The 139,085-nt window shown below is 44.4% G+C and overlaps 16 protein-coding genes and 3 non-coding genes across 22 annotated transcripts; 8 read left to right on the forward strand and 11 right to left on the reverse strand.

Annotated features, from left to right (window-relative positions):
* The first annotated feature begins 11,964 nt into the window (after window positions 1-11,964).
* Window positions 11,965-12,537, forward strand: LOC128722376 (keratin, type I cytoskeletal 9-like). The gene has a single exon (XM_053816100.1). It carries the CDS (start codon window positions 11,965-11,967, stop codon window positions 12,535-12,537), a length of 573 nt encoding a protein of 190 aa, XP_053672075.1.
* Window positions 12,538-16,415: 3,878 nt separating this feature from the next.
* LOC128722392 (uncharacterized) lies at window positions 16,416-20,822 on the reverse strand. Its single transcript, XM_053816102.1, has 6 exons — window positions 20,592-20,822; window positions 20,340-20,494; window positions 19,479-20,265; window positions 17,533-17,841; window positions 17,288-17,439; window positions 16,416-17,203 (listed from the first exon to the last, which is right to left on the reverse strand). The coding sequence occupies exons 1-6, from the start codon at window positions 20,820-20,822 to the stop codon at window positions 16,429-16,431; spliced, it is 2,409 nt and encodes an 802-aa protein (XP_053672077.1). The 3' UTR covers window positions 16,416-16,428.
* Window positions 20,823-22,841: 2,019 nt separating this feature from the next.
* On the reverse strand, window positions 22,842-25,363 carry LOC128731486 (facilitated trehalose transporter Tret1-like). The gene is made up of 5 exons (XM_053824609.1): window positions 25,127-25,363; window positions 24,603-25,044; window positions 24,359-24,528; window positions 23,724-24,287; window positions 22,842-23,646 (listed from the first exon to the last, which is right to left on the reverse strand). The coding sequence occupies exons 1-5, from the start codon at window positions 25,361-25,363 to the stop codon at window positions 23,383-23,385; spliced, it is 1,677 nt and encodes a 558-aa protein (XP_053680584.1). The 3' UTR covers window positions 22,842-23,382.
* Window positions 25,364-28,241: 2,878 nt separating this feature from the next.
* Window positions 28,242-32,989, reverse strand: LOC128730335 (leucine-rich repeat-containing protein 58). 3 transcript variants are annotated; one of them, XM_053823376.1, is made up of 6 exons: window positions 32,917-32,989; window positions 31,330-31,995; window positions 30,114-30,330; window positions 29,118-29,307; window positions 28,939-29,032; window positions 28,242-28,853 (listed from the first exon to the last, which is right to left on the reverse strand). In XM_053823376.1, exons 2-6 carry the CDS (start codon window positions 31,818-31,820, stop codon window positions 28,775-28,777), a joined length of 1,071 nt encoding a protein of 356 aa, XP_053679351.1. In that variant the 5' UTR covers window positions 31,821-31,995; window positions 32,917-32,989; the 3' UTR covers window positions 28,242-28,774. The 3 variants fall into 3 exon arrangements, with proteins under 3 accessions (XP_053679351.1, XP_053679353.1, XP_053679352.1); XM_053823378.1 differs by having other exon boundaries at window positions 31,330-31,992; window positions 32,917-32,985; XM_053823377.1 differs by lacking the exon at window positions 32,917-32,989 and adding an exon at window positions 32,157-32,174.
* Window positions 32,990-35,846: 2,857 nt separating this feature from the next.
* On the forward strand, window positions 35,847-37,944 carry LOC128722408 (uncharacterized). Its single transcript, XM_053816103.1, has 3 exons — window positions 35,847-36,725; window positions 36,794-36,881; window positions 36,953-37,944. Exons 1-3 carry the CDS (start codon window positions 35,847-35,849, stop codon window positions 37,942-37,944), a joined length of 1,959 nt encoding a protein of 652 aa, XP_053672078.1.
* A 189-nt stretch (window positions 37,945-38,133) lies between these two features.
* Window positions 38,134-53,799, reverse strand: LOC128721648 (hrp65 protein-like). 2 transcript variants are annotated; one of them, XR_008410780.1, is made up of 18 exons: window positions 53,211-53,799; window positions 52,044-52,902; window positions 51,779-51,969; window positions 51,559-51,693; window positions 41,830-41,886; window positions 41,719-41,771; window positions 41,567-41,660; window positions 41,310-41,389; window positions 41,015-41,109; window positions 40,678-40,795; window positions 40,323-40,440; window positions 39,914-40,041; window positions 39,662-39,741; window positions 39,364-39,462; window positions 39,122-39,244; window positions 38,818-38,888; window positions 38,493-38,597; window positions 38,134-38,269 (listed from the first exon to the last, which is right to left on the reverse strand). XR_008410780.1 is itself a non-coding variant. In XM_053815421.1 (5 exons), exons 1-5 carry the CDS (start codon window positions 53,646-53,648, stop codon window positions 46,470-46,472), a joined length of 1,851 nt encoding a protein of 616 aa, XP_053671396.1. In that variant the 5' UTR covers window positions 53,649-53,799; the 3' UTR covers window positions 45,178-46,469. The 2 variants fall into 2 exon arrangements, 1 of the variants encoding a protein (XP_053671396.1); XM_053815421.1 differs by lacking the exons at window positions 38,134-38,269; window positions 38,493-38,597; window positions 38,818-38,888; ... (9 more) ...; window positions 41,719-41,771; window positions 41,830-41,886 and adding an exon at window positions 45,178-46,697.
* Window positions 39,809-39,880, reverse strand: LOC128722245 (small nucleolar RNA U18). The gene has a single exon (XR_008410801.1). It is a non-coding gene; the product is annotated as a small nucleolar RNA U18 (small nucleolar RNA).
* On the reverse strand, window positions 41,457-41,528 carry LOC128722244 (small nucleolar RNA U18). The gene has a single exon (XR_008410800.1). It is a non-coding gene; the product is annotated as a small nucleolar RNA U18 (small nucleolar RNA).
* Window positions 53,800-54,567: 768 nt separating the features above from the next.
* On the forward strand, window positions 54,568-57,209 carry LOC128721867 (transmembrane protein 216-like). The gene is made up of 2 exons (XM_053815667.1): window positions 54,568-55,085; window positions 55,326-57,209. The coding sequence occupies exons 1-2, from the start codon at window positions 54,866-54,868 to the stop codon at window positions 55,517-55,519; spliced, it is 414 nt and encodes a 137-aa protein (XP_053671642.1). The 5' UTR covers window positions 54,568-54,865; the 3' UTR covers window positions 55,520-57,209.
* Window positions 57,176-57,500, reverse strand: LOC128721868 (cyclin-dependent kinases regulatory subunit 1-like). The gene is made up of 2 exons (XM_053815668.1): window positions 57,327-57,500; window positions 57,176-57,251 (listed from the first exon to the last, which is right to left on the reverse strand). The coding sequence occupies exons 1-2, from the start codon at window positions 57,498-57,500 to the stop codon at window positions 57,189-57,191; spliced, it is 237 nt and encodes a 78-aa protein (XP_053671643.1). The 3' UTR covers window positions 57,176-57,188.
* An 11,434-nt stretch (window positions 57,501-68,934) lies between these two features.
* On the forward strand, window positions 68,935-76,126 carry LOC128720190 (protein tipE). Its single transcript, XM_053813843.1, has 2 exons — window positions 68,935-69,710; window positions 76,057-76,126. The coding sequence occupies exons 1-2, from the start codon at window positions 68,935-68,937 to the stop codon at window positions 76,124-76,126; spliced, it is 846 nt and encodes a 281-aa protein (XP_053669818.1).
* Window positions 76,127-97,890: 21,764 nt separating this feature from the next.
* LOC128720855 (growth hormone-regulated TBC protein 1-A) lies at window positions 97,891-99,797 on the reverse strand. Its single transcript, XM_053814554.1, has 5 exons — window positions 99,778-99,797; window positions 98,818-99,113; window positions 98,593-98,739; window positions 98,338-98,520; window positions 97,891-98,264 (listed from the first exon to the last, which is right to left on the reverse strand). Exons 1-5 carry the CDS (start codon window positions 99,795-99,797, stop codon window positions 97,909-97,911), a joined length of 1,002 nt encoding a protein of 333 aa, XP_053670529.1. The 3' UTR covers window positions 97,891-97,908.
* Trnav-cac (transfer RNA valine (anticodon CAC)) lies at window positions 99,225-99,297 on the reverse strand. The gene has a single exon. It is a non-coding gene; the product is annotated as a tRNA-Val (tRNA).
* Window positions 99,798-100,483: 686 nt separating the features above from the next.
* On the forward strand, window positions 100,484-101,278 carry LOC128731981 (probable Golgi SNAP receptor complex member 2). Its single transcript, XM_053825141.1, has 2 exons — window positions 100,484-100,692; window positions 100,777-101,278. The coding sequence occupies exons 1-2, from the start codon at window positions 100,559-100,561 to the stop codon at window positions 101,276-101,278; spliced, it is 636 nt and encodes a 211-aa protein (XP_053681116.1). The 5' UTR covers window positions 100,484-100,558.
* Window positions 101,279-105,936: 4,658 nt separating this feature from the next.
* LOC128722424 (uncharacterized) lies at window positions 105,937-116,986 on the forward strand. The gene is made up of 8 exons (XM_053816104.1): window positions 105,937-106,193; window positions 107,528-107,889; window positions 113,754-114,267; window positions 114,364-115,281; window positions 115,390-115,525; window positions 115,625-115,814; window positions 115,883-116,119; window positions 116,191-116,986. Exons 1-8 carry the CDS (start codon window positions 105,937-105,939, stop codon window positions 116,238-116,240), a joined length of 2,664 nt encoding a protein of 887 aa, XP_053672079.1. The 3' UTR covers window positions 116,241-116,986.
* A 936-nt stretch (window positions 116,987-117,922) lies between these two features.
* Window positions 117,923-123,695, forward strand: LOC128720109 (uncharacterized). The gene is made up of 4 exons (XM_053813755.1): window positions 117,923-118,048; window positions 118,237-119,465; window positions 119,565-119,691; window positions 119,763-123,695. Exons 1-4 carry the CDS (start codon window positions 117,923-117,925, stop codon window positions 123,693-123,695), a joined length of 5,415 nt encoding a protein of 1,804 aa, XP_053669730.1.
* A 637-nt stretch (window positions 123,696-124,332) lies between these two features.
* LOC128720857 (uncharacterized) lies at window positions 124,333-126,087 on the reverse strand. Its single transcript, XM_053814556.1, has 4 exons — window positions 125,911-126,087; window positions 124,738-125,817; window positions 124,457-124,659; window positions 124,333-124,396 (listed from the first exon to the last, which is right to left on the reverse strand). The coding sequence occupies exons 1-4, from the start codon at window positions 126,085-126,087 to the stop codon at window positions 124,333-124,335; spliced, it is 1,524 nt and encodes a 507-aa protein (XP_053670531.1).
* Window positions 126,088-126,536: 449 nt separating this feature from the next.
* LOC128730890 (pseudouridine-5'-phosphate glycosidase) lies at window positions 126,537-132,399 on the forward strand. Its single transcript, XM_053823976.1, has 7 exons — window positions 126,537-126,634; window positions 129,508-129,610; window positions 129,715-129,871; window positions 130,727-131,089; window positions 131,312-131,648; window positions 131,713-131,846; window positions 132,051-132,399. The coding sequence occupies exons 2-7, from the start codon at window positions 129,531-129,533 to the stop codon at window positions 132,384-132,386; spliced, it is 1,407 nt and encodes a 468-aa protein (XP_053679951.1). The 5' UTR covers window positions 126,537-126,634; window positions 129,508-129,530; the 3' UTR covers window positions 132,387-132,399.
* On the reverse strand, window positions 126,640-128,838 carry LOC128730889 (EF-hand domain-containing protein 1-like). Its single transcript, XM_053823975.1, has 3 exons — window positions 128,090-128,838; window positions 127,825-128,009; window positions 126,640-127,745 (listed from the first exon to the last, which is right to left on the reverse strand). The coding sequence occupies exons 1-3, from the start codon at window positions 128,836-128,838 to the stop codon at window positions 126,640-126,642; spliced, it is 2,040 nt and encodes a 679-aa protein (XP_053679950.1).
* Window positions 132,400-139,085: the final 6,686 nt, after the last annotated feature.

Genomic DNA, 139,085 nt, shown 5'->3' on the forward strand with positions numbered 1-139,085 from the left:
ATGCATTGTTCAGTTTTTTTTGCTATGATTGCAGAATGAGGCTATACTTGATGGAACTTATAATGATCGAAATACATCAAGGATGGTCGGGAAAAAAAGCTATAATATTGTTGCCGCCATCAAACAGGTTGAACCGTGAAAATAAGGCTCTGCCGCGTTTTTGCTTCTCCTGTACACCCTATCAAATAATGTTTGTTGAAAACCTTGAAGCCAGCGAAAGGAAGATGCACGGCTCTAAACGATAAACATTCTCCATTGCACGCCCATTTCGACGCCGATACAAGCGGCTTAATGAGCAGCTTTCCTTCGTCTGAAAATGCCTTGCCTGCCACGCGACCCGATTACGCCTGACTTGCTAATTGCTTCCACGCGAAACTTTTCCTACAGCTCCATCCGGTTTTGCGCCGTAGCTGCCTGACGCGGCACCGACGAAAGTCCACTGCAATAAATAACAAAACTGAAAAGTTTTAATAAATTCGCAACTTTTCACCACCGCGTGTATCGCACGGCCCGCCAACGTTAGAGGCGCCAAGGAAAAATCCAAGGATCCCGCAACTGATCATCGTGGTCCTGAAAAGAAAAACAAACAGGCACGATGCACATCGAACAAGAGTGCATCGTGGGATGGTGTCGATTCCGTGTAGCTTAAAATTCGATCGATGTTTGCCGGTTCCGTGTCGGCCATAAACAAACAGATTGAGACCTTTCCTAATAATGCAAAAAAAAACTACTACCATGCGAAGTATTGTGGGAGGGAAAGAAATGCCACAAGATGTGATGGGAGACACTGGATGGAATATTACACTGAAACTTTTGCTTTATCCTCGCGTGGGCAGCCCATTTTAAGGACGCTTCTGGTTATACCCGTACAATTTACACCGTTTTATGATGCGCAGGACGCGAAGATCTTGTACCGTTGATCGGTAGTGCTTCAAATAAGACTCATCAAAATAAAAAAAAGGGGCTGGTTGGAATTTTATTTGTGCAGACGAATTTCTTGGCTTCAACGAAGTACAAAAGATGATCCCAAAAACCTCCAATTATAAACTCAACGATCAAACATTCAAGTAGATGAACGGCATTTAACGGCATAGTCAAAATAAATGGCAAGTATCTTAAAGTTTCTGTCAAAGGATAAAGTTTTAATTTTGTGATTTAATGCCAGGAACGAACGTGACTTGTACAACCCTTGGCAACGTGGCCAAAATGCTATATTGTCCTGCACACACAAAACAAAAAAGAGACAGATTTTCATACCCAAAAGTAAATAACATTTGATGGAACTTGATGGACTTCTGCGATCCCACGGCAGACCAAGTGATCCGTCAACACTCCTGATGGTACATCTTTAGCGGTACCGATTTGCAACGCTTTCCCAAATAATGCTCAGCAATCAGCGCTCTGCTTGTCTATGGTACGATTCGTCGAAAAACTAAAAGTAATCAATCTCCGTTTTCTTTTCCGCATTAACAATGGCCCAAGGGTGGTGGGCGAGCAAATTAAATCCTACCTGCACCACTCAAACGAAGACGCTTAATGGGATGAAATTATGAGAGGAAAATAATCCATTTCACAATGCAAGCTCGTCCCGCTTTCCGAGCTTCGTTGGTGCACAAAAATTGCATTCCCCATTGTTCAATCAAACGCGCTCCAAAAACACCAACCCACCCACCCAGCCAGAAGGGCGTTCCATCAGGAGACTAGCGCAACGGGGAAAAGCGAATCCCTCTGAGCCGTTTGCTCTAGCCGTACAAAGCAACTAGCCCCGCACACAGACACAGCCACACACAAAAAAAATGCAACCGGAACGAACGAATGAAGCCGTTACTCAATCGCCACCCGGTTCGTCGGAGCGCGCATTGTTCCCGAAACGATGTTTAATTATTTCCTGCTGTCAGTAAATGAACTAAATTACGCCTGTTGGCCATTTCCGCACCACTGGCCGGGGCCAGGAATGCTGGCCACCCGCGAGATTTGCACACCGCGCAACTGCAGCGGCAAAGTGCAGCTGCAGTCCGGTACCGTTGCGCGCGGTTTGACGGATGCACAAAAACCGGATGTCGCCGGCCGAGTCGAGGCGAGTTTGAAAATAAAATAACGAACCCCGCTCCGGGCGTGGCACTCCTACACGGGGTGGCTTTTTAAAGCTCGTAAGGCTGGCTCGCAGCCTTTACGTCCATTGGGCGCTATCGCGACACTAGTGTCGCAAGTTTTCCATCATCCCATCCGTGGGGATCGCATTTTCCGTTTCGGTGTCGCTGTTTCGCGCGAAACTTTTTGCGAGTGCCCGATGAAGTTTATTAATTATAGTTTTGTTTCTTTCCTTCAGCACTATCTTTTGCAGAATCCTTTCCTATTTTTTTTTTCGTTCTCACTCGCAAACTTAACACCAACATTGAGTAGCAGGGATATTACAAAAGCCAGTTTCATCTGGACACCATTGGATTGATGGAGTTGCGAGTGCAACTGATGGTGAATGCTTCCTCCAAGCAAGCAGCAGACATGCTGTAGTGATACAGTTTTAATAAAGCTTGACTAAGCGTTAAGCTGCTACACTCATCTGGCGGAAAAAGGGTATAGTTTTAATTTGTTTCGTTAAAAAAACGCTCATAAGGAACCTGTTGATGAATAACCGAGAGCCACTTCATTACTGCGCTGGTACAATAAATTTTCGTAATCTCTCAAACTTGTATTGTATGGTGACGTATTTTTTTTTTTTCATTTTGAACGCATTTTACTACGATGTAAAAAAATACACCACATTTCAGAGACTGACTGATAAAACATTCCTCAAGTAACCACATTCTTATCGAAGAATTCATTCAACCAATTGGAAAAAAAAGTTCCACCAATGCACCGTCAAGATAGAGCAAATTTTATTACCGATAATCTGCAGTGGCATAAATGCAGAGAGCTGTTATTTTTTTTATTTCCATTGTGTGTTCGTATACTGAAAAACCCTTCCTTTGTTAGCATAGCATTTGCAACTAAAAGCTTGCAGATCGAATCAGGATTCCTTTTATTGATTATCATCCGCTAATGGAAAGAAAACAAACCAGGATGAACCTTACGGTCTACCTGCAACATGGCTTATCATTTTTGATATTTTTTTTCGAATTTCCTGTATTTCCAAAGGTTTCATTGCCGGAAGCAGAATGCATTTGACGACTCCAAATGAAACTTCACTTCGTTTTCTTTCGATTTGCGGGATTATTTTTTTATTTTTTCCTCCTATACACAACGCCAGTTTTTAAAAGTGTTTCCAAGGAAAGCCCTAGCTATTGGTTATGAGAAATAAGATATCAACAGATAATTGCACATAATTTTGTAGTGTTTCAATAGGTTGTTCATATCTTCTCACTAATCTTAAACTTTATAAGCCTCAGATATATTTTTACCAATTTTGTCCTTTGATGTCATAATCAAATAGTCAAATAGTTTGTGCATTTTGCGTTGGCTGTGCTTAGTTATTTTATGTTTTTTTTTAATTATTTTATGTTTCAACACTTTCAAATTTACCGACAGATAATTTCCTTTATTTATGTTCTTGTTTACAGATCATAAGCATTTTCAAATATTTAACGATATTGCTTACAGTTTTTTTTTTGAAAATTGGTATGTATGCATGCTGGTGGTAGTGGATATTGTTCCGTATTTAAAGGAATGTTTTGTGCCCAGCAGTATCTATTGCGACCGCTTTAGTACAAATTCATTTCCCAACAAACTTACTTCCATCCGGATTTAACCTGGTGCAGCAATAAAGGTTGATCCCTGCATCCTCGTTGATGTCGCCACTTTTTGTGGTTGATGCAAAACTTTGAATTTTTAAAACTAAAAAAAGCAAACCCGTTTAAAATTACTCGCAATGAAAATGAATCTTTGTTTGGGAGCTTCTCATAACGACCGTGCGGTTTCATTTAAATACATCGTGATAGATTAGTTTTTCCACCATCACCTTTTTAGATCTATGCTCAAAGAAACTTCTTCTAAAATCAAACGCTCTCGTAAAATCTATGCTCTCCATCGTATCCACACATTCGGGATGCTCAAGCTCCCAAAACCAAGCGTAACTGGAAGTGTAAGCAATTGGCGCATAAATTTTCCGGCGCACAAACATTTGGCGCCGTAGTGCGTGTGATAAACTCCATTTGTTAGCATTCCCCGAGGATCACTCCGTGGCAAGTGATTTGCAATCTACCTGCTCTACTAGCGCGGCTTGCGCCATATGCGAGTGCCGCCTCATTTCAAATTCATGGAATCATTTCCCGCACAGTAGCGAACTTGTGCAAACCAGTATGATTCAGGATGCTCGGTCTATTGCGCATCCCGGCAGCTGCCTGGGAGAAAGGTGTGGCATAGTTCTTTCGTTGCCTCGACGCGCTTTACGGCAGCTTCTCGCAGCCAAAATACTCGAATGCGCACCGGAAACCGCAAACATACCGTTGGTGGAAAACTGCCCCGGACGGTACTGTTATGCGATAATTAGCATGTGTCTGTGCCTTTGTGATTTTCCGCCTCGACCATTTCGGCAAACCTGGTTTGGCCAATTTTGCAGCTGCCTCGTGTTCCGCTACTTTACCGACCGCAAACGAACAACGTTATTTAGACAGTAAACAGCGGAACGCCGGCAATCCCGTTCCGGGCTAGTGATGGTTTCCATTAGATACTTTCTGTCTTACTTATACGCCATAGCGCCCAGCAACCGGCAACAAGTTTGGCAGCGTTTGTCCGAAGAAACGCCGGAGTATAAAACAAACACGCATCCGAGAGCACGCAGGGAATTGAAAGCATGAAAACCGATAGCTATTAAACATACAATAGGTGTATCAAACAGCGATCTTTAGGGTGAGCTTTTTGTTTCACATGAGAAAAGAGAGAAGAAAATCGTCAGGACCCTCAAAAAGTTCTTCCAAGAGCCATGGCTAAGAAGATTATACTATTTTTTTCCCCCATTTCAACTTCTTTCATTTATCGCTGGAATTAGCTTTGTATCAACTTTAGACCAATTTGAGCGTAATAAAAACTCAAAACTAAATTGAGTATAGTAAAAGCTCTAGATCAATTTATGACAATTTTCATAGAAATACCCATATATTTAGACAATTTGAAAACTTAGCGTTTTATTGCCAGCACATGACACGAACATGGTTGAAACCTCAATTAACTAATACAACATTTGTGAATAAATTTCTTAACTAAGATTATTGGTATTATGCGAGAATGAATTTGTGTATCTTATATACGAAATCATTCCTTTCGCCTGAGCGTAGCTACGAGGAGATCAAAAATTCAAACCAATCTGTTTAAACCGTGTTTTATCACATTTCTCCACATTTCCAAGCAACACAAGATGCGTTGAATCTGGCTGGTTTAAAAATTGGTGTACTAAAGACTAACGATACTACGCTTTGTTTATTTTTCCATGTTATTGGGCTTTTCCTGCATTTTTTAAGTGCCGTCAAAACGGATCAATCATTCTCTTGCGTAGAAGACACTCACACCCACCCCAGCCACCCACAACAACGCAACACGGACAGACTCGACGTGTCAGGTCGCGAAAAATGAACTTCTACAGTCTATCAGCAGCCAATCTAACGCCAAACGACAAGTACCGGCAGTGTTTAAAATTGACAACCCCGCCCAGGATCATGGCCGTCTACGATGACGCGGATCCGCTCGTCCTGAAAAAAAAGCACATTCTAGACTAATCAGCGCCTCGAGCTTCGGGTAGTCAGCCATGGCCTACTGGCATGGGTTTCGAGGGCGTAAAGACCGACGCCTGGCACAGAGATTGTATCGAACGCCATTACGTTGATAGCGCATTGATTGATGGACCCTAGCATAGATCGATGTTTGCTCGGATGAGGCCCCTCAAGGGGCTGAGTTCCTGTCGCTGGCGGCTGCGTTCCGGGTAGTGTCATGTTCTGTCAGTTTAATCGTTGAAATAACCAAATCGTTCATTTTCAACTGAGATCCGGCGGCAGCTTATCTTACGGTGAAATTTAACAGATCGCTTGCCGGAAGCATCCAGGGTAACAAGCGAGCTGGATTCGTTTAAATTGCAATCGATATCTGCTGCACGATGGAGCCTTCTGTTCCTCAAGAAATAAAATCAACATTCAGAACCGTATAAGGAGCAAAAGTAATCTCCTGCTGTGAATATTACGTGACGTATGATTTTCTAAAGCCAATCAAATATATTATAATTCAAAGTAGTAACCTTACAAAAACTTTAAAGTAAAAACTACTCTTGGTTGACCTAAACTTTACGATATGTTTTCAATCTTCAACATAACTAATCTGCATTTATCATAAAGTAAATTGAAAGCATTTTTTATCTAAATGTGTGTGTTTTTTTTTTCAATGTTATAGGAGTGAAAGCTTTTATAATCTAAAATACGAGCTACACAATTCATATATTGAAAGCCAAAAGAAATAATAAGTTTTTACACACGTAACTGACGAACAAGAAACAAACAGAATGTTTCATCTTACTCCGGTGTTCTTAGAGGCACACCGGGTGCGGATGAAACGCTAACAAACGTTTGAAAAACTTTAGATTAAATCTAATAACGCTCGCTCCCGTGGCTGCAAATAACGCCAGTACAAAAAATGCAGGCAAAATAAAGTGCATGCCATTTGCATCTTCTCGGCACCAGTCTCAATCTGCCAGCATTGTGCCGTTGGGAACATGTTTCTTAATCAGGAATGAAAAACTCCCAACCAAGTACATCTACCGTGGAATGTTGATTAGGGAAATAATTTCATGGACAAACTAGAAGCGGTTACCTGAAAATAAAAGTACGCTAAAATAACTGCACACTATTTGCTTTTCTTCTTTCAACGTAATATAACAGCCAACGCCATTGCGCATTAGTTTGAAAAGAAACTGTGATCTTTAAGCAAGTTTAAAAGCAATTCATGTACTAATTCAGCCCAAATATAGAAATATTGACTTTTTGCTTGCCGTCTCATAAACATCTTCACCTTATCGTGCCCTATATTTTCAAAACACCCCACGGTGAAGCCTACAAGAGCGGCTCTTGTTCACCTGTAGTTAAGCGATTCCCCAGGAAATCGTGCTTCGTGAAAATGGGTACCGTTGTCATAATCAGAGGACGAGTACGCATCAGTGGGGCCACTCTAAAAAGGCTTCGTTCTCATGTGCCTCGACCGGCAATCTCCTGTGTAATTGGACCCTTATCAGAAACCAATTTATGAGCGGCCACACTTTCCGCCGGTGCCGGTGGTCCACTAAAAGATTTTCCTTTTTGCCCACCAGGAAGGCTTTTTAGCTAACGTTTCCTAAACTAGCGATTCCAGCCACTTCAAGCATTTTTTTTCACCCGGCAAATCGATTTAACCCTTTCAAGTTGAGGTGTTTTTTTGCTATCTTAAACCTACCTGGGGAACAGAGCATACGCACGAGTGTGAGATAAATTGGTTATTTTAAAGTAGGGGCTCACCGAAAAAAAAAATTTACTCTAATTCCATGTGTAGAAGGTTTCGAGATCTCGCAAAATGTTTAAAATTTAACACTATGCAAACAAAAAAGATAGACTCCATAGCGTGAAACGTCGTCTAATGGGGAAAAAAAAATACAGGAGAGTTCATTAGAGTAAATTGCATTTAAAATGGCATTCAAACCTCTTTTCAAAGATGAATTTACACTCTTAAGAAAACGAAACTGCATTTGATTTCAGAGCATAAATTGTGGATGACATTACTCAAAACATAACATTTATAGCTCATCAGCAAAATAATTGTTAATTGTGTAAAATATAGCACAGCGTGTATAGCAAGGCAACGAATAAGGAGCAAATTATGCGAAATATTTATGCATCAATGAAAGTTGCGTGAAAGCGAAAAATTACGTATTTTATCTATTGCAAAGCGAGACTGCCAACACTACATGTTCTTGTTTTACGCACCATACTAAAAGCCCCCAGCCATGCTCTGTAATTACTCAGATGATAGTAGCCTTAAACCTATTAGATTTGAAAAAGGTCTGAGACGCGTCTCGTTTCCGCAGAGTACGGAAGCAAGCAGCATAAACGTGATGTTCCTGACTAATGCATGGTTGAAAGAAAAACCGCCCGAATGATATTAAACTACTTTGATTGCCATCCCGCTAGACGACATGTTTCACGATAAAGCAGGGATCGGTTTAAAACTTTAACTCCACCCTGTCCATTCGTTCCCAAAAGCCGTACGCAAATGAAATATTTCACTCAAAGAGGAATGCCCAACCCCTACAGCCAGTTCCAGTCAGCTTCAGTCGAGTCCAGCATTACCCAGCAGTTCTGGCCTTGAGAAAACGCTGAAGCCCAATAAACTCACCATTAAGCCACAATTGCCATCCGGAGCAGGGTGAGATGACCTTCTTCCAAATGTTCGCCACACCAGCCCGGGTGCCGAATCTGTTTCAATTAACTTCAAAACCATATGATTTATGCACAACGAGCCCGATGCTCGATGGAGCCCACACTTGTGGACTTGTGGCCCCGTTCGACTGCACTCGACACCTCGGTCGATGGTTCGAGCACTAAAACCCTCCTTCCAATGCTTCACTAAACGGCTCAAGCAGTGCTTGAATTAACCGAACCTTCCCCAGCTCGAGTTGGGTCGAGAGCACGCACAATGTCACGTCGAAAAGGAGAAGCTCAGAAGAAGAAGAAGAGAAAAAAACTATATGCACGGGAAGGAGAAAAAAAAGGGTGGGGAACAAAAAAAAACAGAGGAAAACAACCCGAACTAAGGGATATGGAAATTCAGGGGGGTCTTCCCACCGCTTTCCGGACGGGTTTACCATTGTTTGGTTATTTATACGACGCTGAACAAGATTTATGAACGCCATGCGCCATTTTGAAGGTAAATAGCCGCCTAGACAGCTTCCGGCCCTTCCGTCCAGCGGGCCAGGCTTAAAACTATCCCTTTGATTTACGACACGTCCCCGGGACGGTTTCGCAACCTCCCCCCCCTCCCCCCTTCCTTCCTTCCCCCCCGGGCGTAGGTCAAACACGCTGTCGAAGTGTTACCGCCCGGCGACATCATCAAAGCGGGCTGCCGTACACTATTATTGATGTCCCCGGGGATGCCGAGCGGAACGGAGTTCGGAGGGAAATTGAAAGACAAGGAAGACCGCCAGGAAGAACACTTACCGGAAATTATCGAAGAATGGGTGGGAGGGGCTAGACTTGCCGCCGGGGCCGGGCGGGCACATTAAGGGGCGCCTGTCCCGGATCTGCTTTCGCTGCCGGAAATAGGTGGTGAGAAACCCAACCCGGTGCTGGTATTAACGTTGTGAGCTTTAAATTTGAATTTACGACGAGTGCTTTCGCAGTTCATTTCCATCCGCCTCGAGGATGGCCGCCGTTCCTGTGAAAGTCCCGGTTCGCCTGCGTTCAGCACACTTTGCATTGTTTCGCCGGCGACAGGCCTTCATCTTGCCTTCCCGGAAAGAGCTGTGGGCTGTGGGTGAGCAAGTGCCGCAGGGTGTACTGCCTGAACTGCCGGTGACTGTGGACGACGACGAGATGCACCAAATCTCCTTCGTCCTTCGGTGAGCGATGCACTTCCGGCGAGCGTTGGATTGGGGGTTTTTTGCTGGGGATGGCTTTCCAGCGAGCGCTGGGGCTTAAGACGGTGTCCAAGCGAATCTCCCCGATACGGCAGTAGGTCGATTTTCCCGCAGCTTAAGCCCTCCAGCCCGGGTGCCTTTTTTGTCCTGGGAAGAAGCCGGATGCGAGAAGAAGCGTAATTTATTCCAACAAGGCGCCGGAAAAGCAAGTCCCCATTTTAGCCTCCATCGAGCGATCGAGCTCAGGGTAAACAACCGTAAACAATCCCACACTTGTCCCATCTCGATGTTGTCCATCGTTTAACGGGGAGGGGGAAATGCAATTTTTAAGGTGCCCGTGTTCCCCCGGTTATGCTCGGAAGCTTGGACCGCTGATATCTCAATCGGTCGAACCGGAGCTTTCGCTCGATATCAACTTCTCCGGCTTCTGTGGGGCTAGTTTCGATTCTTCTATTTTGCTCTCACTCTCTCGTTTTCTCTCGCTCTTTTTTTTTTTGATTTCTCGGTCCACTGAACCGAATGTGCCGATGAGTGATCCTTTTTGCCAACCGGAAGCGGTCGCACAGGGCAGCGGCCAGGGCGGAACCGGAAACATCCACCCGTGTCGGAAGTGGTTGAGCAATTGTTTCTGCATCCTTTGTGTGCCCAACGTGCGGCTTTAGCTGGGGCAGCCACCCCGTCAACACCAGCAGCCAGCAGCCGTACAAGGAACCGATCGATTGGATCGAACCACGTTGGTCCGTTTGTCGGTCGGACGAATGAAGAAGACCGCCAGGAGTGGGAGCGTGTCGGAAAAGCGAAAGGGTTCGGTGGGAGCGTAGGTGGGAAGCTAACGCCTCACACCCGAACGAATGAAAAAGTTATCACAAAATCCTACTCATCCGCCCGGCCCGGTGGATGGCGCCCGAGGATGGATGGATGATCGTGAGCCTAAACTAATCGAAAACTGTGATTAATTCTGTCGGAGTGTTTAGATTGAAAATAATGAGACATCGAACCGATCGAACCGCGACCGATAGCGAGGGTGGGAGGGACCAGAAACGAGTAATTAGATTTTTTTTTGTTCCACTTCCGGGCTTGTGGGGAGTTCGCATGGGAAAACGTGTGTGTGTCCTAACGGGAGGAGGTAAATTCATTTGCGTGATGAGGCGAGCTTTCGCCACGATGATGTGTGGGGAATGTTTTGCGTCGTTTGTGGCTAGACGCGCCCCGAAAGTTGACTATTTTTTTTTTTTTTCATTTGTATTTGTGTTTTTACTAGTTGCGTAAGTACGGTGTTCGCATTTAAAATCAAATACTTACGCAATGTGATAAATTTAATACAACAAGCTTGAAAAAAATGTTCAACAGGGCTTTGAGCTATTGAACTAACTTATGATGTATTAAATTATATCTTTTCAAGGGATGATTCTGTAAAGATATCTCGTTCATATTATTTGTTTTGTGGAAACGGTTGCAAGTCAATTATATCGCTTTAGTCGATCAATATCAATCAAAGTATGCCATTGAATAGAGCGCTTTTTGAAATAAGTATCATTAACCGTTGAACGTGCAAAAATCACCTGAAAAACAAGCAATACCAATTCTGTATGCGATGAAACAATATTGATACCTATTGGATCTTTTAAAAAAAACTATCTACAGCTCAAACTGAAGTTATATTTGCACAAGTGGAGCGAAATCATTCTATGGCCACCCACACGCGCATTTTATGATGATATTTTCAACTCCGTTGGCGTTAAAAGCAAACGCGTTTCTTCCAATGTCACAAAATCCCAAACCTTGAGCACAATATGAGACGTACCTTAGTTTGTGCTCTGAAGAAAAACAATCTCACCCCAACTGATCACCGATTCATTAGCGCCAGCCATGAATATTTACTAGTGCGTCGAAGCAGTTATTTGTCAATATGTCGCGCGCTCCAAACGCGATCCAAACACGTTTTACGGGGAATCTCAACGGCAGTTCGCGCTCGTACCGATAGAACGAAACGGTTCCATCACCTGCACGAAACCGGTTCCCTGTTCCGGCCCACACACATCCACCACGACGCCCTGGTCTGCGATGAGTCATCGCGCGCATCTCTCAAAAAACCGGAAGAAAATCCTTCCGCAAGCTGGCCACATCCACCTCGATCGGACGGACCACCGACCACCGATCGGTCAACGAACTGTCCGCACGAGACAAAACCCACCACCCAAGGTCAACCGGTGGTGTTGAGATCGCGACCGAAACGATCCGTCCATTTTGAGCGCTTTGGGGTGAGGTTTCGGGTCATACAAAAGTGCCGTTTCGCGAAACCAGCGAATCCAACACCCCTTCGATGGCACCTGTCAAGGTTAGCGGCAAGTTCCGCGAATTCAAAACGCCCGGCACGTATAAATATGGCCAGCCGGGCGCGGAACCGCCGTAGAGTGACCGGTACCGTGTTGTGGAAACGATTCGCCGAAGAAGCGCCAAAAATGCTGCGCACGTTCGTGATATTCTTCGCCATTGGGGTGACCCTGGCCGTGCCTATCCAGAACACACCCGGCGCGAGCAGTTCGGTGGAACCAACGCGACTAGCAGCAGTTTCGGTTGATCGTAAAGCTGGTCAGGAAGCGACCGCCTCGGAAGGACCGGTAGCGAACGACTCGGAAGCAGATCGCAACAAGCGCCACCTGGGTGGATTCGGTGGTATAGGCATCGGAGTGGGCCTGATCGGTGGTGGTGGGTTCGGTGGTGGCATCGATCCCTTCTACGGTGGGTACGGTGGCCCGTACGGTGGATATGGTGGCCATTATGGTGGCCACTATGGTGGATATGGTGGCCACTATGGCGATTACTTCGGTGGTCCGTTCGGTGGCGGCTTCGGTGGAGGACCGTACGGAGGTGGCTTTGGAGGACCTTACGGTGGATACGCAAATGGTTACCAGTACGGATACGGATCCGGCTACAGCAGTGGATTTTTCGGCTAGCCCTGTCTCACTCTCTCGCATCCCTCCGATTTTTCCCAACAACCCTGCCCAACGCCTACTACGGCAGCATTAATTTATCAAACCAAATAAATTATTTCGCATTAAAGCTTTATTTAATGTCACCTTAAAAAACCGGTTACTCTTTATATGGCGCTCAACCTCGCCCCCTCAATAGCCGCGGATAATGTTTTTCAATTTTCGGTGGAGCAGAAAAACGCACTCCACTGCATTTTACACAGCGCTCACACACCGAGCGACGAACGGATGCCAGAACCAGTTCCTAATCGTCAGGCATCGTCGCACTGTCCGCATCCCATTTCCGCCACGGAAAACCACGGAAAGCCGGCAAACACCACCCGTTAATTACGCTACGCAAAGATTTATGGGCCACCCACGTGCCCACGCTCAGCGCAACTTCCGGTAATGGCGTACCGCACCGGAAGCACCGTGCTGGGCCGTGATCGGATAAAGATCTCGAGAGCACCCAGAGGACCCAGCCGAGTTCGAGAGAAAGAAAGAAAGAACGAACGAACGAACGAGAGAGAGAGCGAGCTTCAGGCAACTTGTTTAATTAGTTCCCTCGCGCGGATTGGTTTAGTTATTAATTTTAAAAACGTACTTTCGCGAACGGTTTTTCCGGCTGGCCGTAATCAATCGGCACAGTTCAAACCGCGATCAACGCACCACCGAAACGACGACATTCCACTTTCCAGTATGGCCAGCGGTGAAATGGCCACATCCTCGAAATGGTCGCCATCCAGTCGATCCAAACAATCGCTTTCCGGCCGGGGGGCTGGGTCGTCAATGCGTTTAAAATGAGAGTTTTATTTGGGCGTACTTAATTTTTACCACCACCACCGCCACCAATCGACGGTGGCGCCACGCGAACGCACTTCCGGTTCCGGTCGCGCGCTAGTGCTAGCTTTTTACGAATGCTCTTAAATTTTATGCCATCCGTGGGTGGTTGCGTGGCCGTGATTTTTGATCGGAAAGTGACGCCCGCCCGGAAAAGCGCACCACCGGAAGAAGCTTTCCTTTTGGAAAGAAAAAACACATTTGGCGCGTGGGAGGGGAAGACTTGCACCCGGGGGTCGAACCGTTAACTTTCGCAAAACAATTTCCTGCTGCCTAATTGAAAGTTAAGCACATTTCCCACCCCCCAGCGGGAAGCGGGAAAGATGCGGGAAAGATCGTCCCGACGGAAAAGCAACAACGAGATGGTCGAAGATTGCAAATAAATTTGCACAAACCGCGCCGCCTCGGGCCGAGTTTGGGGCCGGTTCGGTCGCCAGGAAGTGGAAGGTAAGAAATTAAATAAATTTGTAATAAATAACTCCCGCCCCGTCCGTGGGGAAAAAAGGAGTTCGAGATTCGTCTAAACAGACACGATTGATAGCGTGGGTTGAGTTGCCTGCGGTTATCCGTCGGCTAGCCGGACCGCTTCTGCCATTTGGAGGAACCCGTTTGTGGGGCCCATGTTTCCCTGGAAAAACTCGGGAACGCAAACGCTTGAAAGAACGCGCTGGTTTGCCAACAATTTCGGAAGCAATTTGGTCGATCGACAGCCCTGCATCAGGTGGGAAAACGACGGTTTGCGTCCTGGCATTTGCCGTCTCTCGTTTTACGGTGATTATTCGATCTTTTCCCAACACTTCTTGCAAACCGGTGTGCTGGCAAAGGCAAATAGGTTCGTCCTTTTCGTTTTTTTTTTTTTTTTGCAAAACCCTCCAGCCTTCAGTTTTCCACACACATGAGGTTCCCCATCCCAGGTCGGATCATAAATCAAAGCTTCGCTTGGGTCGATTTTTCTGCCCCTCCCCCCCCCCCCCTCCCTCAGCTAAATGCTGGAAGGGACGAATTGGACCGGGACAATGCAACGTAAATAAAGAGTTATATGGCAATACCGGGGCATACCGGGACAATATCGAGGCCCCGGAAGTATCGTTTAGCCGCGTTCGGTGATGGCGTGCCACGCCGTGATAAGTTTCGCCCCCTAACGGGGAGGGTTGCAAAAATTTATTGGAAAACTTTTTCAATATTGCCGACACGTTGTGAGGAACGTCATCCATCAGCCCGTGCGCCGACTGACGGATGAAGTCGAGCATGCTGTCACGTGTAGAGATGTCTTTTTAGGGGCGATAGTTGTCCTTAGACGGTGAAATGCATCCCGTAGCGTCACACGGTTCGATTTCCACGAAAGCCCAACCCCCTAAATCTTTAGTTCGCTTTTATCGGTTATTGATTAAGCACCCTTCAGGGTGGTAGATAAAGCAATCATTTAGCGATAATCCGCCTCAAGTCCTGTCACGCCGCGTGATCCCGGTAGGAGCGGGGATTGGAACCGTTCCACCGGGAATGGGAAACTTTCCACTGTCCTCCACACCGCTGGGAGATTCGGCTCGAGGAAGGACCCCTTTTTGATTGCCCTTTGATGAACGATTAATTCGAGGGCAATTAATTTATAACGCTTGAATAACGCACCGTGCCAAGCGGGGGTGGAGTGGAAATGGGCAGGCCGCGGTATTTCACCATCGCACAAATTGAACCGCGACGCATCAGCATCTAATTAGGGGTGACATTAACCGCTAATAGAAACGCCAGCTTTTCCCGCCTGAATAATTTAGAACGAGCCTGCGTCAAATGCTGGCAGGAATTTTTGGGCGAGAAGAAGAAAAGCTCTCATCATCACGCATGGCTTGCTACGTTGGACTCGCTATTCTTGTGTATTTCTCGCACGCTGTTTACATGGCGCTCTTGAAAGGCTCGAGCATTATTTACGCAGCGGTGTACCCTTTGAATGGGGCACACAAAAAGAAAAAGTCGTCTTTCCGATTAAATTAATACGGTACGGTCATTAGCAGCACCGTAATTGCTCAAGTGGTGTTCAGTCCGTTGTACGTTTCAATGGTCAAACAACCGCCGGTCAAATGATCTCCATTTTGTTTACATGACACAGGTAGAGTGTAATAAGATCAAAACTAGAAACAGTAGAAGCTTAACGGGCTGTAGATGGGCTGTAACACTTTATCTTCATTTGCGCGATATGATAAAAAAAACTATGAACGTGCCCAATTCAATTCCGCATGGATGTCAGACTCATCTGTTGGATGCAACAATGATTTCATCACTAGCATCGCATTTCAAAACTGCATTTCAATTCGCTAGCTACGCTTAACCGTGGAATTAGATTCGCTACATCCGCCACCACGAATGTGCAACCAATTTTTAGGGAAAATTATAGATGCAAAAGTGCTGCAACGAATAATGCGCTGCGTTGAGCTATTCCCCCGCCATTCCGCGGAAAACTGGACCGTTTTGCTCAACACCAAACGGCACCAGGTTGAAACGATTGCAAATTGGTGGAAGTGGAAATTTTACCGTATTTTAGCTGCGCTACATCCTTTTTAACCAGCGTGTCCATAATAACGGACACTCCGAGCAAACTAACCGAAATCCAAACTTCCAGCGGGATAATTATTACTATACAAAACTCCCCACCAGCGCGCTTTTTGCGAATGACTTCCGCGTTGAAATAATTTCCAGCTCGACTTTCGGCTCTTTTTTTTTTTGCTGCCTTTTGTCCGTTAACACGCCATTTTTCACCGTCGAACACGCTGCGGTAGAACAGTTTAAAACACAATCAGTCATTCAAACCGGCCACACAACCGCCGGCCGGCCAGTCGTGGAAGCACGCGGAAAGTTTTCAGTCAGTTCGCGAGCCAACCACCGGTGGCGCTTCGCAGCGTTAATCGCACCGGGAAAACCCACCAAGGATATTGGATGAATTATTTATTAGCACTTTTCTGCCATTTTTTTCTTCCACCCTGCATTCCATTAACAAAAAAAAAATAAAGCGCGAAACAAACTCCCTTCTCGACAGCCGGCATCGAACTAGAGCGCCCAAACTTTCACGTAGTCCACCAGCAGCGAGGCGGACTTTCCACCGTCCTTGGCGAGGTTCCACGTCGGCAGCCACTGGTCGCGTCCGTTCCAGAAGTCCGTGGCCGCCTGCGGGGAGTTGTTCTTCCACGGTTTCCCACCCGGGTTGGTGGCCGTATCCGGGAAGTACGCCACGCCACCGACCGCCAGGTTGATGACAAAATGGAACTCCTGATCGAACGGAGCCATGTGCGTCCCATAGCGCCACGGATTCTCGAGGTTGTGCTTCGCGAAGTCACCCCGCTTCCAGAAGTCCCCGCCGATGGTGGCCAACGCCTCACCGTTGATGCTCACCGTGATGTTGTCCGGTGTCCACACGAACCCGAACGTGCTAAACTGCTTGTTGTACTCCTGCCCGGGCAGGGCGTTCTTCGTCAGAGTTGCCGTCGGGTAGCCGTTGTACGACGGACTCGGCCCAAAGTGCAACGTCTGCCCGACCTGGGCCGTTCCGATCTGCACGCCATCCTGCACCAGCGCTTCATTGCCGCGCGATTCCATCAGATCCATCTCGCCCGAAACTGGCCAGCTTCCGTAGACGTTGCGCTTCGGCAGCAACCAAATCGCAGGCCACAACCAATCGCCTGTGGGTATTTTAGCGCGAACTTTCGCCCGACCGTACTTGAAGTTAAATGAACCGATCGTCCGGATGCGAGCACTCTTCACCGGGTTCACGATATGCTGCTGATTACCGACCCGGACGCACCCGTAGAACGCATCATTCGTACAGCTGCAATAGAGAATCGCAGTCAGTGATCGCAGCAAGTACCAAACGTTAGATAAGCTGTCACGGTGCGGAAGGTTATCAACTCACTGGTCCGGATAGTTGCCCTGCAAACTTAGCGTGCCGGACGTCAGGTAAGCTTCACCAAACTGGTCCGAAGTTAGCGTCGGTCGGATGTTCAGCTCGCCGTTCTCCACGAACGAGTTCGATCGATTGTTGGTGTACCACTGGAACTCCCAGTTCTGTAAAAAAGAGGTTTGAAAAACAACATTATCACCATTCGATTTCGTGCACCACTTCCGGAACAAAGTCCCGAAAAAAAAACGACGACTTACACCACCACCGGCCAGTGTGTTTTCGTGTTCCCACTTCTCGAAGTCGAAAAAGTCAAAGTTGTCCTCGAATATGAGCTCCCCACTGCAGAAGGTGCGTCCACGATCGATCAAAGCACCACTCGCCGTGGTGACGGATCGGACACACTCAGACGTACCAGCTTCGGTCGTAGTAGTCTCAGTCGTATAAGCCTCCAAAACCCAGCTACTGGTTGCTAGTAGCAACGACGCGATCACCAACCGCACAGTGACGTACCGCGACATGACTTCTAATCTACACACACACACACACGCGTACACTCTATCAAACGATCAACGAACGACAAGAATCTCCCGACCCAATGTATTCCGGATGCAGCAGAGTGCCGGACACGGACCAGACGCTTGAACGACTGCAGCGATACTGAGTTCAACGCCGGTCGTAGAATGAAGCTTTATAACGACCCGCTTGGGGATGTGTGCTAGTGAGCCGCCTCGTCAAACTGGTTGCTGGACGTGAGCTTGAGCTGTGTGGAGCACGTGCCACGGTTCGGTGGGATTGACCCGACCATCTGGGGTTTCCACGAAAGTGCTCACGTACGGAACCTAGCTGAACGATGATTGCGATTGATGCGGTGGGATTTTTTAGCAAAACGAACAAGGACTCGCAGGTGTTGGGATATAAAACTAAAACGCTATTCTATTGGGCACTTTTTGTGGATGATGATCATCCTGATTGAACCTCATCAAGGGATGTTGATAAGGTGGGTGCTCCATCGCTAAAAAAATTCAAATAAGCATACCGTTGAATGTCTCTAATAACCCCAACGCAGTGTGCATTTGGCACACGCCAACTTTTACGTCAACCTAGCGCCAACGCCAGGCCGATCATGCACACCTGAGGGAGTCACTGATCGCTATCATCCACCCGCCGATGCACGCCTCCACCGAGATGCGCCGCTTTTTCCTGCTCTCATGCATGGAATGGTGGAAGCGCCGGTGTGCATTGTTCTAGCCATTTTCTCTCTTTCTTTCCTTTTTCTCTTGTTTCACTCCTCGCTCGGAACGATTCTACCGGACCGAGCCCAAAATGGTTTAATCCAACCGATGCGCGCGCCATAGCGACAGCACCAAGTTCAATTAAGCGTTGCCGTTTGCACACCCTGGACGGACCGGCCGTCGGCTAAATGGAATCATTTGAGTTTTGGGAATCCCCGTGCGGGAAACTACGCGACCGATTATACTGCACCAAATCGTTGTTGCTTTATGCCAAACCCAGCTATGCTGCTTGGCGCATTGGCGATTGCGTCTTGGAACCGGCATTTGGCGAAACAGGTTCTGGCCGGTTCTGGCGACCGTGGGTCACAGATACGCCGGCCCTGTCAAATGATCCCGAGAGTGTTGCGTTGTTTTTTTTTCTTTTCCTTTTGTAGGTTTTTTTGCACCATAAAAATCCAGCCGGTTCCTTATCCCGATGCGGAGGATGTGCTTGTTGCAGGCACACACACGCACACGATGACACCCAGGTCGTGACTGTTTGGAGTAATAATTGCGTTTCTTTGCCATTTTTTTGTTGTTGTTGTCTAATAAAGTAAACAATTCTCACGAAGTATCTCACATAACTTACAGGCGATTGAATTCGGTCGTGACATTCGAGCAAGGAAGAAACCGGTGTGAAAAATTAAATGCAAATATCGAGAGAAGCAAGAGCGAAGATGGTATCGCAATGCAACAATGTGTTGTCGTGATTGAATTATATAAGGATAATTTTTAATATCAACTTGTTAAATTTGATTCCTATCAAACAGCGCGTTTGTGTTTACTAGCTGTGTTCGAAGAGTTCTACATGCTAAATGATCCTTTTCACAGCATCCGAGCGAACCTAGCATGCTATGAGCCTAAAGTGATTGGCTTCTAAAGGCAACTAAAGCACCCTTCGCCTAGGACCACCGGACGTTCCCTTAAAGGGCCCACACGCGCACGTAATCCACCTGCAGGGATGCGTCCTTCGACTCACCATCGTCCAGCTTCCACGTCGGTAGCCAATCGTTCTTGCCATTCCAGAAATCGGTCATCGCATGCGGCCACCCATTCTGCCACGGTTTGCGCGTCGGGTTGATATCGTCATCGGAGAAGTAATCCGATCCACCGACGGCGATCGAGATCTTGAAGTAAAACTCCTGATCAAACGGTGCCATGATGCTCCCATACCGCCACGGGTTGTCCAGCCCGGGTGTGCTGATGTTGAAGTTACCCTTCTGCCAGAACCCGGTGCCGACCTTCACCGTGCCCGTCTCGATGTCGTTGATGCTGAACGTGACGTGATCGGGCGTCCACTCCATCTGATACCGGTGGAACCCGGTATGGTAGCCCTTACCCGATTCCGAGTTGCGCGTAAAGGACGTCCCAAGCGCCCCGTACCCGGACCCGTGAGCCACATCCGGACCGAACTTTAACGTCGACGAGACCTGCTCGATACCGACGTTGATACCGTTCTTGATCAGCTCCCGGTTGCCCTTGGATTCGAGCAGATCGATCTCACCGGATGCCGGCCACCGCCCGTACGCGTTCACCTTCGGCAGGAACCAAATCGCGGGCCACAGCCAATCTCCGGCTGGTAGTTTTGCGCTTACCTCCACCTTACCGTACTTGAACGCGAACGAATCCACCGTCCGGATGCTGGCACTTTTCACCGGGTTCAACACCTGCCCGTGGGTTCCCGTTCGTACGCAACCATCCGGCGCGTGTTTGGTACACCTGCGGGGTACCGAACACGAAACATTGGCAACATTAATCTGGCACTACTCACTGTTCAAACAAGCATTACTCACTGTTCCGCTGGGGACGAACCGTGAATGTTTAGGACACCTGAGCGAAGGAACGCTTCACCGTACTCGTCCACTGTCAGTGTTGGGCGGATGAAGAGATTTCCCTCACGGACGAACGAATTCGAGCGGTTGTTCGTGAACCACTGGAACTCCGAGTCCTGAAAGAGAGAGAGAGAGAGAGAGAGAGAGAGAGAGAGAGAGGAACAAAAAACCCAAACAGCTCACTGCAAAGCTCCTTCGACGAGTCGTCCTTACCGTGTTCCCGGCAAGCGTGTTCTCGTGCTGCCACGTGTCCAGATCGAACCCATCGAACGTGTCCTCGAAGATGAGATCACCCGGACAAAAGGGTCCGGCCGGTGCCTTACCACCGCTGGCGGTTGTAAGCGACTTTTCCTGGCACTTGGAGCTGGAGCTCGTTTTTCCACCGAGTACGATCCCGATCACAGCCAGCACGCCCAAAACCACACCACACATCGGTAGTCGCATTGTCGCCTTTCTGATTTCCAATCGCGCGTTGTTCCGACAAGCCGACCGGACTGCCACCTACTCTGAGGTTCGAAACAAGCGCGAAAAACTTATATACGCGTGATGCTCGTCGGGTGTGTGGGTGTGTGTGTCGAGAACTGGCCGCATCTGCTAGATTTACAGCATAATTATGCTGGCCGGGCATTGATTTACCGCCCCCGGGCGATGGAAGGCCACCGGGTACCGTGGGTGACGGAAGCGCGACTAGCTCGACGTGTGAAAGTTGGAGCATTCGCGACAATGCACGCGTGCTCTCCAACCACGCTCCACGAGATCACTATCGGGCGTTGTCATGTCGTGGATACCGATGGCCGATGCATCACCGGGCGGGCGAGATCGCGCATGATAGCCATCATCGGAAAATGCTCCCACCGACACGAGGTGCTTGCGTCGGGTCAGGAGCGGGATGGAAATGCACTTAGCGGCCGATTAGACCTCGGGGTGGGTGGAAAACAATCGCACCCGATTTATGGGCTGCTGGTGGGTGTTGATTCGTTCCGGCAGATCGCACGGTGAATGGATTTCCAACCACACACGGGAGTGTCATCTATGGTTTATGAGCTAAACAAAAAAAATCGTGATATTTACAAGCGACTCTTACATAAGTGGACCTGCAGGCTGGGTGTCGATAGGCCACACTATGCGAAGCGGGGAAACAAACGGACAGATGGTTAGAATTCCCCACCTACACCAAGGGGTAGTTTCAGCCGGCATTTACATTTCTTTTTTCACGTGCCACTGATAACAAGCCAGCGATGATGAGTGTTTAGATTGGGACGGTTTTAGTTTGCTTTTTGTTTTGCTCTGCTGGTGGGAAATGGGGTTGTGGTCTGCTTATCAACGCTCCTGGTACCGTTTGTACAGTGTACAATCAAGTCTTACAAACGTGAAGGTAACTGCTCAAAACTATCACATTACATTTAAATAGCTTCCGTTTCATTCGCTCGAAGCTGCCGTCATAAAATGCAATTTACGCGTTACGCAACGGTAATTATTGGAGCATAAAATTAAACCAACCGGATTCGGGTTCTTGTTGCCAGCCAAACCCCCGAACGCAAAGCATCCGTAACTCCGGCCTTTTCCCTCCCGGTGGAAAGTTTAGATTGTGCTCGAAAAAATCCCACCGGCACACGGTCGGTTGAACTCGCCGCATGTCCGATTCACTGCCGGTCGCCGGAGAAAGGATTTTCCACCCGGGGAAAAATTACCTTTGCGCGCCATCAATCAATGCTTGCTTTAGTGGACGTGATTCAGCGATGAGGCGCACCGAGCAGATACGCCATTTTCCCGGCATGCGATGGGAAAATAAACTTTCCCCATGAGAAAAAGGGAGAGCGAGAGTGCGCGCTCTTGGTGGCTGGCAAATGAAATCAACGTGAATTATTTCGTTTCCAGCCCGGAAGCTATCGTGCAGTGATTTGCTTTGGAGCGTTCAATCCGCTTCAGCGTGCTATGAAATATGCAATCGTTGCGCTGGTGACAAGTTCTTTCCAGGGTGCAATACGGACGGAAAAATGGCCGATCGCAGTGGAGAATTGCGTGCTGTTGGGAATTTAATTCCTTTGACGAAACATTCACCCACCCAAAAGTCTCACATTTATCGATCTATTGAGCTAAGCGTAGGGGCATAGCTTAAAGATGATGTAGATTATTTTCTGCTGAACCACAAAATGTTTTGTTTTTTTGTTTTCAATATCCTCTTCAAGAAGTATGCAGTTTTGGGGATTCCTGCCTCATAGGAATCAACGCACCTGCCACCCAGTATAAAAACTCACTCAACAATAACAAACAATCCATTCACCACCTGCACGCCTCTACAATAAATCAATAAAACAATCACGATATGCAACAATTTTGCAGAAATCCCACAAACCTAACTTACCCAAAAAAATTCAAAGTGAACAGTTCGCAGATAAGATATCAAAAGAAACGTGTAATCATGCTAAAGCAAATAACTTCAACCGGTGCTGCGTTGCTGGTAAAATAGTCCTCTTTATTTTTCTCGTTTCGTTCGTTGTACATACGGTTGATAGAAAAAAAATCTCTATAATATAAAATATTGCTCCCACAGAAGAGCGTACTCTTCCATACAATCTACAGCCTCCAACAAGTTGCTCGTCTTTTCATTAGCTATTTAAGCGCAGCTGTGTTACTCGCTCAACCTTTACGTCTCGTGTAAAATGAGTTTGGTTTTGTTAGTGGTAATCTTCTGTTTCTCTAACGTTTCTGTTTTTTTTTGGCTCAAGATGCTCCAGTTCATCGTACTGTTCGTTACGCCTAGCTAAAGCTACTACATGGAAGACTTATTTAAAGTTTAGGCTTTCTCGCCTCCCGCCCATCTCTAGTAACTTCTCGCACATCTCGTAGGGTGTGTGGCAGGAACTCCACTCTGCCAGCTTCTATATTAATCACATTCCGTTCGCGAATGCCGTCCAAACGCACCGCAAAGTAGGTACCTTAACTAAATCGAAATCTCACACAATCACTCAAACACACACACACACACGAAGGAGTGTATTTTTTAGCTAACACTTCCTTTAACCTGCACTCTCGCCTGTCGATGGCGGTTGTCTGCAAACTGCTGCTCGATGTCGGCGAAGCTCTTGCCGAACGTTTCCGGCACATACCGGTAGATGTACGCCACGCCGGCAAAGCTGGTGACCGCGTACAGATAGAAGATCCCCCGTATCGTCACCAGTTCGAGCAGATAGGGGAAAATCTTGACCACACCGAACATCAGCACATACGCGACGGACACGGTCAATCCGCCGAGCTTTCCTTTGACCTACGGAGGGAGGAAAATCGATCGTAAAAACGGTGCGGAAAAGGATGCGGGCTTGGAACCACGCAAACGCTACTTACATCCGTCGGCAGCAGCTCACCAATCATCGTCCAGGGCAACACCAGATACCCGAGAGCGCTGGAGCACACGTAACCAAGGACACACACCAGCAGGACGTAGCTACCGATCACCGCATTCACACCGAGGCGATCGTGCACCACATCAAGATAAAGCCCGCCAAAGATCATGCACCCGCCCATGGCCAGTCCGGAAATGCACAGCAACGGGCGACGTCCGTATTTCCGTGAGCAGCCAGACGTTATGATCGACATCACGAAACGTATCAACCCCAGCACGACCAGCGCAGTGTACTGGTTGAAGCTGGCACCCGGTTGCTCACCTAACGTCGCCCGGTTTATCTCCTGGAACACGTTCAAGGCGTAGAAGATGAGCACGTACGCACCGGACAGCTGCTGGAACACGAACACCAGCAGCAGGATGAGCATGGGCCGGTATACGCGCGGTTGCAGGAGCACTTTCAGCGTAAACGAGCCCACCGTTCGGTGTCCTTTTGCGTTCGATCCGGGATCGTGTCGTGCCGGGTGAGCATTCGCGACAATCTGCACGTACTGCTCGTCTGCCAGCTGGTGGGAGAAAAAGGGCGCGATGAAGCGAAATGAGGATGAAATCGTATCGTCCTGCCGGCTTCACTTACCTTCCGATCGCGGTACAGCCAGTTGAGAACGTTGCGCGCTTTCGCAGGGTCCTTTTTGGTGAATGTCACCAGCCAGTGCGGTGACTCGGGGATGAGCAGAATCAGAAGGAACGTGACAGCGGAAAACGCTGCGTAGATGTACGCAATCGCTCGCCAGTCGAAAAACACCGCTGTGGGAAGAGCAACAGTGAGAGCGTTTAGTATGCACGGACCGGAACGTGTTTCCGAGGTCCTTCTCGCTTACCTAGCACGCACGTGAGCAGTATTCCGAAGGACACGAACACACTGTTTGCGCACAGTAGCATCGGGCGCAAGGATACGTGCGAGATTTCGCTAACGTACACGAGGGCCACTGTCGTGAGGCCACCGGACGTGCCAAGGATGATGCGAGCCACGTAGATCATGCTGACATTCGAGGCACCAGCGATCAGGAACCAACCGATCGCGAACGGCACACAGGTGGCCAGTGACACTAGCTTGCGTCCGAACTGATCCATCAGCTGGCCAACGACGAGTGATCCGAGCGGTAGGGCGATCGTCACCACCGACGCAATCCAGGAGGCTTCAGCGCGCCCAATCAGTATCGGGCTGTCCGGTTCGGACAGCTGGGGCAGCAGGATGGCCGAGTACGTCATGTTGATGCCCGCCTGGATGACGAGCAGATTGACGAGGCACGTCGCGAGCACCTGCGTGGGGGTGAAGGAAAACATCCCCGAAAATCAGCCGTTGCTTTTGCACAGTGGATCAGTACAGCGATCGTGCACGAACCTGTTGGTAGCCATCTTTCCAGCCGATCGTTTCCACCGGTTTGGGGTTGTTTGGTGCGTTTGTCAACGTTAGCGGGTCGCCATCGGTTGGAACCTTTTCCGGAAGGTCACCGGAAAGTGGTTGCGCTTCAAGCTCGTGGACCGTTTTGCGTTCCTCTTCGGGCTCGTCCTGGGGCATTTCCGGTGTACCGATCGGACTCCCGATATCACTGTCCGTGCCGTTTTCAGTCGGGGCCATGGTGAGGTGTCACGCGTTAGCACCGGGGATGCCACCGGCGAGTACTGTTGGGCCAGGATGCCTCGGAACGTTGATGTGCCTTTGTGGGTGCGCCCGATACGCCACACAAATGGGTATGATAAATGGGCGCTGGGGTTGCTTTGCGGCCTGCACAGCGCCTCGTCGTGAGATAAGGCTCGTGCTGTCGTTTGAATGTTTGCTCACGTTGAGCACTAGAAAGACAAGTGCCGTGTTAGAGGGCGGTAATAGCTACCCACAACCAAGGCGGAACTGATAAGACGAGATAAACGCATTCACGCTGCCTTTTGCGCGAGCTTAGCACAACGCTGGGTTTGACTATGCATAATTCAGGCACTTCATGGTGTCATTTGCGGCTCAAACGAACCGTTGGCAGGGACTGGACAGTCGTACCCATGATAAACTGATTGATAATCAATTCACAAGGTAAGCACCGCGCGCATGGGTTGTTGTCAAACGAGCACCATTTAGCAGGGTTATTTTTCTACCATTGGGACGACCAGCATCGAAGTCAAATAAAATACGCACCAAGGTTCTTGTATGCGGTAGCTGGAACACGATGGGGCAATCTAAGTTCTTGTGAATGACTGCTTCTTGTTGCCTCATGCTTTATAAACCATAACACTACGATCTTTTACGGATGGCTCCTCCCAGGCAGATGAATAAACGCGCTATTGTCATAATTCTGGCAATTAATTAACTGCATAGGAATTCAATCGTCAGAAACGCACCCAACTCAGGCATGCACGTTGCTAACGCAGCGTTGTGCTGCGGCATACGCTCCGGCGGAACAAGGATGAAAGTGAAACGTAAACAAACCACCCTTACTGTCTGTTATGAAAAATTCACCCCCTGTCAGCAACTGCGAGGGGTTGCTATGGCTGTGTAGTGGTGTATGTGCAGTAGGCAGCTACCATGTGTGCGCAAGAGACAGAATCCATGCACACTCGCTCTAGCAACAAAGGCCCGCCGTTCAAAGGCCTTGCAATGGCATGCAGCCAGCAACCAAGGACACCAAGAAGGCCATGAGCGCTCTCAACGCTAGAAACCGAACGAGAAGCCGATAATTTTGCGTTTGTGTTTTGTGACGCACCACAAACCAAGCCACTGCCACACAAAGGTCATTAAACCCACGAATTAGACTAACCGACCGCGGCCTGTTGAACGTAGATGCAGCAAACACTGGCCACACATGCCGATAAACACAGGAAAGAACGACTGCAATTGCCCGCACACATACACATCCGTACACGCCCAAACTGACATTGTTTTTGCACGATGGGCTAAATGCATAGCGCTCGCACTCCAAATGCATCGGCATAGTTACCTTCCGAAACCACTGAAAACCGCTGAGACTTCCCAAACGGATAAACACTGGTACAGCACATGGTTCAACGTGCATCCATCATGCGTCTCCATCGACTAGCGGACACCTTCGCGCTACCTTCGACGATGCCCCAGATACATGAACTAGCACTTGCAAGAACTACAACGACAAACTATCCGTTGTAAGCGGCGGCTCGTTGTGTTGGCTGTAACCGGCGTGGGGTCGTTTTTCCGGTTCATCAGCGAAAAATGCTACCGAAAAACGTAAACAAGGCGCACACTACGCAGCACGCTCCGGACGATGACAGCACGCGCGCACCACAAGCACCCACCTATCGCGACATGCCGTTGTATTGTGCGGGCGCAGGGCGCCTGCCCGTCAGAGCGGCAACCGTTCGTAGTAGATCTACTTCTATGAGTGTGTCTCGGTTTAAAAGCCAATAGAAAACGTACACCAGAGCGAGCACGATAGTCGCCCTTGACGAGATAGCGCGATGCTCTACTGCTGGGCACAGTCCCTTCACCCTAAGCGTCTGCTGTGGGCACTAAATGGTGATAACTACTTTTGAATTTTCGTATAACATTCAAGAGCTGTGGGTGTACAAAACACAGCTAAAAAACTACTATGCGTAGCCACAAAATCTAGTTTTTCCTCATCATAGCATTTGCGTTCAAAATAAATATTCAACTGGTGCATTGTTGGGCACCCTGTGCTGCAATTTGAAACATTTCAACGATTTTGTGCATCTTTGGTGAAACGTTTCATTCAAAGATTTTGATCGAATTTTCCTCATTTTCCAGACGATTACTGTTTCAATCAAATATCTTACACATTACTAAACATTTCCTGAAATGATTACTGCTTTACATCACGGATCTTCACGAACATAATCAATAGTGCAATATAAGAAACTTATTTTTAGTTCAATATTTCCGTTTACAGCAAGGCCGAACGGTCGAAGAATATAAATAGTCCAATGATTATCATCAGTTTTGAGTGCGTCAATTTTTACAACAATTTAGCTACAATGTGCAGTCATCAAAGCACAATTAGCAAATCATTTTGAACGTTTTCCATTTACGCCAAAATGTAACGTTTTTTAACGTTGATAAACTCCAAAAATACTTTCTAGTACAATCAAGCGCTCTTTGCGTATACCTTCTTCATCTCATTTGCACGCAAAATCAATGCACAGCTTATCTTATCTCGGTGGCCCGATTGCAGACAAATGATCAGCCATCGAGTAGATGATCGTAGGCAAAATCACGTAACCAAGCGTCGTATCACGTACAACTTACAGCTGACGGCAAGCTGACATGTGTTCTATTATTTCGTATGATGATTTACTATTCCAGCATCAACCAGTTTACAATCGGATCCCGTATCCATCGCACTCATTCATCGGAAACAAAGAGATTTTCTGTGGGTAGATATAACATTTCAACCCCTATCGAGACCAATACAATTGATAATACTGATAACACGTTTGTGATATAGCTGATAGAGACTTTTGTCACAGCTGGTTTTTGTTGATTTTATATTTCTTGCTGAGTGCATAGATATCTTGTTGTATATAATATTGCTTCCCTTTTAGCTGCTCTTGGAGCACATCACATTTATATTCCAAGAGGCGTCACCGTCCGTCTGCTCCATAATAAAAGGGTGTTTCTGCAGCTGCTGCTATAAAAATGGAACTTTTACGCAGATTTTAACAAAAAACAGACGTAGATTTTTTTTCTCTATTCCTCTCTAACCACGCAACAACAATTGAACTCTCTTGATCAACGACTCCCGCACAACTTAACATATCGAAAAGGGATACGTATTGCTAAGCAACACATAATCACTTGAGGATACTTTCTTATCAGTAATAGACCAGTAACAACTAGAGCAGCATTTTTGAACCGTGCAAAATTCGACAGATCAACTAATCAATGACGACTCTTCACGAGATACGGGTGGATTATAGGGCTGAATGACGAATGCCTGTTGTCTGGTAGTTGTCCTATGCACGCTATTTGTTTGAATCTCGTAGTCCTTTGTAACGCCTTCAATGCGCCCTACGGTTATCCCAACAAAACCTTACGCATCATACTACTGCTTGGTTCACTGCCTGGATCCGATGAACTCGTATCTGCAACGCACCTGCAAACATATCGATTAAAAAATAAAACAAAATCCAATGTTATGTTCGCCGCTAGCAGCTCTGCCTATTATTCTTTCCACTTACTTTGAGGAGCACAAATACTGCAACAAAGGAATACGGTACTTGCCGCAAAAATCTACGAACTTAATGTGTTCCACTCGGTTGTCGAAAAATACTCCTAAAATGATCGAATAAACAAAATTACACACAATCATGCAAATGTTTGACCCTCAATTACGTTGCAATCATGCGTTGCCACTTACCCTTGCAGTTAGGATTAACGCAGCAATTTGCCGTCTGCAAATATTCGGACAGAGCGCGAGGTAGATCATCTGGACCGTAGCGAATGGCACAAGTTTTCACGGTACGCCCGGCAAGCTCCAAAAGACTGGGAGGATTCAGTGTCATATCCTTGACGAACCGCACAACCAACGGATTGTCGCGCAAGCTCAACTGGAACAATCAAATGGAAATAAAATGAATAACTAATTGAGATGAACAAAGAATATAGTTTTTCAGACAAAAAAAAAAAGCAACAAGCGATCTCCCAGTGCATGCTATTTACGCTCGTCAACTTTCGTCACGTGGCCCAAGCGTGTTCACTAACGTTGTCGTGTATGTCTTCAGCTTGTTTTGATGCGCTAAACGTGCATGTCATGGCAAAGTGCGGGCCATGCCGGCTAATCGACCTGCACTGATCGGTGTTATCAGCAGCGCAAGTGCTTTGTCAACCGGTGGCGATCACAAATAACACTTCTTGCATCTGTTCAAGATCAAAAAGGCCAAATTGTGCAAGCAATGACGTAGCACCCTTATTTTGCCTCAATTGGACTATTGATTACAAGCCTCTTGATTCGAAGTCAACAGCACAGAAGTGAGTTAGTGCTAATTGCTACAACATAGATTTCTGTGAGATGTGCGCATAACATGGAAAAGAGCAAATGTAATCGCTAGTAAAATCCGTAGTTTTCAAAAATACACCTTGGGTATCAAAAACCGGAAATACAAAGCCTTCCTAAGCAGTGTAATTATTGCACCCTTTTACTCGCAGTGTCGCAACCGACAGCTACAAAGTTTATAATCACTATAAATACAATGCCATTCCACTATCACAACAAATTATGAGCGGCTTTACCGGTTGAACCGGTCAATTTCTCGAGTACCGCTCGGGAGCGTTGAAATGAGGTCAAATCGTCGCACGTTTCACACGTACGCTTGCTTCCTCCCGTATTACCCTTGTTTATCGCAGTGTCCCCTACCTCAGTTAGATTCCGCAACGTAATAATTTCCCGTGGGAGATGTCTTAGCCGGTTTTTGTGCAGCAGAAGTGATTTCAGGTTGACAAGCCGCGCAATAGACGCGGGCAGCATCTCAAGCAGATTATCACAGAGGACGAGCGCATGCAAATGGTTCAACAGCCCGACTGTTTCCGGTATCTCAGTAATAAAGTTTCCTCCGAGCGAGAGCAGCTGTAAGCTGTAATGAAGAGCAAACCGAATTAGCTGTGTGATTATACGCAGATATAGCCAGTAAAATTATTCAATTCCTGTTTATCTTAGTAAACAAAATAGAAAAAATAGCTATAGCTTTATTTACTCTAGTTTGGACAGACAATAAAACTGTTTTAATGAACAGAGGAATGATACATTTGATCTATTTTCAGGATTTGGGCAGTAGGATTCATAACTGAGATTAACATCCAAAATACTCAGTATACTTTAAAGAATATTGTATATTACATGACAAAACATGTGTGCTATTGCATTCAACTGTGGATAATTCTATCTTAAAAATAAAAAAAAGCTATAATTGTACTGTAAACGTGAGTACTTTTCAAGCGGTTACTAGACAATTTAAACTTCTTTTATGCAAGCTTTCAAACGTTATTACTTGCACAAAAACACATGTTTAACTCTTTTCGCGCTTATCAACGCATAAGCACAACGAAGAAGAAGCTTGATAAACAAGCTTTTATGTTAAATGTTATAAGCGAAAGTATGTGCATTAAAGCGTTCGTACAGCAGCCAAGATAACGGCCAAACCAGTATCTCGTGGTTTTTAGGCAATTGCTATCTCCTGGTTTGCTTCCAGCTTGCTTGATGGAAGATAAAGGTAATGTCGTCAGGTCGCACTTCTAAAATTCTATACAACACGTTATCTCGGAGGACTACGCCTCCCGAAGAGACCATTTAGCTGTTAGCGTCTTCTTCTAGAAACGAACAGAAAGAAGAGCAACAGCCACGGAGAGCAGGGCGATTAGCCCCAACTGGGCTGGTCATCTAATCGCGAAATGAATTCAATACTTGTTTTGCAGCGATATGCGCAAAAAGTTTTCAAAGCTGGCAAGCGATGGAGAGCCGTATACATCCAGAATGGAAAACATTTGGCTTGCGCGTAAAATCACGCAACCCCAGGGAAGACTTTTACATTTAAAATAAACAAACATTGATGATTCATTGCGAATGCTCCACTTACTTCTGCAGCTTCCATATGTCCTTCGATACGTTGACGATCTGATTGCCCCCAAGGTACAGATACTTAAGCGACCGCAGCTCGATCACCTGCTCGGGAAAGTGCGCGAACCGGTTGCCACTTAAGTTGAGCTCTTTCAGACCGCTGCCAGCAGTGCTGAGCAGCGATTTCGGTAGCGACTTGTCCGTCAGCAGATTATTCTTCACGATCAGGGTCGTCAGCTGGCAGTTTGTGATCACCTCCGGCAATTCCTCGAGCCGATTGTTGCTCAGATCCAGCACCCGCAGGTTGGTGAAGTCGGCTAGCGAAAGCGGCACCCTTATCAGCTTGTTGTGGTTGAGCAGCACCGTTTCGATATCTTCCGCCAGCTTTTTCGACTTTGAGACGCGCAGCAGGTCGTCGTCCAGGTGCCGTTTGTTCGAATGGCCCAGATCAACCGTTTTCTGCTCGCGCGAATCACTGTCGCAGCTGTCCGAGGTGTATACGACGTCCATCTTTTGCGCGCTTTCAGATAGTGGCGGTGTCTATACGTTTATCAGCACCCGGTCCCTGCTAGTAGCCTGCAACCGCGCTGAATGTATGCTCTGCCACAGCCTGGACGTCTCCGTTCCGTCGAGCGTGGCGCATCGGAAGTAACACCAGCAGGAGCGGATGATGCCGTTTGAGCTGCTGCAAAACACAGATTCAAACGCGTAACTTGTATAAATAAGCTGAATGAGGAAGGTAGCACGGCAAATGAGCACCAATTGCCCGCCATTAATAGACACAAACAAGGGGACTAGAATGTAAAACCTAGGATGAAAATAGAACAACCGATAAATAAAAACCACCTCGTTCGGTCCCCGATCTACGCCCGCTTGCCTACCAGGCCGGGCAAAAGAAGAAAACAATATGCAAACTTGGCGAAGGTAGGACGTAGTTCCGGAACAGTTTCGGTGATGGAAGGGAAAAACCGTTTGGCTGCTTACGAAAAACGCTAGCACGATGCCAAACACTTGCGCTCTACTACTCAGCGTCTCACCGGTCAACACAATACGAACGAACGCACACACTACGGTTCGCTGTTTGAGCGATAACTGCCAGGTCCACCAACACGTCGGTCGTCCGATTATTGCGACCGTCCCGGGGCAACGCAATGGCTTGAGACAGACCGTTCGAACTGCTTGGTTTATATACTGCGTTCCGGAACCTAAAGACCAGCTTTTGGGGAAGGCTGACACACAATAGCAGGATTTGGGAAGGGGACAGAGGGTGGGCCCATGATAAACTCGAGCCTTCGTCGCGGTCAGCACGGCCGACCCGCGCTGGTTGCCTCAAGTGGTTGACTGCCACTTCTGCCCGGGCAGGAAGTCGGGACCAATTCGGTGCGCTAGGATCGATGTGTATCTGGACGATCACTTTCACGTCAATGCGTGAGTGTGTGATCGTTGTTCGCGACTTCACCATCCAAAGGGTGCCCTTATCATCAAACTCAGATTGCCGATGGCACCTCTTCTTATTCTCACACTCCCGCCGGATTTTTAAGCGCTCCGGATCGACCGCGCGAAGTAACACTACGACGAAAAGAAAAGAGAAGAGCAGACACCTTACCTAGCAAATTTTGACCGGAGGACGGCACACGGCAGCCCACCGAAACAGTGACCGTCTAGCAGGTCCGACAACGTCCAACTGATAGAAGTGGCATGCTAATTCGTTCTATTAAACATACGCGCACATACGCAGCATGGCAAGTCCCGCAGACCCCCGTTGGTCCAGGGCGTTGGTAGCCGAGGCGTACGTTATCGCGCATTTCTCGCCAGGAATAGCCTGACCAGAGGAGGGGAAAACATGTCTGATAACCACTGGGCGTTACTATCGAAGGCGCAACGAACACCAGCACCCCAATGACGCTTGGCTTAGCGCACCAGCAATACAGCACAGCTCCAAACAAGCCCGCAAGGGTGTAGCATAAACGACGGCCTCGAACATCTTCCAACATTCCGAAACATGCACAGTTAACCGGTTCGCATCAATTGACTTAATCGGAATAAATTACCAATCATCAGAAAACGTCGATCAGGCATACAATGACAAAAAATGGATGCTCCAGACGGAGAACGTTCGAAAGCGAAAGTGTGCTACATCATGAATGGCGATGGAGGGCTCCATGGAGAAGGTGGTTAAGGAAATGGACCAAAATACAATTGAACGCAACAATCTACGGTACTACTGTATCTGTACTGTATATCTACTGTAAAACCAAAAGTGGTGAACAAAAAGTGAGCAACGCGTGATGGGAGGTAAATTTTGAAAGTATAAAAATGAAACACACAAAATAAAAGTAAGGAAGGATCTGCGAAAGGAAGCGATTTCAAAACTACCATCCCATCTCTCACCTCCAACCTGGTCCAGCGTGGGTTCACTCACACGAAGCGTCCCAATTCGTGCGGTATGATAATTTTAAAATACTGTCTTGTTTCGCGAAATGGCCGATACTAAGCGGTAGTGCTCGCCAGCGAGCAAAATTTGATTTAGGATAAAAAAGAGAGCTCCTACTAGTCTACACGTCTCTACAGATGAAAAAAAGGAAACATTTCACAGCGCATAGTACGCGGATACGCCGTCCTCCTCGCTGCACAGCTGTTTCAACGATTTGCCTTTCAAACGAACGTACTCCTGGTACCACTTGTTGATTTTCGACGCTCGCAGCTCCTCAAAATAGCTGATGGCGTCGTGAACAAAGATATCGTTCTCCACGCGTTCCGTCCCACTTGCCAGCGCTGCTCGGGATAGCTCGTCCGCGATTTGATTTCCGCTCACCTCAACGTGGCCTGGGATCCACTGGATGGTGACGCGAAACGTGCGTGCTAGCGCAAGGATTTCGTGCGCGACCGAGTTGCGGAAACGCGTGTTGCGGTTCTTCTTCAGAAACGCGCAAGCCGCCTGGCTATCGGTGAGCAGTACGGCGCGGTGTATGCTGCGCTCGGCAATGTGCTGCATGGCAACCTTGATCGCCAGCGTCTCCGCCGTCATGATGCTGGTGTCGAGCTTCAGCTGTACTGCAATCCGTGTATCGTTCGTTTCATCGTAGACGCCGATGCCGCACCGCCCATCCGGTGACTTCGATGCATCGGTGTAGATGTGCACATGGCCGCAGTATTCGCTCTCCAGCACGTACTCGGTCAGCTGGCGCAACGTTTCAGGTCGCAGGTTACTTTTACCGAGGGTTAGCTGATCCAGCATCGGGTTGACGCGCACGTCAGTGAGCAGCTCGGCCGTTCGAATGTGCTTCGCGATTGCCTCAAAGATGTAGCGGTGTTCGAGAAAAATGCGCTGGACAAATGACAACGGCCGGCCAACGGTGGATTCCAGCTTCCGCAGCTCGCTGTATGCACGATTGTTGCTACGACAATGCTGAGCGATCTCCCGAGCGGCAATCAACTCCCGGGCCAGCTCCATCTGTTCGCGCTTGGCAAGCTGCTGTCTATGGTTCCGGTATTCGTGAAGCAGAGCGTTGCGGCACACGTTCCAACCGTCGCTGCCACCGTCGTGCATCGAACGAGCTGCTGCACAATTTAAAGAAGCTGGATGCAGGCTTTGCGTAATGCAGCTGCATTCCTGGAGCTGGTGCAAAAGTTGTTTATAAAGCTTCGCCCACAACTCGTAGCGAGAGTACATTTTGTTCCACGATGGTGAACGAAATAGCACACCGAAATTCAGACGAGATCTTTTCGAATTTTACCCCTAACAAATAGAACACGAGCTCAGTCGAACTGGGGCCTACTACGCAGCAGTAAAGCGATGTCTGGTATTTCCGCCAATAGGTACGAAATGAAATCGAACTTCACTTGCTGCACGATGCAGCCAGCACTGCAAACACAGCGACAATATTACCTCATGCAATAATTCTGATTCTTCAAACACACTGCACACACGTCCGAGCCAGAGCAATTGTGGGGGTTTATTTCAATTGAACAGCCATCAACAGCTATCCATATCCGATTTTCACTATCCCGCCGCTTCCGTTGCGAGAATCTTTGTACCGCTGCTGCTTGGTTCGTTCTTCGCTTTTTCTGTCACGCGATCAAAACAAACATCAGCTGTCAACATATGTTTTCAACCATAGCAGAAACATTTTAATACATATTGTTGTATAAAAGTACGGTCAGGCTTAAAAGAAAATATGCACATATGAGGTAATACTTTTTTAACTTTGGTATTTAAATTAGCTGTTTGTTTTTGCTGAGATTTAACCTGCAACTGTTAATTTGAAGCTTTTTTTTTTCTTGAGATTTAACCTGTTCATCCAACTGTTAACTTGAAGCTGTTGTCAAAAGAAATGACACAATAGCAACCTGTGCGTTTCTGTCAGATGTTCATCATTCTCTGTTTTAGCGCAAGTTACATGTTATACCGCGAATCATACGGCCATGAATAGCACAGTGAATGAAAGCGTGGACGATGGAATCGGAAGTGATTTTCTACAAGAAATTGAGGAAAGAATCGACCGCTTGATCGACAAAGATGATTTAAAGCCCAAAATGTCTGTCATTACTCAATTGCGAAAAGAACAGCAGCAACGAAACGCGCTACAGGTGAAAAAGTTCAACGACGCATGGAACATCCAGCAAACGGCAGAGCCAGAGACGCTTGTAAGTGTCGCGGCAGAGGAACCAACGGACAGACCCTCTTTTGTTACCGGTGCACCCAAGCAGATCCAACATGTTGAGCATGCTTTCGTACGAGATGAGCGTCCTGGTCCGAGTAAGACTTTAGGGACGTATTCTCAGTATTCCGGCTCTCTACCGGCTGCAAATAACATCGAATGTCGAACGGGCACACAAAAAGGCACACAAGCTGGAGAGATGGATAGCGAAATGTACTCGAGGGCGGTGGCAACAAGCTTAACTACAACGCGCAATGTCTCCGAAAAACGGGAACGTTCTCGTGAACGTTCGCGTACCCGGCATTCTAGACGTTATTCGCGTAGTCGTTCAAGAAGCCCGCCTCGACGACGTAGACGGCGGAGCCCTGCCAGAAGTCGCCGCCGAAGCAGATCCTATTCTCGTTCGCGATCATCTTCTCGAAATTCAGAGCGATCGCACTCTCAAAGCTCACGTGATTCTCGTGACGGATCCCGGCAAAGATCCCGTACCCGTCGTAGCCGCAGGACGGATGAAACGACAATGATAAAGACCATGGTGGCCACGATAATGCAAGTAATGAACCCAACATTGGCCTTAGTTAATAACGCATCGATTTCTTCCACGACCAAAGAGGCCCATATTCAACATTTAACTAGCAACCGTACATTGCCAAAGACATTAACGCCTAATCGAACTCCTCCCGAAATTATTTCAATGGATTCGTCAGTCCAACTCGCAGAAGATGTATGCTCCAAGTATGACGTTTCCACAGAAGTAAGAAAATGTTTCATTAAATATTGTTCTTCTAGTAATCCTAGAGCTCTTATCATGATATCTTGTAGCTATTTTTGGAAGGCAAATTGAACTTCAGCGATTTTCTTGCATTGAAGCCATCATCAGCGCAGCAATCGACTTCGATCATCCCAAATGGTACTTGTTTCCACGCCATGAGCTAAGATTTAAACTGTTTTTATATTCATAGTGTTATTTTTCGCCCACAGTGTCGAAGCGCATAAACGAAGCTATCCTAGTCCTGCAAGAGCAAGATGCGAAGAAACCATCAGCACGGTTCTTGTATGTGCCGCCTACATACTACGATGAAAAGAAGAACGAAGAAATCCATCGTTCACCGTTAATCTGGAATTCGGAGAATGTGTTATACAGCTTCACGTCCCACTCGAAGGAAGTCCAACGATGCCAACCATTTCGAAATGTTAACAGTAAATTGAAGGACATGATTTACAAGCTCGGTCTGGATGAGGGAGTCCTATCGCAACAACTTGAACAAATCGTCTATCGAACCGCCGCAAATGATGGTGCAAATACTTCACGTGGTTCATTTTCTCGCATCCAAGCCATTACCACGCTGCCTCCGAAGCCTGGGAGTAAAAAAGTACGACACATGATTGAAAGGGCCGTACAAACGGAGGGATACGCCTGCATGGGATGCATTGCGAAAGCAAAGAAAACGTTTGTTTCTAGAATCACGCAAACAAGACCGAGTCCCGCTCGTACGGATGCGAACGTTCAAACAGATGGTCTGCCACCAACTGCCCCGTTCATCTCGCTGGAACATTTTACTCCTCTCCAGGCCGAGACGATTCAAGTAATCGTGCATTTCATCAGAGCCCGCCAGTTGTCTGGATCGTTGGAAAGTATCGAACATGCATTGCGGTGGGACCCGACGGCGACGACCATTATGAGTCCGGTCATACAACAAAACGCCCAAAAACTCTTGGCGCAAGTGAGAACCCAGCAACATCAAGCCTATGGTTCAACCCCTATGGCACGGTTGCCTGTATTGGACCCGCAACCACCTCAGCAGTATGCGATACAACGGGATCCTCGTATGAACTCAATGAGTAGTGCTATACGTAGTTCAAGTGCCAATTCAGCGCAAGTAATAGTACCCGCTTGCTTCACTAACCCGCAACCAGTATCAAAACACGCTAAGAAAAAGTTGAAAGAAAAGCAAAAACAGCACCATTGGTAAATTTAGCACATCATACGCTGAAGGTTAGGCCGACTACCTGCTTTTCGACTTTCTGAGAGAGAGAGAGAGAGAGAGAGAGAGAGAGAGGGGGGGGGGATTGTGGACACTGTATCGTGTTTCTTTCGAATTCAATTTTTCATTATTGACTCAAGTTTTTCATTATTGACTCAAGTTTTTCATTATTTACTCAAGATTTTCAACTATATTTTCTTCACTATTATGTTTACATATTTTCTTTATTATTATTAGAATTATTTCGCTTCATTTCAATATTATAACCTTGCAGATTTTGTTGTGGTTACCAAAACGAAAATGAATTCATGTTCTGAAAATAAATTTAAAATAAAAACTAAGTTATTTTGTAAAATTCAATCAAAAAATGACAATCATCAGGCATGTAAGCAAGTTACAGTTATGCCGCGTATCAGAATTCAATCGTCTCAGTCACCGATATTTCAGACGGGAAAAGAAGACAATAAAAACAAAATTTCATCATACACGGCATTGCGCTGACTAATTCTTATTTTGATTTACTCAACACAACGTACCTGATACAGGGTGATGACCATACTTGTAGTCCGTCCCTTGAATGTTTGCAGTATGAAGAATTTCAAAGGTGTTGCTCTACATAGACAATATTTCAAATTCATGGTCTGTAAAATGAAAATAGCTTTGATAAAGTTTACTGAATATGTTAAAAAAGTTGTAATATACAAACTAGATTACTATGCGTATCAGAATTTAATATAAAATCGAATCATAGTACATTCAGTTGGGAAAAGAAGACTAGTATTTGATTTATTTCATCATCGAATTACCGTTGATAACGTAAAATTGACATTCATTCATTTAGATCTATTGAAAATTACATACCTTTTCCAATTGGTCAATTGAGCATAATTCCTTAGTTTAACTCCACAAGTCTCGATCCAAATGTTATATTCCTGCAAAAGAGCAAAATTTATAGTTATTCGAGCATCAACGATTGATTTTATTAAATTAACAACCGCAAAATATTGTCACATGCATCAGATCAAATGACCGTAGTCAATTGCAGCCTTTTAAATTCATCATTTATATCAAACGGTAATTTGTATCATCACAATCATGTGCCAATATAAATAGAAGACAATTCATTCAACAACCAATTAACACTAATTATTCATCTTTATCCTACCTGTAGCCTAGCTAAGGTACGCAGACAATTTTTTTCTCGGTCGTCTACCTTCCATCAATCGAAATGCTCTTCTTTCATAGAATGAAAGCAGCTTTAGCATTAGTGAACATATATCACATACATCTGCAGAAGAACGGTATTTCATGTTAGAATCATTCAAAAATAATTTCCGAATTTCTATAATCGAAATCATGGGACATTTGTGGATCATAAATTAATCTTCACCTCTAAGTCACACTTACTTTAGGATATCTGTTGTATAGAAAATACGTTGAAATTGACACCCGTGTTCTGGTATTCAGAAAACAATGTAATCGTTCTTAGAAACTGTTGATCAGATACTGAAAAAATAGATAACACATAGATGTGTAAGTGCATATTTTTATTATTTGCGATCAATATAATTATTATAATGAACAATATCAGATGTATTGAATTCGAGTATAAATCAAATTAGTTCATAAACACAGACCAATTTATATTCATCATTAGTTAGTTTGAAAGATTTCATAAGTTTGTGTAACTATTTTTTTAACCTACCTTCTCAACGTCTCAGATAATTGAGTAGTTCCCAGGCTGTTTCAACGCTTTCATATAGAAATTGTTTCTGAAATATGAAACTACAAATAGAAATTGCAAATTAAAAAATAATGTTAAGAATTGATTAGAATTCACAATGATATTATTTTTTGTCAGAATTGAATCGTAATGTAATAATCAAGTAAAATCATAAACACGGACCAATGGTTTCATCAAATCAATAAGTTTTGTTAGTCATTCAATTATACTTACTTAAAAGATTTCAACAACAGAAAGGCACATAAGATTCTCAGAACTCGACCATATTTTTCTCCTGTTCAATGGCTTTACACAGATTCTCTCAAACTTTAGTTAACCAAGAAGCTCATTTACCAAGGAATCTGCACAATGAAAGTGTAAATAAGATTGAAATTATTTTACTACAAGTTCATATCATATCATTCAAAGATACGTTAGTTTTATTAAAAGATAATGTTACTTTCGTTAATAATCGGATAAAAAATTGTCACATGCGTCAGAACAAATGACCGTAGTCAATTGCAGCCTTTTAAATTCATCATTTATATCAAACGGTAATTTGTATCATCACAATCATGTGCCAATGTAAATTGAAAAGACAGTTCAATAGACAATTATCACTCTTTTTTCTACTTTGTCTTACCTGTAGCCAAGATGAGCAGCAGTGAGAATCTTTGGTCGATCGTCTTTCATCAATCGAGATGCTCTTCCTTCATGGATTAAAGGCAGCTTTAGGAGTTGTGAATATATTTCACACACATCTACAAAAGTTCGAAATTTCATGTTAAAATCATTCAAACATAATTTGCTAATTACATCAGATCATCCGTCGGAAAAAATTGTCACATGCGTCAGAACAAATGACCGTAGTCAATTGCAGCCTTTTAAATTCATCATTTATATCAAACGGTAATTTGTATCATCACAATCATGTGCCAATGTAAATTGAAAAGACAGTTCAATAGACAATTATCACTCTTTTTTCTACTTTGTCTTACCTGTAGCCAAGATGAGCAGAAGTGAGAATCTTTGGTCAATCGTCTTTCATCAAACGAGATGCTCTTCCTTCATGGATTAAAGGCAGCTTTAGGATTTGTGAATATATTTCACACACATCTACAAAAGTTGGAAATTTCATGTTAAAATCATTCAAACATAATTTGCTAATTACATCAGATCATTAGTAGGAAAATATTGTCACATGAGTCAGAACAAATGACCGTAGTCAATTGCAGCCTTTTAAATTCATCATTTAAAATCAAACGGTAATAACTATCATCCGGATCATGGGACATTTGTGGATCATTAACTCATTTTTACTTCTAGTTTACTTACTTCAGAACTTTATGGTATATGAGGAAGTACGTTGACACCCGTGTTCTGGTATTCAGAAAACAATGTAATCGTTCTTAGAAACTGTTGATCAGATACTGAAAAAATAGATAAAACATAGATGTGTAAGTGCATTTTTTTATTATTTGCGATCAATACAATTATTATGATGAACAATATCAGATGTATTGAATTCGAGTATAAATCAAATTAATTCATAAACACAGACCAATTTATATTCATCATTAGTTAGTTCGAAAGATTTAATAAGTTTGTGTAACTATCTTTTTTAACCTACCTTCTCAACGTCTCAGATAATTGAGTAGTTCCCAGGCTGTTTCAACGCTTTCCTATACAAATTGTTTCTGAAATATGAAACTACAAATGGAAATTGCAAATTAAAAAATAATGTTAAGAATTGATTAGAATTCACAATGATACTATTTTTTGTCAGAATTGAATCGTAATTTAATAATCAAGTAAAATCATAAACACGGACCAATAGTTTCATCAAATCAATACATATTTTTAAAACATTCAAATATTAATACTTACTTTGAATATATCATCCAACGGATACATGCGATATTTCATCATAAAAGACTTCATACAGCATCCGTGGCCCCATATAACTCATTTTTCAGGAGCCCTAGAAATAAAAGCGAAATGATTAAATAGTAATTCACAAACGTGGCGAACAAACTTACTTTCGATTCGTTGGCTTATGCATTATTTTGTTATTGCCCTTTTTATTTGGATTCTAAAAAATAAATAAGTTAGGATAACTTGTTGTTTTTTAAATTATTGAAGAATCATACCTTATTTTGTTGCATTGTGAGCGTATTAATCATTTCAGACAATAATTCTTGTTGATACTATCCAATCCAGGAAGGAGTGTGATGAAAGATGGAAAGGAATCAAAAGAAACTATATTAAATTTATACAATAAAAATTTAAAAAATCTCTAATTGTTACTACCCAGTATTAACGCGTTTAATGAATCTTGTCTTGTCACAGAAGATAGGGTAAAAAGACATTTATATAAAATAACAATCAAATGCATATCTATAACATTCGATTTGATGGAGATCATGCGATCACAAAATCGCATATGAATTTAAAGATATAAGGTGAATAAACCCTTTTAGATTTAACATCAAGGAGCGATGCCTACATCATGGTTGATATATTTGGAGAAGGATGATTTCATTTTTAATGAAATTCACTGAATTGTATCGCAAATTCCACTTACACATATAGATAGAATAGAATCTGCTACTCGAAAATTACAGATTACAGAATATAAAACGTATTTGTAATTCGCAGCGTATGATATATGAATAGCGAATGAGCATAAATTATCAATATTCTCAAAATATTGCATATACCCTAATAAACATTAATAATTTGAAAATAAATGCCTGCCTACACTCAACTGAACCCCGTCACATGTGAGTGACTTATAAATTTATAAATGCAAGTTTCACAACTTGACAGTGCAACCCTTCCAAAGTTACTATGATCCATCATATTTCATTTTCCTTTATAATAAACTAGGATCAAGATTCTTTTAATAAAAAAACTTTAATTAGTATTTACTCTATCACCATTGGAATAATACTGATACTAAAATAATAATTTAATTTAATTCAATATCAATATTGATATAAGTTTAAATATATTAGTTGAAAGTAATATATAACAAAGTAATAGCGGAGATCGTGATGCTCACTATTTCGTAGGGATTATTTGCGAGTATAGCATAGATAGATATCCCAACCTTTTAAAACTATTGTGCAACACTTCATAGTTTTTTCGGCTTTAATTCTTCATATCAAAATAACAGGAAAAAATCAATGCATAATTTTGAATTCAACCAGCGCAACGTGTACTATATGTAATAAACTTGTACTCATCCGACCAAAAGGAATATTATTAAGCACAGATACTTCAAACATCGTATCACAATATACGTACACAGACCCTGTGATTTATAAAATTACCATAGACAAATGATGCACAACAGACATTGATCTTCATTTAATAATATGTATGAATGAAACAAAAATTCATCCGTTACTTGCTGGTAAAGTTAACATTTAAAAAATGGCGTTTTCTATAATTTTTAACTAAAAATAAAATGGTTAGCTTTATACACGCATTTAAGTGTGGCTGTAATCAAAATCAAAAACACTTAGGATACTACTCAAGCAAATGTGAAAACAAAATCAAATTTGATCACATTTGAAAATTTATCAAAAAGATCAAATTAATACCTATTTTGTTATAGTTTCTTATAAAACATACTCAAAAAACCAATACTTTGTTTGTATTGGCATGTGATTCAAATCGCTCTCACAATAGGCATACCTTTAAGGAGGAGAGCTCAGAAGGAAGTTGTAAAAGTATTTTAATATAGAAGTCATTATTTTATCGATTTCAGTAACAGTTATAACTTCACGAGTAGTATTTCAACCATAACAAAATTGTTACAATTAGTTTATTACTGTTTTAAATTTCTAATTTCGAGGAAAAAATTTTTATCAAAAAATAATACTAGAAATTTGGGTAATGATTACGAAACAAATCATAAGCAAGTAATTTTTTCTGAAATTCGCATAAATACGAACATTAACCATGTTTTATGTGAAATCTTATTTAATGGAGATTCAAATTTCTTTTATACCATAAACAGGAACTTGTACTCTTGTTGTCACATATTTCTGCAGTTTCAAATACGCATCCCCTACCCATAACTATACTCGATGAAGAAAGAAGATTGTATACCTTATGATAAGCTTAAAAGTAATGTAAGAAACATTTGATATTTGTGCATAAACTATGAATGTAAAATATTACCTATGTAAACCTACGTGCTCGCACCCGCACCAGCGGCGAGATGAAAGAAGACATGAGTGACGATTATCATCATGCCGTCAAGCATAAAGATGACTCTCTATGTTGGATGCACCATTTATAGCCGCGACGAAATACTGATGTTGTGTAGATCGCGCACTCAGCATAGAAGGTTTTTGTGTATTATATGTTCAATTGAACTGGAGCACCGAATCCTTGGAGGACTGATTATATGACGTGTTGTTATAGAATTTCAAATTTCTTAACGTTGATTTCACCCAGAAGGTTATGAAGAACAAACGAACGAACCACCATCGTTTCAAATTAGATTTGCCACTGCAGTATTTTTCACACGATACACATTTTCGTCGAGATCGGCGTATAGTTTACCCACGAAACAGAAGCGGACTTACTTCCCGGTCGAAACAAAATTGCACAAAACTACTGAACAAATCATATTAACAAACACACGCACGCAAGCGCATATCCTGCAGATTATTTTAAGACAAAGCCACCTTGCAATATTTCATTCGCATTGCGAAAAACTACCGAAACGTTTGTGAATAATTGTTGACAATGTTTTAGAGAAAATTTAGGTGAAATCGTTTCAATTTATGTTAGAAGAGTTTCAAATAAATACCAAAATTCAAATGAATACTAAAAAAAATCAATATACCATTAAAATAACAAACGATAATATGAAAAGATATTCTACGAAACAGGTTAGCATCTTTGTTTTACTCGTTGTTTGAAAGACAATGATTATCGGAATCAACAAATGTTCTTCAATATTTCGGTATTTTTAAATTTAAATTAACTGTTCAATATACAATATAAACATTAATATTGACAAAATGATCTTCTAACGCAAGTCTGAATAGCAATATAAATTATGAAAGATAATTTTCGTATGTCTAAAATACGACAAATTTAGTAGATCAGCCAAACCAAGACGATAAAATAAACTGAAAAATCAAATTATATAAAAAAACTCAAAATGTTTGACTATAAATCACACACATACAAAACACTAATTTAACTGTTTTCTCTACCTTGCAGCAGGAAGTGCGAAAAAAAATATGAACCATATGAGAGCAGAAGCTATTAGACGAAGAATGCAAAATTAGAAATAGAAACGAGATGTTAAATAATAAATTTCAGATAAAATATCATTCCTCATTGCACTACGAGATAATGTAATACCAATTGAACAACGGTCTAATCGAAGATAAATTTTAACTATTTAATGATGGAAAGAATTACATTTCATCTTAGTAGAATATTTTTATATTGTATCAATTGTGTAGCATATGTAATTTGTTTTAGAACTATTGATTATTTTAATCCGCACACTATCGAAATAAACTACGAAAGACCAAATGATCATTTGTTACAGCTTTGTAGTCAATTAAAATTAAATTGCTCCTTTCCTTTAAAATACGCCTAATATTCTCCCGTAATTGTCAATGACGGTAAAACCGTGCATACGCTGAAGATAATCGTTCATAAACAATTTAATGCAAAAAATAAGGAAAACAATAGTCATACGTTCTGTATATAGCTATGTTTTGCATAATTAAAATTTTTGCAAGTAGTAATTCTCCTATTTTCATGGGAGTTGATTAGGTTCCTTAACAGTATGCGATTCGTGCCAACACAAAAAACACCATTCTGTATGGTACTACTTTCATGTTTTATGAATCGCTGCCATGATGTTTGTAGTTAACATGTTTTTATATTACGGTAGTTTGAACAAATTGAATGAATATGTATAAATATGGAAGGACTTTGCGCCTCCAAACGACTGTCCATTTGCCATTTGCAACTTAAATTTGTTGATTCTCTTGTAAAAATATTCGCTTGTTGTTGCCAAGTGTATAATTTTCTTGTTGCATAGTTCATATTAATGAGATATTATTTTAAAATGGTCATACAAATGACAATTTTCCAGCGAGACATAATCCTACAGCAGAATTATCTTACGTCACTAATTTGTTTCACAGACACTCCCCTATGTGTCTTACTCGCTTTTCACATACCTGTTTTCCAACCATCTTTTGAGGAGGATGTAACAGTGTACATGATAGAGTTTATGTACTTTCCCACATCGATTCAAAAGAGGGCAAAGCATCTAACATTCATGTAAACAAATGTTGCAAGGTTAAGAACAGGTTGAAGAAATAAATGACCGCAGTTGTGTTCAGAAAGGTATAAATAGCAATGAAACAGTACATCGAAGTACTCAAAAGAAAATGCCATAATCATTTCTAGAATACGTGCCTTGGACGTAAAATAAAATTATAAAGAGCATTTACTTCTTTTCTTCGGAAAGTACTGCGTCAATATGATAACGGTGGTGACGTCTATGATAAAAAAGTATCATTTTCATGCGTTAATTAGCTAATTTCTTCAACGAATGCAACACATCTGTCGAAGACTATACCAGGTATGCTGGAAACAATCGAGACACGCCCCTAAACCAATCTCCACCTCATGAAGCAACCAGCCTAAGAGACAGTGGCGAAGTGTTCCTACAACCTGGGAAAACGGAGCTGGGCTTTCAAAACCGCATTCAAAGGTTTTTGTCTTCATTGATTCCTTCTTAGAAACGTCTTCGCTTATTTTGGAAATCGTCATTGTTATTACGACGGTCGGGCGTATTATTCATCCAATTGTTACGATTGCCTCCAAAATTATTTCCACGCTGCTGCTGCTGCTGTTGTTGCTGCTGTTGCTGATGCATTTGTTGCTGTTGCTGCTGCGGTTGTGGTCCATCGTCAAACCGAGACGGACGGTTTTGACCGTGATCGTAATCTCTGACTGTTGGTTCCTGTATGGCAGGATCATAATAATTTATTGATTTGAACAAAATTAGGAGCTTGGTTAATGGGATTTCAATATCGCAAAACGGATGGGAAGGAACGTGACGGAAGAACAAGCGTTGAACGCTGAATAACGTTTCATTCGTTTAACAGTGTATAGAGAAAAAAGGAAAGAAAAAATATAAAAAAACGAAACAAACGTCCTGAAATACCTTGCAGCTACTGGTGGGATCAAAATTGAGTTTAATACGATTCTAACAGGTTAAGAAGAAAGAAATAGAATTCAGCGGATTATTTTAGAATGTTTTATGACAAAACATTCGAATTACGAAAGATCCACATATGTAGAGAAAGATACGAAAATATTGGCCAATCTAAATATGTGTTTTACGGAATATGCCCCGAAAATATATGCTCCGAAAAGGTTAAACAATAGAGACGAATGAATACCAACATAATGGTCATACACAATATTGTGAAACAGATGCATAGATTATATTGCATGGTTTACTGAATTCAACGATGCACGCTTTTTAAAACGTTATGAGATAAGTTATAATCATAAAATGAAACATAATATCTTTTTTATTTTATATAAAGATGCACCTCATTATATCTTCACATATAAATTTATTCCAATTTTGTACGATTTGTAAGAAAAAAAAAATTGATTGATATTCTTTTATTTTCCGGCTAACGATTTTTTTTCAAAGGCATTAGGATTTGTTATAGCGTTTGAAATATCAAAGAGTATCTGAAATGACCGGCATAAAGCTTCTCTGTAAAACTTTCTTTGAAATTTGGGCTTGCATATTTAATTTTTTATAGAATATTTTTCTACGATACATAGATTCAATTTCCCTTTAAAATTCCTTACAAAGAGTATAAAAGTTAAAAACATACAATAATAAGACAGAATAGTTGTAATCCAACAACAAAGGTTTTGTTAATCGAATTGGCTTTTGCAAAACCGACGATTTAATTTTTAGCCATTATTTTTTTAGCAACCTAACTAGATATTGAAATTTTTGTATTATTTTCTGCACATTTTTTAATGATCAACTTTAAGGTTGCACTTATTCACTGTATGTTACAATAACGGAAGCATACTGTCGACTAGTCATTTTAGAGCGATATAACCAATTAATCTCTCATGTGAAATAATCAAAATTATATTTTGTGATCTAATAGCCAATTTTAGAAGAACGTGTCGAAAATTGTCTCAAAATATCTTATCAATAACCACTTAATTTAAAAAGTATACCAATAGCGATTAATTAGTTACGGTTGTTTAGCATATGTTTTCCTACTCGTAGTCAATCAATCAAAACGTTTGTCTCGTTTTTCAATTTCGTCATTAATAACTTAGGTTAAAAATAAGCAAGTTATTAATAGAAACATATGGTAATGAAAATACCTAATAAAATCAAGACATAAAATTAGAATTTTTCAAATCTTTTCGCTCATGAAAGCTTTTTTCAAAATGGCTGATTTAAACGACAATGACAAAATAATTGCATGAAATGAAAAAATAAAATTTTCATCATGCACTAAAAATGCCAAACAGTATATATGGCAATGTTTAAACAACAAAGAGAACCAAAGCTTAGTCATGACGGATTCTGATTAAGAATTGAATGACATTGGTGTTAAAACAATCAGTGTCGATCAATTTGATTATAACGTTCATTAATTAATATACATATATATGGCACCAAACATAATATCTGGAACTAGAAAAATGCGTATATGCTTTATGTTTAAAAATCATAAGTTACATTTATGATCGCGATGATAATAAAATCAAGCCTTAATTTTCCCTCACCCAATGTCATAAGAAATCCCGAGAACCAAATTTTATTGAATAAACCCAATGGATAAATTGTAGTTCACACTCTTATTACACTTTTATACAACAGATCAGAATCATCTCAGCAAGAAACTGTTGAAATAAGTGCATCAGATATTACATACACTGATATGTGCTTATAGCATGATATATAAATTTCGCACAAACACGTAAAAACACATGGATAACAACTGAGCCAATATTTTCGTACTGTATACTGAGCTGGAAAACCCATTTGGAAAATGCACGACAGAAGTAAACGATTTTTTTTAATTCGACGATAAAAAATATTAAAAGAGGAACATTAAAATATAATTATGTTTGCAACGAATATGGCAAATATGGTGTTGATGATGATGATAATTTCTCCAAGAATTAGCGGTAAAACTAGTAGAAAACTAGTAAATAAAATATACAGAAGTGCTTCATTTGTTAATAATATTTCAGCACAATTATCTGATTGTTTCAATAAATCAAGTATATTTTACTCGTCATTAAATCTTTCATATGGCATTACGAGACAATTTGAACATACTTATAACATGTTACCATATTTTTGTTACTCATGTTCAAAAATCCAGTTGATTATCAATACTTTTTAAATTTTACTCTTTTTATCAGGAAACAAATTGTATCCTTGCATAAAAGACTAATTTTCTAATAAATTATATTAAATTCCGACTAATAAATTCTATTATAATCCGACCATTGTCTCTTGTTTAAATAAATTAAATATTTTTTACACGCAATAAATCTTTCATATGTAATTGCGAGACAATTGGGACATATTTCTAACATTGTTCTATATTCTTGTTTTTCTTGTCCAAAAATTCAGTAGGCAACCAAAAGCCTTTTAATTTACTCATTTTATCAGGAAACAAATTGCATCCTTGCATAAAAGACTAATTTTCTTTATATTATATTACCGGCCATATACCCTATTATCAATAAAACTCATATGACTGCAAAAATGATCAATTTAATTAGTTCGTTATTCAATATTATTTAAATAATTTATTTAAAATTTAAATTTTATTTCAATTGATTGACGCATGATTTAGTTAAAACTAAACCATAAGCAGTAAGATAACAAACAAAATATGTTAAATGATTAATTTGTTTATCGTAGATAACAGATAAATAAAATTTTTGAAGTTGAATTGTAAACCTTTCTAGAATTCTGTAGTTCTATCTGAAGGTTTGTCTATCACTATATTTATGACGGAGATTTGCGTCTAAGCTGTTATTAAAATCAAAAAGGGTAGAGCGACAATCAACATCCTCTAACGAAACAAACCGCATGTCAACATAAGTTTGTGTGTATTATTATATTAAAACATATCCGACCACTTAGACGCAAAGTCACAATTATTTTGCACCGTAAAAAGTGATATTAATAAAATATATCTTCTGTACAATAATAATCATTATACGATGAAAAAATGAGCTACAGATCAAACAGAATTATGAAATATTTTCAATATAAAGAATATATATATATATATATATATATATATATATATATATATATATATATATATATATATATATATATATATATATATATGTATGTATATATATATATATTGACCATAAAAAATCATGTTATATATAAAATATATGACCAAAAATCATGTTTCATTTTTGTTCTATTGTTATTGTCATTTATTTAAGAACGGCCTGGCCGTATTTAGTATGAATAATTATTTGTGAGCTAAAAGACATTCATTTTTGTTCTAAACATTTGATTAATCGCATGGGAGGCAAACCCAAAGAATGACATGTTAGCAAAAATTGAAGCAAAAGGCTTAAACTAATTCCACATTCATTGATTAACACGAAGTTTTTCCTTTTACTCCTTCGACAACTTATCCAAAACTTATACACAGATTTCCCAAGCTATGTTCATGTTATGACTAAAAATTTGATTCATGCGTATACATGTTTATACAGAAAAATCTTGAAATCTTCACTCATTTTGTAGTGGAGCCATACAATGTTAAATTTCCATTACCGCAAAAACAAATATGATCAAATTAAAGTTTTTGAAGTGTAATGTTTTTAGTTCATAATGGTTTATGATTTCATTTCAACATATTCTGTAATTAAGAGCAAGATCAATTAACTTCATTTATAAAATAATGAAAGAAAATCCTTTTTTTATCATTCTTAGCGCTCTGGATGCCACGTCGTACTATAATGTAAATAGACGCATTCACATTATTGTATGAGCCTGAAACAATAATTCTTGTGAATTATATGTCCATGTGATTAAAAGGTTTACTTCAAGATCATCTTTTAGTGAATATCTTCTCAAAATATACGGAATACAACTTTCTGCTTCATATGGTAACTTAAGTGCATTGTGATCGACTTCTGCATTTTGCGATTGAATTAACATCTGCACAGTAGTAGTAATAATACTTACTGTCAAAAAGTTAAAACATACCACTTCATTACAAAAATATTGTTTTGAATGCAATTTTTTGCTAGTTAAATTATATTCACTATGCCATCAATACGTTCATCAATGCAAAGAACATTGTAGCATGTCTTATTTACGTATCAATCCCACGACCCATTGTACTCCATCCATCAACCAAGTTAACATACACCTGATTGCTTTGGTACCCCGAACATTGTAGCTGTACCCCGAACATGGATAAAAATGCTTCGATGATTGAAGTATTCACCATTTGCTTTTAAACATATAAACTATCAACCCCATTAACACCATCATATAATTCACCATCATATTAAACAGTCGATAAACGTTGCAAACATAAGAAAATATAAACAATGTCCGAAACCATTGCATAGACTTATCATGCTATGCCGCGTAATCACATCCACATCGATCAACGATCTTCAAAAGCTTTCAAGAAATCGTCCCCACGATGAAAAATGCCACAGTGATATTGTTTCCTTCAAATGATCACTTGAGACACAAACGGGATTGCTAATATGCATTATTTCAATGTTGAAAACAAAAAAAAAGATTAAAAAAATTGCTGACTCACCATATTTCCGAAGTTACCATTTCCAGGCTGATTCATCATGTCGAAGCTACGACGATTATCATTTCCTCCGCTGGCACCACCCATTCCGCCCATGTCGTTCATTTGCTGTTGCTCGATGAGATTCATCTGCTGGTTCTAATATGAAAGCAAAATACTCATAAAATGATGCTCTTCTCTTTAACAGACACTGCGATAATCACTAACAGTGAAACTAACATACCTGCATAAACATGTTGTTTTCCTTTTGTCTACGATGCAATTCCTCGTCCGAACGTTTAATTCTGTTTGTCATTTCCTCAATTTCGGTTTTCATTTGAATGTCGTTGCGTTGCCTGGCCTCTTGTGCCTGACGCTCTTTCATCTCCCATTCGGCTTTCTGGCGATCACGGTCCATCTCACGCAGCCGTAGCTCTATAGAAGATGATAGAAACGTTTCAACATATTACTTACTTTAAAAATAATCATTGATACATGACACTACATACGTTCTCGAAGCTGCTCAGTTTCCTGTTCATATTTAGCGAACTCCATCTGGGCTTCTAGTTTCTCCTCTTCCATGATCATTTCGCGTTTGAGAGATTCGGCTTTCTGTTTAAACAGCTCGTGCATGTGCTTCCATCGCTGACCATACTCAAACTCAAACGAACCGTGCTCGGCAAACCGCGGGCCTTGTTGGCGGGCCTTCAAAAATTCGTTCTGCTTCTTGTTCAAAGACTTTTCCGGCAGGCCGTCATTATCATCTTGATACGTGTATGGTTCCACGATCACCGGACGCAGGGAGGCAGTCAGGAAATAGCATTTCTCCGTACAGTAACGGATGGACGCCATGGCGCCTGGTTTGTTTTTAAATTCAACAATACCCTCTCCGGTCGGTTTGCCTCGTTCATCCACCTGCACGACCGCTCGCTCCAGCGGTCCAAATACTTCGAACGCTTTGTATAGCAACTCATTCGTCACATACGGTGTAAGATTCTTCACACGAATCGCGGTCGCATTTGGAGCGAATCGCACGCGCAGCACACGATTTTTACGCATGGTACCATCCAGTCCCCGCTTGGCGTTCTCCGCATTCGACAAATAGTCTACGCGCACAAAAGCGTAGTTCTTCTCCTTATTCATGAAAACCTCATTGATTTCGCCGTACGACTTGAACATTTCCACCAGTTCTTCTTCAGTTGCATCGTTTGTTAAATTGCCCACATACAGACGATTGCGACCGGAGAACTTTGCCTCCTGTGCCTCGATTGGCGGAATTTCAAGCAGCGGACCGGCAAGCATACGAAGCTTTTCGTTGATGAAATAACCCTCTCCACCGCGACGACGATCACCAAAGTTATTATCCATCTGCATTGCAAATGAGCAAAAAAAACAATGAAAATTAGTTTTACTAGGTTATGTTTACACTCCGATGCGCGTCAAAAATAGAAACAATCTGTTTCAAAGGGCATGTTATAAAAAAATCAAAAATTATCCGACATTCGTTCACTATAATGCAAAGGAAAGCGCTATAGAGAGTCGAAAAGTGGATGATTTAGAAAAAAATTAACCTAGAAAATAAGAAATGCGGCCATTTTGATATTGATAAAAACGCGTGCAGGCAGCAATTCATAGCCGCCATCTTGAAAAATGCTATTAACGTGTAGAATACTCACGTCATTGCCACCACGATTGCCACGATTCATACCGCGGTTCGGATGCTGATTGGGACCACAATCGTCTCCGCCTTGTTGCTGTGGGTTTCCGGCGTTATTGCCAGGACGATTGTTTCCTGGACCAACATTGCCTATACCGCCACCACCGCCAATGTTGCCCCCTGGGCCACGATTGCGATTCGGCATGTTGACTCGATTTTTGCTGTTGTTGCGGTTATTTCTGTTCATGTTTTTGTTACCGCCAATGGCAGCTCCGGGACCATGCTGTTCAGAAACACCTTGATTATTGCCAGGCATAGGACCAGGACCGCCGCCATGTTGCTGCTGTTGCTGCTGTGCCTGCTGCTGTTGCTGCTGCTGTTGCTGCTGCTGCTGCTGCTGTTGTGGGCGCTGAGGCATCGGAGAGCCATTCACTTCCTGTTTAACAACCGTCTCCATGTCTAGTAGTGTATTATCCCTTTTTCTGTTGTGTTCTATGCTTATTCGAACTCTGCCACAACGTTATGTAATAGCCACAGATTTGGATACTAATTTGCACACCGACAATTAACTTTTTTCCTTACACAGAACTTCTGTGAGACTCCTCGCGTCCGTTCAGATCCGCAGCTCGAAAAAATAGATCGAAATTTTATTCTAGTACTGCGGCTGTTGCTAAAATGACAGTAAAGCGTCAATGAAAGAAAACACAAGGTTGAGCCATAACCATTGTTCGACGGCGACAAAACTTCTGACAATTACTGTCCACATAAATACGAATGGTATCAGATTTAAATGGATTTACTACTAAATCGTACATCAAATCAACCATTTTTCAAAAAAAGATGTATCTACTTGCACTTGCATTTAAGATGTATGCTCTTGGTTTAGTTACCTCTTTTTAGAACGTTGACTTAATTGTGTATGAAAAAAGTGGCGATTATTTGTTTGATTGAGGTCTAATGAATTTCATGTTCCTATATTTTTAGATACTTTCGCGGATTTAGAATAAATGAACAGTAGAAGCTATTTCTGGCAACCCCGGTTTTTTCCAGCACATCCTGCATTGATAATTCAAATCCGCACAATCAGTTATTTATGCCCTAGAGCAGTAGCTTAAGTATATGTAAAAAACAAAATAAAATTGATGGAAAATAATATGTTTACAAAAAAGTGTATTTTAGCATATTATGCTACCTTCACAGACAACTCATCTAACTTAATAGATAAATGAAAAAAAATCAGTGTACAGGACAGGTTCATCTTGGTGGGGCAGCCTTGCCATCCACTTACTTAATATTGTCAAACAGAGTCCTGGTTTAGAACGTATTCTCGGTGCAATGTTCTAAAAATAAACATTTTTCTTTCAAAACTGGGCTAGTGTGCTGTAGACTTTTCACGGAATAAACTTAGTTAGGAAAAAGATACTATCTTCGGCTGGCGCTGGTATTTTTGTGTTTCTTATAGCATCGTCCAGCTCGACACGTGCGTCGTAGTTAGGACGATTGTGTTTTTCGATACGGCAATGTGCAGTACACCTTTCCGATCCAGCAAAACTACTCTATGCCCGCTTGCCACCGCTGGATGATTATGTGCCCGTAGTGTCCAAAAGGGTAGCGAGCGCATATACGCAAACCGCCAGGATAGCCTAGCAACGGAGTGAAAACGAAAAAATAACAATGGGAAACCCAAGCCTCACCTACGAGATTTTGCTTTACCTCAACTCGTTTTATTTTGGAATGTTCGCTACCTGCGAACTCGGTATGCTCACGCTGAAGGCAGTCAATTTGAAATATCCCGATCATATTCTGTTGCGGGAGGCGTGTATCCTGGTGGCATTGTGTTTAGTGGAAACAATTCGAATCATCCTAGGCAGGCGGGGTAGTCTTAGCGACCACGGTAAGTGTGGTTGTGCGTGGATGTATTTTTTATGTTTCGCTGCGCTAAACTTCAACTACAAGAACGATGGGTAGTACGGGTTTGGTACATGCGTTTAAAAATAGTTTTCAATCCTAGGCCTATGTCTGTCCTAGCTGGCGATGTTAGGCGACATCTTTACCACTTATTGATGTAGCAAGAAAAAGTAACGATTACCGTCCGGAAATGTCTGATTTAACGTATCCCTTTTTATTGTTGCAGGTTGGCATGTGATCCTGTCCGTATTTCTCACCATCCCCTGTGGAATGGGCGTAGGGTATCTTCTTTTCTACCAGCTGCATCGACTACGCCTGGAGTACATCCTATGTGCCTTAATGTTATCACTACAGGCAGCAGAATTGTTATTTGCGATACTGTTCGTATTCACGCTCTGCCGACCGCCTTCCTACGATTAATTTCTACACCATCATGATAACTGCCAAAGCTCTGTAGTAGCTACCGATTCAACCGACGGACCATGGTACCGAATGCGACCCGTATATCCCCGGGTATTCGCGACCGCTCACATTCGAGCGATATCAAAAGCAATCGCCAACAGTCCAACTCGTCGGTCGCAGTCGACATCTGCTTGCATTTGCGCACCATCGAGGCTAATAACGGACAGTATCATCATCTTGCTCAAATGGCCAAACCAACAAAAAAATGCCATCGTAAGGCTGGTAGTGACTAGATGCCATGTAGTTTATCGTAGCGTATTTGAGACCCAAAGACCGAGCAGACTTTTTATGCCGTCTAAACTGATTCGTGAACCGTGTGTATTAGCGGGCAGTCGAAGAGTCTGCCGATGCTAAGGTAAAACTCATGGTGTATTGTAGGATAGATTAATGCAAATGCCCATTGCGAACGGCTGTTTTGTTCTAATCATAAATCATGCACCGCCTTCGAGTGACTTCTTAATGCACGTCCAGGGATCACTGGAAAGTTTCGCAAGCACACATCACTTTTTCGATACCAAAGAGCTTGAGTTGTAGTCTAGTCATACTAATTGTTTACTACAAATCTTCCGACCATCGACCAATGAAGGACCAGTTCAAAGTCCTTACATTTTACCTAGAGTCTCCATAATGTAATATACCTAACACTTTTTCTATCTTGCCATAGACATAAACCTTTAACGTTCTCAAATAAACCTTAAAAAAATCAAAATTTTGCTAGCAAATAGATATCAGATACAAAAGCGGGTTTCAGAAAACCTAGAAACTAGGCAATTATTGACACGGATGTATGCGGAAATTCGTAGATAATTTTGAGGCGTAAAATTTGTAATTGTTACAGCATGTCAAATATCAGGTACTGGCGGAAAGCCGGAAGAAAAATTGAAAAGCAACTATTTCAAGACATATAATTCAACCTTAAAAAATACATTATAAAATTTTGAAAACTGTTTACTTAAGCGTAGCACAACATGGCGGGAACCATATATCAATCAACCCAGAACTAGGCGATTAATAAGTCCTCAAAAGGACGATTGTGCAGAAAAAAACAAAAAAAATGCACGTTTGAAGTTCGTACGATTACGATGATGTATATTGACCGTTCAATGATGCGTGTCAAATCGTATCCTATATGGTTTCGCTACCATTTAGAAATTACGTGCAAGCATAAGATGATATTAATCAAAATCTTGTACAATACTTGTAAACACTCATGTTTGTATGATCAGGTAATGCGTTTAAAATATAACATCACGAAAAGCAATTAAATGCATTCGTTACAAAATCCTTTTTTTTATTCTTTTTATCAACGCTAGGTGTGGTATGGCAACAACAGTTGTGATAATACACGGTTGTATTGTGATGCTAAGACGATAGCTTAATTAGGCGCCGTTTTATTCTCGGCTAGAATCTTTGATACGTCCTTACACATAATTATTCGGAAACAAAGAGCACAACTTTCTCGTCCGATTGTAAACAAAAAAAAGAAATTGATAACATTTAGAGAAAAAAAGGAAAACTGTCATGAAATAACGCTCATGCAAGGTAGCCTCTTACAAGAGATGTAGTAAGAGAATTCTTATAACAACAATACCGCCTGTTGCTTATCGTACTAAGATTAATTCGAATTTTATGTTGATGGTGTTGGAAGCGGTCGTCGAAACAGCAGTACGTGTGGTTCTGGCGAATGTATCTGTATCACAATGAGAAAATACAGGAATTGCTATGGATGCTATGCAGCTATGGTTATAGTTGTTGCTTGAATTACCATGTACAGAACCCATCCTGGCGATTGTTGAACTCCTAAATTTCGCCACTCCGTCTCCGTCATCAGGTGTGTTTTCGGGACGTATCTAGCCAAGTCCGGTGGTAAAATAACGTGCCGGTATTCGTACACATCGTCGTAATATTTATCAGAATATTGTATCTGATTGTTCGGCATGATGCGTGTAGTTCGAAATTGCCTAAATATACAATACGTTTACAATGAACGTAACCAGCTTTTAAGATATGAAAATTAATCAACTATGTGGTACATATCAGGGATAATAGTATATAAAGTTAATCAGAATAAAATAATCTTAGTGTTATTAATAATTGTAAACTTACAGGTAAAAATAAAATTGTAATTTTGAAACTGAAATTTACGCCGATGCGCGTACAACTTTTGATTTATCACAATAGAGAAATGTCAATTTCAATGACTTTTGACAGTTTTGAATTTTTGACAGCAAACCATGTGCAAGAGATGTTCGCTTCTACTGCTTGAACGATACTATACCATCATTTTCGGTAATATTTAAACCAAAACGGGTAAAAACAGTATAATTTAACTTTAATGCTCGTTTGATTTTACAGCTTATTCCTATGCATATTTAATTCACTAGTTGCATCAAATAGCGGTAGACAATTCTGCAATTCAATTGACAATCCGCAATAAAAAAAACCTTCAAAGTAAAATATATTCCTCGTCTCACACGCTTTTGTCTGCTGATATTTTTAATGCTTTTATGTAGTGAATAAATACATAACTGATACAATACCGTTTCTTTTATTAAAAAAATATTTAACGGGATGTGCTGTGTAATTTCTTACATTTATTTCGACGAATGTGATGATTGTTTAGCCTATTTTCGGGAGATATTGCTAAGCGGGTTGCTACAGTTCATATGTTAAGGTGTAACATTTTTACTGAGTATTCTATAGTTTGTAGAAATGATAGAAAACTATTTTCAATAGCTAAACGCATGGACGATGCGGTCACTTACTCGTGCAGATAAACGTGTAATAAGTTAGTTAAGCATTGTTTTCATAACCTCCATCAAACATACCACAAATTATTTTAGGGAGGAAAGCAATGTATGTTGTGGGATACCAATTCTGTTCAACACCGAAACACTCTTCAACGGACAATACCTGCACTGTTTTTGCTTTGACAATTGGTTGTTTCAAGTGAAATTGTGGGGAAATGAGAAAAGCACCATAAACATCATTGTAAGTACACCTCACAATGGTGCTAACAGTGGAGGGTGTACAAAAAAAAAACCTCCCTGCAAACCTCCGTGGTAATGTGTTCGGTATTGTATGTTTCACCGTTCGTTTGCGAAATGGGTTGTCGCTCCGTTGCTTGGCCGGGGTCCGGACTAGCGAGGAAACACGTTCGAGGGCCGGCAGAAAACTTGTACACGGACCAACGACGGTGGAAATGCCACGAACAACAACAAAAAAACGAGCAAATCCATCCGCGCTGCGCCGGAAAATGCGCGTTACCATGGGTGGGATGGCTTACAGCAAATGCCAAGAAACGTGGGCTTTTGTCTCGGTCGCACAGAGAAGTCAGTGGTCTGGAAAGTGGACTCGCCACCCTAGTCGCCACGACAAAGGCCGGAGTCGAAGGAGGAGTGAAATTACTTGAAGGGCAGAACGCCACTGACAAAGCAAATACAAAACAGCCAGACCAAAACCCTTGCCAGTGCCCAACCGTCATGAATCAGTGTGCCCGCTTGGACGCGGCGCAGCGGAGGAAAAATCTCTCAATGAAACGGCGTTCGGCTCGGTCGTCTTTATCGGCCGTGCGCGTGTATTACACGGGTGGGTGGCCCGACACGAGCCCTTCTCATCGAACGGTCGCTGTACTCGTGATGCAACGGTCCGATGCAGTTGTGTGCGAGCCCGAGTCCGGTTGTACGCACATTCGAAAAGGACACTTGGCAGCAGGTTTTGTCGAGCACACCTGAGAGCATGAATGATGGACTCCCACCATCGTAGGAAGCCACGTTTCGTTGTTATCCTAGCGCACGAACACACTCTCACCGGTAGGGGAAAAAAAGCTCGCTGGCTCGATGAGGAGAACATGTAACGCAACATGATTATTGTTTTTTTTCGGATTTGATTGGTACCCCATTAACAAAACCCGATAAAAAAAAGCATTTGTTTTGCATTTCCCTATGCAGCTAGCATCTTAAAGTAATGCAAAAGAAATGAAACGACATTCATACGACACAGAATGTGTTCTGAAATACATATATATCAGAGCTTTCAAAAGCTCTGCCGCTCTCCAATGGAGCCGCCTGGTTGTTGACGTGAGCATGCAACCATATTATCGAGACTGAGCCAAGGGAGACAAATGAGACTGAGAACGAGAGAGAGAGAGAGAGAGAGAGAGAGAAGAACAGGACGCAAAGCAAGCGAACATCTTGGGCACCGCTGTAACTATGATCGTGAAGCCCATGCGATTCGCCATGGTTCGATTTATGCTGGTTCGAAAATGTTAGTGGCCCTTTTCGAGCGGACGCCTGTTGGGGCTGGAGAAAATTCTTGGTCCACCCTCAAGGCTCTCCCGCTGGCGATCAACACAAGCGCACCACACACGCGGACCCAACCGCGTTTGTGTGGGAGAACGCGAACGTGTTGGTGCGGCCACACAATGTGTTTGCGCGGGTGTGTATCTGTGGCTCAGACAGGACACTGGATGGTCCGACCAGGACGAAGCGGAAAGGAACAAATAATAGCGAGAGAGAGAGAAAAAAAAGGGTAGCCTTACGGATCGCCCGTACTGGGGAGCGGTCCGTGGCCTCGAACGAACCACCACGAGTCTCAGTCTTGCGTTGCGATTCGAAACCGATGCTCCGTCGGTACGTTCCGTGGTCCGTGTGGATAACCGTTATCCGTGTCCGTCGCCGCTGCCGCCTGTGCGTGTCCGTGTCGCTGGCCAGTGCCAGCAAGTGTACGAGCGTTTTGGGGCAGCACCGGCAGGAACCGGATCCAGGTGCGTTTTCTTTTTCTCAAGCGCTCCAGGATTGGCCATCGTACCTCGGAAATGTCCCGATTCGGTTCCGCTGGCCACCGGAGCAGGCTGCTTGTAGTCGTTCCCGGGGGGAATCGTTTTGAATGCAATTGCGCCAGCAAATCTAAATTTCCATTCCGCTCAACCATGGACTCGGATGCTTATCCTAAGATTGACCCCCGTGATAATGTCGTGGCTTTTGGCTACATCCTAAAGACTTTGGGCTAGTTTTGTCGGCCAGTGGCACTGTTTAAACGTGGGATTTGGGAATGAGTGGATGAGAAATCTTCGATCTTCCGCCGCCACCCCAAGGAGACGGTCTTAAGTGTGAGCAAGGGAAGGGATTTATCTGTATGTGCGCGCGAACGTATGCTTGTGCGCGCGTGTGTGTGTGTGTGTAGGTGTAAGAAAGGACCGATTCTAAATGAACCACATTATTAAATGTTCCCGAGCTTTCTTGCTGCTCGTTCTCGCTGTCCAGCACGGCCGAGCACGGGGCGGCCGAGGTGATTTAGTGGATGCCTATCGATTGAGCGCTCGCAAAAACCAGCTCAAAAACTCGCATCGCAATGGGTGGAAGTTACCTAATTTCTCCCGTGTTTCCGTCGGAATGCGCGAATGGCTGGCGAGTGTAATTGAATTCTGGTGCCATGTGTGCCGTCCGAGCTCGGATCGACGATCTGAATCCGCCCGAAGGACGAACGCGACCTTACGTTATCCTTCTCTCTGTGTGTATGTGTGTGTGTGTGTGTGTTTGTGTGCATCGTTGTTGATTTGCGTTTGTATGTGGGTGTGTGGGTGTGTGTTGGATGTTTAGTGGGTGTGTAGCATCAGCGTTTCTGTGATTTCTCACCTGATCAGACTGAAACCCGCCTGTGACAAGCTGTGGCCGTGAATGGGTCGCAGTTCCGCCGAACGCCCCAACGGCATCCAATTTTGGGATCCATCGTAGAAAAAAAAACTTCGTGCTCCGTTCGCGCGGTTGTGTTCCATTTTTTTAATATGCCCAATGCGAGCGCCAAACCACAATCGAACGCAACCCTTCGCCAAAGCCATTTCGCGAGCCAATTAAGAAATTCGCATGAAACAAAGAGAAGACTGGTGTGTTTCCCAGTGTGCTGTGGCCTCAGATGTGGCCCTAACGCCTAGCACATATCAGCACCGTATGTACCGTTGCGGGTATATGTGCACGCATCCATGTAATAGAACAGAGACGCGATGCGATGCGAGCAAAAGAGACGCTTCAGTGAGGGATCGGCCCACCACACACACACACACACGGCTTGGTCACGGCCGTCAGGGACGAAGCTGGGAAAATGCCAACGGTCGGTGGGAAACGGTTTTGGTTACACAATCAGTTTTTCCACCCGCAATCGCTGCTCGGGCGCGTCACACCACAGATGGTGCTCGCCCGTTGCCATGCTCACTCACTGGGCGAAAGCTCGCGAGAAAGCTGGATAAAATCCCCCAACGGAGCGAGTTGCGGGTGTAAAGAAGAGAGAGAGAGAGAGGGAGAGAGTGTGAAAGAGAGAGAGCGAACGATATCCTTCGAACGGGTGTGTGGGGGAGTGGATAGATGTGGAGGTCAATGGTGGATAAGTTAAATTTTACATTACCCGTTTGCGTATTGGGGCGGCCTCGAATCGTCGGGATGGCAGGAATGGCTGCCAGCCTGCGGAGTGCATCGTTAATCGCGAGGGATCGTTCGTTTTTGCTATGCTATGCTCTGTGCAGTGGTGGGTCAGCTGGGTGTTCGTATGGACGTATTGAGGCAACCCCCGTGCTAGAGTGACAAAAATTTGATTAATTACCCCTTGTCCGGGATGGATCAGCGATGCGGGATCGAAGGCAAAAATGAATGACGAAGGATGGCGCGTCGGCACGTCAGCAGGACTTGTGTGTCAGCCCCACAAACACCACGAAATTGGCGCTGATAAAGGGATGCCTGGGCTTGGAAAAAGGGATCGCAAATTAATAATCCCAACCGCTTATGTTACCGGGAGTTTCACGTCCCGAGAGTGGCAAACTCTTTTTTTTTAAATAAAAAAAAATGAATTTTATTAAATGTTTTGAAATCGAAACAACCGTCTTGTTTGATGTGGATGGTTTTACAACGCACCCGGGCTTCGTTAGGCTTTGAGAACATCAGCATATTTTATTTTAAAGTTATGTTTGAAGAAAAAAAAAACAATTTTACTTCCACTTTCCCCTTTGGCGAGTTAAAGGATTCCACGCCATGCCGCCCTTCTTTGTGGATCTGAATGTACGTCCTACCGTGCATTCTACCCTGCGTAGCATCCACACATTCCATCGAAACGCACATTGTTGCTTTGAGGCCCCTACTGCCAAGCCTTCGGTGGTATCTCTTCCACCAGGCTGACGATTCTTTTCGCTCCTAGCGGGCTTTGCAGCATTGTTTGATTCAGAAGTTTTTGTCTCTATGCTGCCCGTTTCTGTGAAAGCATTTCTTCCCCAAAGAGCGCTTACAGCTGTGTGTGAAATGGAAAAGGGGATGCCACCGCTACAGGCTCCATCACACTCGAGGGATATTCTCTCGCGGTGTCTGAACAGCAATCGTCGTAAATCGAAATGTTGCTTCTTGGTTTCAATCATTTTAACATTCCACCCTGTCTCAGCTCTGCTCCGGAAGCATTTAACGCTGCATAAACGATGCACACGGTCGCCTTTTTTACACGAGAAAAAAAAACAGCTTGCAGCAAACTAAAGCCACTAGCGAGCAGAAAATGAATGAAAAGAGAGCGGAAAAAATACATCCCCACAAACACTAGCAAAAAAAAAAGGGTAGCAAAATCGCACAATAGCACAAAAAATCAATACCCTCCGGGTGGGGAATGGTTAGGGAAAACTCCTTCCTCGCTCGAATCGGTACGATAACGGTGGAGAAAGTGCACGAAAAAAAAAAGAAGCAACAAAACAGTGCCCGAGAAACGTGACCGTGTAAATGGGAAGTAACGGGGCAAAACAGGCTTCCATCGTGAAGCGAAAATGCATCGGCGCATCGGATGAAAACAACAATCACCGCGCGTCCTTCGTCCTTGCAGCCTTGGTGCTAGAGGCGCATGGGTTTGACAGCTTCACTGATAGCGCCCACCCACACCCCCACCCGGAATCGCATAAAAAAAAAAGGGGTGCCACGGAAACGGGTTGCCACTTGTGCTGGTGTGTGCGCGCAGTGCGTTGGTGCGGGTGCTGAATTTATTTATTAGCTCCCGAACATGCCCAAGAGGCGTTCGCGCGAACGCGAAGGAAGCAAAAGCTCTCCCAGTCGGTGATGGGGCCGATGCTATAAGCCTGTGAGTGGGTGGAGGGTGGTGCTGCACCACCAAGTCTCTTCAGCACGATGATGGTGCGCTTTTATTCAATTGCTATGGGCAGATCCTTCCTTTGGGGGCCCTTTTTTTCTTTCCCCCCAAACGATGCTTTCCTCGTTTGCGAAAACACAATACGATGGGTTGATGGGTTGGGCTTGGAAAAAAACAAGGAGAAAAAAAACCAAACCCAAACCAGCACCCAAACTGCACTGGTAATGGTGAGGATAGGATAGGTCGAGCTATTTGATCCGTGCACGGTATTAATGCGTGAAGTGCGATGATTTGCAGGAATCAATAGTGTCTTTCTTTTTTTCTTTTTTTGCTTGAGAAACTAAAATGTACGTACCGTACGTATTTACAAAGCCACTCATCCGCATTGAGCTTTGCACATTGAGCTTTGATCGATCAAATAGTGGCTCATCAAATCCACCGGCCACGTTTGCAAATAAGCGCTCTCTCTCATCCCCAACCGTTAGGAAAATGCGATGCAGCGGGTGGATTGTTTTTCTCGCCCTTATCCTTTTTTACTCCACAACCCCTGGCTTCCGGGTGGCTTTTCGACCCTGCTGACGGTCGCTGCAATTAGGCGCCCCCATTCGATCTTTATCGTGCGCCGGTTTTCCAACATAAATAACTCCGCGTGACGTTGCAACCCAGTTCTGTCACGAATCAAATCTCCATAATCTAATCATCGCCCAGTTGGGATGTTGGGTGTTTTTGGACGTGAGCCCACCCCGTTTTTCTAATGCGCTTTTAATTGTGCCCCAGGCCGGCCGATGCATTGTGTGCGGGAGCCAAAATAACTGATCCCATTCTGTCAACCGAAACGGGATGACAGAATGCAATTGTGCTTAAATTAGTGGGACATGTGAGTTGGAATGTGATTTGCAATACCATCACCATACGGTGGACGGTTCCCGGGCATGAATTTGCACTGCATTGAACCAATGTCTATCGTTTTTTGTATTCTGTTGTGTGCATCTAATTTGGTTCGGCTCATTTTGGTCTATAGATCAGTACAGTTGAGTGAGGACGAAGCTTGACCAAAGTCTGTTTGAAAAAAAATAAAAACTTCATAGAGCCATTTGAGAGTAAGGAATACATACAATTTGCTCATTTTTTAATTATGCTTTTGACTGTTTGATTATTGATTTTGATTATATTTGAGCACATGCTGTTAATTATTTTAAGCTGCTCATCTCAACTCGTAAAATAATTACAGTTTCTATTGTGATTGAAAACCATTTACCAGCGTTTCATATTCAAATAAAGCAAAAAAACAACTACGCTCGAATGAATAATAATAAAAAGCTTTGTAATGCTAGCATTTCTCCAACAACTATCATCGCTTTTCAAATGGTGGCAACTCGCTTTTCCCTACGAGCTGTAAACGTAGCTCAAACACAGCGAAGCACGAAACATTCGTAGAACGAACGAAACTGCCAAGTTGCCACCGGTAAAGGTACGATCACCTTCCGGGCGCAACCCATAAGCGAATGAAATTCATCCCAAAAACCACGGAATGCAATAAAGCACCTGCGCCGGGTCTCGCGATGGCAGGCTGATTAAAAATGTATACCTCACTGCGGTCAGTGACAAACGGGGACCCGAACGGAAGGCACTGCCGCAGCGAAACCCTTTGCAGGTTGGGGCTGTTAGCGCGAGCATTCCCGTTGGCCAAATTGAAAAATGTCACCGTATGCGGGTGGTGGAAGATCCTTTTGCGCCAAAAAGAAAAAAACCACAAAACAAAAAGTGGCAATCCGTTATCTTCCGTTTTGCCGTGCATCGACAGTCTGTCACCGATCGCTGGCATGGCCAGTGGGCGGTGTTGCATCAAGGAAGCGGTTTTCTTCCGGCACTCCGAACGATTCGTCCGTTGTTCGACCGAAACGGAAGAGAAAAACGAGAGAGAGAGAGAGAGAGAGAGAGAGAGAGAAAGCAAAACGGAGCGAACCATAATGGCTTCCCGCCTGGCACCCGTTGCCCTACTTTCCATTGTTTCGATCGCTTAAGAAAATAAATTAGAATTGATAATACGGTCCAGCCCGCTCGTGCAATAGCTCCGGCCATTCCCTAGCCTCGGACCGGCCATTGCCGCACGAATCACGATGGATTATTCATCCTGCGCTGCTCGTCCGCTCGGGCAGCAACGATGCACGGCTTTAATGCTGCCCGTACGGATGCAGGCGAAGGAAATGCGGATGGCAATTGCATATCAGCGAAACAGAAAAAAAATGGAAGCGGAAGCAAAACAACAACAGCAACAAAAATGCTTCCGCTTCGCCTGCATTCGGCAGGATCTAGGCAGCAGCACCACGCGCGACAGGGACAGGAAGGTGGTTTTGAAAGAAGCGAAGGGTCAAGACAAGACCAAAAAAAAAAAAGAAAAAAGAGTACGCCAAAACGGAAGCTCCACCAATTCGACTCCGGAAGAAACACTATCGACGGCGGAGTGCTTATGGTTGCGAGGTGGCCTGAAAGTCGGCGAAACCGACGCTTTCATCACGGCCCCGGGCGAATGCGCGTATGTATGGGAGGGGGCGTGAACGTGTGCTTGTGTGCTGCGCATGAGAACGAGTGTGTGTGTGTGTGGGTGTGGGTGGGTGGGTGGGTCAACCGGCCAATGGAATGGTGGAAGGACGCAGCGAAGCGTCGGCCAGCTTTACGTGTTTTGGTGCTGGCGTTTTGGCGCTGTGGCTGTGGCCGATGCCAAAACAGGCAGCGGCAGAATCATAAAATCAATATAATAATCATAAAAGAAACGAGGTTATGCATCACCGAGGAATCGGTTTGACCATCACCGTGAAGCCCGTGGCCAAGCGCCGCGTGGATCGGAGCGTCTCGAGACGGAGACGCTTTGTCCTTTTTGGGGGAGATGGAAATGTTCGCAGTAAGCGAGCGGGAAAAGTGGCTCGGCAAAAAAACGCATACCAAAAGCGAGCGCAACTCGTCGGTGGATGCCGGGGAAAACAATCCCAAAACGACCCATGCAGCTAACAGGTCTGCTTGGTGAGGATGCTGGCAAATCGTACGGTCGGAAGCGTGGCGTTTCTTCCTTTGATCCAGCTGGTAAAAGCACTGCCAATCGTGCCGACGTTTGGTACACGTGCATCAGCACCAAAAAACCAGCGCCATTGAGACCTAGCTTCGATGCTAGTAGCAACAACAACAGCAAAAAAAGGCACAATACGGCACGCAAATGAGTGGGGAAATAGATGGCTCCTGGTTGGGGCATAAATCATCGAACGGAGTCGCTGCACCGCCACGGGGTGCGCCTATTAGCGTGCAATTAGCCGGACCACGAGGATGGCGCAGAAAAATCCGGCGACTGAACGCACGATGCCCCGATCCCGGGGGTTTGAATCCGCAAAGGACCCTCGCGATGGTTCGCCATTGCCGCCCCGGTGGCATTCGGTAATGAAATCAAACCTAAATTGCACGTTAATTAGCTGTCCAATGGGAACCGTTGTTTGTCAGCGTCGGGGCAGCGAGATGCTATCGAACCGTAGCCTAGGCTGAACGGACTGGCCGTCAGTCAGTTGCCGCCAACGCCGAGGACGAAGGACGAACGGGCGGATTCGTACGAAACCTCGCGCTAATAATCGTGAACGACCAGGCGTCCGCTTCGCGTGCTTCGTCCTCGACGATTGGCGCGATGGTTATACGCACACCAATACAACCACGGGGTTTTCTTCCTGTATTGAAAGGCACGCGCGCGTGTGTGTGTGTGTGTGTGGGTGTTTGCTTTCAGTGTTTTTGTACCATTTGGTCAGCGTGTTACTACGATCATGGTTTTTGTTGATACACACGAACACCATGGAGGCGCCTGGTGGAAACAGCGATATGAAACAAAAAAATCTCAGGCCGAGAATTTTGGTGGAAGCCGTGTCAAGATTAATGCATAGCGTAAAAAAGGGGAGGCATATTTTGGCTTTGATTAAGAAACGGCGTGAAGATTGAATGAAAGTTCCACTCCAACACCACTAAATTTGCGCTCTCCATTCTCTTCGTTACAGCCCAGCGACGAGTGTGCCGAAGACGACTGTGCTTGTAAGACAGAGAGAGAGAGAGAAAGAGAGAGAGAGGAAGAGAGAAATCGTGAAGCGTGCATAGAACCAAGGAAAGCTCCCTCACAGGAGCAACCTAACCGATAGCCGACGAAAGCAGCCAGACTTCCGAGTGAGACGGAAGATACAGGAATAACAAAGAAAGATCAGCAAGTGTAGACGGAAAAGCGCACCCGCACGTGAGAGCGAGAGAGAGAGAGAGAGCTAAAATAGCATGCTCCTTTTCGCCGTGTGCGTGCCTGTGTGTGTGTGTTTGGTTGCTGTGCGATGCGAATCGGTGTTTAGTGTGTGCGGGCGTTCATAAATCCTTATCTCTTCTATCGGTCGCGTTAAAGCGAGAGAAATCGCAAGGAAGCGAGAGAGAGCGAGAGAGCGAGAGAGTGCCTGTCAGTGAAAGCCAGCAGGAGCGCACCGCCTGCTACGTTCGCCGACGGAACGATCGTCCTCGGTACGGGAAAAAGTTGAGGTTAGGGTTTCGTAGCGCGTGCAAGTGGAGCTATCCTTCGGTCGCCTTAGGGCAGGATACACCGCGTTCGCGATGATGCTCGCTGGTTGAGTTTTGTGCTGTAGTTTGCAAGTGTGTGTGTGTGTGTGTGCACATTCGATCGAGGTGCGTGTGTGCCCGCGCGGGCTTTTGTGTGGGTGTGCGATCGTGGCGATTGCGTTTTTTCTGTTCGTTCGTTTGTACGCGAAATCGGCTCTCAAAGCAGCATCCCCTTCTTGAGGGGATGAAATAAAAGGGCCTTGACGTGTGATTCTGTGGCCTTCGGTGGGAAGCAAAGGTTCCTTTGGTCGTCGGTCTACACCCCGCTGGTTGCAAGCCTCGCAGCCCCCACCGCACCCATCACACCATACCTTCACTACGAGCCCCGGGCCAGGACCACCAACGGCGACCAACGGGTTCGTCCTTGAGGGGGATGTTGTGGATCGTAGGCATACTACTTCCACTGGCAGCAGCAGCAGCAGCGGGTGTACTAGCGGACGAAGCAGCACCCTCCTCGCCGTCGTCCTTGAGCACCCCGGAGCCGTCGCCGTCGCCGTCGTCGTCGCCGTCGCCGTCAACGCCACCGTCACCGGACGCTAACGCTCCCGGAGCCTGGTGCATCGTTAGCCAGCCGCGCGCGTATCCCCGACCCGCCGTACCGGCCGATCCAGCCGCCGCCCGTTCCCGTGCATGCCGGTGCGACCATGAGGAGCGATAGTTCGGAACTGCTGCTCGAGCAACAGGCCGAAGAGCTACGCAAGAAGAAGCTGCTCGAGCTAGCGGCGGCGAAGAAGGCCAAAAATGGTCCACCCCCGAAGCGGTCCTTGCGCGAAAACGCATCCTTCTACACGACGTCCGGGCTCGCGTTTCTCTCGGTGACGGCCGGTGCCTCGCTGCTGTTCCTGGTGCCGCTGTACGTCGATCCCGCCATCTCGACGCTGGTCGGCGACTTTGTCGAGCGGCCGACGATGTGCGTGACGACGCGCCGCGAGGACATGACCGGCCTGTTCAACTGCTCCTGGAGCTCGTGCCGCGAGGGCTGCACCTCGGACGTGTTCAAGTGCACGCACATCTACGTGACGTTCATAGACGATCTGAACTTTACCTTCCCGTTCAACGCGACACCGGCCGAGCTGTTCAACCTGACCGACGTCGAGCGCTCGGACGAGGCGATCCTGCTGGTCAACATCAAGGGCTGCGGGTACCCGCCCACGGTCAAGTGCAAGAACTTCACCGACCTGTACGGCTTCGAGGGGGCCGTCTTTCCCTGCTACTACTCGAAGCAGAACAAGACGGTCGTGATGACCGCGTACAACCGCGAGGACCAGGTCAACACGATCATCCACTTCTTCGTGGTGCCGTTCGTCGTGACCGTGGTGTCGTCGGTTTTTCTCTGCATTATGCACTGTGATTGCCGGTGTAAGAAGGAGCGCCGGCGGCATCGTCACCGGCATCGCCGGCCTAGGATAGAGAATCTCAGGTGCGTTTGCTGGAAGGGTGTGGGGGGGGGGGTTGGGTTTCCATTTTTTATTTTTTTCAAATTTAATTACCTGACGTGCCGCGAAGCCAGCGAAATGCGATTTCAGTGCGTTCTGGCTGATGGCACACGGTGCTTCGAATATCACTCAAAATGCTCCCAACGCCTGCGAAAGCACACCTGGTTTGAATAATAATTATTACGCCTTGCAACTAAGCCCGTCAGCGGTCGGATTGATCGTGAAGAACTAGAGCGACAAACTAAAAATAACGTGTACGTGTATTTTAGTTGAATTCAATTTTATTTAAATTTAAAAAAAAAACAATACTGTCATATCAGTCACGAATGGTGTTTTCGTCCTTGGTACATTAGCGTCGCATCGATTAGCGCGCTTTAGCGAACAAAAACGAAAAACACATGCATTTCAGCTCGTAAACCTGTATAACTGAGCTAAAAATTTACGAACCCATTAGAAACGTTCTTTTTTTTCGATCGCTCCTTTCCGTATCGCTGCCATTTCTGCCCCAAAACTGCAGAAGCTGCTTCGATGGCAATCGATGTACTTACGTTTGTTTCGTAACGGCTGCACTTTTTGTGATTTTGGTGCTCCCGCAAAACCGACTCCCACCGTTCCCCAGGTTAGCCCACGCTTTTAAAATGTCACGTAGCGAAAATTAAACAGGAAATAGTTTGGCTTCCTGTCACCGTGTGCCACCACGGCACGATGCCGTCAGGGTTCTTTTGTTCTTTTTTTTGCGGCCCTTTTTTGTTATGTTTCCCCGCCTACTTGGCAAAAGAGTACTGTACTATTTTCGACCGGTTTTGCTCCTTTTGTGGTCCACCGTTGGATGCCATCGCGTTCGTCAGCACCGGGGTTTCATTTGATACGGAACTGCCCGGTTTTGCAATTTATTGCAGTTCGTTACGTTTCGTGCAGAAGCGCGCTTGGGGAAGGATGCTGAAATAAACAGCTAATTTTATCGGCTTTATCCGGCGATGGGGGAGGATTCGGTGTTTAATTTGGGTTATCTGTAATGAACAGCCCGAGAGCAGTGGGTGCTGTAAAAATACATTTTTTTCAACAAATTTAGCACACCTCCCTTATGGGGGACATGTTTATTTTTGTACTACATCGAAATGTGGTGCGGTTTTTTGGTTATTCGAATGTAGTGTTCATGGCGCCATCATGCTACGGCTACCCCGTAAATGGCAGCATCCCCAGTAATCCCCAATACATTTCAATTCAAATGCTTAATCCCTTGCTCACCTCGGTTCACCAATGCAGCCTAAAAGTAATAATCCGATCAGACAATGGATCTATAATCATAAAACTAACGAGAGGTAACAGCAATTATCGGAAATTCATTTGTCTAGCTGGTCGGTTTTGACATTTAAAATAGATTTTCAAAATGGTTGAGCTCCCCCTCCAGCGGTTGAACATGGCATAATCCTTGATTACGTGGCTATCACTAGCAAACGCACGAAGCTTACTATCCATAAGGATTAGTTCAAACGGCTTTCGGGTTTTTTTTTTTATAAAACCACCCCATATCCATGCGGTTTACCGCACCGTTCCAGCTAACCTACCAGCCCTAGGGAGGCTTTCTTTCTTCGCTTACCACGGCCGTGCGTAATAAGCCATGCCCATCACCGGAGGCGCAAAATGTTAATGCCGTTGCCGTAACACCGCCAAAGGTTTTTCGGTCAACCTTTAACCTTTAAGAACGTTTTTCTGGTTTCAGTTGACTTGGCCCGATTATGAGATTGAAATCGGGGGCCGTTTATTAACTTTCGGCCGGGTTTGAACTAGCGAGCACGAACGTCAACACTGGCACAGAAATGAGCACACACACACCACATGAGCACGCGTGTTACACCAAAGGACTAACTCCCTCTTGCGTGTTGGTGAGTAGGCGCGTTGCGAAACGGGTCCTTTTCGGTGGCAATAAATTGCTACCCGCTTATGGAACCCTCGTGTGTGTGTGTGTGTGTGTGTGTGTGGGAGTTAATTATTTTAAAACAAGTTTCTCAAGGGCTTTCGCAGGTTCGCGAGCTTACGCCGGAACACTTTCCCCAGGCCGGAACACATCCGGCGGGTTTCCAAGTGCATCCTACGTTGGTTTCGTAAATTGGGTCGACCGAAACCACCCGTTCGACGGCAAACCGCCGGCTCGGCCGTTTGCTCACCTCGCGCGGCACGGGTAAACGTCATTTTTTTTTTGATGACAAAAACCCGTCAGCGAGCAAGATGCTTCAGGCTGCGAAACAAAGTTGCTTTCCCGCTTGACGGGCGGATACCGCAGGGTTAAGTTACCGTCCACGATGCAACCGGGCGGGTTGAGAGCATTCACTCGGTTGCGTCACCTGTGCACTTGACCCAGCGCTAAGCACACTCCAGCTGGCCATCGTGAGCTTTCCGGGTTAGCAAAAACGCTCGATTGACAGCACCCGCATACCGACCGGGTGGAAGCCACCGAAAATCGAACCGGCTCGAAAGCTTGCTCGATGGGTCGCGCGGGCGTTTTCCAGCCACTTCCGTGTTGGGTCGGGTTATGATTTTATTTCCCGCTGCTCCGCCGGGGGTTTGGGTTGTTTTTTTTTTTCTCTCGCTTCTTTTGCTTTCGCCGTGCGCTTTCCCAAACGCCCCCGGTGCTTTTGCGCTTTGCGGCTCGCGTGGCGTGGTTGTCGAAAAGTGGATGACAATCGCGTGACACTCCGCCATAACCGCTCGAAAATGAACAGCCGTCCACGAGCCATGCTCGTGGATTATTTGTTATTTCATTACGGTTAATATGGTGGTTGGTGGTGACTCTCCCATCCCCACCCACCCACTTGCCGTGGCCCCGTTTCGGTGACAAACTCTGCCATGTCCTTTTGGCTGTTCGCGTCCCTGAATCCATCTCGGGCGGCCTTCATGTTCGCTTCCGTTCGATTGCACACGACGCTGCTGGGCGGCACTTCGACGGGTTTGGCAGACCTGAATATGTTGTCGTTTAGCTGTGGCCACCCGGGTTCTCCCGCCTTCCGGTACGTTCATAACGTTGGCCCTCCCTTGAAGTGGCCACTTCCGCAAAACCCGGCACCGCACTGCCAAGTTCATTTGCCGCGTGGTAGTCAGCGTGGTTTTAGCTTTTGGTTTTTTCCCGGGCTCAAGAGTGTGTGGGGGTTTTTTTTTTGCTTGCTCTCGTGCTACCCTCCACTATGTCACCCCGGCGAACTCCCGGTCAAAGGGAGAGGTAATTCGTGGGATTGAATAATGGAACACACTACTCGGTACACTACTCATCGCAGTACGGACAGCGATGGCACGGAGTCACGATGTGAAGGGAGACTTCATCCGATTCGATTTTTCCAAAGGATGGCTGTCGGTGGCTGGTCGGCGTGTCCAAACATAATTTTAGCCAGTCGTGCGGGCTGGCGGGTGTAAATTAACAACCGCCTGAAATGGATTCTTGGCTGTGCAGCCACATATCATTAGCCGAGCACATGGTGCTGTTTTTGTATGTTTTGGCATGTGTTCGAATTATTCGCAGTAGGCGTTCTTTTGTCACATTAGCCAGTGTTTTTCACTTGAGCCAAAGTATCGCTTTGAGGTTATTAAAAAATATTTGACAAGTGAAAAAGTAACAATTTTGTTATAAAATTACGCCCAGATTGTTTCAACAGCAGATAATTTTCAAATTTTATTTTAAAGCTAAATTTTTGTTCAAAGTATGAATCTTTTTCAATGAGCAAACGGCAATATACAGCGTAACTAATTGTGTGTTGTGTAAATATTAAAAAAAAATTTAAACGTTGACCAACGTAGTTAAAATGTGTGAAAAAATCACACAATCAACACAAATGTAATCCCACTGTTACGGTTTCTAACATTGTTTAACTTTTAAACGGTTAATTACTATTCAAAAATCCATTACAAAGTAATTCACTGCCATTTTTGTTTGAATACGCAACATTCCCGAATCGAGACTTCACAACGAGTTGCGAAAAAATCATGTTCATTTCAAGCTGCCCGTAGCGTGTCCATCAGCCAATCCTTTGGTGAATCCCGAAGGGTGGCATTTCATTCCCTCTCACAATCCACATCCCACCTATCGGCAAATAGGGGAAGAATTTAAATTCCCGCCAAATGTGCGACCTCCGGGACGTGCCGATGGGCACCATCTCAGCAATGGCCATTAAACCGCTCCGAACCCGATTATGGAGCGCGTGTTGTCCACGTACGCAATGAAAACGTAGCGCCAGCAACACTTTCGGTGAAGTAATGTTCCTAAAATGATGTTTCCCCTCCCCCATCAATAGGGTGGTTGGGTGCGAAACAATTCGGTTGGCCGTCTCGTGCCAACTCGCAAGCGGCCATGGTTGCTGGCACGAATGGTTGAGGTTTCGTGTTTATTTTCTTGCAATCGCTCTTGGGGGCTTTTTGGGGCGGAAAAGCAGTGGTGGGACGTGCCGATAACACGAAAGGAAAATTGTGAAATATTGGCCATCATCATCAGTTTGGCAGCAACACGACAAAATGTGCACAGTTCGTAGTCGAAGGATGTGGCTGCTTGGGCTGCTTCAATTGAGAAGGAGTCCTGAGACGAACGGAATTTTCTTCCTCAGCTCACCACCCGAGAGCTCATTAGATATTCACCACCAGTAGGATGATGCTTTGGCTCCGCACAAAAAAAAAACGGGCAACAATGGGTTCTTCAGCGGCTACGCTGCACCTAGCCACTCGTGATCATGTCCGTAAACGTTCTCGAAAGCTGACGGAAGTGCACGGTGTGAGAGAAAAATAAACAAACGGGCTAGAAGAATCGGCAGGCAGTTTTGGGGGCAAATGTTGGGTCAGTTTTTGGGGCCAGAAGCGAGTAGGCACGCAAAAGAAGAAAACAAAAAGTAAAAATAGGCAAGCTTTTCGCGAACACACCGAGCCTTGCCCCTTGTCGTACGCGAGAATTAATCTCACCGGCTTACACCGGAATGTGCCCGCTAACGACATTTCACGGCGGGTAGGAGATCGGTTTGATAAATTCGATCATTTTTTATCGCATTTTCGCGCAACCATTATGGTGCGCGGTGGTGTGGGCGAACCCGCCTAATCCGTTCATAAATAATGGTTTGCATTATCAAACATTATCTGTTTCCGAGCAGCACGGAGATGATCGAAATTTTGCGCCAAACAGGTTAACAACATTCGGATGCGGGGATAATCGAAAGGACATTACGCCACACACACACACACAGACACACCCTTGCACACGGTCTAGTGTATGCACGCACTCAAATAAAAAAGAAGACTCGTGTGCAACACATTGCAAACCAATCGGTGGGTGTACAAGAGGTCAAGAATCAAATGAAAACATCAAAGAACCTGACCGAAGGGCGCAAAACGCATGACAAAAACAAAAAAGGACAGCCACTCACCCTGCCAAAAATGTTGGGTGACATAATAAAAAGCGATTGAGTGAAAGTAGGCGACGCACCTAATAGAAACGCACACTTGGATGCTGCCGACGTCGTCAATGAAGAGGACCGTCGAAAACGCTCTGGGAAAATCGATTTTTTCCGACACGTTTCGTTTCCATGTTTTTCTCTTTTACTTTTTTTTTACGCACCCAAAAGGGATGAAGATGCCAGAGCATCCCTTCGCTCGCATCCCTTCAAGAGCGCAGGAAGTAATGTAGCAGGATGCGAGCAAGTAAACGCAACAGCAGCAAAAAAAAAAAAGCGCTCATCGATGAATCATCGTTCAATGAGACGATGTCCCCCGCCTTGGTTGGATGTTCGTGTTCGCTTTCGAAAGAAAAATTACGCAGCACACGGACGGTGCCGTGTTTCGTGTGCCGGGGGAAAATTTGCATTTCCACCGTCCGGACAAACCCGGTGACGGGTGGGTGGAATAAATAGACAAATTCCGCTCCGGATGCCCTGCCCGCGCGCAGATAAAGAAAAGAAAAAAGAATGCGGCGATGAATTTCTTTATTAAAAACATATTTTCATTGGCACGCCCCAATCAACGAACGGCTTCATTCACGGCCGTGCGATGCTTTATGGCACACCGCACGGCATCTTCGGATTATGCTTGTTAGCGAGGAAAGGACAAAAAGAAAAAAAAATGGCCCCCTGCGTACGCCACGCGAAAGCAGAAGAAGTGAAACCCGTAAAACACGTGCCCCCAAACCCTCTTCTAATGGATCGTTGCATGCGATGGGGCCATTCACGGGTAGCACTCACATCGAATCCTTCGCCAGGACATTCCCGTCACCCGAGTTTTATTTCCTTTTGCTTTGCCCGGTTGAAGACGCTCACCGCTAACGTGCCACCGTTTTTTTTTCTTCCTTTTTTTCCTCCATTGCAGTGATTCGTCAATATCGACCCGGGTGGACATGCTGACACCGGCGATCGAGGTGTACAAGCCACCACTCTGACACAAGGACGACACCGTCGAGAGCAACCTCGGCAACCCGTCGACCAGTAGCGACCTATGACGAGGCATCCCTGCGTGTCCGCCGCCACACCGTTCCCTCCGACAGCGCTCCCGGCGGCCCGCACCCTGTCTGGCCGTCCTTGCCATCCTTGCCGGAACCGTCGTCCTGCCGTCCGCGTCGGTATCGACGCTCGCGTCGCCATCACAGGGCCTGCTGCTGCTGCTGCTGTTGCTGACCGTTGCCGGGTTTACTTCCGGTGCGTCGCTAGACCATCGCAGGTCCTGCGTATACGAGCGTGACGCCATCGGTGTGTCGTCGCCATGTTGGCCGGCAGGGTCCTGCTCATAGCGGTGGTTTGGTTGGGGCCACGGTCTAGAGGTAGGTGCCACCTGTTGCTGCCGATCGGTCCCCGGGTTGCTGTAGATCGTGGGATGCGTTGAAATGCGCTGCGTCAGCGAAGGCCCTGAGGTCGTATAGGTGCACGTCGGCAGGGACGTCCATCGCTGGACGATGGAAGGTCGACACCGAGATTGAAAAAGAAAGGGTAAAAGTAAAACCAAAAGCAAAAAAAACACACACAAAGTAATCGAAAACGATCGGACAGCACACAGCCTTATGTCAGCTCAGCGGTCAAGTCGGACGAGTGTCCTGGTGGGAAAAAAATAGGAGTTGATGGCACGCCGAGCCGCCGAGCCGAAACCGGAGCCGAGAGCGCAACAACGATAATAAATATGAGCAATTCGCAGCGACCCGTTCCCCGTGGTTCGTGGGAGCTTTTTCTTTGCGCTTTCTTCGGTTTTCCTTCGCCAAAGCGATCCTGTGAACTGCGCGGCATGTGGAAGGATGCTGCAGAGCGTTTGGAGTATGTTTTTTTTTGTTACTTCGTTTGTTTGTTCGTACCTTCTTAAGGGTGTACCCATTGATTCCTTCACCGTTGACCGATCACGAACACCGCCTGGGGCACGGGCACTGCCAGCGACCCGTGGATGGAAGTAGAAAAAAAAGGATCGCCTTTTTTGCTAGCGGTTTCGGCGAACGGGGCACGGGTTCGATGTTGGCGCGAGAGTGAAAAGGTTCCAGATTCCGGATATGTTTCTTTTTTTCTTCTTCTTCTTGTTATTGTTGGTGCTGTTGGTGCCTAAGCCGCTCACCCATCGCCTGAAACACAACGCTGTAACGGCGAAACGATGGATAGTTTGTTTGTTTGACCCACTTCAGTGTGAGCGGCAGAGGATTGTTCCGGTTTTGTGTTTTTTTTTTCCTTGCGTTCGCTCCACGCTCCAACCACCGGACCATCGTCCGGATCCGGATAATTTGCAGCCGTCCCGTTAGCTTTTGGGGTGCCCCGTGACGTGCGCCATATTGCGAAACGCAGAGCGGTGGGTTGCTGCCGGGGATTTAGATAGGCTGATAAGTGTTCACGAACGGTGGACTCTCGGGTGGACCGTATGGCCGGTGGATGCGTTATCGGGCGAAATGGGCGCAAAAAAAGAATACGCCACGCAATAAATGGAAAAGCGGACCCACCCGCGGTGCGAAGGTGACGTTACGTTCCGTCCCATTCGCTCGAGGGGTGTCTCTTTGGAGAGGTGAGTTTAAAATGGTGATCGCTCGGCGTGCTGGTCAAGTGGTCAGCTACCGTACCAGGCTGAAAGACCCAACTCGAGCCATTTGCGGGTCGTTTCATAAAACTCAAACGCATCTCGAACCGGCGGGTCACGACCGTCTTATGTGTACGTAACGATGGTAATGAGCGACCTGCGGGATGGTCGAGTGGCTGGTTTTTGGGCCACAGCCAGCGCTCTTAAGGGTGTCAAATTATTGAACAGCGAACGAGCCAAGATAACCAAAACCCCCTCCGTGGTGAAGGCACCTCGTTTTGGGATCGAGAAGACAATGAGAAGTTGAAGAAGCAGCACCAGCGAGTAGAACATTAACAGCAAATAAGTTATACACAACCAACGCGGAATGGGACGGTGTTAGGCGTTTAAGAGCAGTGTAGCGTTTAGAGGGAGAAAAGAAAAACATAACCAAGTAGCTAAGTAATAGTTATAATAGCAAACAAACAAAGATGGAAAAAACAAGTAACAAGTAACAAGTATCGTAAGTAGGTATGAGTGTAAGCGCGTACAAGAATGCATTGTTGAACGTAATGAATAGATTTTTAACGGAGATGATCCTCGAACCAACCGGAGCCGTAGCAGGTGTACGTGGCTATTTGAATATAGGCTCACCAGATTTGGAATCTGGTGGTAGTAGAAAAGCGCGTAGAAATGGTAGCATGGTAAAGCGCAGTCACGCAGCAAAAACGCAGCTAGACCAACTAGAATCCACGTAGTGGGGTTGAGCAAGTGAGGCTTGATATTTTGTTTTACTCTGGAAAATAATTCGCACACCGCTTTATTTCGTAATGGTTCGTTTTATTTTCTTTTTCTTTCGGCATCACCGCATTTTGCAAAGAAAACAGCCTAGTTTGTCTACGTATATGACGTGATTTTCTCCTCGTTGATTCTTCAACGTGATAGTTACAATTTCTAACGATCGTTTTGTTATACATTCATTTGCAACCCTTAAAATGTAACGCATAACACTCTAATAATTTCTATGATTATTTTTTATTTCTTCATGAGAAAGGGATGCATTTTAACATGATTAAGGGCGTTGTTAACCAGTGGCATATTTACAAATTGATTTGATTCGTCTTTTATTGAAAAAATAAACTATTATTTGTGTCACTGTTTTGTAATTACGGCATCTTCATATCCATGCATATATTTATTCATGTGACCGATAAGGCCCACAGCATGCGATACCCTTGATTTATTCACTCTAAATTACGTTTCCATATAAAACCATATGCCGGACTAATCTCACTCTATCCGGAAGTGATTAGGACCAATTTGTCAGCCCTCTTTCAAAGCCCAATACAACAATGCGCTTCCTTTCGGTCATTGCCCCAAGTCGATGTCAATTTTTCTCTAGTTCGGTTGGCTAATTGTCTCCCGACGCCCCAGCGCTAAAGGCGCAATAATGCGCCATTGTTTCTCTGATAAACATCTTTTTAACCGCTCGTGGTGGCGATCGATGGTACGCGATGATTTTCCTATGAGATATCCATCGACACAAACGAGCGCGCCTCCGAAAGTGAATCATAAATAATGGGCGCTTTTGTCATAACCGGTGCCGGAACACGGACATGGGTTTTGTTGTCGGGGTAGCTCCTACTGCTACACTGCCAGCCAGTGAGTTTCTTCACCTTCACGAGGGGATTAAATTTACGCCCTAAAAAAGGAGCAATTTGTTTACCACAAGGTGCATTGTTGGGTGTATTTTTATTTTAATTTTCTCCACCAAGAACAGTCTATTCAATTTCGATCGTCCAACTCGACAGCTTCCTTCTTTTGTTGCCCCTTATTGTTGGGTTAGGTTAGGATTAGATGCAGCCCAGCTTTTACGTAGGTATGCAAAGATATGTTTCCGTGATATGCCGCCACCAATCGGTAGGAAATTGTGATACACTTCATTATTCGCATTACTTCATGTATTTGGATCATAGATCAGTTCAAGTGAAAGATAGTTTCAAACCGTTTCAAACTCGTTCGTATGTTCTCACTCAGTACGCCGTAGATGTGTATTAATTTTCCAACAACTAAAAACAGTAGCTTGCTGAAGAAAAAAAACCCTAACCGACACATTGCTCGCGTGAGGATTTGATTGGGTTGGCTTGCAAAATTTAAAACACTTTCTTCCGAACCATAAATGGAAACGCAAGTTATGTGGTGCGTGCGTGCGCGCGTGTCGGCACTCCCGATCGCTCGCTACTAAGCGAACGTATTTCCCCCAGGAGAGATTACCGCAGATCCATCCGTTTTGCGGGGTTGCCAACAAACAGGAAAACCCCGGTGTCGTTTCAAAATCAGTTTCAAAATAATACTTCAACGGGTGCCGTGGGACAAGCGGGTGCACGCTTCACGCAATCCGAGACGTGTGAGGACAGTGCTATTATTTTGGATTGCCCTCCCGAGAGCTTGCCTCATGCATCAATTTTATTCTCGTACTCGTCGACTCATATCCACGCCCGGTCAAGCGGAGGTACGCTGCTGCTGTTTCCAATGCTTCCCGGTAAGCTAGGCTTGATGTTTAAATGCGCTCGTTAGCCGACGTTGCGTTGTGTTTTTTAATACGTTCGTAATTGATTCGTTCAGTGAGTGTGAGTTTCAGCGTGTGCGAATGCGGTTTGCAAAGAAATAAACAAAAAAAGCTCACTTCGTTACCGAAACATCTAGGAAACCGTACCACGGTTAGATGGAAACAAAATAATTTGTGCATGACAATATACAAGGTTAAAGCAGAGAGCTGTACGTCCAGGTGTATAGAGGTAAAACCAGAGCGAAGCGAATGCATTACTACAAAAGAATAATAAACAAAAATGAAAAAAAATGCAGCAATGAACGCTGCATGCGAAAGCGACGTGGAAAAGGTTAAAAATGTCAGAAATGGGCCCAAAACAAAAAAAAACAGCGAGCTCCATCAGGGGTATGCGGTTTTTTGACGCACGAAAAACCACATTCAGTAAAGAATTTCCTGCGTGCGGGGGCGCAATCGTCAGTGGAGGAGGCTTTCTCATCCGTGAAATCAATCACGGCAATCGTGTAATTCACATGACTCGTCTATGACCATCGATCGCATTCCAGGAGGTACAATCATCAATTCAACGCGAGCGTGTGGTTTAATGGAGACGCCTGGTGGTTCGTAGCTTAATGGAGACGCCTGGTGGTTTGTAGGCAATATCGATTTGGTTCGTTTCGTTTCCTTTGCCAGACAAATCAAAACAGGCTCTGATATTTTATTTTACCATTGTGTTGGTTTTTCAGTACCTTTTGTTATGAACTCAGGTGGTATCGTGGAATGTTTCTGTTATTTGTTTCTGTTATTTGCGCATTACCGATTGATTGTACGTTGAGCTGAAGCTATATCGCATTCGTGCGACAGTCCACTTATAAAACAAAAAATCTACACCTTGCTCCTGATCGATGTAAACATAAGAAACTCGAGCCAACGTTTTGCGGACATTCGGTCAATAACATGTTTTCGCGCAACGAACGAAATTGTTTTCCATTAGATACGGCCACCGTCACCGTGTTGTTTCGTGTCGGCCAGTTTCAGTACACATATTGCGCGACAACACCAACGAGTCCTCACGGTGTGCCACGTACGCGACGGTGAACAAATACGCCAGAGTTTGGGGCACACTGAAAACCACCTCACCGGTTGTGTGGAACAGTTCTCCGTTCGAATGAACGGCTCCGGAGCTGACTTCAACGCGTTCCGACGCGTCCGTGCATGTATCACTGGCCGCACTGTCAATCATCCCGTGTGAAGTATGCTTCCGGTCGTGCTGGTACAGTCTAGGTGCTGAATTGAGCCGAAAAACCGAACCCCAACCCACCAACCTGCATGAAAATGGCTTGCGAAGCAGTTGTTTTAAACGCTGAAAACGTTAAAGTCACCACTTCTCGCAACACCAGTTTTTTTTTTCACACAGATACAGCCCCAAACAGCACCAAGCCAACCGGAAGCGATTTGAAAAGGGCAACCACACGGCACGGGTCAACAGCGACGACAACCGAAGGATGGAGGAAGCGAAAAGTTGGGTAGTCAGGCAGGATGGACCGTTTCTTGGGCTGGAATAGGTGGATTGCGATGACACTTCCAACCCCCAGCTCTACCGGAAGACGGCTAGGTACGGGTGGTTTGATTTCTTGCTACAAAACCCCACCCGACATTCTGCGCAAGAAAACGCAAGACGCTAACGTGCCGACACACATCTCCTTCTTGCTGATGCCGATTGCTCTCCATTGCTGTTGCGGATGCATATGGTTTGTTTATGCGAATGAGCATAACCATTCCGTTTCTCGACTTCTCGAGCTGTCTTCCGCAAAACTGAGACGTTGGGGTTATTTTGCTTGCCCCATTCGTCCCGGCTTCAGCTGTGAGCCGCAAAAAAGGGACCTATGATGTCACCAAAGAGCCCGATGAAAAAGGCGTTCCCATACCACCGGGAAAAAAACCGGGAAATGGGTCACTTGGCCAAGTGCGCAGGAAAACTCGACAAAACCATTTTTGTAATACAAAATAGCGCCTTCCCGGAGCGTGCGCTGCCGGCAAAAGGTTGTTGGAACTGTTACGAAAAGAAGCTGGTAGTTTAGTTTTGCTTCATTTTCGCTTTTGCCCAAACAAACCCACTGTGTGGTTCATCTTCCGCTCGCTATTGCGCTTCTTTTGCGAGTCCTAGACTAGCTTTTTCTTCGGTGTTTACGTTCCGTGTGGCTTGCGTGTTTGTGCTTATTTTCAACTGCCACCGCAACGGGCCACACGGTAGTGCCGTTTAAGTAATTTCCAGCCTTCCAAACTTTTTCCAAAACCACAAAACCACCCCGTCCGTGTGCCGGCACACCGCAGCCCACCCGTAACCAGGTGGTCCGGTCAGTTCCGTTCGGTTGTTGTTGTTGTTGTTTATGCTTGTGTTGTTGCGTTTTGCCGTTCGGTTTCTTCGGTTTATCCCTTCACCCTTGCGGCTCTTTGCCGGTTCGGGTTCGCTCCACTTTGCTCGCTTAATTTGATGGCTTCGGCGTCCGTTACGAGCCAGCCGGGACAGGCGGCATAAATTATTTGACCATTATGCTGGCCAACCCGCGGCCAGCCAGCGGAGCGATTTATTGACTAAACGCCCGTTCCACCGCGCGCCGCTCCGGGCACGGGAAGCTCGGGAGCGATTTATGATTTTTTCGCTTTTGCACGTCCCAGTGCCTAGAGATGTGGTCCGGGCGCGCGGACGGAACTCCGGTGGATGGATGGATGGATGGCAAATGGCCGAAAGCCATTTTGACATGTTAGAAATTCATTACATTACGCGACGATTTGTTTCCTTAGCCAACGGCGGCTTGCGGTTTGTTCCGTGTGCTTGCAAACGAAAGTGAGATGTCACTTTCATCATTTCCATTTGGGACGAAGACCGATTTGTCCTTGCAGTCCCCAGGACACGCCTTGTTTCATCGTGCCGGTTGCTCCTTTCGAAGAGAAAAACAAAGCGAAGTTGCACTAGCCAAACAATTTCCAGCTCGTGGGGAGCATTTTGGCGTGAGTAAATTGGCCACCACAATTCGCCCAGTGTGCGGTGACATCTTCGTACTGTCGTCGTCCCACCGAGTCACAGTCAGCTCACACGCCACAGCCGACCTTTTTGCGTGGCGCTGTTTGCGTGTCTGAATGTCAACTGTCCAAAAGTCATCCGCCGACCCATCGCCCTGCCAACCGTGTTCCCGTGGATGCGCTTGTGGTCATGTTCAAGGTCTGGTCGCCCACCGCACGGCACCGAATGGAAGTGAATGACGACACTGGCCGATTCCGGTGCCACCCGTCGGGTGGAATGAGGCGGTTTAAAGCTTCCTCATCCACGAGGCCCGCAGTCAGGACAAGCAAGGACGAACATTGACGGACGGTGTGCATCCCACCTTCAGGTTGTTAAGCCAACAAATTAAACTCCATTCCACGGGGCGGCCATTGCAATCGGTGACGGGACTCGGTGTTGTTGTTGTTCCGTCCTGATTGACCGTGCTGCGAAAAGGACAAAAGAAGCACCGACGGAAAGGAAACGATGCACGAAATGACAACAAACGCCTGATTACGTACGCGTGGGGTGCATCGTGATTTTCCGCCGCTTCGTTGGTGGTGCTAATTAAATGGCATTGGCTGGAAGGGTGCTGCAGTTAAATTTGCATTTGTTCGTTTTTTTTTCTTTCCTCCAACAGCAGTTTCCTGTTTCGTATTTTATTTTACCCCATACGTCATGTTGGAGGAAGAGAAAAAATATCTACAAGCATCTTTGATGTTTTTGCCGTATCCATGAAGTTAAATAAGCTATCTGGTTTCGCTTCATATTATTTTGTTACAATAAATACGCAAAAAAAGTGCACATATTGTAAAAGCTGGAATTTTTACCAGTTTGTATGCAATATTTGTCACTTTTCCGACCATACACACAAAGTAGGCTATGGAGGTCTAATCACAGCAACAAGTACGATATGATTTCACGCGTTACGTGGCCTACTAAAGCTTACCGGATTTATATCAAAGCTACCATGCTCGCTCAAGCAACAGTACGCCCATAAAAGGCAACATGCACAATAGCACATTTTTGAACTAAAATGTCATCAAAATCCCCCAGCTCTTGGCCGGGCCGTGACGTGAGCCACAATTTATGCCTTCCCAGTGCCACTTCTGGCCATCATTTCCGAGCCAAAGGTTATGCTATCGGTACGAGAAAAACAAAGCGGCCCAAGAGCAAGGAAAGCGTCTTCATGCAAGGTTTACGCACGAAAGCGAACGCTGTGTGGCTGTTTCGTGTGACATTTTCCACCCGTTTGGTGGCCGGTTCTAAACGTCCGCTACTCATGGTTTTTTTGTTTGGAAAATAAAAACAAACGCCACCATTCGGCAGGCGCGTGAAAATTAGTCATTTGTTTCGTTTTCTTCTAATCGTGCAATCGGCATGCTTAATATGCACAATTCGTCACCCAAGCTGCGTTGATCGGGTTGGTGACTAATTTCGCTCTCGCCGGTACAACCGCTTTCACCGGAGGCGTAATGGTGCTGTCGGTTGCCATCATTTGTTGAGATAATTGAACATTTCGAGCGCGAATTACGCCAGCAAACAGTTACCGCTAGCTAACGGATGATAATTCGGTTGTTATAACGGAAAGCGTGCGTACATATCTTGAAAAAAAAGAAGAAAAACAACCACATCTCCCATTTATTGTTGATTGTTCTTGTTTTAAAAGCTTATTTGCACGCCCAATTGAGGCCCGCTTCTGTGGTAGCACCCTCGCTACTCTCATTCGAATTAGTGTTGATTAATGCTCTCGTTAAAAATTGATGGCGCAAAAGTTCATTGAACAGTGCGCGTGATGCTTTACTTTTTCTCGTTTTTTTTTTTCGGCACTACTTTTGGGTGCGGTACGGAATGATTACACTGGCGATGAAATAATCATCAACCCTCCATTGTCCATTGTCCGTCTCGAGCGAGCTTCCACAAACACGCCCTAGCAGCATGGAGACAAAAAAAACCCGGTAAGCTCGAAATGACATGCAATTATCCAGAATGTGTTTCCTCACTCCGTTGCTCTGTGTGTGTGTTTACTTTGGGCTGTACCTACCCGAAAGCTCCCTGTAATTCGCTTTAATTGGGCCGCTGTTTTTCCACAACGCCAACGGCATTTCCAGCACCAGTCTCGGCAGGACAATACGTAATTCATTGGGCGGGTGGAATGAAATTTGTCAACCAGTGGGTGGGGGGGATGGCGTATTCGTTTTCGTCAAATTTGTTGAATGAAATATTCAACTCCCTCCCTTCGCCGACGGGGCGCCCACCCCCAACCGAATCCGCCCGGGGGATGGGACACACGGTTAATAATTCACAGGCTCGCGCACCCATTAGAGTTATTGAATTGGTCCACCGATCGTACCTTGGCTCATGGTTTTCTTGCGGCGGGCATCCCACGACGCCAGCAAGCATTCAGATTAGAAAGATATCCCTTTCCCTGTCCCTGTCCACGGGCTCTCTTTTTCTCTTTCTTTCCGGGGCTCGGGGATACGTTACGTGTTTTTTTTCTTTTCTTTTCTTACGCCTTCTGTTTTTAGAACGCTCCCAATCCCCCCATCGGGGGGTTCGGTTCGAAAAGGCACCACCTGCAATCAATACCCGGTTCCCCGATGCCACCCGAACCAATAATGCACCGTGACCTTCCACAAAGGGGCTCCCTGCCCGGGGGGAGGGTGGCATTGAAAGTTTGACGTGCTTTGCTGAATCCTGAACCTGCTCCTTGACCATCGTCATTCGTGAGCTGTGAATCGGTAATCGATCGGTCGGTTTCCATCGGACCAGGGGTGCACCTTACTGCAGCTATTTGCGATGGTTTGTTCGCTTTCTGGCGCCCCAGTGCGCGATGGCAGGTGTTTGGAGAAAGCAGCGACGTATTGACTGACGTAGATTTTACTAAGCGCTGAAATCAACCCCACGTCCTTCCCGGGCGAGGGCCGTGCTTTCGTGTCGATAAGCCCATGCAACTGAGCGGCTTTTTTTTTTGGGGATCGCAGGGCTAAACGGGTGGCAGGTCCTTAACGCGCAAGGACACACCGAGCGCACCCGTTCGAGCGCTTGGTAACACTCCATTATTTAACGATTATTTCCGTCGAAAGGAATTCCCGTTCTCGTCCATTTCGGCGTCCCTTTCTCCTCGGGTGCGGGTGCGTACACACGGGCGCTTTGTGTGAGTGCGTTATTTATTTATTTTTCCACCCGCTTTCCATCCGATGGGCCGGTGTGATTTCATCACAATTCCAAGCCACCTTCATCCATTTAGAGGGTCGCCCATTTATTATTGGCATTTGGGTGTATTTTTGGCACCACGGATACGACCATGCGGCGAGATGCGAAGAAGATAAACCGGCAGCGACCTCTGCTCGCGGGGACTCGCGCTCAAAATAGATGGCTTTTGGGGCGATGATCGGCTCGCAGGATTCATGATGGTGGGGGGCTTTTTTTTTTGCTTTCATTTTTTTTTTCTCAAACGTTCTGACACTCTCCCTTTCTCTCTCTCTCTCTCTGCTTGCGCATCTGCTATGCACGGGTGTGTAATATTGTAAAAGGGCCACCTTCCAAAAGCCACCCTTCCAGCCGGCATGCAACTTTGATGCCGATCATACCCCGATACCCCGATCGGCTGGGGGCGGTGTTGAAGGAGCTTTTTTTCTTTCTTACTGCAACAACAAACAAACGAAACACACACACACACACGCAAAAAAAAATCCACTCCCAAAACAAGAGGCTTAACCTCTGGAGCGGTGAACCATTGACAGAGCGCCTTTCCGAAAGGCTTGCTGGCAGGGTATAGCGTGTGGTGCAGGAAGGATATTTATTTATATTTAATAGTGCCCACTAATTTAATATTCACATTGCGTGCCGACGGCGCGCCGAGCAGCAGCAGTCAGAGCGGCGGGGTATTTCGGTGGGCCCGTGGTAAGCAGCAAGCAACCGGAAGGTGACAACCGCCCCGACCGACCGGACGTGGTGTGGGTTGCGTTGGTGGTCGATTTACAAAAATCAAGAGCAAACTGGCCCCTGGTACCTCGAAAGGGCGAGCCGGGCAAGCGAACCTCGACACTTTTTCCATTATTGATCACGACCCTCCTCCTGCTCCATCCGAGGCTGTCCTGTCCGGTTCGTCTGACGTCAGCCAAGTGAGCAGCTAGCGGACAGTGAACGTGTGAGCGTGTGGAAAAACTCCACTGGAAGGGTAAATATTCACCGACGCGGCTGAGGTTTTGTACTCAGGTGAGGCTTTTTCTCGAGAAAAAAAAAAACCTCCGGAGCTGCGATCGGTGGGCTGTGGTTGATTTCGGTGCTGACTCCTCAACCGAAGCCAAGAAAGCTGAAACCAAACTGGTTGAGGGCACGATCACGCCGAAGCATCATGCCGGTGCTTCCCATAACAGGTCGGAAAAAGCGTCGCGATACCGACGACGTAAACAAGTGTATTTATTGCCATTTTACACCCACCCACCCCGATGTTCCGAAACGTCGCCCGCAATCCTGTGCCATTTTATGGACCATTATGAATGGTCGGCGCCTTGCATATATCCTTTTTGCCCTGTTCGTTTGCCATCGACCATCGACGCGCCCCGCGAAACTGTTGGCACCGGTTTTTGCTTCTACTTTACGTTTTATGTCGCTGTTTTGATGCTTTTTTTTTTTGCTTGCTGCTGGTGTCTTCTCAACCTGTTTGCTTGGCAAACCACGCGTGTGGCGACGGCCTACGGTTACTACTGCGAAACTTCCGCCATCAAATGCGAGTGAGCGCTTCGATTGCGCGCAGGGCTCCACTCTAACGAAGACATTCTTCCACCGGCGCGGGCCAGGATAGCCAGGAAAAAAACGCCCCCCCCATGCCGGGCGGCAGTGGTTGTAAAATAAAGTTTCGCCAACGATGGTCCGGGGTTTTTTTTCCTGGGGTCGGAGGGTGGTCGTAATTAAATTAACCCAATGGGCGGAATTCATCCGGCGGCCATTTCTGGCAACTGACAAAAGGTTTTAAATTTGATTTACGGCACATCAAAGATGGCTGTGTCAAACTGCTGACCGTCCGCGGGTCGGGTTTGCCGCGGGAATAACAAGCCTACTGTGGTTCGCTGAGCAAAAAGCTTATTCCCGCATCTTCGCACCTTTTGCTGCTTTCGTACCCGGGCAAATATGCGCGAAAGCTTCGTCGCAAAAACATCAACAATGAGATTCTGCTCGACAACCGACGTACGCCATCGGTAGCATGTGCAGTGGAAAAGGAAAAGTGAAAAACCACGACCCACGGCCACCGCTCCGCTGGGGCTGGTGATTGAAAACCCAACGAGTCCTTTGCGAAAGTTCCACGGTGCTATGACTCACCGGCAACGAGCAGCTGTCAAATCGAAGCTGTCCATCCGGTGACCGACAGGCAGGTGTCGTTAAAGTCCAACACCAGACGATTGTCCTTTATACCCTTTCACTCATAGATGCGTTCTCGAGAGAGAGCTTTGTCGGTGGCGAGGCTGTGCAGCGAATAAAAAAAGGGTACAATATTGATTGAAGGATTGATTGATTCGAACGTTCGGCGCTGGGTCCCCGTAGCCTCTGCTAGAAATAGTTGACTTTAAATGAAAGATGCCTCTTTAGCTCGTCCCGTACGATCAATCACAGCTTATTTTCTTGCTCTTTTATGATAACTGTTTGCATTTCGTTTGTTCTTTTCCTATGAAAGCTTTTCATTTTTGCACTTTTAACACTAAAACGTACATGAAATGCCACCACGAAGCGTTGATAACTCCACGAACGATCACGAAATGGATCCTGAAACACCCAAAATATATCGTAAAATCCCACTGATACCTTTTGTATGATTTCTATACCTAGCGTAAGGCGGTTAGCATAGTAAATTAAAATATCCTCCATCCCGACTCCATCGCCGTCGTGGATGGGCTTCTGTTATCTATGATTACAAACATAGCCCATGGGCATCCCCCAGCCAGGATGCACAGGAAACGATCGGTCACTGGGGTGTAGGAGATTGTTTAAGCACATTACGGAATGCACCGAACCTTTTGCTTTAGTAACACCACCACTCTTACAGCGCCATGATCCTCGTTCCTAAACAATGAAAACAAAAAAACCCAGCAGGTAATTAACAGTATCCCACTGATTGAGAGAAATGAAAAGAATGTTATAGTAATAGGTACCGTTTGCGTGTGTGGCGCGTGGTTTGGGAGCAATCTCCGCTGCACCTTCCCAAAGTACGTACGATACCAGGATACACTCATTTGTTGGCGCCATTAGGCGTCCAGAGTTATTAGATTGATCAGCTGGAGTGGAAGTCTTCTTGGTCCGTTACCAAAAAAAAGCAAAAAAAAAACGCACCCGCCACTACGCACTGTTCACTGACTTCCGGGGAAGCGAAAACGAGAAGGGAGAAAAATAAAACCGACGAGCGAAATTGGCCTTAACATAAATCGAATGAACACTGAAAACAAAAAACGACGAAGCATTGCCGGTGACTTTTTTGCATGGTACATGCATTGGTTTAAGTAAGAAAAACTATACGCCTCGTAGCGGAAGGCAAACGGAAATTAATAGAAGAGAAAGAGAGAGAGAGAGAAGAGAGAGAGAAGAGAGAGAGAATGAAATGGGGCGAGAGGATGAGCGATGATTAAAGACAATTCTTTCCACTATGCAAGGAGGCACGGTGTCGTGGGTGACATTTATTAAGCACACGTGAATTGTAGAGTCTTTCCGCATATTGGCACGACTAGGAACACGGCCGGTGACCTAGCTGTGAAGGGACACCCGACAGCTCACACATACACACAGGCACCCACACACACACACACATTTTACAGCGGCTATTGGTCACCGGGCGCAATCCTTCCTGTTTCAAAATAATAATAATAAAAAAAGACATCCCCGACGATACGGCAACGGCTATAGGGGTCGAATAAATGTCGGGAAAATTTGTCCAAGCAATCTAACACGCACAACGCGGCGATCCGGTGTAATCACAAGCGGCGACCGGGTAATTGTGTAGAAATCATTACAGGGGCAAACATTAAACTGTTTTAAAATTGGTGAGACATGAGAGCAGAAGAAGCAAAAAAAGCTCTAGGAACCAGCTGAAATACGAACGACAAAATCACACCCTCTCGGTGGGGAACTGTGTACACGGTTTGGCGTGTACGATCGACGCATAAGCACACGGTATTAACGACTGTTCGCCAGTCCTAGATCCTTTCGGTTTTCCGAGGTTGTTGGTGGCGATCTCGATAGTCTCCGGATGTACTGTAAAGCTGTTAAACCCATACACACACACACTCACGAGAAAAAAAAACGCAAAAGTATGTACTGCGTGGTACTGCAAGCACAACTGCCGATAGTTGCATTCAAGTAGAGCAAACCATAAACCCAACCAGCGCAAGCGACACACAGTACGTTTGCTAGCATTAACTCGAACTCAGACGAGGGGGAACAAGAAACAAAAAAGTGTCCCTCTACCGTTTAAGACAGTAGCATAAAAGTCGGGGCGGAAAATTATTGCTAAAATACGCGAACCAGAGCGAGCATAAACAATCTCATAAAATGAGCAACTCGGCTCACATTATTGCGAATAGATGGAATTTTCACACCCACGCACACACACACACGCATTCCTCCCATCAAACCCCCCACCCCCACGAAGAAAATGCTAAGTGTAAGTGTACAAGCTATCAAGTTGATAAATCGTGATAAATGTTGTTGAAGACAAAAAAACAAATGCTAGCGAAATGGTTTAGTAACAAGCGAAACAGAGCAACCAAACAAACAAACAAACAAACAAAAAAGGATATAAAAAAAGAAATGGCGACTGGTGGACGAACAAATAACCTAATAAGTGCATGTGTATATGAACTAAAACTAGAACGAACAAATCAAAACGGTATATATCGGTAGTTGATGAGTAGTGCTAACAAATAATCCAACATCTTACCCAGGATCGTGCCAGGGGTTCTTGGCGCGTGCGTTCCTCAGTGAGAAGGATCGGGATGCGGCCGGATCGTGCGATCGGGCGAGAACCAAAAATGAACACACACACACCCACACACACTCATAAATCGAAACCCTAGCGTAGTGCAGCAGCAGTAGCAGCAGCAGCAACGGTGGGGCTTAGGCGCCTAACGCACGCGTAAACCCCTGAAAAAACGCCCTTGGGGACATTCCTATAATCATCCATTCTACTGCGCAGAGAGCATTCACTTAGGGGAGGAAGAAAAATGAAATGAAGCATGACACTAAAACTACTAGGTAATACTCATCGTAAGCCAACCGAACGAAGGCGTAGCTAAACTATGATATGAATATGAAACCGAAGAGAACGATATCCCTTTCCCCTGCCTAAACTGTTCGGGCAGAAGCAAATTGAGAAGAGGAAGAAGAAGAAGAAAATACGGCAAAACACAAAACAACAGACAAGTCAAGAGCAACAGCACAGCAGCAAAAACCAAACCAAACAAACTACTCGGTACATACATGCATACGTGCATAAACATTAAAATACTCACAACAGGCCCGAAAGCGCCGAAACGCAGGGTGAGACATTCGTGGCTCTCCAAGGGGCTTGCGACGGGAACTGGCTCCGGCCGTGGATGGGAGGTTGCTGTTCGAGTGCATTTTTCCCGCGGCCGCCCGCTGCCCAGCCTCGTTATGACCTCACAACGTGGAAAATGAGCTCTGGATGCTGCAAAAGGGGCCGCCGGTGTGACATACGGTTTAGTCGATAAGTTAGGATCTCTTTTTTTTTCTCGCTCTTTTGTATACAAAAAAAAACAACTAAACTAAACAAAACAAATGCGGAACGAACGATCGCGTTTATTTCGGAAGGGAAGCGGAAAGCGTGCCGAAGCGGGGTGGCAGGAAAAAAAACCGCACAGAGGTCGTATTTATAAATCAATTGAAGCCCGGAAGCCAACCGCGGCGGGTGGATGGGCACGAGAAGGTCATAGTAATGAATTAAATAATAAAAACAAAATACCGATTGAAAAAAAAATATGAAACCAGCGCGTTGTGGTTGTTTTTTTAACGATTATTGTGCTAAACGGTGTGCATCTGAAATGGGGTTCGCAAATCGTAGCAGGCTGTTATGCATAAAGGTGAGTAATTGAAAGAACACAACGCACGTTTCACTAACAAAGCGACTAGCGGTATAAATATGACGGTGTACATTGCCCTTTCGAGCTTTCGTCGTTTATCTTCACTGGGTTTGCTTGATTTTTTTTTGCTCGTGTTTTCGCAAACACAACCACGACAATCCAAGGCCCGAAAATGTGACAATTCGTAATCCATTTCCCGGTCTTATTACATAATCCCGTCACTCGGCTGTAAGCGTGTGATTAGCCCGGTGAGCTTCGGCGTCATCAACGTGATGCGTTCCCGGAGGCCCTTCGTAACCTCCGGCGGTTGATCAAATGTGCATCATTTATATCCTAGCCCGGTTCCGAGCGGCTAACACGCGAGCAGCCAACAACCGCCTGCAGGTTATGCAACACGAGAAGCAAAAGTCCTGCCCAAAGTCCTCCCCAATAACGGGAACGAGGACACTATCTCCAACCATGTCACCAGTAAGCGCGTCTATCGATGAAGCGAATGTCCTGACCGGTTTGCGTACGAGTGTTGGCGTACGTGAATCTGCGGCTCACCCCTCAAGTGGCATAATGCTGATTGATGACCGCAAGGCGGGGTGGAATTTTACTCGATTTGTTTTTTTTTGCTCCTGATTTTGTGCCCTCCCCCGGCTCGGTTTTCCTGTGTTGTTGTCGGTGCCACCGGTGGCCTGCACCACCGACGCCTACGGGAGGATTAATACTTGCCCCACTTCCAGTGGCCATTTGTGCCGCAACGGTCGTCAACCGCTGGAACCTGAGCGTAAGCATTCCCTCCGTTACTTTGCGAACAATTGCCGTAATCAATCTTATTATGTTCCATTTCGCTGCTGTAGCGGTAAGAGATATCGAGCACACGGCCAGGCCTGGCTTAGGTGGGATGGCAGTGGTGAAACAAAAAAAAATAGCGAATATTACACCCGGAGTCGCGGCACGTGATCCGAACGGATGAAGACCCCAAGGATCATACGGTAGGTATGACAAATTGCGCTTAAAATATCCATTAACGCGGCGATAATTAGAATGAGGAATGCGGCATGACCACGACTCGCTGTGCGGTGGCGTTTTGCGCGCGATGATGTTGAAAGGCGAAAAAAGGATACGTTTTTAAACGAGCGTATTTAAAGCTCCGGTAGGATAAACCCAATTGGCGATGTGTCGTCTTTTTTTCTTCCCTTCATTTTTGAACGCTATCGTTCACGTGTTGTGCAGCCCAGCTTTTACTCACTCTGCTTTCTAACTTTTCAAATATTCCGCCAGTGCACCCGCACAATCCGCGGGACGGATGCCAGGGATGGGGAATATCCTGGAGCGCCCGATAGCGAAAATGCGCAACGCATTTGCATCCCACCAAGATGGCGGCCATAGTGCGCCGTTCCACCGTTTCTCGCCTGGTGTGGTGTGGTGGCGGTGCGCTCATTTAGCCAGCACCGGATACGCTTTAATGGCAATCCTTATCGCAGCTTTCGTATCCTTCGCATCCAGCGGAGAGATTAAACCCTCGTTTCCATGGCGGCTCGTGTGTCGTGCTTCGTGCGGGCGAAAAAGCAGGATAAAAAGAATGTAGGTTAAAGTTTCTCCCCAAGCCCCGGGGTGAGTGAGTTTTCAATCATTTCACGTCACGCCGCATCGGTACGAGAAGCTTAAGGTTTCCACTATGCCTTACGGCGTATCCTCTGGGTTAGTTTTGCATGAAGTAGCAAAGCCACCAGCCTCCCCCGAAGGTTAGCACGAGGACGGTGACGATGCGAACGTCGCTGATACTGGCGGCGCAATATCTGATTGCAAGCAGATGTGAATGGGTCTGGGGTTACAGCGGCAGCCGGATGATAAGAATGTCATAAAATGGGTGAAATTTAATAAAACAAAAAAAAAACACGTCACTATGCACCGCGAGCCCAAGGCCTGCTGCGCCTAACAACATGCATCGTATGTTGCTACCGAAAGGAAGAGAAACCGCCATCATAGCAACCCGGTAGATTACAACCGGAAGCTGCCCCGGCCAACGGACGAGGATGTTTGTGACGCCCGAGAGCGACACATTCCCCAGTCAGGGAGTACGCCGATAAGCTGATGCGCTAGCGCGCAGCAAACACGTGGAATTTGGAATGTCGGAAATAAATGCACGTTCTATTATTCATACGCCAGCGGATTGCAAATCGTTTATCTGATGCGATCGTTTGGTGCATTATTGCAGCCATGTGGTAGCGTTACGTTACGAGGCTAAATTGTTAAAGCAGTGAAAAGGATCTATTTTTAAAGGGCATTGCTTTTGTTATACGCTCATCGGTCGTCGAAACTAAAACTTGCGATGTGCCATTAGCATATTTGGATTCGCGCGTTCTCAATAATTAAATACTTGCATCGGCCATTCCTGTAGCGTACGTATGTACCTGGTAAAATAAAAATTCAAACAAAAGCAACACTCGCAATTCAACAAAGGGCATTTAGCTAAATTGCTCCCAAAATGTGGCACGCATCAATAAATTACATTCTTTGTACAATGCCCCGGTTGAGGTCTGAGAACAGCTGCAACAAATGACACCCCGGGTGCGGGTGTTTGAAAACTAGTGACGGCTGCGTTTATTTGCAACACACACTCTGCCTCACGAACCCCGATGTTACCCCGGTGTTGGGCCATTGCATGCTGCCGACAAAGTGTGCAATCAATTGCCGAATTCCGTCGGAAAGCGCTCACACGCTTCACAAAAGGGTCCCCAAAGGGGATCCTTCCCACTCGTGGGGTCGCTAATTCAAACTTGACCTCCTTTTGCGGATGTCACTCAATTCTCGCGGGCGCTTTTAGTTGCACCGGTGAGAAGAAGCGAAATCTCCCTCGGTAGCTTAAAACGGGTACCGGTTCATAACGATGCCAATGAGCTAATTCCGGAACCGGCACGGTCAGGGAGAGGGAGAAAGAGAGAGAGAGAGAGAGAGAGAGAGAGAGAGAGAGAGCGAGCTGCAGTTGAGGAGGTTGGCATGATGCACGTCTGCTCTGCCAGGTCCGACGCACCGTTGTTTGATAACCGTTTATGGCCACCTTGGGAGTGTCCGCTGCTGTCGTACGGAGTGGACACGGAACGGTAATAAAATGACGAATCCAAGCGTAATCCGTGGCACATGTGGCTCCATTTTGCTCGGTCCACGCTGCATGTGGTATTTGTGGGCTATTTTGTTTTTTTTTTGGTGGAGTATAACTTTACCGGGAAATGCGCACCTTTGCGGGCTGGCCACCCAGGGCCACCCGTATGTGACTGCGAGGCCGCATGGTTCGACTTTCACGGGTTTTTGCCACCACCATTGGCCCAAAACACAAACATCACGTGCTGACGTGGTTGCAGGCTATTATAGATCATCGCGATTGCTGACATGACCCCGACGTCCGACGTCAAGCGACCGGGTGTGATAGATCACAATGGGTCCATGGAAAACGCGCTTTAGTTCAAGCATACGCAACAGGATATATACACGATAAATATTTTAAAGAGAAGAGAATTCCACACTTGTTTGTATTTTGTAAGGCGTTATGAATCATATAGTCTCGTACATCGTACTAGTAAGGTGCATACTGGGCACCTTATGTATTATTAGTATGTTAAAATGTGTGTTGGCTTTACTCTCTCTCTCTTTTTTAGTCCTTCAAGCCCCAAGGACTTGTTACTCGTTAGGAAACGAACATTTCCAAAGATGTTTACTCATTACCATAGCAGACAAGCGGCAACATTTTTCATTAATTTCCCCTGCGGTTCTGTTTTTGCTCATGCATTGCTACCCGAGCAGCAAGTGGATTTCAGTAAAAGCCAGAAATTTGAACACCAGTCTGTCATTACCCCCTCCCGAAAAGGATGTGTAGCTCTTTCTTCTAAAATCAACCCCATCCTGCCGCTGCCATTACGCAAACTTTCGAACAATGAGTCGACCACATTTCTTGCAACGATGCAGCCTTTTTCGGAATGCCTTTTTTTTTGCACACACCCTGCACACTATAGACGAAACGCTGCATGACGAGATTGATTTCCCGTGCGGCTTACGGCTTATGGCTGTCGGGGGTGGGGCGGGATTATGCTAAATTGAAAAATGAAAGCATACCGTGCCGAAAACGTTCGTTCATTTGAATTCCATCGTGTGATGTGCTGCCTAAAACTCGACCAGGGATGACTATTGCCACCCTCACGTGAGCGAGGGGTTCAGTTCCGTGCCGTGTGCGCTGATCATCGAGTGCTCAGTGGGGTTAATTAAATGGTGATCTAAAGTAAGACAGCTCCCTCGGTTGTGTTTGTGTGGTTGGAATTTTCTTTTATTTTCCGTTCCATTACAGCATTGTTTTTCCATCGAGCTAATTGCGTTTGCATGCGCTTCTCAAATTCGAGACTAACACTGAACTCATAACGCCCGAACTTTCTCGTACTAGTTTGAGTGTGTTTTATTTTTCCAGCGTTGCGTATTCCAGGCGGGAGTTGTGACGACGCGAAACTATTCAAACACGTGGCTAGACATTCTGCTTTTTCCAACGTCCCATCGCAGGGCAGCATTTGCCTAATCACCATCACATTAATTTTTTTTAAACGATCTTAAATAATTAGTTGTATTGTCAAGGGACGTGGCATGACATAAACGTGTTATTATTATTAATATTTTTATAACGGCAAACAATTCATTAGCCACACATACGTTCAAATGATGGATCACCACCTTTATGCTTTTTGCTATACACGTTGCGAATTTTATTGAAATTTTAATTACATTTCTTAGCTTAGAAAAAAAAATATTTTAAATAGCACTAGTTGTTCGCAAAATTGATAACGATATAGATATGATTCAGGAAACATCAGACTATTCTACTCGGCAGTTTATTTTAGTTTATTGTTTGAATACTTTTTTACCATGTTAATAGCACTTCCATGCGGTAGGATTTTCGAGCTTGTTCAAACCATGCGTTACTGCTTGAATCATCCTTATACTTCTGCGAGTTTGTTCAGTAAAAGAAATAAATTAGCAATCGAGTAACTGTGCTATCATTAATCGATAGATAAAAACAGGCAACAATAATTTCGTACCGTAACAAATCAAACAATTTGATAAAAAATATCTTTAGAAGCTTAACGACAAAATAATTCAATAAAAAACAAACTTCATAGAAAACTGTTATCTTCTGCAATGTAATTATTTCAATTCAAATTAAATTCTATTGAAAGATTTTGACCGTTCCGATCAATCGAACAGTTATAACTAGTATTATAATGCAAAATTTGCGATAAGAATCATAAAATTTAATTCATGTCAATCAAGCTGCCATCCAAAACACGTTCACCATGCCTAAATAAGTTGCTTCTTCAGTCTAGAAGCTAGAATGCATGAATGTTTAGCATTATCGATACAATTGTGGCCATAAAACAAATCGTATTACAATCGAGTACATGATGCGTTTTGATGAATTAACTGGCCACACGGGCCTTTTCTTTGGTTTGCACTATATTCAGATTGTATCTCCTCTGAATATAGCTCTCCAACCCCTAGGAAACTTTGCTTTTGCTGGCCATTCTTTCGTCGTAGAACCGCTGACGCAGGGCGGTGAGCTGCGATCGACGCAGATTTCCCGGAACTTTAAATATACTTTTCATAAACTCGTGGCAATCCATCAACACGTTCGATTTTTCCAGCGACCGAAACAGCCCGATTAGTGTCGCGATGTCGTCGGTCGCCAGCAGATCCTGCCGCAAACGGACGACGATCGTCAATCCAACACGGAGCAATATTTTGTTGCCCTCGAGAAACATGCAGTCCCAGATCCGAAGCACGGTCTCCGTCGGTACTACCTCCGCGTACATGCAAATGAACCACTTGGTCGCTATCACAGGCCATGGGAGTCCTATTTAAGCGAGAACACAATACCAAAGCAAATGTTAAGAAACAGATAGAGATTTACGCGCGCAATTTCATACCCAGATCAAATATGTGCCGATGCACGTCAGGGGCACGCAGTCGGATCAGCTCACTGAGCACTTCGATGTCCGTTATTAGATTTTCCATCGACTTGGTGTGGTACAGTGGCACGATGTTCTCTACAATCACCTTTAGAAGCCAGAATGATGAAACTTCGTTTTTTGTTACCAACAGCAGCAGTCCTACAGAAGAGTTGCGAACGGGATCATTAGTCACTTCATAAGGGTTCGGTTCTAAAAAGTCATTTTACCAACCTGCTATGTAGTTCAGCCCCTGGCAGTAACCAACCGTCCGGTTGTGGTGAGCAAATGCGATGAGCACATTATACAAGCTCAGGTGATACTGTTCAAAGTGAATATTGTCCGGAAATGTCCTTGGCAGATCGAGCTTAATTTGGTCCGCTGAAATGAACACAAGAACAATACTTATTATGTTTTATTCACTGCAATAATGAAAAAAAAAACATCTCGATTACTTACATATTTCCTGATCATATTCGTACGTCAGGAGCGTTTGGTAGAGGTTTGGATTCTGTTGCTGCAATTCCTTCGCACCGGACGATTTCATCCACACTTCCTCCCTCAGTGAACCTGGGATGCCTTTACGCACGAAGCGCTTAAGTTTCGCACGATTCTTTAGCATGTCTGTATCCTTCAGGAACTTCTGCCAACGCATGCTTCGGGTCGTTAATACCGTCAGGTAACTGGACATAATGTCCTCGTATGACTGATAGTCGAAATCTGGCTCTCGTTTGAATCCATATTCGTCGACATCACTGCGCATAAACAAAAAGAAATTTTAAACACTAGATAACATTGGAGGCATGAATTAGATGTAGTATTTGATATTTTAAAAAACAATGCATACAAAATTTACTAAAAAAGTCTGTTTCCGCCCGGGTTCGAACCGGGGACCTTCTGCGTGTGAAGCAGACGTGATAACCACTACACTACGGAAACTTCTGCAGTGTTGGCTCGTCAAAGACAAACAAAAGCAGTTACTATGCACTTTAACGAATAATGTCGAGCACGCAATCGTGAAGCGCCAGCGATTAGTGAATTAAAGTTATTAACGACAACAAGCTATCAGCAACATGAATGAAATCGTACACAAATCCACGCAAATTTACCAGTTATGCATTGCATGTGCTTATGTAACAATAGATTCTTCATTGTCTTAAGTTCCCATTGTTCAAGATAAGTAAGCCTCCTACCGGAACAGAATGTGTGAATTGGAAGGTGTTTATCACCCGTTACACAAGTGCAACTCACGCTGGCGGTCGTTACCTTTGCCAATGGTTGTGCGCGAGGGTTTGCACCTTCATGAATGTTATTAACATAAAAACGCATAATCAAAATATACCAAATATACAAAAATTGTGCGCTTAACGCAAACATTTTCATAACAAACGGTTAATGCCCAGAAAAATAGTGACTCACCTAAACTTAGATACTGCCATCGTTTTTGGTATTTCCTACGCACGGCACTACACTGAAACTTAACTGCTTTGTCCTAAAAATCTAGTTCGCAACAACCTATCACAAGAAACAGGTACAGTTTTGCCTACAGTTCACTCCATCTGTCCGTGTTCAGTTATCGCAGAACTTTTGATTCAAATCATCACAATCATAATCAGCTGATGTTTCGATAACACCGCAATCACACCGAAATCTATTAGTTTGACTGAATTATTTTTCATCTCTTTTCATAAAATCATTGGTCTAGGAATTCCATCAATGAATTATCTTTGTATTGACTATTTACGCAAAAAAGAACTCGAAAGTATTGTACATATATCACCAACAGCTACAGTTAACTGCACTTTCGATTATTGCATTCGGTATTTTTCCTACTGCAGATAATAACATACAATCGCTCAGGTTCCAAAACGCATCGCGGAAAACTGTAAACATTGCTTTGACAGACCTATTCTGATGGGTCCTGCAGACCATCGCTGGTGTAGGCCCTAGAGAATGCACCATATCTAAGCTCTCGTGCGTGATAGAGATAGCACCAGTTATTTGACAGCAACATCTACCGTGGAAATAGTGCTTCAGGCGCCGTCAGCTGTCGTTTACGTGTCGTTTGCGTTTTGTTGAATGTGCGGAAAATGCGGGTGTGTACCGAATTGCACTGTTTATTGCCATAATTCTGTTAGCAAAGCTAAGTAAAGTTGCACGTACAGTGCGTTATCGAAAGATTTAAAAAAGTAGCATCAGGATGGAAGCGTTGTATATGCAAACAAATAGCCTCATACAGGAAACGCAACAGTGTTTCCAACGTCTGAACGATGCTCGTTATGATTCGAACGAAATTGAGCACGATATTGAAATGAAGATTACCTCAGTTAACGGGTAAGATAGAATCGTAATAACTGGACAGAAAGATTGCGAGCATAGCTTAATTAATAATTTTTTTACTTACATTTTGTCTCGCAGTAATTGCGATCGTCTCGATGTGTTGCTCTTCAAGGTACCGGTGGCGCAACGACAAAACGCGAAAATGCGTGTCGATCAGCTGAAATATGACATCCGGCATTTGCAAGCCGCTCTGAAGATGTTCCAGGACAAGAAACAACGCCGAGAAACGGAGCTGGCCGAGCGAGAAAGTTTGCTCAACAAAAGATTCACCGCGAATTCGGAAACATCGATCGATATCGATTACTCCCTGCAGCACCATAACTCCATGCAAAACGCGCACCGCGGAGTGGATGAAATGATCTGGACCGGGTCTAACGTGCTAGACGGGCTACGGTCACAACGTGAAACCTTAAAAGGTGCACGAAAACGAATTCTCGACGTAGGTAACACGCTAGGACTATCCAATCAAACGATGAAGATGATTGAACGCAGGCTTGTGGAAGACAAGTACGTGTTGTACGGCGGCATGATTATTACGACGGTTATAATTTTTCTGATTATTTATTTTTGGATTCTGTAGCCTTATCCAATAAAATCCCTGCTTGCTGGCAAAGTTTATCAATGCAAATCGAGTTACACCTTAATTTTTTTTAGTTATTTTTTCAAAAGATAAACAGATTGTCGTTTGATGCATCATTTGGTTCATCATCTGCTGTTAGAAATTTAGTCCACTTAGAGTCCACGTTGTTTGATCGCGATTCGGACAGCATGCTGTCTTCTGCATTTCCAATGGTGTGCAATGATCCGGAAAGTACATTGCTAACGGAAGGAGAAGCTTCTCTTATTCTTCTTTTTCCAAAATTCATAAAAGGTACATCCGTCGGTGCGGAACGTTTTCTTTGGTGGGATATGCTTGACGGTTTTGTCGAACACCGCGGAATGGTAGGTACTGATTTGTGAGTATCGTCAGTATTTGTAATGGGATAAGGTTGCTCACTCAATGATGATAGTTCAAATTTAGATCCATTGTTCCGATTACGACTATAGAAAAGAGGCACACTCCCAGTTTGTGCGTAATTTCCCGAACATACATTGGAAGATCTGAATTCATTAAGGGTTTTGTTGTTTCCAATATTGTTATCATCAGATGACCTTTGTATAAAATATTCATTGTCTTTGCTAGGGAAACGTGAGCTAAATATGCTTTTTTCGTAACAATTAGAGCCTTTCTGTTCGTGTAAAAGTGTGTCGGTTTTGAAGTTTAACCTATTACCAACATTACTTTGGATGAGCTCTCCTAGCTCATTTGAGAGACAAGGTGATTCGCAATGATTCTTTACAATCATTTCAGCTACTTCTGCTTCCTGGCGTTCAATCTCAATGTTTCGACTAGAAAGCTGTTGTACCACGCTTCGACATTCTTTTCCAGTTCCACGGAAAAACTCTCTCGTGAGGGACTGTTTTACACCGCAAACTTTGCAAATCCATTTCTTTGCCTTTTTCACTATATCAACCTGGTGGAAGAACAAACATTGATAGAACATTATTACAGGCAAATATTTCATGATTCGTAAATGAACCTACTTGATATTTTAAACACTGAAAACAGCGAACAACACGTAGTTCTTGCGACATTTTGGCGGTTCAAACCTAATCCGTTGTTGTTTGTTTACAAAACGATTCATCGCGCTAGACTTGTGATGTAAACACATTTTCAAATTTATGTGCGCTAACCTGGCATAACGAAATGTTAACAGATTCACATTCGTTATATAGTTTGGACGATTCTACAAATTTATATAACCTCTCATCTTTTAAAAATATTTCCAATTTGTTGACATGCGTTATAGATCCATTAACATTGTGGGTTTAGTTTATATGCTGTTTTAGCTGTGTTATGTTCATTGAAAAGATCCGTTGAACTTCTTCAGATGCTCGTAGGACGATAGTATGTGCATTGTTATGTTCTTGGCATTTAATCCATTCTAATGAACCATTTTGAATCACTAAGCTCATTCATGATACATTTTAAATTATAAGATGTACGATTCAAGAGAAATTCAACATTCTCAATGTTGTATAGACAAGACAAACAAAAAATAGTTGTAATTTTAGGCTTAAAATACAGATGTTCTATTACAGTGTTTTCTATTCTACATGCCTATTGTGCATAATACAGTAAAAAGAAAATTTCGTACGCTTTTTCCTAAAATTAAGCTACGTGTGTCAATAATGCCGATTTGAAAACGACAATATGCACCAACCTGATAATGTACGGTCTTGCCTAGATTGAAGTCAACTTTAGTCATAATAATCAAACAGTAAATAGGCATCTTTTATTTATTCTGGAGGTTAAAGCGGGCGTTCGTCAGTGAGTTATTTCGGAAGTAATGAAGATATGCGGTCATTTCCATTGTCTGTCTATTAATTGAATAAATGCGAGGCTTTTCATGCAACTAATTTCAATAAAACAGTGATAAAATCGCGCGGTTTGTTTCAAATGTACAACTACCAAATTTCCACCGCATTGTGTTTGAATCGCTTAGAAGTGGCCAGTGCCAAGATCTTTTCGATGCTCTGGCGTAGTGGAAGGATCATCTGAAGATATAACGGTTCTGATTTCCGGCTGTTTTTATTTTTTGTGAAGAGTCGTTAATTAAGTGCTAAACTAAGCTCGTGTGGCTTTTTTGTTCAGTCAGCTTTGTCGTTAGTGAGATGTGCTGTGTGTACTGAAAGTGCTTACCCACCGAACGGAATGAAATGTAAGCAGACATCCTAGATATCAAATCCCTGTATACCAATTTCCACCTCTCGATAAAGGGAATATGACGATAGATTTATGGAATCGTATCCCATACGCGCGAAGCAGCGTGTATAAAATCTAAATCCACGTCCGCACACCATCGCGTTATCGTTGTGCTTTTGCTCGCGTTGCTCTCGATCTGGGGCGGAAGAAGAAAACACAGCCAGAAACTCGAGATTTCCGCAAACTTCTTTGCCCCGAAAGCTCGCACTCCGCCCATCCACCCCACCCCGTCAGCGGACCGAACGAGCGCGAACTTTTAATTAGCCAAGCTGGATAATTCAATCGTAAATCGGTACCTGAGCGCAGCGGACGACGACTTCGTGTGCTTTGTGGAGCTGGACATCCGGCGCTTCGTCGAGCGGGCCAATCCGAAGGCGTGAGTATGCGTACGCGAGGGACTCCAAATAAAAACAAAAACGTTCCCGAGACCAACCATCAAAAATGTGGTCTTACTGTGAGTGCGCCCTTTCGCTCCGTTCCATTCAATAAACTCGCGCTGGGTAGCCTTCTCCGTCGCACATTGCTGACCCAGAACGCGAATAAATATCGCTAGCACTGGTACGGCGGTCTAACGGTACCCTTTCTTATGCTCGCCATGGGTATACGATTACCAGTTTTTCCGTATCTTCCGGTGGGGGTCCAGCGCATGGGATAAGTGTTGTTTTCGCACCTCGATTGGTGCATCCATTGTTCATCGTGAGGGGTTTGTTCCGGGCATTCATCAATGCGCTTTTAAAAACTAATAATAACGTAGAAAATATACACATCCCTAAAACGAATGTGTTGCAACCAATTTAAAAAAAATTTATCAGTGTTTGTAGCACAGAAAGAGAATTACGTATGAAACAGCTCTGATAACGATAGAAGCACAATAATGTGGAATGCTTCTTTAACCGGTTTTCCAACAATTCTATTAACGTTTTGCACACATCTTCCGTGCGTTCGATTTTATCATGCGATCACTAGGAGGATAGTACCACACATCTCCGTTGTGTTGGAAGCCCATTTTTCATCCGCTAACCATCCCCCCACGGTCGTTGATCGTAAGAGGAAAGAAAATGGAAAAGCGTACCTATTTTACGGGCACGATGAAGCAACGCATATGTCGGTGGCATGACATATGCTTCGCACTGCTTCACTGGCATCGATCTACTAGATCGTTCATCGATCGCTGCGAAAGCCACGGTGCAATTACTGTTTGCGATCCGATTTTCCGTCCAACTCAACCGAAACCAATGGCGATCCATGGGAGGCTTCCATCGAAAATGGCTGGTCCGTGTTAGAGCGGATCATTTGGCTGCTTCAAACGAGGTGGCAAGCATCTAGCGCCGGAAAGGTGGGGTTGGTTGGCAGATTTGCCTTTGTTTTTTTCTGTTGCTAGCGATGAATGCAAATTGATGCAAAATTTGCATAACCATTATCACATAAAGTTGGCATTTATTTCAATTGGGAGCGCTACCGTAGCACGTAAGGCGTTTTTATGATCGTTTGAAAAGTGTTGACATTATCCTGTAGGATGCTGATGGTTGACCCGCTTGCCTTTTAGGCCTTCCGTTGATCTTCGAGCTACGTGCTCATCGAGTGACTTAAGACATGACTATTTTTATTCCCAAAAGGCCTCATGCAAAGCCGGTATACACGGAATAATTATGCATATTTTTTTTTTCATTAAATAATAAGCCAGCTTTTTCACGCAAATATTGTTTTCCCAGCTGCGATTGCTCCCGAGCTGGGATTTTGCCAAAGTAATGGCATTCCCATCTGCTCCATAATAACCCCATTTCGACCATCTATTTCTTTTTTTCACCCTCCCGTCGTGTGCGCTTTTCCTTCACACCTCGCGGGCGCAATTCCGCTCAGTTCTTTGCTTAATGCCCGTCCATCCGAGCGAAGCGCGCTAAACCGATTTGGAATAAATATTTATAATGAAAACCACATGGTTGGAGCTACACGAAAACACCCTCCCGGCACAGCGATCGATGGTGAGGTCATACAATCGGAACCGCAATCGCGTCCAGCCGTTCTTAATGAGGTGCTAGCGAAGTAAAAGTAGCCGCGTTTCAGGGATAATTACGCTTTCCTTATATTCGCGTTCCGATTGGGTTGCTGCTAGGGCCCTATAGGGGGTCGATCGATTCGAGGTCTTGTACTGTTTGTTTTAGGCAGCGAAGTACGCGAGGGCTAGCAATTAGGTTAGGGCAAACGAACGCAGTTGGGGAGCGATTTCGGAAGGCGCTAGAGAGCTACAGTTTACATCGTGTTCAATATTTGCTCAATATTTGATTTAATATTTTGCTCAATTATTGGTTTTATTACTCTATTCCCTGTGTGATATTGCAAAGATGATGAAACGCTTTGATCCCCAAACTAGTAGTTTGTTTAAAAAACCATATTGCATAACTGGTCATTCTAAGGGACATTTTATTAACACTATGCGTGATCGTGCATCGATGTTGCAAGGACGGAAACTGACTAACCACATCTTGGGTTTCCCCTTTTTGGCCAGTGTCTTGATCTTTCCACCGTTCAGCAGCTATCGCCGGTTCCTGATCCACAAGGTGTGCGCTGGCAAATCCTTCAGCCAGCATGATGTCGTGACTTTTTCCATCGGTATCGGCAACGAGCGGCGTACCGTCGTATGCTTTCGCCATCAACTTCTCCAGGACGTCAAATCAACCACCGGCAAGAGGTGAGTCTTTTATATACAACCAGCTTGTTGGACATTCCATAGCCAGTTTGAAGATCGAGTATCCAGCGTGAATTTAACACAGCTTCACACACTTTCAATAAGCTTTAGATGTACTGTCAACGCGATTTTTGGTTGCTTTTATGCTTTATCTATCTATCGTTTTTATATTGCTCACGGGCGGGAGTTAATTTCTAGCCCGTGCCAAGGGTCAAATTCCTGACCCAACCAAGGTCAATAACCCGCACCCACATCCGATGAGATGAGGATTTTTTTTTGTTTCATTTGCCAACATTTCGTACCGCCACGGCTGTGAATCTATATTTACTCCGGCGTCGCAGGTATTTTTGGGAAGAAAATTCTCTCCACCGCGTGCAGTGTCCTTCATTCATAAGCGGCCCGTCGAACAGCGTTACACATGAATCATCTGAACCGGTGTCTAAGCGAATTGGCCGGGGAATGTAGCTTAAGACCTTGCCTTTCGCTGCAACGAGAACTTGTACCCTTTTCGATGCGCATTCTCTAGCACGCATTACATCTTTGCAAATGCTGATTCGCTGCTGGCAAATTGCACAATCATAACGCTATATATTTTTAGAACATTAATTTGTTTCGCTTTGATTCGCGATCTATTGAGCCACACGCAAACGCAAATCGGTTTGCGTAGTGCGCTTGCGTTAACACATTCTTGTCTCAATGAAACGCAAGTGTGGCTTTAGTGTGAAGTAGTGGATGATCGTAATTTTTCTTTTTGTGTTTCTAATATTCCACTGAAAAAAACCCTAAAACGGGCATAGAAGGAAACAAACCGCAATCGAACGACGCGTGTTTGGTGTAAAATTTCAGCTCAAACTTTACAATGGCAATCAATTTCAAAACCAATCTATGGCCACAAATCTGGGGTCACAAATTACTCACTCCTGGCCCTCGCTTTCGGCTTGCCAATACGTCGACAAAAAATCAGCGATTCAGGTTGCACACCGATTGACACAAATTGTTACGCAAAAACCCCGATCCTCCCTCAAACGTGCCATTCGATACCGTTTGCTGCACGGACGTGCCGTTTTTTTCCACGGTGTGTCGTGCATTTTTCGTGCCACCCCCGGGTCGGTATCGGCGATGAAAGCACTGTGCCCCAGCCGCACGCACTGAACTCGACCTTCAAATTGGCCCCGCCGGCGCGCCGGGACGATAGAGAGCGAAAGCAGTGACGCGAAGGAAACGATCTTCCGCGAATACACTGACCTTTCGGTGCCGGTGCGTTTTGGTCGATAAGTGTTGCGTTCGCGTTGGTAGCTTCATTAAATGCGGTTTCTTGTGCTTTTGTCTTCCCGCAGCTTTGAGGAGTCGACCTGCAGCAGCAGCAAAGCCGTCTCGTCCGAGGAAGCCCCCACGAAAGCTCATTACGTTAGCTGGCGTAGTTCAACGACTGCACCGACGGTGTCCACCAACACCATCACTACTAGTACCGGCATCGGTCACGCAACGGCCACAACGAGCTGCTACATCAGCGGTGGGCCTCTGGTTTGTGGCCGGAAACGTGACGAAAAACGTGTCTCACCGAATCAGGCCAACATGGGCACCGAAAGCATCCTGCCGTGTGCTGCCACAACCGAAGGCAACCAGCATCACCAACAGCAACACCAGCAAACGTGCTTGTCTGATGGATGCGCTGGTGCATTCGCTGATACGGCGAAAGGTAAGTTTGTCACGTTACTATCGAGGTACGAAGGAGTCAATAGCGCTTCCGTTGTGCGGGTCATATGTAAGCTATCCAGAAAAGTCTAGACCGTTTAGGAGCTTTGTACTCAAACGCTGCTATTGGTTTTCTCCCTCCCACGTCCTGCTGTGCCTTTTCTAGGCCATTATTTCATTTCTGTAACGTTTGTAACGCCGGTCCACTTTTGTATTTTCCCCATTTCCGGCTCACGTGCAAGTGGCTTCGCTTTGCGCACTTGCGATCGCGTTACTTACGCGGGTTTCCTTTTGCTTTCGTTGGGGGAATTTTTTGTGCAAATTCGGCACTAAACTACCGCCGATTAATCGGGTTTGCTGTGCAGAACGAATGCCTTTTCGTTGCTGCTCGGATTTATGCGCGATTTTTTTTTGTGTGTGTGCTCCTTTCCCGCTTGGTCGTTATACAATTTGGGTTGAATTTTGCAACTGCATCACACGTTGCGCCGGCAATTTGCAATGCCTTTGTTTGCAAGTGCGAGTGTGGAATGGAAGTTGTATGGATGCATGTAGTTGAGAGTTGAAATTTTATAAAAAAAAAACGTTTTTTTTAAACCGCTCAAGGTTTAATTGAATCATCGAACCAGCCCAGTTTAATCGGGATAATCCGAAAGGCACATTTTGGTTCAAACTTGAACCGAGATTTCGTTTTAAATTTGATTAGCTAGTGAGGAACTACTCGAGTATGTGTTGGTTTAGATTAGTGATGCAATTATGCATTGAAGACGTATATTGTAATTGGTCATGACTTTTTAGTTTATTGTTGCCAATGGGTTAACTTTTGCTCAAAATGTTGCACGTTGGCAAAAATGGAAAAATGTTGCAAAAAGGCATTAATGTTAATTTTCACAATAAACGGCTTGCGTGTGCAAGTTAATATAGCTTTTTTATTGAGATCGCCCTACACGAAGGAAGGAGAACGTTGAGCCCAATATAGTTACTCATCTAAGGCAAGTTTTTTGCATTTTTACGATCGCATAATCTAGTTTATCCAGCGATTGATCGGATATTGGGATCGGTAAAAATTTGTAGCACATAAAAATCGATGTATTTAAAATTTAATATAATTAAAATTTATTACGACACTACATACTGTGTTTGTAATTTTGTATTGCAGTTTGTATAACTGCCTGTCGATTGGTAGATTTCTGGTCAATGCCTTGCCGCTAATTTGAATACCTTATTGTGATGCAACTAGGAAATGCTTTGGCGATCTCGATCGAGCTTTAGATTAGTAAATAAAACCAGTGGAAAGTTTGCTGGCAAAACATCCAAATTGGCTGATGCGTTCACAGATGCGGGTTTTGGTTAGCGGCCGCGTGAAATGGAAACATTTCACAGGCGGCTCCGTACGGCTGCATCCAACCGAGGCTACACTCTCCCGATCGGTGGCTTTGCTAAGTGGGCCACACTTCACACCGAGCAAGCGATCGGCCAGGGGAAGGCCGGCTCGTATTACGGTGCCACAAGCTTATTACGAAATATGCTTACCGTGGTGGCTGCATCAGCCAGCAGCCGTGGCGCCTTAGGCTTATGCGACTGACCCATTGGCACAGCAGCACCCCACTCCGTGTCCGGAGACAACCTGGAAGCGAACGAGGTGGTGTACGCCACGATACCGTGTTTGCAGCCTGCACCTTACCTACGAGTAGCAACAACTTGGAACCAACTGGTCTGATCGGCCGGGTGTTTTGGCGTAACCGAGAGCGACTGGTGCTGCCGTAGTTGCATTTTGTAAGCAGCGTCTCTTACGTTGCCCTTTTTTTTCGACAGTTCCTAACTGCCCTTCTGTTTACGTGCAATAACATACGCCACATTGGTGGTTATTTTCCTACCGATAGCCGCAGTATTTTTAAACATTGCCTCTGCTGTGCAAAAGGACGAATAAAAATCTTAATCTAAATAGTTTGTAAAATCTTAATCTAAAGAGTTTTGCTAATCTCTTTTTTTTAAGAAAGCTTGTTTAAATACATTGTAAATTACGTTGTTGCATTTGGTAAATTACGCTCTGGAAATTCTGTGTAAAAGGAAATTATTGTTGAAATACTGCGTAAACAGTATTGGGTGCTGTCAAACATGCTGGAACCTGTTGATTTCAACTCGTTATCCTTATATGATAATTTTTGCTTTGTATGGCTTAAAGATTTCTGTACATGTAACATGTTTGAAATGCGTCGAATGTAACTGCAAAGTTTACCAAATAAAACAACATTGTGTAAACGGTTAGAAAACAAAAATAAAACATCCTTAGATAAACACATCAACCCTTCAACCCTTAACAATAGTACGCCGCCTCAGGTGGAAAATTACTAAGCACGGCACACGCTGTCACGCATCCAACGGCGCGTGGGCTTGATGGTGTGCGTGCCCAGAACGACCGATTGGAAGGGGGAAACCCGCCACCGTTGCACCAGGCGTCAGACGGCCAGCAGACACCGTGTTGTTTCGTGAATGGTAAGAGACTCGCAGAGAAACAGTCGTCGAGCGTGAACGTCGGTCCAGGTGCGCGGTTGATGGGCACTCCGTGTTGTTACCCAACTGGCTTGAAAGCGAAAGCAACGCAGTTGTACTCTAGCGAAAGAATTCGCACGATTCGTTGCGGGTTGAGTTTGTGCTGTTCCGCGGTTCGAGTGAGAAGGTACCTATCGTCATTGGCCTTTTTTCGACGAGTAGAGCCATTGTAACCTATCAACCAGTAGAAGCCCCGTGCTGTGTGAAACGGTAAGAATTCTTTGCTTGCAACATTGGGAAGGAGTAGCTTTTGGAGGTTAGATCAGTGTGACGGTGTCGATGCAGTTTAAAGGTCGCGTTTTAAATGGCTTCTTTGCGAAAAGAATGAAGAATCAAATCGCCCTACCTATCTGCTGCAAATGGAGTAAAAATTGTAATGTGGTAGTTGTAACGAGTGCGGTTGGGTTCTGCCCGTGTGGTTGTGTGTGCCCATGCCCATGAATGACAGAACGTAGTAAGCATCGCTTCTGCGCAGTGCGTGTTGTGTTGACGATAGCAGAACAAAGGGCTCGTTTTGTCAAATTTGCTTCTACGTACAGTCCGGAGGGTGAGCTGTTTGTTTACAAACATGCGATTTCGCTACGAATAAGGAATTGCTGGATGTGCAACGGTGTTGTCGGTATGCGGTACAGAAATATAGTGCAATTCAGTGTGTTGATTTCAATAAATGTTTTGCAAAGCAGAAACAGATGTACACATTTCGTACCTATCAATAGTTTATGATAGTAATTATTTGTTTGAGGTGAATTTTTGTGCCAGTCTGCTAATAATTAAACTGTTTTGGTGATAATTGTTCCACACCGTGTGTTACTACGATTGCGTTTAAAAGCTCAGCCAACCCGTTAAATAACAAAAACCTGAACCGTGCGTGCTATGGCCCGACTGCCGAAATCGGCATAAAATTACCGGCTTATGCGTTAAAATCTGCATCATTAATTATCACACACTCGAACACGAACTGGTTTTAATTGGTTGTAGTTAAAGCTGCATTGTGCCGCACATTCGACGGCGCGTGGAAATAAGCTGCACGCCCTTTGAAAGGGTGCTAGAAACGGAAGAAAAGACGCAGTTCTTCATAATATGGGCAGCCACGCCTGTGCACGCTAGTTCGCATCATTGTTAGCTCGCGCTGAAGCCGTCTAGATGCAATTGCTTCGCGTGTTAATTACAGTGCAGCAAAAATCCGGAAGAACCGAGCCACTTCGTCACAGGCGAATCGATAATATGCGTTCCGGTAGAAGAAAATAATTAAAAAGCCGGTTGAAGAGTAATTTTACCGGCAAGTGAGCGTGCTTGAATCGATCGATTCGATTTCCTGAAGCGTTTGTAATTTACAATTTTATTCGTTAATGAAATGGTGGACCAAATACGGCGACAGTTGTTCGAATAAGCGAAGTAAAATACCCGGGATGTCGTGCTATGATGAAAAAAAAATCAAAGTTGCACAAAAGGTGCTTCCCACGTAGTGGCACGGAACTGATTTCATTTTGATTGAAAAATCGTCCAAGTTGCATCGTTTTTAGCTGAATCTGTTATTCTGCGTGGGAAGCGATGCATGCAACGACTTGCTTGGTTGAAAATGGATTACAAAACACTCAAAATTTGGGCCGAAATTGTTCGCTTATGGCATCGTATGCTCCCTGCAACTCATTTGTCGGTCACCACGCAGCAGAGTTCTGCTCAGTTGCACGTTCATTCATATGATATATAGCCCTCAAACACGGGTATGGCTCGGCAAAGGGAGATTGGAAACGTAATATAATTGTTGTGATGTAGGTTTTTATTATATCCAACAGAAGTTATGTGTTTTCTTTTGTGATGTAGTTTATGGTGTAAAGTTTATTTTTAATTGTCAACGTGGACTGATCATACTGTTGGATTTCACATTTTTTGTGACTATTTAATTAGCTTTTTGAACTATTTTAGTACAACCTATTCCGCGTATCTCCCATCATGTGCAAGATATAAGTAATAGTAGAAATTTGTGCATAGGAAATGAGGCTTGCCTGTGCAAATTGAAGTTGAATACATTCCCAAGCATCTCCCTGCGCTTTTGGAATACAAAATAAGGCGCCACAAACAAGTTTTCATCCGTTGTTCAAAAAAATGGCGGCCAGTCACAGCAAAAGTAGGCTCCGCATTTGGGTTTCCAATGCGTCCGGTCTCGGGAGAGAAAAGAAACCGAAAGTGTTTTAAGGTCGCGCCGGTTAGATAATTTGTTTTTGGGTTACCATTTCGCTTCGTTTTTATAGAGTAAAGATATTTTTTTCTTAGTTTCGCTTGGCGGCTCTCTTTTCCGTTCGGTTTCTTGCTCTCATTCGTACGTTGCTGGATTTATGTTGCTTTGTTCACAGTTTTCCGTATTTTCATGCATCTTTGGTACCCACCCGCTGTGCCACTTGTTGTCAGTTTGTAATTTTCATCGTGACTTCGAAAATGTGAAGAAATGAAAAGAGAGAGAGAGAGAGAGAAGATGAGAGTTAACTTCATGCGTAATAGGCAAAAATTCCCACCGCATCGATGTAATGTTGGAAAGCCGGGTGATGTTTTTTTTCGGATCCACGGTCCTATCAATGTACGATCGTTTGGTACCAGTGACCGCAATTCATCGTAATTGGTCATTTTACCACCTGTGCGCGCGAGTTTGTGTTTCACAGGCCTAACTCACTTTCGATACCATGTTCCGTGCATTGGATGGAAGTGGTGCTTGTACAACTGCGGGAATGCTGAAGAGGAAAGACGATCGCTATTAGCAACGCATTGCACAATCTACAACGCGCACTACAAACCAAGTAGTGTGTTTGCAGTATGGTTTACCTACGAGATATATAGGGAAAGGGTCTAGAAATTGAAGATCACACTGTATTTTGCTTCAATAGACATTGAACGCCATCACACGTGACACTGCGCACTCGATCACGTCTTGGCCTGTGAACGCTGTTTCCATGACAACAACATACTACGATCAACAGTTAAACTGTCAAGGCCAGCATTATGAAGACGGGGTGTGGAGTCCTTTGACGTGTCACCGAACGTGTGGTCTTTTATACGTGAGGCTGGCTTTTACGCTCAATAGGAGTGGGCTGTAGGTGGTTATGCAAACTTTCATTGCGCTTAAGCACGTCGATTTCGCCCTGCCGGCCTTGGTTTAATTAATGTCGTTTTAATTGGTGTGTCATGGTCATTCCATACGAAATGATTTGTACAATTGAGGTTGTTGAACTAACTAATTTATTGTATTTTTATGTCTTCATAAAGGGAATTAAATCCAGTAAAGCTAAGCTAAACATATATATCATCTTCTCGTTTATTTGGTAGTTCCTCCGTTGCCCTATTCGGACGGATTCGGACAAAATCATCAATACCATTTCAACGCGAGCCAGGGTGGTGTTGCTGGGAAGTTCCCCCCTGTCGTCGGTATCTATCGTCCACCGGCGGCAAGACGAGCTCTGAAGCTAGCGGATAACGTTGTCCAACAACTCGCACCACCAGCGGCCTGTGAGCACCCAAACGATTATGGTCATTTAACTTCATCCGAGTACTCGTCGACACCTGACCAACATCACGAGCAAGTGAAATTTTCACTAAACTCTTCCACTTTAGCTGGCACCGAGCCAGAAAAGGCCGCGATCACTTCCAGCCCACCAGATTCCAACGAAGGCCAACCGCTCGGAAAGGGCGACTCTCGTAAAGACGGTGCGTCTGAAAAAACCGGTCAAGAAAAGCAGGAACCGGAGCACTCATCCCAGCCTTCGCTGTCAGATGCTGCCCGAACTGTAGGAACTAATGTTATTTCCGGTAGTAACGCAGGTGTTACTTCTCCCAGCACAAGGTAAAAATGCCGACTAAAAAAGAAGGAAATGCTTTTAACGCATTTTTGCAACCACAAGCATTGGTTAAATTAATCCACATCGTGTGTCTTTTATAGGACAAACCGACCCCACCGTGAGCGACGACCGGATCGAGCCGTTTACATTCCGCGTGCACGCCGCAGCTTAACAACGCCTCCGGTGACGGCCACCGCTACTCATCCTCCAGCAGCCGCAACAGTAAGCGAGGTTGTGCCGCCGGATTCCTCTCTGAAGAGCATTTCACGTGTGGAGTTAAATCGTACTCGTCTTCCCGAAGTAAACCCTCTGTCCGAACCGGTGGCTGCGTCAACGAGGGCGTGTATTGAGCCTTGCGACGAGTTGCTAGTGGATAACTTCAAAACGAAATTATTAATCGATGAAGTAACAAATGCTTTACCGTCAGTTCGTGAATTACATAACAACACGCCTGGTACAGCAAACTGTGATAGTGAGATAAAGCCGTCGGCACATTCTGAAAGTACTGAAGTTTCATTGGCAACGCTTACAAAACGAAGCCTCATCTTAGAAGAACAACAGAGCCAGTGTCTGCCAGACGATCGTGATCAGGAGCACATCGATAAGGAAGCTTCGTGCAGATTGACTATCCTTCCACAAGGATCCCCTGTTGCGGAAGATCATCATTGTCGTGACTTTGCTTCTGAGACAGTATCCGCACTACCTTGCGTTGGTCTTACTCGACAGAATACTTTGGAAAACGATCAACCACTCGACGCAATGAATCGTAACAATCAACGAAATCGTAATGCACGCAACGTGGCAACGCCACCCACGTCTATAACAACCAACCTGCTGATAAGTGATCGTTCTGATGGCGAAAAAGTTGATCGCGATGAGAAGGAGCTACGGCGAGCATCTCAGGAGATCAATCGTAGCAACAGGAGAATTATGAAGCAGACGTTCAACTCGGACGTGCTTGAAATTGACGAGCCGACGCCACCTCAACCCACCGTGATTAAATCGCAAAAAGAAAAGCGGTCCGATTCTGGCGCAATAGTGGGGAAGGCTGGCGAGGGAGCGCCACAGAAAGCAAGTCCTGCTTCGAAAACAGCAGAGAATAATGCTACTGCTTCGAATGCAAATAGTGCCGCCGAGGATGAAGAGGAAGATTGGGAATCGATGTATGACGATAATGGCGATTGCTTAAACCCCAAAATGCTCGAAGAGCTCACGACGGCTGTGGGGAAAGTGTCGATCGAGATGCCTCAATCGGATTATAAGGTAAGCGTTAAAGCAAAATGTTCAAGCAATTTATTTGGTTTACTATTTGTTTGTTGCCGTTAGTATATTGGTTTTTGCCTTTTTCGTTTTTTTTTCTAGTCTTACCAAACAAAACAGGCTGTGCTGAATGAGGAAGAATTCCCGCACGTACTGGAAGTTTCAAATTTCCCGGCCGAATTCAAAACTCAGGATTTGATGATGCTCTTCTCGCAGTATAAGGAGTCTGGATTTGACATAAAATGGGTTGACGACACGCACGCTTTAGCTGTTTTCAGCAGTTCCAAAATTGGTATGTATTTAAGCGCTTAGGTCTGTGTACTATTACTGTACTTTCGTTTTGCAATCCTTATACAATAGCTGCTGAGGTGCTCGCTACTGGATTGTCGTTCGTGCGCGTGAAACCGCTAGCAGAGGCAACAACCGAGTCCCGTTCGAAAGCTCGTAAATGTGCCAGTTCTTTGCAGCCGTATCGCGCTCGCCCGGAAACGTGCGCAGCTCTGGCACGCCGGTTGGTAACCTCGGCGTTGGGTGTGCGTCTCAAAACAGCTCCCGAGGAAAGAGAAAATGAAAGGCGTGTGTTGCGTGAAGCCAAAGGTAGGATGGATAGATAAATTACTTGTATTTTTACTGGTCGAATTTTAATTTAATTCACTGTCCAATTCTAGAACGCAAGCTGCTTGCTGCCAAACAACGTGACGAAGTATGGGATAGCTAGTGTTCCGAGGAATGATGCATGTTCGCATTGCCTCCACCATAGTGCATTGGTGACCTTAAGTGAATTCACGATTTAGCTGCCTCAGTCGTGAATGCCATATCGGTTAGTTGGTCGATCAACTTGTTTTCTATTAGAATAGGGAGGATCTCGATTGTTAAGTACTCTGGTGACAACCCCAAAAAGCCCAATTAATGAAATAGTTGAAATTGGAATTACAGTTGCATGTAGCTGTCGAACTGAAGGGTATTTGCAAATGCATTTTTATGTTAATCTCTCTTTTGGTGTGTATGCCTTTCGCTATAAAGTATGCGAATGTGTCTAAAGTATTGCGATGCAACAGCATTAAGAATAAAAATGCTCCGAAGCAGGACCACAATGCAACAAAACAGTACAAGAAACAGGGCAAGTTCGTGATTATTGGAGTTTTCGTTTCAAATTGGAGCAGCAATTGTTCTACACAGAAGCAAAATCATGCAATTTAATAGCTTATGAGTTAGGGGGAGTCCAGAGCAATGATTCGTTCTCCCAAATAGATGAATTATCGTGAAATGTTGAATCAATTATTGATAACTGTATACAGCAAGGTGCTGTTGAAGTCTATACAGCATATTAGTCGTCCTGCGTGGATACATATTTAAATCCGTTTACACACGATGCGTACAGAACCGTGAAGGGCCGATGCGTAAGAGCTTAGGTTCATCGCCTCAATCGTCATCACGTTTATATCTTTTATTTACAATGCAAAAATAACCTATAGATTAGATTCTAATAAAAAAAAGATCTGTTTATATTTGAGTTTTCATGTTCTAAATAGTAAAAATATGCTGTGTAATGCACTGAAATTTTTATGTCCTTCAAACTGCATACTATCATTTTTTCGTATAAAGGTGCATTGCTATGCAACAAGGCTGTCCCTATTATGAAATATTTCATCTGAAATATTTCATTCAAGAGCTATAGCTCATTCCTTTGACTGTTCAATTACCAAAACAGCAGAGTCGGAAGAAAGAAATAATTGAATATTCCACCATAGATCATACCTGCATCGTATTTACAGTAGATGATGCAAACAGAATGTCTTATTTACTTGAACAAGGATCAAGATTGATCGTCTGCTACCGAAATAAGACAAGAATAAAGACTGCTCTCTCTTGCGTTATTTGAATTGCATCGATTTGTTACAGTTACGAATTTGAAAGTCAACTGACGTGTGTCATGTCAAAGTTAGCTTGCATCAAACCGTGTGTGTGATCATACCATCGAAAATTGCAGTTCAGAAAAGCCATACAGTTTGCGTGTTTGTTGAAAATTGTTACATTTTTTGTTGTTGTTCTTGTGAGTGCAATAAAAATCTCTTGTTTTTTTATCGTTCTGTGTGTGTTTATAAAAATCTAGTTAAAATTGCATTCTTGAGAGAGGAAGAAAAAGCAAACGATCCGTTGCATCCAAACCGTGCGACAAAATAAAATAGAATGAAAGTGAAATAATTACATCAGGCGCGTAAACGCCAGGATGAGGGTTTGTTTTTTAAAGCCCCCGAAACACTTGGCTAATTCGTATATTATCATTTACCATCGTAATCGTACAGTCTTTTGCGCTTAGCTCCGAACACAACTGTTTGCGCCGTTGCTTATGTTTATCGCGTGTTACAATCGCGACGCGTAGCGAGAAACATCGGCGTCATGTCCGTTAGTGTAACCGTGCACGATATTGGCCCATCGTCGCCGATCGTGGCTAATCCGTTGGCCGATTTGGAACATGTCCGCAAAACTGCCCACGAAAAGCTGCGCATTCGTCGGTTGGTTCAGGTGAGCGTTTTAAAAGCGCTGGTGTCGATGACCTTCGCCACTGTCCAGCGCGTGAGGGCTGACCTCGTTTTTAATGTTTGGGCTCTTTTGACAGTGACGTAATACATTAGGGGTCCCAGATATGAACTGTTGTGGTCAAGCTGGTGCTTCATTTAGTAACCCAATTTTCTACCGCCCCTGTGTTGTAGGTCCGGCAGCAATCGAAACAGCTAGCAGCGAAAGTGCGCCAAAATTATCAACAAGCAAAGGTGAAAGAGTTAGCCAAAATTGAGCAAACGAAGCGTGAAGAAGTAAAAGCCTGGAAGCGGCAACATGTTCGTCAGTTGCAGGACGAGTATGCGCGCACTGTTTGCGAGGTGGGTGAAGCTCATAGGGCGGCTGAAGCCGCCGAAGAATGTGCCGTCTGGTTTGAAGAGAAACGTGCTACCCAACAAGCCGTTGCGTTACAGCGTGGGAAAGCGGCAGAAGAGAATGCAGCACGTGAACGCGAGCGCAAGAAAGCGGTGCGTGATGCTAAAATGCGCAAGAAATCTTACGTGCCATCGCGATCGATTGCCGTACAGGCGTCTATTCCGAATGTGGAACCCACTGCTGAAGAAGACCCACAGAGTGCCGTAAATGCCGCTCCGAATGACGTGAGTTCGTCAACGGACGTTACGCTTAGCCCGTTCGAGCAGTTTCGTTCGATCAGGAAACCCTTGGAGCACACGATGCCAGAAACGATCCAACGCGAGGCCAAAGATCAGATCTACGGTCCAGGTACTACTGTTGGTCAAGGGGACAAAGAAAACGACCCGTGTAGCGGTAAAGACTACAGTGCCACTGCCTTCACTTCGCCGAGTGATTTTCGGCCGATTGCGGAACCGCAACGACGGCTGCAACCATTTACACAGATCACTGAACTGATCCAGCAACGACGACACCGTCAACTGGATACCGACGAGAACCGACACCAGCTACCGACTCAAACAATATCTTCTGGGGCACGGTGTGGGGTTTATGGGATTCAAAAAACGGTCCAATTTGACGATATGAGTGATAATACTCTCTCCTTTCCGACAAGCTCAGTTCTCACGAACGACGATCGCCCGTTCTCAACAGCACCGGGTTCTCCAAGGAAAATTGTACCCCGAAAACTCGTAGAACAGCCGAAGGGACATCCGGTGAAGGTGCAAGAGAAGGAATTAATTTCAACCGCCAAACGAGGCAAAGTTAGCCTTCCTGAGTCAAGTTCATCTACATCGTACGGTACGAGTGCGAAAGTACAGTATTACGACTATAACACAAGATATCGGAAGGAATATGATCAACCGGTTGGGTTTGTCAACCGTGAAGAACGGAAACTAGACGATCCCTCTGCAATGGAGGAAGCGAATCGTTATGAAAAATTGCAACAAGAGCTTGCAAACGCACGAAGGTAATAATTAAAGCCAGTATTTGCCGGTACTGGCAATACCACAGTGTAATGAAGTTTCGCTACGAAAAATAATAATATGATCTTTCGATTGTTCATCAGCAACCTGGCAGATGATCGCGGTAAACCAGCCCTAGAAAAACAACAGACTCGAAAAGATTACGAAAAGCTCTCGAAAGAACTTGATAATTTGACCAAAGCTGGAAACAAATTGAAAAGTTTGGCTGTGGTAAGTATGACTACTTTTATACTAATGCATGGTGAGCGAGACTAAATAAGGTTTCATTTACTTTTTTCTAGCCCATAAAAGCTCCACCCTCGGAGGCCTTGATCAAGCAGAAAGCGGAGATACGTCAGCGGAAGGCAAACGAGGCCATCGAAACCCTACTACAACAGCGAGCTTTGATTACGTGCCCGGTGGTACCTTCGCAGACAGATAGGCGAACAGCACCCGTAGCGCGTCCGTCCGTAGTAAATGTTGCGGAAAAGCCATCACACATGCGCCAGAGTGCTACGGCAGAATGCATGGAAAATCGCAACAAAGATGCTTCCACCGATAGCTGTACCTCGATCGTGCTGGGTACGTTCGAGCGGCCGGGCATTCCATTGCCGACGGACGAACTTGGTCCGAAGGATGGCGGAGGGATGGATAAAATCGAACAGCTAAAGAAATTGCTGCATCAGATGCAGGAACAGCGACAGCTGCTTATGGAGGAGATTGCGCGTGAGACGGCAGAAGAATCCTCCAAAAAACAGCAAAGTGATGGCGCGAATGGAAATGTAGCTACGAAGCAAGAAATTGCCAGATTAGAGCGCATGAAACAACGCCAAGAGGAATTGATCGAACAGCAAAGATTATTGCAGGAGCGCGAGCGTGAAGTGGAAGAGCTGGATCGACAACTGAGGGAGAAATTATCCATGTTACGGTTGAAGAAACAAGCACAGGACACCGTGCAAATGAAAACGGCCAAAAAGGACACCCAAAAAGCCCCGAAGCAGCAGCAGCAGGTGCAAGTGGAAACGAGAGGAAATAAGGGTGCAATTGATGTCGACGTGATCCAACCGTCGTCGAGCACTACGAGCGAGAGTACCAGTGGCTTAGATTCATATGAAGCAGTTCAGACGCGGACCGGTGATGCCCCGGTAAAGATAATTATCATGGTGAATGATAAGGGAACGCCATCGAAAAGAAAACACAAAAAGAAACTTCTTCAGAAGAAAAGATCACCGGCTAAAGTTGGGGTGGAAAAAATTGAAGAACAACTGCGCCAACCTCCTGAGATGGTCGTGAATCCCCCGCCAGTGCGAAAAGAACCCATACAAGTAAGAAAGCTGAAGAAAGGGGTGCCATCAAAAGTGATGGAAATCTCTCCAGGTAGCACTTCGACGACGTCGACCGTGTATCGAACGTTGCCGCCAAAGATTGGCAGTCTGAAAATAAATAATTTGCTGCCACAGCCACAACCTGCAGTAGACATTCAAACACGGCAAAGCGTTCCGGAGTGCACTGTTGGATCGGGTCCGAAACATCTTTTACAAAAGACGGCTAACAAAATGAACATCGCCGTAGGCAATAAACGGGCTAAGGGAGAAAACTTGAATCCGCATTTGCTTAAGTATATCGTTCGACTGCTGGGAATGTCTCGGCAGTCGATCGACCAGCTCGGTGTAAGCTCGACGAGCGTGTCGACGCCGAATGCGTCCGTTGTTAATGTCAGTACCAACGCCGGTACACGATCGGATGTCGCTCCGAACGAGCAGGAAGCCGAGCGATTGGATCGGTTACAGAGATTTATCGACGAGAACTACAATTTCCTGCAAGAGATCGACGAAACGCTGAAACGATCGGATCAGTCAACTTTGGGTAGCAGTGATCGTAGCGGGACATCAGCGGCTGGCAGCAGTTTGATTAACGACGTGCAGCTGACCGATGGCGATGTGAGTCGTGTGCAGGATGTCTGGATGAAGACGTTGCGGCGTAGGGAACGTATCAAGCAAAAGCAACAACAGGAAACATTGCATACCACGGAAAAAATCGTAGGCAACTCTCAGAAGAAGAATGATGCAATGCAAAAGTCTACGAAAGGGGATGTTTCTGGAGTGCAACCACTAACAGACACTCGCAAGCGGAAGAATCACTCGACCGTGAATGAGGACGTGCGTTTAACCACCGATCAACAGTCCAGCAGCGCACGGCAACCGGTAATCGTTAGAGAAGGCTCATTGAAGTCTATACTGAAATCTCCCCCGCGAGATGCATCATCGAAGGTAGCTAAAATCATTACACCCCAGGGGCACGTGGAGGTGATTAATCTGAGCGATCGAGAAGAGCAGAAGGTCCTGGAACACTACTCTCAGCTGAAGGAGTGCTCTAACCAGCGCATTACGGAACTATCCGAGATGATCAATCAGGTGCGAGAAGAAACGCGCCGCCTCGTCGAAGATAGTCTATCGTCCTTTGAGCAGCAAGAATCAACTAAATACATGGACCTACCAACAACAATCAGTGCTGGTGGGCAGCCACACAAACACGCGACTGTTGCTGCGCCGCCTGTAGTGGAAAAGGATCCCTGCGAGGGGGTGGTTGCTGCATCTTCGGGACCGCCGTCAAACGTGCCGCTGGGTGAGGATCTAGTTAGTGAGGAAATCGATAACATATTCTCCTCAAAGCAGATCGGTCTCAGCAAGGACAGCGGTATAGCTATGTCGCGGCCACTTACCGCGTCCGATATCAGGGAAAGTCCGTCGGAGGAAGGTAGTCAGGGGCGCGAACCGCTTCCGTTCGAACCGTTCTTCAAAGATATTCCGAAGCCCGCTTCCATCGCAGTAAGCGGATCGCACGCTGGTCTAAAACCGTTGACACAGGTCGCGTCAGGGAGCATACGTCGGGCCGCTCCTCCGATCGCCATCACCCGATACAGTCCCCAAATGGATGAGGTACCGATGCACGAGCTCTCGACGATTCCGGAAGTTGATACGTCTGCTGTGGCAACCTCGAAAGTAAACGAAGTCTCCGCTCAGTCCCTTTCGGTTGACAATTCGAACCCAGCTCAACAGACTCTTATCGAGGCTCGGAATAGGCTACTACTGAATGATACTGTTCCCGATATTGGATATGATCGGTTCCCCAAGTACGAAGAGTATGTGCGAAATACCGTAGGAGATGTCGCGTTGGTGCGGGTCGAGTTGGAGAAAACGACCGAACATACCGATAAAGGTGAGCTGCTGCGGTTAGATATGACCGGCGACCGTGAACCCGACCGGCTGCAGTACCGTAGCTATCCACTTCCGGCTCCACCTTTTGACATAACAGAGGAAGCAAACGCAACGTTGGAACCCCGTCCAAATGGAACCGACGTTGCCGCCAGTAAATCCAGCTCAGATGCTTCACTTCCCGATGTGGTTACCGAGCTGAAGAAGTTGAACATTAACCTGCCGTTTAATAATTCGCTAGACAATTCTAACCGATCGACGCCGCTGTCAGAAGCGCAAGAGAACCAGCCAGCAACAATGCGCCCCAGACCTTCACATCAGGGCGTTCGGAATGATGCGACAGAAGCGCAACTGAATCAATTGTCCGAATCGCTTGCCCCAGACCTAGAGGAGTTGTCCGGGCTTCGGTGGGCGTCGTCGATGTTGAAGCGCCATCAACTGGGACGGAAGCAACAGCTCGAACAACACTCAAGCGGTTCATCACCAATCTCCTTGGTGGAAGCGAAACCGAACTCCAGTGACGCAACGATGGAGAACGACATTTCAGACACGGGCAAACCGCCCAAACTGGCTGAGTTCATATCGCGTCAGCTGATGATGCGAACGCATTCGGACCTGCTGTCAGGATCGTCCGCATCATCTTCGCAAAGCTCATTGCACCGGGTGTTGCTGAACATGAGCCATTCAAACAACAGCAACACGTACTCGAGCCCCGCGCGAGAATTGCTCCTACATACGCCGACGGACGCGAAGAGTGTCCATCGAACGTCGACCCCGGTTGCCGTCAGTAAATCGACTGCCAGTGGCAGCAGTGCACGTCTGGGGGTTGAGGACGTTACGGAGCTCGCCACAAACCGCACCGACGCCGTATTATTTTCTGGCGAATCGCAGCTATCATCCGTGCATTGGAACTCTTCTTCGCCAAGCTCGTCGGAGATGCAGTTGCCCGAGCATCGCCTTACTGCGCCCGATGTCCGGCTGGAGAGGCAGTCGGTGACGAACGACCGTAGTGGAAAGTAATATAACCATTCCAGAGATATTTTTAGGGGTAGAGATTGATAAGAACTAGCGATTATTGTGCCTTCATTGCAAGAAGTTTGTTTAAATGTACTCAAAATTAAAATTAATAGCATTCCAGAGCTATTATAATTTCCCACCTTTTTGTAATTATGATCGATACAACAACGGTTGAAATGAACGAGTGCCTTCCTGCAAGAAGTTCTTTACATGTACTCAAAATTAAAATTAACTCTTTTAGCTTACCTTTAGTGCTGTTGTTATGCAGTAGGGCTGAACTGTTATTCGTACCTAGATCAATGTTTTAATTATTTATAGCAACGTTAATGAAACTTTTTTAAGTAAAGTAACGCATTTTTAAACGATTATCAATAAAGCATAGAAAAATTACTGTAAAAAATCATCCGCAATGTAAATGTGAATTATTTTCAGTAGATAATTTATTATAATTCTGAGTGCGCAATAGCTGTTTATGTTGCAATGTTTCTTGCAAAGGAAGATCAATAACTTATTGGTTTTTGTATTTTTGGTAAGCCTTTTTTAGTAAAACACTTCAAAAGCTCATCTTGTACGTGAGGGGTCCGTGCATTGCTCATTTTCATTGCAGCTAAGATATCGAACGCACGATGGTTAATCGCAATTACTCCACTGCTACGGAGTATACAATGAATGTACCGTCGTACGTACCAGTAATCAACCATTTCCTGCAGATAGAGAGTTCAAATTATTTTTTGAAAGTTTGTTTCGCTTTCTTTGCGTTTTACCCATTCGCAGTCATTTTAATCAGGTTTGGAGTACCCTTCAACGGTAACGATGGTTCTACGGAGTCCACCTTCCCGCTTCCGATCCGGTACATCTCTAGGAGACCGTTTTTGGTAGGCGAAAAGATGTACTCGGTATCGCTTGTGCATACAACACGGGTCTTGAACGGAAGCGGCATCTTTATGATGAGTGCTGGAGTTGAATTCTGAAAGAATCGTAATTGCATTAAATTACTTGTGTACCTGAATGCGAACGCCTGCACGACGGAGAACTTAACACTCACGATGCTGTCGGTTATATCGTGGAAAAACACTTCCCCCGTAAGGTCGCAACTAATGAGCAGCTCCTGGCGACGGTTTTCAATCTTCTGCAGGCTAGTAACGGAAAACGAATGGCTCTTCAACTCGATTGTGCCCGGTGCGAAGTAGTTCGCTTTGCCGGAGCTAATGGTAGTAGCTGAGCCGTTAGCCCCTGATGTGGCCGTGCGGTCCGAAGCGGACACACCTAGCGGAATCAGCTGCGTTGTCGAACAGAGCAGCAACGATCCATCGCCGCATCCCGCCACGAATTCGGTATTAGAAGTGGTCAATATTTGTGTCAAAATGAGGGCTCGACTGCTGGCAGATGGTAAGCTAAGTTTAAAAATTTTATCCTTCACGATCGTTTTACCGATCCGCCATAGTATCACAGTTCCCTCGCTGTGTGCAGTGAGCAGGGCGTAGTCCGATTTGGACATGACGTTATAGCGTGCCCATGCCATGTCGACCACCTTTCCGCAGTCTGTTGTTTCTGAATGCAGCTCCGCAAAAGAATTTCGTTCGTTTTTCAGATTCATCTCGTAGTGCCATATATACACGTCCCCAGACACAGTGCCACCGGCAAACATGTCTCGATTGTACGGGTTCGTTTCGAGCGATTCGATGCAAGCCTTCACCGGATTACTGCACAATTCTACCCATTGCACGGAGTTCCCGAAGCTGTATCGCTTTGGGCTGAAAACAGTTACGACGGAGCTGAAGTGTTCGCACCATGCCTCGTGATTTGGGCTGCAAGCGAGCACTAGCAGCGGTGCATCCCGTGTTAGTATGGACAGCCATGTAGCAGCTCCAACACTGAACGGTTTACTATCGTTTCTTTCCCCCGTTTGATCCACGTGGAGGCTTTTAAGGGTGAGTTCCTGATGACGACTTACTTGGTACCGCTCGGACGACTCGAACATATTGTCGTTGTAATCGAATATTGGCGTTATTCCATATGCAAGTTCCTCCTCTAGAACAGGCTGTATTTTCCTTATGAATGAAACCAGCTTAGAATCATCATAGGTTGCAAATTTTTTGCTCCGAGGCGCACTGATCGTTTGAGTCTACAATAACGGTCAAGGGAATCATGAAGGTAAGCAAAATAAGTAAACCAGTTTTCTCGCTAAAATATAAATCTCTGATTCAAGGATACTTGCGGCAGTTTCTTTTCGTTCCTTCGGTTCTGTTGTGGCATCGTTCCTGGTTGACGGAGGACGGGGATCCAAACCGACATCTTTCGTGGCGCGTTGTTCCGTTGAATCGTCGCTGCGTGAAGATTCAAATCCCACCACCGCATTGGATACAAGTTTAAGCTTAGCTAATTCTGCATCCATCGCGTCTAATGTAAGCAATCAATCGATGGATTATGTCGTGTTTTGAATAAAAAAAAACTTTGGCGTAAATGATGCCGGTTTGTTGTGGCTATGCTCACGTTGCTATGGTAACAACGTGGCGTTTGGAAAAGTACCCGATTTTTTCTGTATGGGACTGTACAATTTAAATTGTGTACAACTGGGGCTGCAGTTACACCAAGGTGTTAAATAATCGTAAAAACTTTTCGTTCCAAACAATTTATTCATTCTAAATGGCCTCAAATACGTCGATTTGTTGCAGCGAGCACATGGCTTCGTGTTTAAAAATAAAGACTACAGCCCTGTACGTTTGGTATCACCCTGTGCGATCCAGTTGACAGCTGGATGACACGCTTTGCGCCGGATTAAAACGTAAACAGTGGGAAACTGGTGCAATCAGCTGATGAACGCCGGTAGTGCGATTCACATGAGTGGTGTTGTGCGTGTCGAGTGTGTGCAAATTTCCCGTCTTGTGTGTCCTGCTGCGGGACGTGAAAATCCATGCTGCCTATTTTCTTCGAAATCTAAGGTACACTAACACTCGTCTTGAAAGTGAACAGTTTTTGGTCCTTTTCTTGTGCCATGCTTGGGAGATGTACTCGGTGAGGGAGATTGACCATCGGATGGCAGCCGATAAGATTGAATAGCAAGATCACCAGGCTCATTTGTGTGGTATGCCTTCCGAAGCTCTTCGTCGGGTATGATCGGATGTGGGCACGGATGATCGATTGATTCGTTTGTAATACGTTCTAAACTTTGACGTGCCACCGGCGAACGGCATGGCGATGCACCAATAATTGGCGATGGAGATTTGTGATCGTCTATTTCAAATCCCGTCAACCGTTTTTGCACCTCATCCTGCTCGCCATTGGCAGCTGCGGTGAGTTCGAGCTTCCGGTATTCCTCATCGGTAGCCTGCTGGATGTCTTCATTAAGGTGCCCTTCGGCTAACAGATAGCTACGAACGCTATCGATGGCAAGCGTTGAGAACATTTCAGGATGTGCCTGCATGTACCGGTACACGTACAGATCGGCGCTGACAATTTTGAAGCGGTGTGCAAATACCATGATAGTGGCTCCGATATAGCAATCTTTGGCCGTGTAATACTCTGGCATGTCTGGGTTGCAACCGGGTAGCCAAATCTTGCGTGGTGATAAAAAGCGTCCACCCCGAATACCGGAATTATCAATCGACGATTCCATGATGCCAATCGTTCCGTCGGCAAGCGACAGACTCAGTACAAAACGGCGAATTTTGTCCTCAGGATGTGCCGTATCCAGAACGCATCCATACCGCAGACATTTGTTCACATTCACCAGATATGTGATGACGTCCTTTTTCGGACTCTTCGGCACTAGACTATGGTAGGAGGCCAGCGAATCCTCGGGCGTACCGAGACCCAGATAGCTCGGAAGCTCCAACCGAGGCGTATACTTGGACACGCTGTCAAGACGAACACGGTCTGGCTGGAGAATCTTCAGTGCCTTTTCGTAGTAGCATCGCGTGAATCCGTCACAATCGAGCAGTAAGAATTTACGCCCATACACGAAGATGGTCGTGCCAACGACGAGATCCTTTGGCGAGTAGTATTCCGACACTTCGGCGTCACTTTTCTCTAAAAATATCGACGGGTGCGTCACTGAAACCAGCAAAAAAAATGGATACAAGAGAGCATTAGTTAGTGAACGCTAAAGGAAACAATAAAATTGTAAATTCACCAGGATTTTCTTTCCAGTTTTTCGGTAGCTTCTGCTTACGGAGCAACATCGGGAAATAGTCTCGTCCCTCCTGGTTCTCTTTTAATTCCTTTATCGAAACGGTATCGTCTTCGAGGTAGTAAAAAAGTTTGTAGGTCATCAGCTCGCCTCCTTCTCGGTCTCGCTCATCCAGCACACAATCGAAGCTGAAAATATCCCACGTTTAAATCGCCATAAGTAATTGTGCTTGGTTAGATAATTGCCGGTTATTTTGGCTAATACTTACTGCAGTACCTTCCCTTGGTATTCGAGGTACTTTCGCAGTTTATCATCCGGCACGGGGAACATCTTATTGTGCCGGAACGACTGTCGCTGACTGATAGAGCGTTCGTTCATCGCCGGATCCGGTGGCAGCAGTTCGACTTCATTGAGCTCAATGCCATTGCTTAGGAGGTACTCCTTCGTATAGGCGTCGCAATCGGTGATGTGAAAGACGTAGCCATGCATTTCAATGTCGATGCCGATGTTTAGATCCTTCCAGGTGTAAAACTCCTCCTTGTTGGCGTCCTTAAGCTTCTTGCCTCGGCGTACTAACCTGCCCTGCGGGTAGCCGCAGTTCTCAATCGTCGGTTCCAGCACCGTAAGCGTGTCGTCCTCCAGAAAGTACAAAATATTCACGTACCGTATGCGGAAGGTTTCGGAGGCCGATTCCGGGACAGATTGCCGGAAAAACGCATTGAATTTGAGGGTTTTCTGATCGTACAGCACGAAGTGGGGCCGGTAAGGCTTGACGGGTAAATGGCGCACCCGGCCGTAGGTGAGGATTGGATCGTACAGCACGGTACTGTTTCCACCGCCACTAGGTTCGGGACAGAACTGGATGGAGTCCTCGTTGAGACGCTCTCCACCTAGGCCAAACTCGGGCCGAAAAGGAACCGGATAGCCGTTGATGTACTTGAAGCTTTGCGGTATGTGATGTTTTTGGCGCAGCCGGTTTGCAAAATCATTTCCCGGTAGATTCGGTAGGCCCTCCATCGTTAGTTACCGGATGTGGGAGCGATTTTCGGAAAAAAAAATGAGGATTAAAAATAGAAACGCTTGTAGAGAAAATTTCAACTGTGAGTAAATGGTTGGTTATCCTTTTTTCTGCCATTCAACAACCATCGGCGTTGTTTCTATGGAAAACGATACCATCGTTACGATCAAAGGTTGCCTTGCAACAGCGACAATAGTGCGCATGCGTAGATTATCCCACTTGTTGCGCCTTTTTCAGAAGGGAAATAGCAAAGTTTCTGACAGAATGTTCACTTATTTTAATATTAATCATTAAAACAAAAAAGAAACAGGACGTACCTACTTACTTATCAAGCGCTAAAACTCTTTGGCAATCTTGGTCTGGTTCAGGAGGAACAAGAACCCCTCCCAGTTTAGTGCCAGTATTTACTTATCAGTATGAACTCATGTATTTATCATCATCTGATCCAACGAGTCTAATTTGCTGCACGACATTGAGGCTTTTAAACAGCTAATTGAGCTGCCCATAGTATAATATTGCCTTAATATTTGCTCGTTGATTATTTAAATTAGTTCCTTCACTCATTCTCTACTTTGTTTTTAATATGTAATTGTGATTGTGATATTGTAATAGTTTGTTAAGATGATCGATTTTTGAATTTTTACATTAATTATACATTGTCTTTCCAGGCTATCACATATCAAGCAACATAATGTTTCGTTTACCAGCAATGGCGATGGCACGTTTCACGCGTGGGTACTGTTCAAACAGGATCATAAATCGACGAATCAGGTGCACTAGAAACAAAGCTATATGTATACTCATCCTCATGTGTATAATAATATTTTGCTTTCGAATTATTCCCATTTACTGTATTCCGGGTTAACCTAAAACAGCGCATCCTTGATCGACATCTCACCGGAGGTACAAGCCGCTTTAAACAAGGCACCTCAAACGGTTGTAGCATTGGAATCGACCATCATTACCCATGGTATGCCGTATCCTCACAATCTCGAGACGGCCCTGGAGATGGAGCAAATTATACGACAGCAGGTGGGTATCCAACCTAGTGACGTAGGTGTTGCAAGGAAATGCATGCTGAACTGCACGTCGTAGTGCGATTCCCGTTGGAAAAGAAGCTAAAAGAGACTTTTAGACACAGGGGTAGTAAATGACTATGCAGTAGATGACAGGGTGTAGCTCTAAAGTATGCGATATGATGGCCGCGAACTGGCACATTTCGGTTACTAACTGAATTTCAAGTACTGGTAAAACCACAATTCACCAAACCTCACCAACCGCATTGCACGGTTCTGTGCAAGAGTGTTTACGGGTGGTCGACAGCACGTTTGTGGCCCTTCGTGGAAGCAATTTTGTGTTCCTGAAGGGTGGGAAAAGGATGGGTCATACTCCCAGCTAGTAGTTGCGGTAGTAGTAGTTTCCGTTGTATTCTAACCCAGCCACTGGCGCGGCTAAAATCGGTGCATTCGAGTAACCCGAAACTCTCGATACTTTCGCTATGCCGCCGTAAAAGGGACGAAGAGAGAATGCGAAGGTAGAAGCCGGGGCATCTTTGCCCCCAAAACCGCAGAATTCAATTAAAAGCAAATTTCATCATCAGGTGCAGAAGCGCTGCAATGGCCCCGATTACCCCGATGCCCTTGCGGAAAGAGCTTTGTAGCGTAAAAAGTAATAAAAGACATCCTGCACTATGGTGGCTCAAACAACCGGATGTTTCGAGTTTCATTTACGGGGACGGGGATTAAAATGGCGGCTGCATTAAAGCCGTTCTCCCTTTGGTGTTCGCAGTGAAACTAGCCATGCATCATTACCTCGCGGGGCGACGTCCATGCGTTGTGGGTGCTTTTGTCATATCCTTATTAAATGCTTTATTTTCTCCGTTCGCAGGGAGCTGTTCCGGCGACGATAGCGATTGTGGGCGGTCGCATCAAGGTGGGCATTGATGCGGACCAGCTGCGGTTACTGGCCCGGGGAGATAGTGGCGAAACGCTTAAAACATCCCGCAGGGATATGGCGTACGTGATTGCGATGGGCCTTAATGGTGGTACCACGGTAGCCGGCACACTGCTTGTGGCCTCTGCAGTTGGAATACGGATATTTGCCACCGGCGGCATTGGTGGGGTGCATCGCGAAGGCGAACGGACAATGGATGTTTCGGCGGACCTGATCGAATTGGGCCGGTGCCCGGTGGCGGTCGTATCGAGCGGTGTGAAGTCAATATTGGATATACCTAGAACGTTGGAATATCTGGTGAGTGGGATGGTTAAGGCTTCCTGCGTTTCAATACGCGGAAACCCTTCACATTCCCGAAGATTCGGGGTTGGTTCAGGTGTCCCTTAAACTAGCGGTCTGTTGGAAACTGCAAATAGAGCTGAATATTAAATCATCCAAGCCATTGAAATAATTCAACTTAAAATCATTCAAGCGTCATGGATTTCATGAAATCCTTCAACCATCCTTCGCACATTCTAGGAAACGCAGGGCGTGTGTGTTACCACCTACAGGAGCGAAAGTAACGAGTTTCCTGCATTCTATACACGCACCAGCGGTTCAAAGGCCACCTACAACTTCGCCAACGCAACCGAGGCTGCCAAGGTGCTGAACATAAATTTGAAACTCGGTCTCGGGTCAGGAATTCTGATTGGCGTGCCGATACCGGAGCAATACGCCATGGATAGCACCCAGATGGATATGGTGATTGAGGAGGCATTGCGTGAAGCGCAGCGGAAACAAATCCACGGTAAAGAAGTGACGCCGTTTATACTCTCGGCTGTTTCGCAAATGACGTATGGGAAAAGCCTTGATGCAAGTGAGTCGTACCGTACCGTTTGTACAGTATTTTCTAGTAATTTGTGCATTTTTCTAAATGACAGACATGGCTTTGGTTAAAAATAACGCTCGTGTTGCTGCTGAGATTGCGATGGAACTCGATCGCATTGAAAATGGTGCGTCTCCGCTTCAAACGGCAACCAAGGCTGGTTCTAGAGAGAACGGAATTGGAGCTCCGGTTAGTTAAGTCATTTATTTTTTTATATTAATAAAGTAAAAAAAGTGTTCTAATTGTACACCCTGTAAGAAGCTCATGCTGAATACATCAATAAGCGTTATAAGAAAGAATTATCAATTAGTTCCTAAAGTCAAGATTTAATTTACATATTTTTTTCAACAAAATTATTAGTATCAACTGTTTTTTTTGTTTTCTCTATTTAAGCTCGTCATCGGTGGATCGGCCATCGACATTTGTGTCAGCGTCTTAGAGGAAGACTTAAAGGTACGTGATATGATAGAATTATTGTGTTATATGGTACAAATTTATATAAATATTTATTACGGTACGTCATTTTTCGGATACTTGAAAAGACTATACATCATTTTCTTTTTAATTAAATATTTCAATCGTCTTTATTTTAAATTGTTCGTTCCATCTGTTGATTTATTTTTGTCCTATTGTTCTCTTGCATCCCTTCTGGTCGTTTCTCATTATCGCTTTTCTTTCGGAATTTTTCTTTTATCTCTTTGTTACGTTTGTTTTCATTGCATTACTTAGGTTATGTACAACACATCGGTTTAAAGATAACAGATTTAATTAGTTCTTTTTTTTTCTATGCTTCGCTATGCTCCGCTTTCACGCTTTTCTATTTCTCTTTTAAACTTTTGAGATTTTTTGTTTGTTTATCATTCCTATCGATATCTCTCTAATCATCGCTATCTCTATTTTGGCTACATGCGAGTTTTTTTTAATTTCCTTCATGCGTTTTTACGATCCCCGACTGTAGACTTTCGTTTCGAGCGTTCACTTATAGTTAGGGGGTTTATGCAAGGTTTACAATAATTACAACAGGTGTCAGTTTATCGTAAGGAATTCTGTATCCTCTTGTTGGTTTAATTAAAGTTCTTAATATTTGTTTATATATATTTATATATATGTTTATATCTTTGAATGAACGAGCAGTAGCTAGCGGTTTTTTTATTTTATCTTGTTTTAAATTTTTCTTTTTTCTACATTGGTGTACGTCTCCTGATACACCCGCGCACAAGTTATATATATATATATATATATATATATATATATATATATATATATATATATATATATATATATATATATATATATATATATATATATATATATATATATATATATAAATTATATATATATATATATATATATATATATATATATATATATATATATATATATATATATATATATATATATATATATATATATATATATAAATATATATATATATATATATATATATATATATATATATATATATATATATATATATATATAATTTATATATATATATATATATATATATATATATATATATATATATATATATATATAATTTATATATATATATATATATATATATATATATATATATATATATATATATATATATATATAATTTATATATATATATATATATATATATATATATATATATATATATATATATATAATTTATAGATATATGTATATATATATATATATATATATATATATATATATATATATATATATATATATATATATATATATATATACATATATATATATATATATGTATATATAATTTATATATATATATATATATATATATATATATATATATACATATATATATATATATATATATATATATATATATATATATATATATATAATATATATATATCTTATGTGATGCTTCGATTTACATTGTAACATATTAACCAATAACTGTTTATTTATCCCACAATTACGCTGGTTTTGTTGTTTTTACTTTATTTTATTTATTTTGATTTGGTCGTAAACATTGAACGTTTTGTTTTAGAAACATGTATGCTACAGATGATGTTCGCTTTTCTATTTCAGTCGGGTGTGGTTAATAATTTTAAGGGATTTGCATCGTTTTTTTTCTGTTTACCTTACAATTTATTTCAACAAAATATCTTTAACGGTCAAATTGCTAACAAAGGACATGTTGGAAGCGGATTGCAAATTTTCTCATATCGCGACATAAAAATAAATAACATTAATCAATTTTCCAATTATTGAGCATATCTGCTGATTTACCGTTCGTGTGTGGATGCGTGTTATGTTTCGTTTATCATTCCCACGGCGATGGGAAGTAAGCGATCACGCTGTGCTTTGTTTGGTAGATTGATGCTGGACTGGCTTTTTTGCCGTCCACCAGGCGTTGTCTGTCAAGTGAAGCATTAAATTAAATTTTCAATTTACAGAATGTTTATCTACCGCACATCCACAGTCGCATCCTGTGGTGCGTCCGGTGTGTACTAAAATCCAATCTCAAAGATAACGTCCCATACCAATTGATGCCACGCTAAAAGAGCGCTAATGAACCGAGTAATAATGTATTTAATTCGCTGTTCATTTTGATTTTATTTCACACCCCTTCTACCGTTCGTAGGGTTCTGTGGTGTTGGCCAAGGGGAGCGCATGCTGAATGGGTGGATTTTAAAACATGTTTTATCTTTTTCCTTTACGATTCGCGGATTTCGTGTCGATTAGCCGTTCGTTATGCGATTTAACGATAATGTTTTTACCATGGTCCGAGTGAAGATAGAGGGGAAACACCGTTTTTCATCGATTGATCGTAATTATTTGCACATTTTTTGTTTCGGTTTTGTTGGCATAATGTCACTTTTTTATCAACTCACCAATCCCGCACACCTAGTCCGGCAATATTATCTTGCTATTTTTATTCCGTTTATGCTTCGAGGATGCTCCTGAATGTATCCTGATTTTGTAGACTGTTTTTGTGTTTCGCTATACCATCTACTGTCAATTGGGAACGTTTAGTAGTAGCGCGAGAATTCCGACACTGCAAGGTTTCTGTACGAGCACTTGCGATAGTGCCTTATCTTAACGTATCATGCGTACACGTACTTTAGGCAAATATATAATTTACAGAGAAACGAGATAACAGTTCATTATAGACTCTTGAGTAGTAAGTGATCTATCATTCAAGGAATTTTGTAGAATCTTCTCTATCATTGTCTAGTTATATGTTCTGCTTATACTTATTTTTAAATTGGTTTCATCATTTATCGTTTCGCCTCCATTTCGTGCGGTCCATCATTCTATCTCACCCTATGGAGAACAAAGATAATGGGAAAACTTTGTTCATATCGACCCCTCTGCGTTGCAGTTAGTAATTAATTGTAGCTCTCATGTGCCATCTGGAATATCTTAATGATCGAATCAACAAATTATTAAAGCTTCTATCTAAGTATCAGAATGAGCGTGTGAGTGTTTCGGATTTCGGTCAAAAAGCTCCAATGTAGGTTTTACTAGGTGGTACATATCGTCACGAGGATATGCCCTATAATATAGTGCTCCCTCTTCCGGGGAGTTTTTATGTTCCGCAACCATCGCATTCCTTACGCTTCCGATCACCCTGGCGACTGTGTGTTTGCTGTGGTTTGCCCACGGAGATACGCTTTGCTTTGTACCACCGAATGGTGTCTGCACTTCCACCTTAGAGTTGGTACCGTTTCGTAGTCTCCCTAAGGACCTTGCTCTCCCCCTGGAGGACAGGGATATGACGCTTGTTTGATGGGATTTATTTGTTTGTTTGTTTGTATGATTCCTTAGGCCTACGGTGCTAGTTGCGTATTTACAGAATATCTTCTCTAGACTAATATTTACACGCCGTCGTATGCCGTCTCCTTCGTGGGTTTCGCTCGTGGAAGCCTGTAGGTTATACACCATGTATTGTTGAATCCCCTCATCCTGCTGGTACTAATGCTATTAATGCCTTTTCCTCTGCAAATGCTGGGAAATTTCCCTTTCCCGTTCGTGGCCGCATTTGAAGCAATCAGCGATCGGAGATTGGAGGCGAGAGCGGTAAAGCAAAATTCAGCTGGTAGGTACAGCGTGCGTGCTAGGAAACGATAGGAATGGGTTTGTTCTAACTGTAGCGAAAAGCAGTCGAAACGTACGTTCGTCGCATTTGCGAATGTGCGAGCTGCGGCTACTTCTAGTGAGTGAGTGTTGCTTACCTAAGAGTGCTTTTAATGCACTTGCACTCGCTATTGAACGGTCAATGCTGACCGCTCGCTGAGAATTTCGTGGTACATTTTTCCGGTGCTTGACGTGAGCCACAGCGGACTTTTTTTGTTGCGCTATTTACTCTAGCAAAATGCAGACTATGTACACGTATCAACTTTTCGTTCGCTTTTCACGCTTAAGCATAGGGTTTAACTTTCTCTAACTTCATTCATTTTAAACACTTACACACAAACACACACACACATTCCCATACAAACACACATTCCACAAAAGCATGCATCCAGCCTTGCATCCCGTGGGGATATTAGTGGTTCCGGCAATTCTCTGTTTTTTTTTTACTTGTATGTATATCAAAAATATACCCCTTCTTCTCGCATGGTCAAGAGTTTTAACGCGCTTTCTTGGTACAAAAAAATGATAACAAAAAGCTGAAAATACATCTTAAGGCACATTGTCAATATTTCTAGTGTTGGGTTTTCCGCTCTGGTCTTTGGGGGCCTTTAACTTTTCTTAAAAAGAAAAACATAATGCCTTTTTTTGCTTTTGCAAAATGCTGACACTTCGTTACGGTTACCCACCGGATGGTCGCAGTGGGTTGAAATTGCGCAGACCCCAGCCAAACAAGAAAGTGCCGCAATCCTGGGCGCCAGTATGCGTGTGAGCTTTGCCGGGTAAATTCGTAAATTTTCGGGTGGGAATGGCGCGAATGGGTCCCATATTTTGACACACTTTACAGGCAGGATTCCGGTTGCACGGCACCCGCTTCCAACCAGCAAGACTTTTTTTTTATGGTTTGATCAGCATTTTTTATACTCGGAAAAAAGTGTGTGCAAATGACATGCCGGGGCAATCCAGGCAAACGGGTACAGGCAACGGAAGGGACAAGTGTTTTGAAATTGAAAAGCATTGCCATTGGTAATAGGGGTAAAGATTGTTTGCCGAAAGGAGAAACCTTTTTTTTGTTGTTGTTCGTTTCCACCATGCACCAGCACAGCAGGGGCTCCCACATAGTCACATAGCGCTGAAAATGGGGGAGAGGTCGTGTTCAATAGATAAAACGATAGACTAACCTCGCAGAGCTTTTCTACACGCGGGTGCGCTGCTATGCTGCAGCCTTGTGTTCCTTACATTCGATCTCTTATTGTAATATATTTCCTTTCCCATCCGTACGCCGATGTCGCGCCGTGTACTACAAATGTGTTTATTGTATCGGGTTTGTTTGTTCTTACTGTTTTGATTTTTGTTTTGTTCAGATTAATTCTTTCAAAATTATGTACATTTGTTTAAAGCAATCTTCCAAAGCAATTTTATGTTTGTCTTTTTTCATGTTCACTCCAACATTCCATTGAAGCAACAGCGTCACGTTTAACCGGTGTGAGTTGCCAACAGTTTGCCTGCTAATGAAGCGAACGCTACGAATTTTATGTTGCCTAAAATACACAAGTAAAGGTCATTTTTTTCACTTTCTATAGAGTATGCCATATTAAATGTGAATTTCTAAAGAATAAATTAATTGGCATTTTATTTTTTTAAGTATAAACGAGTCAGGCTTTAGAATGACTATGGAAAAGCAATTGACCGACCAGCAAACGGTTGGCAACTTCACATCGTTAACGTAACTATACTCTACTCGTTTCCTTCTCATATGATTTCACTATATAAGTTCCTATTTGTGTAATGCGAATGTTTTATTTCACATGCTTTTATATGTGTACACAATGCCAACTTGTGACATTATAGCTTAATTATACGAGTGTTATCGAACGACGATGATAGCACAAATATATTTATCAATCCTTAGTGCGAAGAAGTCCAGAAACAGAAAGTCCATTACGACTATTAGTAGTAGATGTATATTAATGATTTCTAGCAAAGCTCTTATCATTCAATTCAATCGATGCAGATAGCACGTTTCATACCTAGATCCGATTTTTAATGAGAAATCTGTTTTGTTAGGTCCGGGTTAAAGCGTTTGTATTTATAACAGTAACGCTTTGTTGTTAGTTCGTTTTTACATTTGTATTCCGTGGTATTGGGCAAGAACAGTAAGGATGAATACAAGCCTTCACGTATGATACTTTTTTTTTGCGTGTCTGGCGTTTACATCTAGTTAAATCGAATAAAAGAAACTATTGTTATGGATTACAATCAGAGCATAGTAGTCGAATTTGATGAGAAGGAATGGAAGTGACTATAAAATGGTGCATGAGTTCAAATATCTAGCGATATTTAGCACGTTAAAGAACATTTAATTTCCGACATAGAATGCTTGTTGCCGATATCATTCAAAACAAAAAAATTTTTTTTTTCATTTCCGATATTCGAAACATGCAACTGATATCTTTGGAAAGAAGTGGGTCACACATTTTCTTCATGTGTTAAATTACCATAGTATTCAACCGCTCCGTAAAGCATTTAAATAACTGAAAAATATATCAAATGCTAAAGATAGTTGATTTTTTTTAAAAGGGTTGTTGTGAATTAGACGTTGTTGATTATTTAAATCACATCTATATAATCTAAGTGTGCTTTTAAAACTGTCGCTAAATGTTTGTTGATAACAAAACGAAATGTGAAATGCAATGCTTAGCCAGCCGGAATCAATCGCAACGCATAACTTCATAATTATATCTTGGGTGCTAGAGATTTTTGTTGACTTCATTATTGTCTTCCCTCGGTTTGAGTAGCATACGTTGGAATCTTAAATGTAACCTAACCTCGATCAAGCTCGATCAAGTGTATGTAAATCAGAATTACAAATGAAGCAAACTGAATTTAGGATACTACGTGTGATCGAACGGATAGGTTCTAACGCTCGGCGTATATAGTTGAATCTTATGTATTAGGAATTTACTGATTAATATATCAGCCAGCGTATTATGTGGCGTAGTTGACCTTATCGCGATAATTAAAGCGCATGTTATCACCGTGTTTAGCGTGCAGAACATTCTTCGCACAGAACGGTTTCAGTAATTAACCTACAGCTTAGTTCTAGAGTTACTTGAAGCAAAGTGATCCCCACGAATCAACGATCGCTCATATCGTTACCGTGGGGCTGGAATCATTCGGTGCTCCACGACGGCCACAAATGCAATCCCGTTCCATTCATCGTTCTGTTTTATCTATACCGTTGTAGCTATCTACGTTACTTTTGTTGGAACCGATTTCGGACAAGACGAGAATCGGCCGGATGCAGTTATGCAGCAAAAACACAAT

Source organism: Anopheles nili, chromosome 2 (assembly GCF_943737925.1).
Source record: "Anopheles nili chromosome 2, idAnoNiliSN_F5_01, whole genome shotgun sequence".
Classification (NCBI taxonomy): domain Eukaryota; kingdom Metazoa; phylum Arthropoda; class Insecta; order Diptera; family Culicidae; genus Anopheles; species Anopheles nili.

Excerpts from the sequence above, each read along its gene's own strand:
- LOC128722376 (XM_053816100.1), top strand. The coding sequence starts at position 11,965 with ATGGCCAGCCGGGCGCGGAACCGCCGTAGAGTGACCGGTACCGTGTTG.
- LOC128722392 (XM_053816102.1), bottom strand. The coding sequence starts at position 20,822 with ATGCGACTACCGATGTGTGGTGTGGTTTTGGGCGTGCTGGCTGTGATC. Across the intron at positions 20,266-20,339 it reads GGTTCGTCCCCAGCGGAACA|GTGTACCAAACACGCGCCGG; the intron begins GTGAGTAATGCT and ends GGTACCCCGCAG. Across the intron at positions 17,842-19,478 it reads TGGATTACGTGCGCGTGTGG|TCGTTTGATAGAGTGTACGC; the intron begins GCCCTTTAAGGG and ends GTCGTTCGTTGA.
- LOC128731486 (XM_053824609.1), bottom strand. The coding sequence starts at position 25,363 with ATGGCCCCGACTGAAAACGGCACGGACAGTGATATCGGGAGTCCGATC. Across the intron at positions 24,288-24,358 it reads GGCTGTACCGCGATCGGAAG|CTGGCAGACGAGCAGTACGT; the intron begins GTAAGTGAAGCC and ends TTCTCCCACCAG. Across the intron at positions 23,647-23,723 it reads GTGAGCTGCTGCCGACGGAT|GTCAAAGGAAAGCTCGGCGG; the intron begins GTAAGTAGCGTT and ends CTCCCTCCGTAG.
- LOC128730335 (XM_053823376.1), bottom strand. The coding sequence starts at position 31,820 with ATGGACGTCGTATACACCTCGGACAGCTGCGACAGTGATTCGCGCGAG. Across the intron at positions 29,308-30,113 it reads CGTTGCGGAATCTAACTGAG|TTGAGCTTGCGCGACAATCC; the intron begins GTAGGGGACACT and ends TGATTGTTCCAG. Across the intron at positions 29,033-29,117 it reads CGTTAATCCTAACTGCAAGG|GAGTATTTTTCGACAACCGA; the intron begins GTAAGTGGCAAC and ends CGATCATTTTAG.
- LOC128722408 (XM_053816103.1), top strand. The coding sequence starts at position 35,847 with ATGTCTGTCATTACTCAATTGCGAAAAGAACAGCAGCAACGAAACGCG. Across the intron at positions 36,726-36,793 it reads AGTATGACGTTTCCACAGAA|CTATTTTTGGAAGGCAAATT; the intron begins GTAAGAAAATGT and ends GATATCTTGTAG. Across the intron at positions 36,882-36,952 it reads GACTTCGATCATCCCAAATG|TGTCGAAGCGCATAAACGAA; the intron begins GTACTTGTTTCC and ends TTTCGCCCACAG.
- LOC128721648 (XM_053815421.1), bottom strand. The coding sequence starts at position 53,648 with ATGGAGACGGTTGTTAAACAGGAAGTGAATGGCTCTCCGATGCCTCAG. Across the intron at positions 52,903-53,210 it reads GCAATCGTGGTGGCAATGAC|ATGGATAATAACTTTGGTGA; the intron begins GTGAGTATTCTA and ends TTTGCAATGCAG. Across the intron at positions 51,694-51,778 it reads AAAACAACATGTTTATGCAG|AACCAGCAGATGAATCTCAT; the intron begins GTATGTTAGTTT and ends CTTTCATATTAG.
- LOC128721867 (XM_053815667.1), top strand. The coding sequence starts at position 54,866 with ATGGGAAACCCAAGCCTCACCTACGAGATTTTGCTTTACCTCAACTCG. Across the intron at positions 55,086-55,325 it reads GGGTAGTCTTAGCGACCACG|GTTGGCATGTGATCCTGTCC; the intron begins GTAAGTGTGGTT and ends TTATTGTTGCAG.
- LOC128721868 (XM_053815668.1), bottom strand. The coding sequence starts at position 57,500 with ATGCCGAACAATCAGATACAATATTCTGATAAATATTACGACGATGTG. Across the intron at positions 57,252-57,326 it reads CAGGATGGGTTCTGTACATG|ATACATTCGCCAGAACCACA; the intron begins GTAATTCAAGCA and ends ATTGTGATACAG.
- LOC128720190 (XM_053813843.1), top strand. The coding sequence starts at position 68,935 with ATGAGGAGCGATAGTTCGGAACTGCTGCTCGAGCAACAGGCCGAAGAG. Across the intron at positions 69,711-76,056 it reads CCTAGGATAGAGAATCTCAG|TGATTCGTCAATATCGACCC; the intron begins GTGCGTTTGCTG and ends CCTCCATTGCAG.
- LOC128720855 (XM_053814554.1), bottom strand. The coding sequence starts at position 99,797 with ATGGCAGTATCTAAGTTTAG. Across the intron at positions 98,740-98,817 it reads CGAATATGATCAGGAAATAT|CGGACCAAATTAAGCTCGAT; the intron begins GTAAGTAATCGA and ends TGTTCATTTCAG. Across the intron at positions 98,521-98,592 it reads GGGGCTGAACTACATAGCAG|GACTGCTGCTGTTGGTAACA; the intron begins GTTGGTAAAATG and ends ACTCTTCTGTAG.
- LOC128731981 (XM_053825141.1), top strand. The coding sequence starts at position 100,559 with ATGGAAGCGTTGTATATGCAAACAAATAGCCTCATACAGGAAACGCAA. Across the intron at positions 100,693-100,776 it reads AAGATTACCTCAGTTAACGG|TAATTGCGATCGTCTCGATG; the intron begins GTAAGATAGAAT and ends TTTGTCTCGCAG.
- LOC128722424 (XM_053816104.1), top strand. The coding sequence starts at position 105,937 with ATGCGTGATCGTGCATCGATGTTGCAAGGACGGAAACTGACTAACCAC. Across the intron at positions 107,890-113,753 it reads ATTCGCTGATACGGCGAAAG|TTCCTCCGTTGCCCTATTCG; the intron begins GTAAGTTTGTCA and ends TTTATTTGGTAG. Across the intron at positions 115,526-115,624 it reads TGCCTCAATCGGATTATAAG|TCTTACCAAACAAAACAGGC; the intron begins GTAAGCGTTAAA and ends TTTTTTTTCTAG.
- LOC128720109 (XM_053813755.1), top strand. The coding sequence starts at position 117,923 with ATGTCCGTTAGTGTAACCGTGCACGATATTGGCCCATCGTCGCCGATC. Across the intron at positions 118,049-118,236 it reads GCATTCGTCGGTTGGTTCAG|GTCCGGCAGCAATCGAAACA; the intron begins GTGAGCGTTTTA and ends CCTGTGTTGTAG. Across the intron at positions 119,466-119,564 it reads GAGCTTGCAAACGCACGAAG|CAACCTGGCAGATGATCGCG; the intron begins GTAATAATTAAA and ends ATTGTTCATCAG.
- LOC128720857 (XM_053814556.1), bottom strand. The coding sequence starts at position 126,087 with ATGGATGCAGAATTAGCTAAGCTTAAACTTGTATCCAATGCGGTGGTG. Across the intron at positions 124,660-124,737 it reads ACGATATAACCGACAGCATC|AATTCAACTCCAGCACTCAT; the intron begins GTGAGTGTTAAG and ends CGATTCTTTCAG. Across the intron at positions 124,397-124,456 it reads ATTAAAATGACTGCGAATGG|GAAATGGTTGATTACTGGTA; the intron begins GTAAAACGCAAA and ends CTCTATCTGCAG.
- LOC128730889 (XM_053823975.1), bottom strand. The coding sequence starts at position 128,838 with ATGGAGGGCCTACCGAATCTACCGGGAAATGATTTTGCAAACCGGCTG. Across the intron at positions 128,010-128,089 it reads TACCAAGGGAAGGTACTGCA|CTTCGATTGTGTGCTGGATG; the intron begins GTAAGTATTAGC and ends GGATATTTTCAG. Across the intron at positions 127,746-127,824 it reads AAACTGGAAAGAAAATCCTG|TGACGCACCCGTCGATATTT; the intron begins GTGAATTTACAA and ends TGCTGGTTTCAG.
- LOC128730890 (XM_053823976.1), top strand. The coding sequence starts at position 129,531 with ATGTTTCGTTTACCAGCAATGGCGATGGCACGTTTCACGCGTGGGTAC. Across the intron at positions 129,872-130,726 it reads AGCAAATTATACGACAGCAG|GGAGCTGTTCCGGCGACGAT; the intron begins GTGGGTATCCAA and ends CTCCGTTCGCAG. Across the intron at positions 131,090-131,311 it reads CTAGAACGTTGGAATATCTG|GAAACGCAGGGCGTGTGTGT; the intron begins GTGAGTGGGATG and ends CGCACATTCTAG.